The sequence below is a fragment of the Mercenaria mercenaria genome, chromosome 13 (genome assembly GCF_021730395.1).
Source record: "Mercenaria mercenaria strain notata chromosome 13, MADL_Memer_1, whole genome shotgun sequence".
Classification (NCBI taxonomy): domain Eukaryota; kingdom Metazoa; phylum Mollusca; class Bivalvia; order Venerida; family Veneridae; genus Mercenaria; species Mercenaria mercenaria.
This window is the reverse complement of record NC_069373.1, coordinates 9,305,705-9,449,883: the sequence shown is the minus strand read 5'-3', so window position 1 is coordinate 9,449,883 and position 144,179 is coordinate 9,305,705. Positions and strand designations below refer to the sequence as shown.

At 35.9% G+C, this 144,179-nt stretch overlaps 7 protein-coding genes across 8 annotated transcripts; 3 read left to right on the top strand and 4 right to left on the bottom strand.

The window, feature by feature from the left end:
• Positions 1 to 19,886: 19,886 nt before the first annotated feature.
• LOC123528902 (PI-PLC X domain-containing protein 3-like) lies at positions 19,887 to 25,641 on the bottom strand. The gene is made up of 2 exons (XM_045308973.2): positions 23,544 to 25,641; positions 19,887 to 22,360 (listed from the first exon to the last, which is right to left on the bottom strand). The coding sequence occupies exons 1-2, from the start codon at positions 23,629 to 23,631 to the stop codon at positions 21,483 to 21,485; spliced, it is 966 nt and encodes a 321-aa protein (XP_045164908.2). The 5' UTR covers positions 23,632 to 25,641; the 3' UTR covers positions 19,887 to 21,482.
• A 3,148-nt stretch (positions 25,642 to 28,789) lies between these two features.
• On the bottom strand, positions 28,790 to 32,796 carry LOC123529914 (uncharacterized). The gene is made up of 3 exons (XM_045310501.2): positions 32,650 to 32,796; positions 30,289 to 30,691; positions 28,790 to 30,019 (listed from the first exon to the last, which is right to left on the bottom strand). The coding sequence occupies exons 1-3, from the start codon at positions 32,677 to 32,679 to the stop codon at positions 29,031 to 29,033; spliced, it is 1,422 nt and encodes a 473-aa protein (XP_045166436.2). The 5' UTR covers positions 32,680 to 32,796; the 3' UTR covers positions 28,790 to 29,030.
• A 4,950-nt stretch (positions 32,797 to 37,746) lies between these two features.
• Positions 37,747 to 40,255, bottom strand: LOC123529029 (protein starmaker-like). Its single transcript, XM_045309196.2, has 2 exons — positions 40,115 to 40,255; positions 37,747 to 39,219 (listed from the first exon to the last, which is right to left on the bottom strand). Exons 1-2 carry the CDS (start codon positions 40,124 to 40,126, stop codon positions 37,873 to 37,875), a joined length of 1,359 nt encoding a protein of 452 aa, XP_045165131.2. The 5' UTR covers positions 40,127 to 40,255; the 3' UTR covers positions 37,747 to 37,872.
• An 11,249-nt stretch (positions 40,256 to 51,504) lies between these two features.
• LOC123529915 (glutamyl-tRNA(Gln) amidotransferase subunit C, mitochondrial-like) lies at positions 51,505 to 53,736 on the top strand. Its single transcript, XM_045310502.2, has one exon. It carries the CDS (start codon positions 51,656 to 51,658, stop codon positions 52,124 to 52,126), a length of 471 nt encoding a protein of 156 aa, XP_045166437.2. The 5' UTR covers positions 51,505 to 51,655; the 3' UTR covers positions 52,127 to 53,736.
• Positions 53,737 to 55,887: 2,151 nt separating this feature from the next.
• On the bottom strand, positions 55,888 to 120,912 carry LOC123529916 (DNA repair protein complementing XP-C cells-like). The gene is made up of 21 exons (XM_053521142.1): positions 120,789 to 120,912; positions 115,968 to 117,220; positions 115,396 to 115,483; positions 113,968 to 114,052; positions 111,835 to 112,023; positions 110,713 to 110,769; positions 110,126 to 110,215; positions 89,700 to 90,211; positions 82,782 to 82,900; positions 81,876 to 81,926; positions 81,331 to 81,423; positions 79,165 to 79,378; positions 74,072 to 74,183; positions 69,019 to 69,063; positions 68,606 to 68,650; positions 67,520 to 67,609; positions 67,145 to 67,226; positions 64,459 to 64,552; positions 62,311 to 62,404; positions 57,951 to 58,040; positions 55,888 to 57,256 (listed from the first exon to the last, which is right to left on the bottom strand). The coding sequence occupies exons 2-21, from the start codon at positions 117,214 to 117,216 to the stop codon at positions 57,083 to 57,085; spliced, it is 3,573 nt and encodes a 1,190-aa protein (XP_053377117.1). The 5' UTR covers positions 117,217 to 117,220; positions 120,789 to 120,912; the 3' UTR covers positions 55,888 to 57,082.
• A 3,793-nt stretch (positions 120,913 to 124,705) lies between these two features.
• On the top strand, positions 124,706 to 133,524 carry LOC123529714 (uncharacterized). Of its 2 annotated transcripts, XM_053521147.1 has the most exons (7): positions 124,706 to 124,910; positions 125,193 to 125,253; positions 127,696 to 127,820; positions 128,092 to 128,256; positions 128,460 to 128,506; positions 129,324 to 129,411; positions 133,410 to 133,524. In XM_053521147.1, exons 2-6 carry the CDS (start codon positions 125,195 to 125,197, stop codon positions 129,393 to 129,395), a joined length of 468 nt encoding a protein of 155 aa, XP_053377122.1. In that variant the 5' UTR covers positions 124,706 to 124,910; positions 125,193 to 125,194; the 3' UTR covers positions 129,396 to 129,411; positions 133,410 to 133,524. The 2 variants fall into 2 exon arrangements, with proteins under 2 accessions (XP_053377122.1, XP_045166151.2); XM_045310216.2 differs by lacking the exon at positions 133,410 to 133,524 and having other exon boundaries at positions 124,707 to 124,910; positions 129,324 to 129,447.
• On the top strand, positions 133,437 to 139,207 carry LOC123529410 (uncharacterized). Its single transcript, XM_045309736.2, has 6 exons — positions 133,437 to 133,535; positions 135,452 to 135,512; positions 136,132 to 136,256; positions 137,861 to 138,025; positions 138,209 to 138,255; positions 139,084 to 139,207. The coding sequence occupies exons 2-6, from the start codon at positions 135,457 to 135,459 to the stop codon at positions 139,153 to 139,155; spliced, it is 465 nt and encodes a 154-aa protein (XP_045165671.1). The 5' UTR covers positions 133,437 to 133,535; positions 135,452 to 135,456; the 3' UTR covers positions 139,156 to 139,207.
• Positions 139,208 to 144,179: the final 4,972 nt, after the last annotated feature.

The following is a 144,179-nucleotide window of genomic DNA, read 5'->3' as shown; positions in this document are numbered from 1 at the left end:
GACGACTAAAAGCATTGTTTTCATATGTGATGACTTGACGATTCCCGGGACATTTTTATTTACCATTCTTGTTGTTCATGGAAACGGTAAACAGTTTTAAATTTTCCATAACGGGGCATACATTTAAAAACAACACTACTAAAAGCGTGATTTGAAGGTTTTTGAGATCTTATTTTTTTTTTATTTTACAAACGTTACATTACACATAATTTTGCATATAACTTAAAAATTTTGATAAACAGGAGCACAATAATTTTAAGAATAACAACTTTACATTCGAATTATTTTGAGTACGAACAAACAGAGTACGGATGAGTACGAAGCTAGTGACTAGCTTTCGAGGTTTTTTTATATGAATTCTGCGAACAATCAGGTAAAAACAAACCGACGAATACTAACAAAAATCATTAATATAATACCTAAATATGGACAATAGCACAAGTTACACGCGATACTTATTTATTCACAGTTATTTACAATAACTGAACAGACGCTTTGTAAAGGGAGTAGACTCTAAGAGAAGCTAGAGCGTACATTGATGGGGGGGCAGTAGGTTTGGGGTTGGAAATTGATACAGCTAAAATACTATGGATTACATTGTATCTATAATGCTACAAGAAGAAGTTATTATGGAAGAAACCAGATGCAGATGCCAAATATCAGTCTGCGCAGAAATACATACATACGGCCCTGGCAAAGCATTTCAAAAATAAAAATCATGTATTAACAGCACGTGAATTGCCTTGTTTGCACACGATTTTTCTCCCGTTTGTACATGGGCGAATCCATTGAAAAAAGTAGTTTTTATGCAAGAATTGTTTTTAACATATTGTGTTCTTTTAATGGGAAACTCTTTATGATAGCAATTATACAGTCTATGCAAACATTAGTGTATTGCACAAAACGTGCTTTACACTATTTTATTATGCCCCCCTTCGGAGAAGGAGGGGTATATTGTTTTGCAGATGTTGGTCGGTCGGTCTGTATGTAGACCAATCCGTTTCCGGATGATAACTCAAGAACGCTTAGGCCTAGGACATTAAAGTTGATAGGAAGGTTGGTCATCACCAGCAGATGACCCCTATTGATTTTGAAATCTGTGTGTCAAAGATCAAGGTCACAGTGACCTGGAACAGTTAAATGATTTCCGGATGATAACTCAAGATTGCTTGGGCCTAGGATCGTGAAAGTTGATAGGGAGGTTGGTCATCACCAGCAGATGACCCCTATTGATTTTGAGGTCAGTAGGTCAAAGGTCAAGGTCACAGTGACCAGGAACAGTTAAACTGTTTGTAGGCGATAACTTAAGAACGCTTGGGCCTAGGCTCAGGAAAATTGATATGGGGATTGGTCAGACCCCTATTGATTTTCAGGTCTTTAGGTCAAAGTTCAAGGTCACATTGGTAAGGAACAGTTAAACTGTTTCTGGACCATAACTTGAGAATGCTTGGACCAAGGGTCATGAAAGATGATAGAGAGGTTCATCATGACCCTTATTGATTATGAGATCAGTAGGTCAAAGGTCAAGGTAACAGTGACCCGGAACATTTAAACCGTTTCCAGACAATTACTTGAGAACGCTTGACCCTAGGATCAAAAACTTGATAGGGAGGTTGGTCATGACCAGTAGATGACCCCTATAGATTTTGAGGTCAGTAGGCCAAAGGTCAAGGTCACATTAACCCAGAACAGTTAAACCCTTTCCGGGCGATACCTTGAGAACACTTTGGCCTAGGGTCACGAAACTTAATAGGGAGGTTGATCATGACCAGCAGATAACCCCTGTTGATTTTGAGGTCAATAGGTCAAAGGTCAGTAGAACTTTTGTTTACAGTGAGCAGATAGTTTCTGTTCCTTGTGCAATTACTGAATGCATCAAGGGGGGCATTTTGTGTTCGACGAGCTCTTGTTGTTAATGATAGGGTACATTATGTTTAATATTTTATATGTAAATTTCATGAGAGTGTATGCTCTGAACGTGTAGAGTCCATCAGTGATTGTTAACAAAATGTAAAGTATGCAGATTATTGTGTACTGAATGTGTAAATTCTGTCATTATGCGTGAAAATGTAAATTCTGGCAGTGATTGTCAGCAAAATGTAAAGTCAGTTCATGATTGTGCACAGAATATAGAATCTGTCTCTGATTATGTATAGAATGGTAATTCTGTCATTGACTGTACATGAATGTAAAAATTGTCATTGTCTACACAGAATGTAAATTCTGTCCTTGACTGTGCACAGATTGTAAATTCTGTCCTTGACTGTGCACAGAATGTAAATTCTGTCCTTGACTGTACACAGATTGTAAATTCTGTCCTTGACTGTACACAGATGGTAAATTCTGTCCTTGACTGTACACAGAATATAGATTCTGTCCTTGGCTGTGCACAGAGTGTAAATTCTGTCACTGTGCACAGAATGTTAATCCTGTCATTGACAGTACACAGAAGGTAAAATCTGTCTTTATGCGTTTTGTTAATTGTTACTGAAATAATATGTTATTTCTGTTAGTTGTTCTGCACAATTATTGTTGTGTTATTTTTGTTGGTGATTATTTGTAAAATGTATAATTGTAATTGAGTACACAGTATATGACCATTGATAACTGAGATTAGTCTGCAGATAAAAAGTGTTGTTGGTATTGGTTTATGTAAATATTGTTTTAAAACTAAAATCAACTGAACTGCTAAATAGAATCTCATATAACCTTTCCATTTTTAGCTCGACTTTTCGCCGTTGGTTAAAGTTTTTGATAAAGTCAAATATCTCTGTTACTATCAAAGCTATTGACTTGAAACTTATGAAACTTAAAGTCTACACCAGGAGAAACAATCCCCATAACTCTGCTTTGAATTTTGACAGAACTATTTACCATCTATGTCTACACCAGGAGAAACAATCCCCATAACTCTGATTTGAATTTTGACAAAATTCTGCCCCTTTTTAACTTCAGAATTTTAAAAAAAAAATTGATAAAGTCAAATATCTCTGTTACTATTAAAGCTTTTTACTTAAACTCAAATTAGTTGTTTACAATCAAAGTCTACACCAGGAGACACAATTCCCATAACGCTAATTTGAATTTTGACAGAATTATGCCACTTTTTAACTTAGTATTTTTGGTTAAAGATTTCGATAAAGTCAAATATCTCTGTTACTATCAAAGCTTTTGACTTGAAACTTAAAATACTTATTTACCATCACAGTCTACACCAGGAGAAACAATCCCCATAACTCTTGATTTGAATTTTGACAGAATTATGCCCCTTTTTAACTTAGAATGTTTTGTTAAAAGTCAAATATTTCTGTTACTATTAAAGCTTTTTGACTTGAAACTCTAAATAGTTATTTACTATCAAAGTCTACACCAGGAGACACAATTTCCATAACTCTGATTATAATTTTGACAGAGTTATGTCCCTTTTTAACTTGGAATTTTTTTACTGACAAAGCTCTAATTCAGAGTCAAGCACTGAGAAATGCCGTGCGCGCTGTCTTACGGACTGCTCTTGTTTTTTTTTTTAAACAAGCATGCATACTTACTTGGAATATACTAAAGGTTATATTTAAACTGAGATTATATAAAATAAATTGGATTATTTCTGTTCAGATGGACTATAATGGTTGATTTTAAAGGTATACCTATGTTTTACTTATATTACAGTAAGAAAATAAATGTAAAATCAAATGGCAATAGTTTTCTATAACATTTTATATTTATTGTTTTATGAATTTTACTACCTGGTGATCGGGAAAGTGGTTAGTTCATTTTATAGAATTTTTTTATTTAAGGAAGCCTTACAGAAAATTGATGATTCTACCGTGATGCCGGTTTGTGTATGAAATATTACCAGAGGAGCTCCTGGGGTTTTCCTCCTTTGCCAAACAGGTGGAAGGTCAATATATAACCTATGATTGTATTGATGCACAGTTACACCTAGCAAATATATTTCCTGGTGTATATAGAGTAAATTTTCATACAGTTTTGATTATAATATCAATGTACAGGCTAATGATCGTCTGTAGTTAAAGTCAGGTAACAGGTTTCTATTGAAAATGCACAAAGTTGAAAACTTTAAAGTTCTAAAAGAGTATCTGTATCAGTTTGAAAAGTAGATCTAAAATGTAGTTGCATAGTAAGAGACACATTTTATAAAGTAATTGAGTAACCAAGCATATTGATTGTTAGTCTTTAAGTACAAGTTGATTAAATCTTTAAAATATAAGCTGCACTCCTTTATATAACCTTGATGGAAAATGGAATGTATTTTTACATGTACTATGTTTGATAACATTTTTATACAGGATATGTTAATTTCTCCCGATTCTTTGTTTTTTAGCAGCTACCGGTATGTTGTTTATTATTTACCACCAGCTGTCAGTTACAATGCTTATTTATATATATTGTTTGTATATACATCAAAATAGTTAATGTATTGATATTTTTAGATGCAGCATACTTTAAGTAAGCATACTTTAAGTATAACTTACATTTTATTTATGAACTGTGTTAAGATAATTTGTTAAGTTGAAAGTCACACAGGATGTGGATTAAGGAAGAGTTGTGTACAGTTTGTTTATTTCACCATCATTGACTGATGTTGTTAAATATTTGGTAGCGGCATACTGTCAGTGTAGAACTGAATAGATAAGTTTATGGTACTAAAACTTACATGAACTAACCAGCCCTTATTCACACTTCTTCTTTTTAGCTCACCTGAGCAATGCTCAGGTAAGTTTTTCTGATCGCTCGATGTCCGTCGTCTGTCTGTCTGTCGTCTGTCAACATTTGGCTTGTGTATGCGATAGAGGCTGTATTTTTCGACTGATCTTCATGATATTTGGTCAGAATGATTACCTTGATGAAATCTAGGCCGATTTCGAAAATGGATCATCTAGGGTCAAAAACTAGGTCACTAGGTCAAATCAAAGAAAAACCTTGTGTATGCGATAGAGGCTGTATTTTTCAATTAATCTTCATGAATTTTGGTCAGAATGATAACCTTGATGAAATCTAGGCCGAGTTTGAAAATGGGTCATCTGGGATCAAAAACTAGGTCACTAGGTCAAATGAAAGAAAAACCTTGTGTATGCGATAGAGGCTGTATTTTTCAATTAATCTTCATGAATTTTGGTCAGAATGATAACCTTGATAAAATCTAGGTCGAGTTCGAAAATGGGTAATCTGGGATCAAAAACTAGGACACTAGGTCAAATCAAAGAAAAAGTTTGTATATGCGATAGAGGCTGTATTTTTCAATTGATCTTCCCGAAATTAAGTCAAAATAATAACCTTAATGAAATCTAGGCCAAGTTTGAAAATGGGTCATTTTGGATCAAAAAGTAGGTCACTAGGTCAAATCAAAGAAAAACCTTGTGTATGCGATAGATGCTGTATTTTTCAATTGATCTTCATGAAATTTGGTCAGAATGATTACATTGATGAAATATTAATCAAGTTTGAATATGGTTCATCTGGGGTCAAAATTTAGGTCACTAGGTCAAATCAAAGAAAAACTTTGTGTATGCAATAGAAGCTGTATTTTTCAATAAATCTTCATGAAATTAAGTCTGAATAATAGCCTTGATGAAATCTAGGTCAAATTTGAATATGGGTCATCTTGGATCAAAAAGTAGGTCACTAGGTCAAATCAAAGAAAAAACTTGTGTACGCTATAGAGGCTGTATTTTTCAACTGATCTTCATGAAATTTGGTCAAAATGATTGCCTTGATAAAATCTACGTTGAGTTTGATTATGGGTCATCTGGGGTCAAAAAATAGGTCACTAGGTCAAATCAAAGAAACACCTTGTGTATGTGATAGAGGCTGTATTTTTCAACTGATCTTCATGAAATTTTGTCAGAATGATAGCCTTGATGAAATTTGGGTCAAGTTTGAATATGGATAAGCTTGGTTTAAAAACTAGGTCACTAGGCTAAATAATGGAAAAAAACTTGTGTATGCAATAGGGGCTGCATTTTACACTGGATTTCATAATATTTGTTCAGAATGGTTGCCTTGATGAAATCTAGGTCAAGTTCGAATATGGGTAGTCTGGGGTCAAAAACTAGGTCACTAGGTCAAATCAAAGAAAAACCTTCTGTATGCGATAGAGGCTGTATTTTTCAATTGATCTTGAAATTTGGTCAGAATGATAGCCTTGATGAACTCTAGGTTAAGTTTGAATATGGGTCATCTGGGATCAAAAACTAGGTCATTAGGTCAGATCAAAGAAAATGCTTGTTTATACTCAAGATTTTTTGCTCCAATTTTAATGATAATTGGTCGGAATATTTTTTCCATGAAATCATTAGGTCAAACATGTTTACACTGTTATGGTGTGTTTCTCAGGTGAGCGACCTAGGGCCATCTTGGCCCTCTTGTTTTGCTCATCTGATGTTTTGAAAAAAAATGATGAGTTATTCCATCCTGCTTTTTGCAAGAATTATAGCCCCTTTTGGACTTAGAAAATCAGATTTCTTAGTTAAGTTTTGTGTTTAGGTCAGTTTTTTCTCCTAAACTATCAAAGCTATTGCTTTAAAACTTTCAGCACTTGTTCACCATTAAAAGCTGACTCTGTACAGCAAGAAACATAACTCCATCCTGCTTTTTGCAAGCATTATGGCCCCTTTTGGACTTAGAAAATATCAGATTTCTTGGTTAAGTTTTGCATTTTAGTCAACTTTTCTCCTGAATGGTCAAAGCTATTGCTTTAAAACTTAAAGCAGTTATTTGTCATTAAAAGCTGACTCTGCACAGCAAGTACCATAACTCTACATTGCTTTTATTCAAGAACTATGGCCCCTTTTGGACTTAGAAAATCATGGGTTGGACAATATTTCTATTATACAGAGACAAAAAAATCAGATGAGCGTCTGCACCCGCAAGGCAGTGCTCTTGTATAAAAAAAATACACGTATTTGTATATACTGTACTGTAGTTTTTATTTCCATAGGTAAAGCAGAATGTTGTGCTTATCTTTCATATAATTGTGTTAAATTTTTCTTGATCTTGGCTTAATCCCTAGATATATTTATATAGCTAAGAATTTTACACAGCTTTTTGAAGATTTTTCTTGTACAAAATAATGTTTTTTTGTTAAATATCCTCCACAAATTATTTCCACAGTTACACATAATGGGATTGAAGATGAGATATTTGTTTTTGTGTGCCATATTAAGTGAAGTTTGCTTTTGTGATATGATAGAATTATAATTTAAACAAAGTAGGGACTCTTTTTTTATATATATATATATTTAGAAGTTGTAAGTTTAAGGACATCTTTGAAATTTTTATAGTAATATGAGCTGTGCCATGAGAAAACCAACATATTGGCTTTGCGACCAGCATGGATCCAGACCAGCCTGCGCATCCGCACAGTCTGGTCAGGATCCATGCTGTTTGCTAAAGGTTTCTCTAATTGCAGTAGGCTTTGAAAGTGAACAGCCTGGATGCGCAGGCTGGTCTGGATCCATGCTGGTAGCAAAGCCACTATGTTGGTTTTCTCATGGTGTGGCTCATATCTCATCCAAGTGAGGACTACAAATGGTATTTGTTGACTTACGGGATAAAAATAATAAGTCAGTTAGGATTTTGTCTAAAGGTTATAAGTTTTAGCTTGAAACATATTTAACTACAGTATTGAGTTTAATTTACCATAGCTTGTTTAGTTACATAATTACATTTGAGTTTTATTTTACTCCTTTTTGACTTTTTAGTTCATGTCATTTACCTCAGTTATTAGGTTTTATCTTTTAGAATTTTCCTTGTTTTGGGGGCCACATTTCTAAATAATCTGCTTGAATAAAGGATTTGATTGTTTTATTTCAGTTTTATATTTATTTCTAGATACCTGTACTGTCTTCTATACCCACTACTCTTCTAGATTCAGTTTTTAGCTCGACTTTTCGAAGAAAAAGTAGAGCTGTTGTACTCGCCCAGGCTTTGGCATTGCTGTTGGTTAAAATTTTTGATAAAGTCAAATATCTGTTACTATCAAAGCTATCGACTTGAAAGTTAAAATAGTTATTTACTATCAAAATCTACACCAGGAGAAACAATCCCCATAACTCTGATTTGAATTTTGACAGAATTATGCCCCTTTTTAGCTCACCAGTCACAAAGTGACAAGGTGAGCTTTTGTGATCATGTGTCGTCCGTCCGTGCGTGCGTGCATAAACTTTTGCTTGTGACCACTCTAGAGGTCACATTTTTTATGGGATCTTTATGAAAGTTGGTCAGAATGTTTATCTTGATGATATCTAGGTCAAGTTCGAAACAGGGTCACGTGCGGTCAAAAACTAGGTCAGTAGGTCTAAAAATAGAAAAACCTTGTGACTTCCCTAGAGGCCATATTTTTCAATGGATCTTCAAGAAAATTGGTCAGAATGTTTACCTTGATAAAATCTAGGTCAAGTTTGAAACTGGGTCACGTGCGGTCAAAAACTAGGTCAGTAGGTCAATAATAGAAAAACCTTGTGACCTCTCTAGAGGCCATATTTTTCATTGGATCTGTATGAAAGTTGGTCTGAATATTCATCTTGATGATATTTAGGTCAAGTTTGAGACTGGGTCATGTGCGGTCAAAAACAAGGTCAGTAGATCTAAAAATAGAAAAACCTTGTGATCTCTCTAGAGGCCATATTTGTCAATGGATCTTCATGAAAATTGGTCAGAATGTTCACTTTGATGACATCTATGTCAAGTTCGAAACTGGGTCATGTGCGGTTAAAAACTAGGTCAGGTCTAAAAATAGAAAAACCTTGTGACCGCTCTAGAGGCCATATTTTTCAATGGATCTTCATGAAAATTGGTGAGAATGTTCACCTTGATGATATCTAGGTCAAGTTCAAAACTGGGTCACGTGCTGTAAAAAACTAGGTAAGCAGGCCAAAAAATAGAAAAACCTTGTGACCTCTCTAGAGGCCATGTTTTTCATGAGATCTTCATGAAAATTGGTGAGAATGTTCATCTAGATGATGCCTAGGTCAAGTTCCAAACTGGGTCACGTGCCTTCAAAAACTAGGTCATTAGGTCAGATAATAGAAAAACCTTGTGACCTCTCTAGAGGCCATATTTTTCAATGGATCTTCATGAAAATTGGTCAGAATTTTTATCTTGATGATATCTAGGTCAGGTTCAAAACTGGGTCACATGAGCTCAAAAACTAGGTCACTATGTCAGATAATAGAAAGAGTGACATCATACTCAAAACTGGGTCATGTGGGGACAGGTGAGCGATTCAGGACCATAATGGTCCTCTTGTTAACTTTGAATTTTTGGTTAAAGTTTTTGATAAAGTCGAATATCTCTGTTACTATCAAAGCTATTGACTTGAAACTTAAAATACTTATTTACCATCAAAGTCTACACCAGGAGAAACAATCCCCATAACTCTGATTTGAATTTTGACAGAATTATGCCCCTTTTTAACTTAGAATTTTTTGTTAAAATTTTTGATAAAGTCAAATATCTCTGTTACTATTAAAGCTTTTGACTTGAAACTCAAAATAGTAATTTACTATCAAAATCTACACCAGGAGACACAGTTCCCATAACTGTGATTTGAATTTTGACAGAATTATACCCTTTTTAGCTCACCTGTCACAAAGTGACAAGGTGAGCTTTTGTGATCGCGCGGCGTCCGTCGTCGTCCGTGCGTGCGTGCGTCCGTCCGTCCGTAAACTTTTGCTTGTGACCACTCTAGAGGTCACATTTTTCATGGGATCTTTATGAAAATTGGTCAGAATGTTCACCTTGATGATATCTAGGTCAAGTTCGAAACTGGGTCACGTGCCGTCAAAAACTAGGTCAGTAGGTCTAAAAATAGAAAAACCTTGTGACCTCTCTAGAGGCCATATATTTCACAAGATCTTCATGAAAATTGGTCAGGATGTTCACCTTGATGATATCTAGGTCAAGTTCGAAACTGGGTCACGTGGGGTGAAAAACTAGGTCAGTAGGTCTAAAAATAGAAAAACCTTGTGACCTCTCTAGAGGCCATATTTTTCATGAGATCTTCATGAATATTGGTCAGAAGTTCACCTTGATGATATCTAGGTCAAGTTCGAAACTGGGTCACGTGCCGTCAAAAACTAGGTCAGTAGGTCTAAAAATAGAAAAACCTTGTGACCTCTCTAGAGGCCATATTTTTCATGAGATCTTCATGAATATTGGTCAGAATGTTCACCTTGATAATATCATGGTCAAGTTCGAGACTGGGTCACGTGGGGTCAAAAAGTAGGTCATTAGGACTAAAAATAGAGAAACCTTGTGACCTCTCTAGAGGCCATATTTCTCAATGGATCTTCATGAAAATTGGTCAGAATGTTCAGCTTGATGATATCTAGGTCAAGTTCGAAACTGGGTCACGTGGGGGTAAAAACTAGGTCAGTAGATCTAAAAATAGAAAAACCTTGTGACCTCTCTAGAGGCCATATTTTTCATGAGATCTTCATGAATATTGGTCAGAATGTTCACCTTGATGATATCTAGGTCAAGTTCGATACTGGGTCATGTGGGATCAAAAACTAGGTCAGTAGGTCTAAAAATAGAAAAACCTTGTGACCTCTCTAGAGGCCATATTTCTCAATGGATCTTCATGAAAATTGGTCAGAATGTTCACCTTGATGATATGTAGGTCAAGTTTGAAACTGGGTCATGTGCCGTCAAAAACTAGGTCAGTAGGTAGAAAAATAGAAAAACCTTGTGACCTCTCTAGAGGCCATATTTTTCAATGGATCTTCATGAAAATTGGTCAGAATGTTTACCTTGATGATATCTAGATCAAGTTCGAAACTGGGTCACGTGGGGTTAAAAACTAGGTCAGTAGATCTAAAAATAGAAAAACCTGGTGACCTATCTAGAGGCCATATTTTTCATGAGATCTTCATGAATATTGGTCAGAAGGTTCATCTTGATGATATCTAGGTCAGGTTCGAAACTGGGTCACGTGGGGTCAAAAACTAGGTCAGTAGGTCTAAAAATAGAAAAACCTTGTGACCTCTCTAGAGGCCATATTTTTCATGAGATCTTCATGAAAATTGGTGAGACTGTTCAGCTTGATGATATCTAGGTCAGGTTCGTAACTGGGTCATGTGCCGTCAAAAACTAGGTCAGTAGGTAGAAAAATAGAAAAACCTTGTGACCTTTCTAGAGGCCATATTTTTCACGAGATCTTCATGAAAATTGGTGAGAATGTTCACCTTGATGATATCTAGGTCAAGTTTAAAAGTGGGTCACGTGCCTTCAAAAACTAGGTCATTAGGTCAAATAATAGAAAAACCTTGTGACCTCTCTAGAGGCCATATTTTTCAATGGATCTTCATGAAAATTGGTCAGAATTTTTTATCTTGATGATATCTAGGTCACATGTGCTGAAAAACTAGGTCACTTTGTCAAATAATAGAAATAACGACGTCATACTCAGTTCAACACTGGGTCATGTGGGGATAGGTGAGCGATTCAGGACCATCATGGTCCTCTTGTTTAACTTAGAATGTTTGGTTAAAGTTTTTTATAAAGTCAAATATCTCAGTCACTGTCAAACCTTTTGACTTGAAACTTTAAATACTTGTTTACCATCAAAGTCTACACCAGGAGACACAATTCCCATAACTCTGATTATAATTTTGACAAAATTATGTCCCTTTTAAACTTAGAATTTTTTGTTAAAATTTTTGATAAAGTCAAATCTCTGTTACTATTAAAGCTTTTGACTTCAAACGCAAAATAGTTATTTACTATCAAAGTCTACACCAAGAGACACAATTCCCATAACACTGATTTGATTTTTGACAGAGTTATGTCCCATTTTAACTTGGATTTTTTTTATCTGGCAAAGCTCTAATTCAGAGTCAAGCACTGAGAAAAGTCGAGCGCGCTGTCTTACGGACAGCTCTTGTTAGCTCACCTGAGCACGAAGTTGCTGTGACCTGGAAGTCCTACTCGTACTAAAATTGAGTTTCACTTCACCAAATACATCCTCCTCTCCCATTTTCCCTACCAAATTCTCAAAAATACATCCACAATGACATTTAAACAGAAACTAGCTTAAATTTAGACCTCTAATGCCATGCCAAGTGAAAAATTAGTGTTCAAAAGCCTGGCAGCCATTACGCTGATGGCTCCCATGCTGGTTCCTTTACTATAGTTAGGCCTTTTACTTTAAACGACATCTCCTTCTTAACCACTGAATGGATTTTGTTGAAACTTGGCCATGATGTTCCTTGGGTGGGCCTCTACCAAAGTTGTTCAAACAGTTCCGCTTGGTTGCATATAGGGGCTGCCAGAGCTAAAAATAGAAAAAACTTCAAACGACATCTCCTCCTAAACCGATGGTCCAATTTTGAAATAATTTCACACAAATGGTCCTTATGCTACCCTCTACTGGTTGGGAACCATTTTCCGGACACATTTTTAGCTCGACTATTCGAAGAATAAGTAGAGCTATCCTACTCACCACGGCGTCGGCGTCGGCGTCACACCCTGGTTAAGTTTTTCGTACCAGTCCACATTTTGACAAAGTCTTTTGAGGTAAAGCTTTGGAACTTTCAACACTTGTTTACCATCACCATGTCCAGTTATAGGCAAGAGTACATAACTCTGTCAAGCATTTTGACTGAATTATGGCCCCTTTTGACTTAGAAATCTTGGTTAAGTTTTTCGTACCAGTTCATATTTTGACAAAGTCTTTTGAGATAAAGCTTTGAAACTTTCAACACTTGTTTACCATCACCATGTTCAGTTGTAGGCAAGAGTACATAACTCCATCAAGCATTTTGGTTGAATTATGGCCCCTTTTTGACTTAGAAATCTCGGTTAAGTTTTTCGTACCAGTCCACATTTTGACAAAGTCTTTTGAGATAAAGCTTTGAAACTTTTAACACTTGTTTACCATCACAATGTCCAGTTGTAGGCAAGAGTACATAACTCCATCAAGCATTTTGACTGAATTATGGCCCCTTTTGACTTAGAAATCTAGGTTAAGTTTTTCGTACCAGTTTATATTTTGTGTAAAGTGTTTGACATATGGCTTTGAAACTTTTATATCTTGTTCAGTATAATAGTCTCTATCAATAGGCAAGAGTACGTAACTCTCTCTTCTTTTTTGGCTGAATTATGGCCCTTTTTGAACTTGGAAATTGGTTCTGTTTTGTAAATGTCCATGTTTTGTCAAGACTATTTGACATATGGCTTTTAAACTTTAAACACTTGTTTATCATTATGATTTCCATCTGTAGGCAAGAGTACATAACTCTGACAATTATTTTGACTGAATTATGGCCCTTTTTGGACTTTGAAATTTGTTCAGTTTTTCTTACAAGTCAGCGTTTTGTCAAAACTGTTTGAACTGTGGCTTTGAAACTTTTAACACTAGTTTATCAACATGATTTCCATCTGTAGGCAAGAGTACATAACTCTGTCAACTATTTTGACTGAATTATGGCCCTTTTTGGACTTAGAAATTAGTTAAATTTTTCATATAAGTCCATGTTTTGCCTAACATATAACTTAACATATTTGCCATCATGGTCACACATTGCCATTTAGTGCAAGACTAATCGAAATCCACAAATACAGGAACATTTTTTGTTTAATCCATTTTTTTGTTTAGTCTGAAAATCTATGGAAATATTTTGACCCCATTCTTCAATCAATTCTTCGAATAGTCGAGCGCGCTGTCATCCGACAGCTCTTGTCATATTTCGGCTCCATTATTCCCTAAAAAAATATTTTACATAAATGAAGCCCACACAGCTCCTTCCATATATGATGTTGTAATCAGCATCGCATTGTGACGTAAAATATGGGTTCCATGGGGCCTCAAATGGGGTCACTGAAATAAGTTATTTTTCCCGTCAGGTACACCAGTATCCGGACAAATATTTTGACGGTGTTTTGTTGCTAACTTGTTATCAAAATAAGTAATTAAACTATTTCTACACATTTCTTTATCATTTATCTTTTCAAAATTGCACATGAAACATACATGTAACCCGACGTTCAATAGCAGCTACGAAAGCAAACCGAGGTTGACTATAAAAAAAACTCGAATTTCGTCTTATACGAATTCTTGATAATTCCAATAGACATAGAATAAAATTAGTGCAAAAATCGACAGCCCTGCATCTTACGTAACTTTTAGCGTGAAATTAAAAGTAGAACATGTTATCAGCAGACAATCATTATGTAGTTTGATTATTTCTTCCCCACTTGATACCTCGGCATGTGTGAACTACTGCGCATGCGCAATGCTATCTTCATGCCCCGTTAAGTCAGAAAGTTGTTTTGTAAACGCAGGCGAGTTATCATCAAAAACCCAAACATTATACAGCCTTATGAAATAGTGATTTGTTGTAGACATGAAGAACAAATATCTAAATGATCTAGATGAAACAGTTACACGAATAACAACAAAATAAAGCGGATATTACATGTGTCCGGAAACTGGTCCTGTCCGAAAAATAGTTCCCAACCAGTACCAAGATTGTTCAAATTATTTTGATTCGTCAAAAAACATGGCCTCAAAAGGGCGTGGTCACTTTTCCATATATGTACATAGAGGAAACTTTAAAAAGTCTTGAAAAACACATTTATAGATCAACATTTATTGAATAAAGTACCAAAACCTTGTTCACAGATAGTTTTTTACCATTAAATCAAATGTCATATATTTTCGCTACCAGATTTTTTCACCCGAACACAAACACTACTTTTTGGACAATACAGTTGTTATTGTGGTGAAAACCTTCTAGCTAAGTGGAGTGTAAAAAAGTTTATTCTATTTTTGCAACGACTATTAAGAGTCAGCCACCTAGAAAGAAAATCTTGAAAAATAAATTCTCTAAATTTCACTGGGTATGTACAAAGAACTAAAAATACAATTTATTTTTATAGCTCTTTGGTATGTACCTTGAATTTGTAATTCATTTGAATGTCTACCAGTTAGGCCTAAACCTGAAAATTAATGTGTTAAAATTAAAGTTGTTAAAAATACAATATATATTATCCTTTTAGGTTTTTGAGGTTAAAAGTAGAATAGAAAATAACATAAAATTTTGAATGTTGTCTCAAAGTTCTGTGTTCACGTGCTAAATTTATGTCAATAAAAAACTCCAGTTTTGAGAGCCCAACTCCAGCTGAAAAATAGCAAACCTCCAGTTTTGGAATTCTGAACTTACCACATGTATGGGTCACTTTTCCCTTTATGTATATAGTTGAAACTTTAAAAATCTTCCTGTGTGAAACTGTTGGCCTGATTTTAAAATAATTTTACACAAATGGTCCTTGTGTGACCCTCTTCCAAGACTGTTCAAATTATTTTGATTCATCAAAAAACATGGCCGCCAGAGGGCGTGGACACTTTTCCCTTTATGTATATAGTGGAAACTTTTTGCGTGAAACTGCTGGCCCGATTTTAAAATAATTTTGCATGAATGGTTCTTGTGTGACCCTTTACCAAGATTGTTCAAATTTTTCCGATTCATCAAAAAACATGGCTGCCAGTGGGTGTAGTCACTTTTCTTCTCTGAGTCAATGATAGCTAGAGCCTTGATATTTGATGTGTGATATCAGATTTGTAATGTCTACCATAATTGTTCAAATTACTGCCCTAGGTTCAAAAGTGTGTGTGACATGTATATAGTATAGGCTAAAATAGAAGAAACCGAACTGTGTACTTACACAAACACACTTGAAGCCTTGTACACAGGTGAGCGCTTTAGGGTCAATGACCCTCTTGTTTCTTTTCTATTTCTTATTTTGTATCGATTACAGGGAAAACCCACTCACTGCCTTGTCTGTATTTTAGCTAAATAAGTACGGTTAAGCAAATTAAAACTCGAGTTCAATCTTGACCTAAAGATGAGTTAAAATACGAATTGCACTCAATTCAGGTGATAATTGTTGACAGAATTATAAATGAGAGGCCCCAACAAAATCTTAAATTTTCAAGTTGTGTAAACAGTTTTAAGTTGTAAATTAATGTGAATATCTGAAGTTACCCGCTGAACTTGTTTACAGCAATTATTAAAACACCTTGTAGTTTGTTTAATGTAGTGGACCTGTAACGAAAATTGTCAAATTACGTGTTTCCCATATGCTTTTTCACCATTTTCATTTTTTTCATGGAAAGTAATGATCTAGTTTAGCTACAGTTGTGTCCAGGAATGTCAAATGACTTACATATACATAATTACACAGAAATGGCAGAGTCATTACCTATCCACTACCTTAAAATGTTGTAATTACATTAATTTTGATGACAGTAACTTTTTGTGTTACACTATTTGCAGCAATGCACTCTAGAACAGTCAGAGAAATGCTTCAAAATGAGTAAAGCGTAAGAAGCACTTTCAAAATGATTAATTGAAATAAATATAAAACAGTCTATCTATGTTGTTACACATGTGTGATACATATGTGATACCAATTTAACTTAACCGCCTCTGTAGCCTAGTGGTAGAGCATCCACTTCGACTGCAGGAGGTCTTTGGTTCGGTCCCCGACCGCGTCATACAAAAGACGTAAAAAATGGTACTAGAAGCTTCCTCGCTTGGTGCTCAGCAGTGCTAGGACTGGTCATCCCAGTGTCAGTATAATGTGACTGGGTTGGGTATCGTGTAGTCTGGCTACCGACTAGATAATCTTTTTTTTTAGAAAAAATAATTCTTTTATATATTTTGACTTCATCAGTCTTGGCTCTGATTATCTAGTCTGGTAAACTCTGGTCAGAGCTTGTGACCGATATCTGATGATAAACCGTTAGCTGACCAATCACACAATATGGCACACTGCAATATATTTCTCCTACGGATAGAGATCTTAATCGGCATTTAGTTAACAGGCGGTAAGCACATGAGCTGATGTTTAATTTTGTCTTTCATTTTAATCTGGCTAGTTTTGATTATACACCAAAAAATTAAAAAGGTCAGAATTGCCCTTTGTCTTCAATCATAATTATGTAAAAACAATAATTCCTAAATGAAATCATATTAATTATTATAACAGTCTTCTTATTGGTTATAAATTAAATAAATGTGTATAAACTATTTATACTATTGATACCAGTAAGTCTTATCTAATAGCACAGTGCATAATAAGAAAAGAAGTCATAGGCAGAATGAATATTTTAACAATGGATTCAGCTATAGAGAAGGGATTAGAAGTTTTACAACGTAATTAATGATGTTCGTTTTTCTTGATTTTTTTAAGTTGAAGAAGTATGTGCAATATACTATAATTTATATGCATTTTATGTTGTGTTTTTGAATATTGTATTAAAATTTTCTAGTTAGTAAACATCTTAACCTCCCAGATTTGGTTAGTTTTTAGGGGCAAAAAAACACAGTAAAAACATGTTTTTGACTGTTATATCCGTCTTGTAGTATATATAAAAAGGTTTTATGGATAAAAAGCGTTGAGTGCATGGTATAAAGGTTTATGGTACATTCAACTTCATTTGCACTGAACTCGGCCTGCTATACTCTTGACCTATGGTCCTTATAAAACCTCTATCTTCATACGGTATACAATTAATGGGATTTTTTTTTGAATAAGCATAAAACTGTAATTCATAGCATCTGCATACTTTCTTTAGTCAATTGCTAAGTAAGATATGTAGTACATCATGTTTCTGTAGAAAGCTTACCTAATTATATTTGAAATTCAGTTGGTTCGAACTACCTATAGCTCGAATAAATTTGAGGATTTCTTTGTTTTTTGAGCAGTGAGTTTTGAGTTAAAAAAGTGAATTTCGAGTGAGTTTCGAGTTAGAAAAGTGAGTTTCGAGTTTAAACTCACCCCTGTGGGTTGAAAACCTTGCTTGTGGTGCAGAACTTTCGGGTGAGGAAGCCATCTAGTTGGATGGTTGTGCTTGAAACAATGCATGGAGGGGCACCTGGGATCTTCCTTTAGAACCATGTATGGAGGGGCACCTGGGGTCTTCCTTTAGTACCATGCATGGTGGGGCACCTGGAGTCTTCCTTTAGTACCATGCATGGAAGGGCACCTGGGCTTCCTTTAATACCATGCCTGGAGAGGCACCTGGGGTCTTCCTCTGGTACCATGCATGGAGGGGCACCTGGTGTCTTCCTCTGGTATCATGCATGGAGGGGCACCTGAGGTCTTTCTCTAGTACCATGTATGGAGGGGCACCTGATGTTTTCCTCTTGTACCATGCATGGAGGGGTATGGCCGTAAGAACGGGTGGGGGGGGGGCCTCCCAATAATTTGACCAATTAAGTTAATTCTCTTAGCAATCTTTTGACAACGAGTCAATTTTAGCTGTGCCCTGCAGTTTTGTAGTTGTTTTTAATGTTTTAACAACCACAATATTTTTTTAAAAAACGTTGTTTAACATTTCATGGAACTGGGTTTGTTATAGGTCGGCTGACTTTCAAAATGTGTGCCGCCTTCCCGCCCCCACTCTAAAAATGCTTCCTACGTGCCTGACGGGCGCCTGGATTCTTCCTCTAGTACCAGAAAGGCTGGAAAATCATCAAATGACACATTTTCCTGTCAATGTTCTGTTAAACAAAAACACACACAATATGTAACTGTCCGGCAATGAAAGCCTTAATGCATGAATATTTGATCACCACCGGAAAGGAAATGCACCTATCTTCCAATCAAAATTTAACAGTGACTTAATGTTAATGAACATTTAATGGAGACCAAATGCAAGTGGTATTAGAAAACTTATTTTTCCTTGAAAAGATCAAATACCCAAAATTTTTATGCAGCTTCTTTAAGCCACGTCCTTTAACAAGTGCATGTACTTATTTCACATCTGCCAAATGAGTAGTGTATATATTGTGAAATTGGCAAGTTCACCCAGATTTTCCCCTTTTCAATAAAAACATATGAAAATGTACTCAGAATGTGAAACCCCTTATCCAATGCATTGTTTTATAAGAAGACTTATAATATTTTCTACATGTTCACAAGCACATACAGTAATTGTGGTCTAAACTGAAGTAAAACTCTTAAAAAGAAACATTGAAAAATTAAACAAATTCCTTGAAAAACAGTACAAACTATTATCTAATGAATTGTTCTTCCACCGCTATAAACCATTTATCTACCTGGTACTAACAACATACCGGTAATTATTGGTTTTTAACCGATATTTGCGCTAAGTTCAGTGATTTGAATATTACTTTCTTTTCTTTAAAACAATGCAAAAAGCACTTACATATCTTAAAGATGAGTATCTCTAAATGAACTGAAAAAATAAGGCAATTAATTTGGATGGCAAGATATGGGAACCACAAACTGGTTTGAAATGAAATGGAATGGCTTGAAATACACAGTTTGACGTGATATGCGTTCTAAATCCAGTTAGACTTCAGATTTTTCTGTTATTTCTGTTTTTTTATGTTCTATTAGATTTGGATAGTTTGTATGTTGGTTAGAACACGTCAGATACGCCATGTTCATTTATATTACGTTTTAGCAATGATTTATAAAAGATAATAGGTAAGGGTAGATTTCTTGGAAGCACAGCACCACAAAACACAGCCTCAAAGCCATGCATTTGCAAAGTAAGCCCACAACAATATATATAAAAAAATATTTTTTTAGGAACGAATATCATTTAGTGCTGGTTTGTGACGTATTTACACTTTTGACACAGCGGTATATACTGTCATATTTTACGCGGATGCCAAGCATGTTCAATGAACTTGTCCATCTTTCAATTAGAACAGTACCATTAACTGTTAAAAGGGATGTTTACCAAAACATAATACAGAATTATTAGTACATAATAAGTCAATGAAAACCAAGAAAGAGAAATTCAAAGCAATTTTAAACTATTTACAGATCACGCTTATTTATTTCAAAATAAAAAAATTTATTTTAGAATAATGAATTGAAACAGATCAGTGATAGGCAGATATATTTTTCAGTTGTTTCATAAAACACATAAATCATTGTTTTGGTTGCCAACTGTTGTCAGTTTCTTTTTGTCTCTTGGGAGCAGTTTCACTTCTTCCCACATTATACATGATTTTTGTTTTGTAGGAAGGTGTTAGTTCTGTTCTTAAAACTCCTATTGCCGGGTATTCTTATCCATTGTAGATTACAATCAGCATTTCCTTATTTTAGCAATTAAGACATGAATTATTATATGAAGCATTTTCATCTGTGCAACATCTTTTTAAAAAAATCATTTAAATTTAAACACAGAATACAATCATAATATATAAAAAGTTAAACAACAGCATTAATCCACTATATATCAATTATTCATTAGGTATTCTTTCTAGTTCAATAATTTTTACCAAAGTGCTCACTGTAATCTACAGGTCAATGGGTCGTTTATAAACATGTGTGAATGGCAATAAATATCCCAGAACCACCAGGTCATGTAACATGATTATTTTCAGCTGTAATAGCTTGACCTTAGATAAAGGTCAATCTCCAGGATTCAGGAGATGCTCAAACCAGATCTGCACAGACCGTATGTTTTGAGAATAAAAGGGACATAATGATACGAAATTTGTATTGCCTCAGGAGTTATCTCCTGCGAACAAAACATAAGGTCTGAACACAGACTAGGTATCGTGTCATGTATCTACGGCGTGATATTCCAGTGAGGCAGACTATAAAGTTGGGCATTGTGCTCACTGCTACAAGTAGACACCGTCGTTTATATGACTGAAAAATCGTTGAAAAAGACGTTAAACTCGAACACACACACACACACACACACACACACACACACACACACACACACACACCAATTTAACATTTTTATGTAATTTGTCATTTTTGGATATACACTTTACATTTAAATACCGGTATATCAAATTTTGTGTACACCAAATTATCATCATTGAGAACAAAAAATAATTTTATTTTAGCTAAAAAGCCAAAACTTAAATATCTGAGGTAACGTTTCTTAATGTTGTAAAATTTCTTGAAAGGAATTTATGCATTATTTTATTTAAGAAATAATATAGAAAAACCGTGTTTCAACGTTACAAATACACAATGAGGTTATATGTCCGCGGAATAATCTCACGAGTTTAATCAGCAGTTCAAGTGTTCAAGCACTGTTTCAAAGTTCTTATCAAATAACTTCCCAACTGACCCATTCATGCTTTTACTCCCTTAGGTTAGTGTCCATCATCTTTTAAAGTAACTTGTACTACATTTACATGCTACAAGATATATTACTGAAATTCTTCACTGTTAAATGGATGCTCTTAAAATAGTCATATTTCCTCTTATTTATCCACAAGTTAAAATAAACAGAAATGATTCATTTCCATATGAAACTAGTAGTCCTTAGAGGTCACTGATGCTGTTTTGCACAAATTTGAATGTAAAGACCATGCTTAGAAAATCAGTAATATCTATTAGCTTTCATTCAATAAGATAGTGATCTTTATGTGTCCGCGGTCTTAATTCTAACGTTAACATGAATACACAACAAGGAAATGATTTATATTGCACTTTGAATAAACAATTTTTCAAAATGTTGTCGGTATTTCCGTAATGGTCTGATTTAGCCCTACCACTGTCTGTATAAAGTCATGTTTCTCAATAAAATCGGCGATACATATATTTATTCCTTGCGGACCTGGAACTTTCCCGCTTTTCAACCATTTGACAAACTCACGTGTTGCTTTGGAAGCCATGTTTTCTTCTAGACTCAAACCGAGGTTAAGGGCAATGTGTTTATGACTCGGAGTGAGTATACCTTGCCACGCGTATAGACAGTCATTTTTGTACCTGAGTTTATTCGAGTAATTCGCTTCAAGGAACCTGATAAGAGCTGCAAGGTCACCCGTGTTTGCCCAAGGAGATTTTATTGTACTTGCAGCCCATATTCCTGGATACTGAACAATATTATCATCCTGGTATATAGTTATAACCCTGTATGGTGTCTGCCACAAGGCTCTGAGGCTTGTACCCCACATCTTATAGTTTGGGGTAGAGAAGGGCGGAGGTACACTTTTATGGCCAAAAATATTTCGTACCTCCGCTAGAAGCATGTGGTGTGCAGTCTGGTTCATGTTGTAGAAATGATTGAAATCTAAAACGACTACTTCGTATGGATTTTGATTAAGAAATGTGTTTATATCCCGTAAAGCCAGGGGCACAAGACCGCCATATAATCCATGCACGAATCTAAACTCCATTGTGTCCGGGTGTACCGCCACTCTAAAGTCAAAGTATCGTACCCCTGCATGCAGCTGCTCGCTAATACTCAAATTCTGTGTCTTTGTCCATCTGTGTATAACTCTTTGATCACAACACGAGTTTCCCAGCCTCTGTTCACTGGGCGTTAGGTCCATGGCAGTGCCCAATGCAGGGTCAAGGTCACTGGTGCCGGAATTGTGAGACCCTATCAAAACAGAAAACTTTTGTTTAATAATCCATTAAATTAAAAAAGATATACCAGAATAATCTTGACATAAGAAAGGTTATAGATAAGTCATTTGCATGCGACCGTATTAGTAGCTTCATCTCCAAAAGTCGTGTTAAAAACTCGAGATATTTTGCCAATCTCAAGTACGATAAGTCAAGTACATTTTTTCCTCTAAATTTTACGCTCTTTTAGTGCATATAGATTTCAAGAGCATCAACTTTTTTATCGATAGTACAATTCCATGGTACGGCACCGGATCCCTAGCTTTAAAGAGTTAAAATGTGTTCGATTTTAAAATATATATCTAGAGAATTTTATTGTGAGGAAAGGGTACCCAACTTCTCCTACAAATTAATCTTCAACATAAAGCGGACAGGACTTTCATGTCCCATTTTCTCTCTCGAGTTATGCTACTTTTTTGACTTAACAATATCACAATTACATCTGTACCTTGTGTACTCAATTTCTCTTTCTGCTAGAACATAAAGTGGACATTCAGTTATTATTTTTTTGAGCCGTATTCTCTTTTTTTTTTGCACTTCATAATGCTACAACTACGTACAGTTTTTGCACTTCATAATGCTACAACCGTTAGTACAGTTTTACATTGTGTACTCATTTTCTCCTTCAATTGCAATCCAATTCAAATGGAACTTTGTATACTAACTAGTACGTTATTAAACTGGACACGCGCATGTTGTTGCGCCTGTTGATGTTTTTCATGATTTATACTCTTAGCGAAACTACAACTAAATGTGTACCTTATTTACTCTGACAATATTTCCAGTTTCAATCTAATTCAAATGAAACTTTGTATTCATTATCATCACGGAGCGGACAAGCGCGTATTGTCGAGACTGCAATGTCTGAATTTATTTTTGTGCTAGTCCTTCGCTTACTTAAAATATTATTACATTTAGCATTTTTTGAGTCATACAATGTTGACACCCATGTATGTAAAATATCAGTTTTTGATAGAAGGAATCAAGCATAAAAAATTGTGTATGTATACATCACATTTTAAAATCTGTCATCTATCATGAACACTTCTAATAACATATATAATGTGTAAGGAAATTAGTAAATACATGTTTATATTGAATATATAATTAGTAATAAATTACAAAATATGTAACCAGTAATAAATAACGAGACTTACCTGGTATGGCTAAACAGCTGATCGGTACATTTGTTACCCACTGCGGTAAATGTGACATCCAACGACTGTATTTCGTGATCGATTCCATTTTAATTTTAAACAACTAGTACCTAATTATTCCACTTTTATACTGGATACACTACCATATCTAACGTTCATTTATAGAATGACCCCATGAATCATGATAAGATATTTGCAGCACATCAATCATGTCAGTGGAGACACATATACCCTAAGTCAGATTTTGATAGGATAGCTGAAAATCATATCTGAAAGCAGCATTTTTGCACATCTTATTTAAATCCTAGAAAGAAGTACTATTTCAGATGTTTTGTTAAGAAAAGCCACTACACAATTGCGAAAAGTAGGTTAAACCACGGACGAAAGCTTCAAGTACGCCTTCGGAAATACTTAGAACTTATTTAATTAAACTGGAAATATTGTCCAACCAGGATGTAAACCGCAATAGATTCCCGTAGTCATTCGTTAAAAGTACCGCAAAGTGCTAAAATGTTCACCCTTTCGTGGTTAATAAGTGAGACAAGAGCCTACATTTGTTTCCTTCCGTTCAGTTTTTCTTTTTCTTTTTGTGTGTGTGGGGGAGGGGATCGCGTCATCTTTTTGCTATGATGGGGTTTTTCAGTGTACAAAATTATATCATATTTATTCGAAAGTCTACGAAAACTTTTAACTCGTCCAACTACACAGATTGAAGTGTTACATTAATAGTGCAGAACTTCACTGAACAAGTGATTTTGTGAAGGGAGACAACATATCCCTTACAGAGGCAAGCCTCTGTGGCGTACATGCTGCGTATTTGCAGTGTATATGCCGCGAACACAGTAGTACGCCAGAGGAGAACATTTTACATACACCGCATGCCGCGTACATGCCGCGTACTATTTCAACGAGTACACAGCATGTACGCAGGAGGTCACTAGTACACTTCAAGTACGCAGCACAGACTCTGAAAATTTAAGGAGTACACTGCATGTATGCAGGAGGGACTTGTACAAGAAAATAGTACACTGCATGTACACCGCAGATACTTTGAAATTTGTGCAGTACACTTCATATACGCGGGAAAGACTTGTACAATTTCTTTTGGCATTTATACTTAGTTTTTTTTTATAAGTTAAAGTCTGAAGTAAACTTCATATACGCGGGAGGGACTTGTTCATTTTCTTTTGGTGTTTATACTTTAAAAAGTCTGAAGTACACTTGATGCAGGAAGGATTTGTACATTTTTTTTTTTTTGGAAGCAAGAACTGGATTTCCGAGTAACTTTTATCTTAACAGCATAGAATAGTTCAGATTACCGGCATTCTGAACAATGAAAATTTGCCAAACTATTTGCAATGTTCATTTGTGAAGCTTACATCTTAGTGATTTCTGAGCTGCACCTTGCATGCAGTGTAAAAATATATTCTTTTTCATTTTGAATTAATCCTGGAGCTTTCTAACTTGGATAATTGAAAAGCCTTATTTGAACTTCGTTGCATTACATTTTGTAATACATGAAATAATTACCAAGATAATGCCTCAACAGCGCCCGAATGAGAAGAATGAATAGCTCTCACTGTTATTTGAATACTCTTAAGCAAAACACCATTCTATCATGTTTTATAAAGGCTTAAATGCTCATTATGTTAACTCATTAAGGCCTCACCAAATTAAAAAGTTGTTCATCGGATTTGCCGCTCGTATATTTTCAGAACGTTTTTGGCTAATTGCGCTCGCCCCAGAGGAAAAAATCAATCCAAAATTTTTTGGTGTGCTTCTTTTTACGGACGTAAAAGTGTATAAATGCTTATATAATTTCAGTCCTAGATTGTTCTCAGATGGATTTTAATCAAAATAAATACATACTACGCACACATCGTCTATAATAAATCATAACACTTATATTTAGTTGCATTAAAGTTGTTTCCCCTTGATGCAGTTACGCCATTTTCTTCAAATGTTTACCAAATTACATGCTACAAAAATTGTTTTATTTCATTGAAAAGTTGATGAAGAAAAGCATACTAATTTATTTGATAACATCAATCTACATTATTTTGGTAAGGGTAAATACTTATTGATGCATGTCACTTATCTTTTTTCTGTTTTTTTCTGTCCAAATGATCAGCATTTGCATATGAAAGTTGGTGGGGTAAGGAATTTACATTATCACAGCAGTTTTGCCACAAGAGTACACAGCATGTATGCAGCAGGAGTACACAGCATGTACGCCGCAGGACTCTGGCCAGGAGTACACAGCATGTACGCCGCAGGAGTACACAGCATGTACGCTGCAGGGGTAGTACACCACAGGCTCATTTGCATGTGAAAAGTGTATGTGCCGCTTACATGCTGCGTACTATTTCCCGCATACTAAATTCCTCCAGCGTACATCCTGTGTACTATGTAGTCCACAGCATGTACACAGCAAGTAGTACGCGGCAGAGCTCATTTGCATGTCAAAAGTGTACTACAAACGTACTATCGGTGTATGTGCGGTGTATATCCTGCGTACTATTTAAAGCCCTTGATTTCAGTACACATCATGTACGCATCATATACGCTGTATGTACACAGCAAGTGTACGCAGCAGGCCTTTTTCTTCTGTAAGGGATAGGCTCCTGTCTCACTTCTTGTTTCTAGTTAAGAGCTAAAGCAAACTCTAATATTAGAGTTTCTGTGTTGACGGTGGCGGTATCACCGCTTCTGTGAAATCTCTCTATGGTAGCTGTTCCGTCAAATTGGATGTTTTGGGTTAATGAGAAGTAAGTGATCGAGGAGAGGATGCGATTGAAATTCATGTCAACCTACGTTTTGACACAATAGTTGTAATATGGTCGAAAAATATATCTAATAAAAAGTCCTTAAAGAAAGGTCCAAAGTTTTCCGTTGTGTGCTTAGTTTATGCTTACGCATGCTTAGTTCATCCAAAGTTCAGCTATGTTGGATCATTTTTTCTCCAGTCACATTCTTAACAACTGTGAAGCTGTTAAGCATTGGATCGTTACTTCACACAAACCTAACTTATTCTCTGTGAAAATGCATGTTCCTACATGTCATGAATAGACTCTTGAAATCAAACCGAGACTGCTATTATTATTCTTGGTTGCATTCTTCGCTTCCAAAGGATCTTTTTACAGATTTTATTTTTTATAGCTATAGGCATATATTAAAACAAAGCAAACTAACAAAGACAAATAGCAAAACGCAAGAGGCAAAACATAAATGCAAAAAGCAAAACACAGAAAGCAAATAGCAAACAGCAAAACGCATGTCGCACCGGGATTCCATGATATATATCTATTTCCCGAGTTATCGTGAAAAATATTCTCGGCAATCCGGTTGTAGGACGCTAGCCAGCATAGTTTGTTTTTAACGGTATATATAGTTCAAAGCTAAGCTATGCGGTGCTGAAGTCAGAACTTGCAGAATACGAAAATTTATTTCTGATAAAAACATATGAACAGTAAAAACACATCACAAATGTAAATGGCCACTCTGTAAGAGTTGCAGGAGTCTATAGATATTACTGGTACTAGTATTACATATATTATATACAACTACAGCAGTAAGCATATTGTATTAGGTCATAAGAGCTGACTGTGACTAAGTATATGGATGAGTGGGCAAATGAGAGGGTGGACAGAAGGAGTGTGTCCAGATGTGAGTGAGTGAGAGACGAGTGGACAAGTAAGCCAGCAGGTTGATGAGTGGGTGAATGAATGCATGCACGTGTATGACGTACCGTGAAGGTCGAAAATGCTTAACTAGCTTTAAGACAATTCGATTTAGTATGACCCGGGGTCGGACATATTCAAATTAGTATGACCCTGGTTGAGAATTAGCTTAAAGCTATTTCATTTAATACGACCCAGGGTCAGACAATTTCAATTAGTATGATACTAAATCGAATTAGTACGGCCCTGAATTTAGCTATATTAAGTAAGCTGGCTTACTTGGTGGATGGATAGCTCAGTGGTTTGCACACTGGCCTTCCAATCCTGAGGTCGGGGGTTCGATCCCCGGCAGCTACTCGGGAATTTTCAGAAACGCTTTTCAGTGTTTCCCAACTGGTCAGAAACCCAGGCAATCCTTGCGTGTATCAGTGCTATACACTGGGCACGTTAAAGAACCAGGCTGTCTATTCGCAACGAGCTAGGCTAAGTTAGCCGGACAAGCCTGTATCTGATTTCTGATCTTTCTGTCGTGGGGGCTTTGTCTCACTCTGTCCCTCTGGTCAGACCGCTCTGTGCCTGTACTAGTAGAGGATGAATTATGCGCCCTGCATATGTGTCTGCATTTGAACTATGTAAAGCGCCTTTGAACGTGACATTGATCATGAAAAGGGCGCTATATAAATCTGGTATAATAATAATAATAATAAATCTATTTAGCTTTAAGACAATTCGAATTAGTACGACCTTGGGTCGGACATATTCCAGTTAGTATGACCCTGGGTCGGACATATTCCAAATAGCTTTAAGACAACTCCGAATTAGTATGACCCTCAATTACAGCAGCCATCTTTAGCACGACCCTGGGTTGGACATATTCCATTTAGTATGACCCTGGGTCAGACATATTCCAATTAGCTTTAAGACAATTCGGAATTAGTATGACCCTGAATTAAGATAAATCTATTTAGCTTTAAGACAATTCGAATTAATATGACCCTGGGTCGGATATATTCCAATTAGTATGACCCCGGGTCGGACATATTCAATTAGCTTTAAGCTAATTCCAAAATAGTATGACCCTCAATTACGGCAGGCATCTTTGGGTCGGACATAGTTACAATTAGTATGACCCTGGGTCGGACATATTTACAATTAGTATGACCCTGGGTTGGACATATTCCGGTATGTCTGACCCTGGGTCGTACTAAATATGAAATAGCTTTAAGCTAATTCCGAACCTGTGTCATATTAAATATAATATATCCGACCCCGGGTCGTACTAAATGAAATAGCTTTAAGCTAATTCTCAACCTGGGTCATACTAATTGGAATATGTCAGACCCTGGGTCATACTAAATCGAATTGTCTTAAAGCTAAATCGGCATTTTCGACCCTAATGGTACGCCATACATGTGCGTGTGAGTGCGTGTGTGCGTGTGTGTGTAGATAAATTAGCAAGTTGGCAAGTATATACGACGGAGTGAAAGAAAATGAAAACTATTCAAATTATCGGTAGCTTTCTCAGAGGGCTTCAGGCTGAATATACCTTAAAGGCTTTAAACTGTGTGAGAAAATGTAAACGTATTATTATATCCAATTTATGCAAGAATACTGATGGAGAAAATAAGTTTAAAATCATAGTGGTACTGGTAATAAAGAGAGACAAATGACTGCATTGCAAGCATACACAGAGTTAGCTGGATTTTGTTTTTCTTCAGCACTATACGCAAGAACTGTTATCACGCCTGTTTCAAATACTGATATATTTCCTGCCATGAGTTTCTTCAAATACTTTAAGAAAATAGTTTTATCTATCTTCCCTTTTGCTTATTTTGATATTAGAATCGGTAACGAGCAATACATGTATTGTACACGACGAATTGGCATTGCCATTTTGCGTTCCGTTATTCGTTTGTTCGTCCTCAGTGTGTCCAACCGAAGGCATTGATTCCGACTCGAATGATTTCAATTCTTGCATTTTGTTTTCCACACTCTCATTTGACACATTTTGAATCATTGGACAGAACTTTTCTTTCAATCTGGTGTTGTTATCATCTGCTATGTCATTTAGTTTTATTTCGTGCATCTTTGGTTCAGATACTTTGGTTTTAACATCGTTGCTGTATTTTAGCGTTTCTTCTGGAAGGGATATATGTCTGCATATAAAGCTGTTAATTCCAGTACGTTGGTCCTCATGTAAGCTATTTACAATATCCGAATGAAATCCACATGCTTCAAGGGCCTCTATAGTGTCAGGCATTATTTCGGCAAAAACACCCTCGTTATTTACTTGGGCCATGAATGTATCCCACAAGAAAGCCCTCTTCTCTGGCACGTTATCCCAACGTGTGACTTGTTCATAAAATGGTAGCCACTTGCGGTAGTTGCGGCCAATCAGTCGATCTATAATAAGAACAGGTTCTACCCTTTCCCGTAGAAGACAATGCGAGCAATCCAAGTCTTGCACCTGAGATAAGTCATCGTGGCCGCTCATAAAGCTATCATATGTTTGCGTGATTTCTTTTGCTAAATATTCATTATATTGGAAAAGGATTTCGATGAAGGACAATAACGTATTGCAATCCCTTCTTATGACCAGTCCCAAAATAACCCTCATTAGATTGATAGGTTTATTTGAAGAATTCAGGAATTTGCTACATTCTTCTTCTGTTATGCAACCACGTGACACAAGACGATCAGGAAAGTCAGACGCTTGTAGTCCAAATCCTTCAGATGCCAACAAACTTGCATGTGCTGTGATGGCTTTACACAGGAAATGACGTAAACGTCGCTCATCTGGAAAAAAGAAGTGTCAATATCTGTTACGTACAACTTCCTTTAAACATTTCACTCCTAAAACTGTTGTTTTCTGTAAATTCTAACCTATTATTATTTATTTACATGATTTTTCTAATGAATATAACCTCGAAATTTCTTTCTCCAGTATCAATAGCAAGAAGGTCCCACTGTCTTAGATACATAAAATGTGAATCATTTAGAAAAAATAATGTTTACTAACATAGCGTTTTATCTATAATTGTCAATAATGGAATTTGACTGCATACCTTGAGAATTCTTTAATTCCTTTTTCCTCAGCTCGGACCATGGCAATGGCAAGGTTGTAAACACTAACGGTTCACATTTGCCTCCGGAATTCACAGCAGTTTCTACTTCAGGACACTTTCGCGGACTGTGCGTATGATCTGTCCCTGGTGCCAATTTTTGATCTTGTTCGCGCTTAGACGAATCACTAACCACAAGTCCTATCGCAGATTGACAACCAGTCACTGATGCGTTACTAGTGTTCTTCAGCGTTGGACCATCTTGAACACCAAATGTTTCTAACAGACTTTTGACGTCACTTAACAATTTGTTCAGGTGGTTGTTGGTCCTCTCAAGTGTGCTTACTTGTTCTTTTAATTTCTTGTTTTCTACTTCCATTTTTCTTAGATAATCGTCGTGGTTTTCCTGCAGAGCAGAATTATATCTATGGAAGTGCATGTTACAGGTTATATGTACTTTATAAATATTGAAATAAAAAGATAAAATTGAAGGATGTTACTATAAAAATAAAATCATGGTGAAATCTTGTTTCATTTAAAAATGACAAAAGTGAAGTAGCGTTCACAAAAACATAAAACACGTATTCATGAAACAGGTACTCGGCGTGTGACCTGGACCCTACCCCTGCCCCACCCTAAGGCTCCTCCTCTACTACCCTGATACAAAAACTGCAAAATCTTGTAAAGTATGTTGTTTATCATATCCTATATACCCGAGATAGTACTAATTTATTTTTTTAGACTAGCACGTGTCCAGGTGGGGGGCCAGGGGGCCTGGGCCCCCCCAGCTGGCTGGCTAGTTACGATTTTTATTACTATGGGCCCCTCAATTAACAAATTTATACACCAGCGCAGTTGGCTTGATTTGACAGCAATACACAGGCTAAAGAGCCATAAAACCGTGTCCGGTAGTGGAAATTAGCCCCAGGCATGTTACAGGTAAAAGTTTATCTCACGGTACATGCTTCATAGCCTGGGAATCCAGTCTGACAATTTCTAACGCTATATGCTTCATTGATCGCTTGCTTTTTAAATGCGGTACTTGATTGGGTAGTGGGTAGTTTTTCATTATATTTGCTTAGAACACAAGAAATGCAGAAAAAGTTCAAAAAAATATTTTTATGTTTTTATTTATTTTATTATTAATACTTATTTGTGAAGTTAGTAAATCATTTTTCTACAAATCATGTCATTTTGTATATCAGTTTCGAGCAGTTTTTGATAACTTTCTTTATATAGTTTTTTTTTTATATTATGATTGAAAGAAAAGGGTAGAATGAATGAAATTTTATTCATTTGATTAAAATGTAGTATAATTATTGCTGACAATCATATAGTTTGTTTTATTATGATAAATAAAGTTGATTTTCAAAACAGTAACTTCTTTATTACTGGTAGCTGGTTATACATTGGATTGGTAGATATCAGAGCCAATACACTGAGACCTGGGTATATGATATCATACAGAAAAACGAAGTCCATACACTGTGACTGTACATTCATACATACATTGAAAAGGCTTGATGAAATGATTAAAAAAATAGACTTTTCCTTAATTATATAATACATTCATGCATCCTTAAAGGTGTTTCAGGTAGCAGGAAAATGCATCTTTTCATGTACCATATTAAAAAATTTCCAACATCGGGAGGGAAAAATAGACTTTTCCTTAATTATATAATACATTCATGCATCCTTAAAGGTGTTTCAGGTAGCAGGAAAATGCATCTTTTCATGTACCATATTAAAAAATTTCCAACATCGGGAGGGAAAAATAGACTTTTCCTTAATTATATAATACATTCATGCATCCTTAAAGGTGTTTCAGGTAGCAGGAAAATGCATCTTTTCATGTACCATATTAAAAAATTTCCAACATTGGGAGGGAAAAATAGACTTTTCCTTAATTATATAATACATTCATGCATCCTTAAAGGTGTTTCAGGTAGCAGGAAAATGCATCTTTTCATGTACCATATTAAAAAATTTCCAACATCGGGAGGGAAAAATAGACTTTTCCTTAATTATATAATACATTCATGCATCCTTAAAGGTGTTTCAGGTAGCAGGAAAATGCATCTTTTCATGTACCATATTAAAAAATTTCCAACATCGGGAGGGAAAAATAGACTTTTCCTTAATTATATAATACATTCATGCATCCTTAAAGGTGTTTCAGGTAGCAGGAAAATGCATCTTTTCATGTACCATATTAAAAAATTTCCAACATCGGGAGGGAAAAATAGACTTTTCCTTAATTATATAATACATTCATGCATCCTTAAAGGTGTTTCAGGTAGCAGGAAAATGCATCTTTTCATGTACCATATTAAAAAATTTCCAACATGATTTAAAAAAACAAACCTGATGACTAAAATCTGCCATTTTGCTCATATCCTTAAGGACACTGGCTTTTCAATCAGGATGATAAAGTAACATGATTTCTTGTCACGAAATACCACGAAAACGAAAGAAGGAAATACCCATATTGAACTTAAATGTCACGCGCCCACGCAGGCCCGCGTTAAAATTTCAGGCGGGAATTTCAAACAAGTTAAACTTTTCTAGCCAAATCCCAGATCGGCCAGATTCAGTTTATACATGGCAGTGCTATTGTCTGAGAAAAATGACTGGATCAGGTCTTGACTACAAGAAGAAGTCAAATATTTCTTTTCATGTGAAAGTACTAACATAACTACAGGCCAAGCAGAAAAACAAACACACACACACACACACGCGCGCACACGCGCGCACACACGCACACACACACACACACACACACACACTTTACAGCACAAGAGATCTTATCTGCGACGTAAAGCAAAATGCAACCTAATGAGATCACATCAAGTTACAGCCATATATATTTCGGATATATTTTCAAAGCTTTGCAGTAGATAGAATAGGATGAAGTTTCTTGAGTTTAAAAATTATTCTTTACGTTGATGATTTTATACATTTGCACTTTTCATTATGCTAGTTCACTTCACGAAACTTCTAACGCCTCTCGATATCATAGACTATATCTTTTATATTGCTATTAATACATGTTTGAAATTTATCACATATTTAGAATGATGAATTGTCATTATCATACTAACATTTCAACAAAGTCGAATTATGTCATATTCATTTAACGGCCTCAAGCCATTCTAAGCCACAAAAATACACATAAATGTCCATAATTTCCAAACGAGCTAATTAGAGCTGCGTTACAAATGTACAAGGCAGAACAATCATGACAACAACAAACTTCCATCTTTATCATGTCATATCTAGGGTTAGGGAGGGATGAGGCTAGTAGTCTTGAGAATTGCATGATAAGATACTTTTTTTCATTTTTTTAGCTCATCTGATTTTTTGAAAAAATATGATGAGTTATTGTCATCACTTGAGCGGGCGTCGGCGTCGGCGTTGCCTGGTTAAGTTTTATGTTTAGGTCAGCTTTTCTCCTAAACTATCAAAGCTATTGCTTTGAAACTTGGAATACTTGTTCACCATCATAAGCTGACCCTGTACAGCAAGAAACATAACTCCATCTTGCTTTTTGCAAGATTTATGGCCCCTTTTGTACTTAGAAAATATCAGATTTCTTGGTTAAGTTTTATGTTTAGGTCAACTTTTCTCCTAAACTATCAAAGCTTTTGCTTTGAAACTTGGAATACTTTGTTCACCATCATAAGCAGACCCTGTACATCAAGAAACATAACTCCATCTTGCTTTTTGCAAGAATTATTGCCCCTTTTGGACTTAGAAAATCAGTTTTCTTGGTTAAGTTTTATGTTTAGGTCAGCTTTTATCCTAAACTATCAAAGCTATTCCTTTAAAACTTGCAACACTTGTTCACCATCATAAGCTGACCCTGTACAGCAAGAAACATAACTCCATCCTGCTTTTTGCAAGATTTATGTCCCCTTTTGGACTTAGAAAATATCAGATTTCTTGGTTAAGTTTTATGTTTAGGTCAACTTTTTCTCTTAAACTATCAAAGCTATTGCTTTAAAACTTGCAACTCTTGTTCACCATCATAAGCTGACCCTGTACAGCAAGCAACATAACTCCATCCTGCTTTTTGCAATAATTATTGCCCCTTTTGGACTTAGAAAAATCATTTTCTTGGTTGAATATTATGTTTAAGTCAACTTTTCTCATAAACTATCAAAGCTATTGCTTTAAAACTTGCAACAGTTTTTCACCATCATAAGTGGACACTGTACATCAAGAAACATAACTCTATCCTGCTTTTTGCAAGAGTGATGGCCCTTTTTAGACTTAGAAAATCATGGGTAGGACAATATTTCTATTATACAAAAAAAAATCAGATGAGCGTCAGCACCCGCAAGGCGGTGCTCTTGTTTTTCATAAAAATAATTATGAAACACATGACTGAAAAGTATTTACCCCGATGTACTTTTATTCAGGGGACACAATCCCTGTACCTAATTAGTGTAAAAAATGAACATATTGCGTAAACCCTTCAAATACTATATAGAATTAGTTATAAGCTACTAGTACATGCTTTTGGAATAATGAATTAGTGACTCCAAATTTGTAAACTTATAATAATTAAATAAAGACATTGATTATTGATCTTAGAAACAAACTTTCTACCCGTATACTGTTAAATAATTTTGCTAAACACAGTCATAAAGTAAAACAGGAAGTAATTGAATGAAAACGTTATACATACTCTAAAATATCTATTGACAAGGTTTAAAATCACGCCTATTGACATACAAACAGGACGTATATCAATCATATTTTTATTATTATGATTGTCTGGGTTTTCCTGTCTCTATCTATCAAAGAAATATGCAGGTTATTTTGTTTCGTTTTGTGGTAAACAATGACTTGGAAAACCAAAACTTAGCATAGAAATTAAATTATATCAATACGTTAATTATAAATAAATCACAGCCAATTCAGTAGAATCTCACAGAGTTTGTAATAATTGTCTATGGTTAAATAATGTTGATTGAAGTCAAGATAAAATAAATGAATAAATAAGTAGAAAAAGAACGTCAAAACTGACAATATACAATCGGTAAAAAGTCAAAATTAATATAATGCTCATTGTCTTCAGCTCCTTACGGTGCAATACGCTTTGATCGTTTAAGAAATAATTTATATAGCAAAACAGTGCTTTATCACTATTTATACACGATGAGCGGTTATACGTCGGGCGTAATAATTTCACGAGGGCGCAGCCCGAGTGGAATTATTTCGGACGACGTATTACCGCCCGAGTGTATAAATAGTGATAAAGCACTATTTTGCTATGAATTATTTCGATTCTAATATCTTCTTTATTGTAAAATATGATGGAACTGTATACGTCAGGACCGGAAATGGTAATACGTCTTGCGGCAGAGTTCAGTTCGGGCGAAAATTATTGCGTATTATTCATAAAGCGAAATAGCTAACTCAGTATGTGTGTAAATTAATCACATCATTTGTGCAATGTGACATTTCGTTTAAAACATGTTATTAAGTAAAATATTTCATGACATTTGAAAGCGCTATTTCTTGATGCGTACATGGCGCTAAATATCCTTAGGACGGCCAGCACATATTTATGCAATCTCGCCAGGCATGTGTATGTTTTTGACAACACAGAAAATGACGTCACTCGACCTTCAGCTATTTCCGGAAGTAAATAAAATGAAAGTAGAAATGCTAAACTTGAAAACGAAAGCCGCATTTTGATTCGTAGATAGTCAGGGGTCACGCGCAGGCGTCACCCCGTCTAAATGTATGCGCGTGGACTTCTTTTTTTTTTTTTTTTTTTTTCTATTGGGGAGCCAATTTTCAGCACTTTATTACGAATTGAAATTACCCGGGCTTTAGTACAGCATGTCAACTTTTAATCTATGAAAAAATATTTGAGCTCTGGATAAACACAAATCCCACAGGGGTCCGTAACGGACCAAGGGTGCATTGATAATTTTGGAACATCATCAAATCGCTCAAAATGTCATTTTTGATGTTGTCTGAGAGTGTCAGTATATGCCTCAGATGTAAGATATAACCGTATTTGAGAGCTGCAGACCTAGACATTTCAGAAATATTTTCAAAATAAGTTTCGTGTAATAAATGTTGTTTCTACGGAAGCGTGAAAGGGCCATCAGACGCTAATACGTTTTAGTACGTTATGGCTGCGGAAAGGATATCACGTTGACGTGACGTCAACATAATATCGTTGTGATGATTAAAGCATTGTTAGTCATATTAGAATATTTACATTTGCCCTATTCTTTTCCATTGAAAATTATGACGTTCATTTCGTATGAACAGCAAAAGGAAAGGCGCGAAAATTACGTCAACGCTGCTTAGTGATAACAGGCCGCTGCTTTGACGACGTCAGCGTATGGTCAGGGAGAACGTTCCGTAGATGACGTCGCATTTGTTCCGTCTGGTGAACAGAATGGCCGGGAAGCTGATTTTAATGCGAAATGCAACAAAATGTGTGCAAATTATAGTTCAATCTTGTTTACAAATGGATAGGAAATATAATGTAAATATAAGAAATGACACTTTTTTTTCGGTGTTCATGCGAAATGAACGACAGAATAGGACCGGCAAATTAAACATGAATCACGAGCGCGCGATTCATGTTTAATTTGCAGATCCTATTCTGTCGTTCATTTCGCATGAACACCGAAAAAAATATTTCATTTCTTAAATATTATATAAACCTTCCGCCTTTATATAAACCTAGCATTTTGACATCTGAATACAAAGCTTTTTTAATTACTTAATTTTCTCCTCTCCATTCACTCATTCACTGCCTAACTCACTCACATACCATTATTAAACACCATTATTGTATCTAACAAAATTTTACAGTACTGCCAGTTCTAGACTTTCTACAGCATACTTACGTGGCAATAGTGTTAATTACTTCTTGTAGTGTTATACAGCGTTATATAGTGGTCTTCTATAAATAAATGTAATGCGTAAAGCAAAGAAAAAATCATGCCACCTTGTTTTAAATACATAACAATATTGATAAAACCCGGGTATTTTCACAAAAAAATAACCTAGCATTTTGGCATCTGAATACAAAGCTTTTTTAATTACTTAACTTTTTCCTCTCCATTCACTCATTCACTGCCTAACTCACTCACATACCATTATTTGGAATGTTTTCAATCAAAATATGAAGACCAAAAGTAACATTAACCGCGAAATTAAGCCAAACTGTACGTCAGTGTGAATGTGACATTGTGAGGATAAATATTAAATCCAGACATGTTCACAACTCTCTGTGACATTGTACATGTTATAAAATTAGGAATGACTTGTTCAACTATCTTTTTAAAGATTTGTTAGTTCCTTTCCTTATTGTAATCAGAGTATGTAGGAATTTGAGTTATGCACAGTATAAATCAAACCAGTGATTGAAAAAGGAAGATTCATGCAAGTAACAGCTGTTTCATTAGAAATGAAGGGAAACACAAAACAGTTTATTGAGCTTTAGTTCCAAAAAAGACAAAAACAACATGTTCAAACAAATGAATAAATTACATTTTAATACAAATATTTAGAATTTCAAAATCACAGACGTTATTATCACAGATGTAGTCTTTACAGCCTTTTAGGATAGGAAGCTGCGTCTTGACCTTCCGATTCCCCATATTTTGTTTCATTATTTTGTTCTACATCTTCAGTATTTTCTGAATTTGTAGAAGCAGTTCCAATTACATCACTTTCACTTACGACTTCCCACTCTGACTCGTTACTTTCAAACCCATTTTCTTGTAATAAAACGTTCTCATTTGGGACGCCAGTCAATATACATTCTACGCCATGCTTCTCGGAACATTGTAACTCAGCCTCACGTATGTTTGAACAGTTTCGCAAGCACTCATTACTCGAAGGAAACAAAGTCTCTTTCGGTGCTGTATTATCTGCATCCAATATTTCACAGCTCTCCTTTTCTTGTTTTTCTTCCTGGTGTGGTATATTGCCAGGCCACACTCCTTTCTCTTTTGTAGCTGTATCATCATGTAATTCGCCATCACTCACTTCATTTTGTTGAAGGTCGTTCGATTCGCCCTGTTGTATTTTGACATCAACATTTACATATATTGTCTTTGGTCTTGTGTCATCTACAGTTTCATTTGAAAGAGCATATTCCTCAGCATTTTTTTCACCGTAAGTATCAATTTCATCGCGTTGCAATTTTGCATTAATTCTGGCATTCGAAGTCATCTTAATACTTTGCAGACGTGTCTTATCATGGCCTTGTTCGTCTACTGTTTCTTCTATTATTCTGTTCAATTCCGAACCTTTACCACTTTGTCTATATTCCTGTCCATGCTCATGTACATCAATCTCTGGTCTGTTAATCTCTTTGCGATTCGTTTCACTTCCCTGACTGTCTGTATCTATTCCACTATCAATAAACGTTTCGGAAATTGTATCTCTATTCGAAGACGAATATTCAAGGCTATTTCTGAAAGAACTATTTGCACTATCACTGTCATTATCCATATGTAATTCTGCCTTTAAAAAATCCATGTGAGGTTCATCTGTTGCATTTTCTAGACTTCCTCTTACGTTATCTTGATCTATATCATAATTGCAAGTAGTCGTTTCTCGTTCTTCTCCATTAAGACTTTGAGTATTTCCATTTGTGCGAGTGTACAAAACTTTTTCATTTGAAGTCTCTGTCCCATTTCTTCGGTCGTAGATTGTAGTATATCTATTTAGTAATTTCGTCTGCTGAGGGTCTGTCCCAATATTTCCATGATTATGAATGGGCTCTGTATCTATCCTATTGTTATCAAGACCTTCGCATGCTTCTTGATACTGTTCACAATAAACATCTTCTTCGCCGCTCGACTCGGTTGTTTCGTTAGCACTGTCTTCACTAGATTTGCTGCTACATGCTGCCTCTTCATCAACTTCATGCAAACTTTTGCGGTCCTCCTTAAATGATATACACGATTTCTCAATTTTGAAAAAAAGGTAAGCATTGAATCTCTAGGCACAGAAAATACAACCAGATTCACACACGGCAAAGCAGAAAGCAAGATTACGATATATATCTTTAAAAATCATTTATTGGGAAACCGCAAATACATCTTTCAATGTTAATGGATACCGTTGCTACTATATAGAGTTTACTTTGTGATTGATTCGTCATTACGTTTCATAACATCGGTATAAATATTACGAACACAATAAAACACATACGGTTATCTCTATACACGCCCTGGTATAAAAATTACTTAAACATTGTTTTCTGAGACTGGCGTAAAATTCACAATGTGACACTTCGGAAGGAAAAGGTTTAAAAACTTCAAGATGTATAATCGAAGACGACTAAAATCTATCAGAGTAGCCTAATAATACAGGTAGTTTATGCTGTTGGCAGTAGTAAAAAATGCATAATAAAATCTTTTTTATCAAATTCTATGAAAAATCAGAATCCATACTGATTCATACTGATTCGTATAAACTAGTCATTGACTAACAGTTCTTGTCTACCACGCCGGTTAATTTTATATTTGTAAAACACATTTAATTCTAAAAAGATGATCTTATACTGTATATTTTAAATATACCCCGATGGAATTATAGCAAAACCGTTGAATGTCTCCATACCATATAGTTACCTTATTAATAGATCCATCTTTTTTGACATTATAAACATGAACAAAATATCTTAAACACTTTACATAAACTATTCGGATAATATTTAAATCAAGTTATTAACTACGTAATTAATTGATTAAATACTACAGTAGTTACTGTTTTTGGGTCCTAAATCATCGATTAATTGTAACCTATAAAGCCATTGACTATCAGCCTCAGTACCGACCTTTCTATCCATATATTGTTAATAAATTTTACTCTTGGTCTTAGGTGAACTAGACAAAATCTTAAACTGAAAGTAACGTAGTACTGAAAGGAAAGTACAAAATACTCAAAAAAAAACCTATTGCCTAAAATTACGCTTAAAACAATACAACCAGGAAGATAATATGATTCAGACATTTATTTTTAACACTACCTGGGGTTTTCCGTCGTATAAATATGTTTCTACCTCGTCAAATTAATTTTAAAAATGAAATGATATTTTGGTAAACCAACACAATTAGTTTAAGCAGATCAACACACATAAACTAGGACGTGTACCGCTAGAGTCAAAATGCCGTTTAGTTTTAAAACAATTCGATTTAGTACGACTCGCCAAGGTAGGACATATTCTATTTAGTATGACCCTGGTTGCTTTAAGCTATTTCATATTTAGTACAACCCAGGGTCAGACATATTCTATTCAGTATGATCCTAGGATGACAACTGCAAAAAAAAATGTATGAAATATCAGATGATCATGGGTCATACTGGACCCTGGTTCAGACATATTCCAAGTACCTTTAAGACAAGCAGCTATCTTTAGTAGGACCCTTGGTCGGACATGTTCCAGTTAGTATGACCCTTGGTCGAACACATTCCCAGCTAGTGCTATACTAAATAGAATATGTCCGACCCTTGGTCCTACTAAATGAAATAGCTTAAAAATAGAATATGTTCGACGCTTGGTCATAATAATACGAATTGTCTTAAAGCTATCATTTATAAACATTGTAATCGCTGTTTGTTTAATTATTATAATAGATATTTATTTTATGCTAACTAATGAAATACTGTATTCTATCAGTTAAATATTTTCATATCTCATCGCTCACACTGTGAAATCTATATTTTCACACTGTGAGAGATATAAGCTCCGCCCCCTCATACATTGTGTATGAATTTTAGATTATTTGCTTAAAACAGGACGAAAATTATAGTCGCACTTTGTTCTTTATAATATATTTCTCGATTCAAATTATTTTACTTAAAGAGAATTTCATACCGTTATGCAACAAAATATAAAACAAAATGGAACTTTATGATGCATGCGTCTTTATAACGTCACATCACGTCTGACGTCATGTCTGTTTACGCGCGTCTGTTTCCCGCGCTGAGATTAAAACAGTTGCAAAATGCATTTCTCAACGTAATTGAGCATAAAATAAAAAGAAAATTTGTTTCTTTTTCGTGAATATGGAATATCTCACCTCGAAGTGAGAAAATTTTCACATTTTCTCACTTCTCAGTGAGATATATTCCATATTCACTCAAAACAAACAAATATCCTCTATATATTTATAATAATATGGTAGATTCGGGAGATATATTGAATTCGCTATATTGAATTCGCGTGACCTGCCAGTGTATATGTCGTTACAAATTTTGCCCCGACTTCTCCTCTGAAATTATACTGGTGGGATTTCAGTCGATTCGGTACTAATGCCTTATCGTTTTTTTTTTTCTCGTTTTTTTTTTCTCGCTTGGATGATTTTTAGCGGAGTTATGGCTTTTAAAATTTTGTTTTACAAAGTTTGTGACTACTTCTCCTATATTAATGACTGGATTTGAATGATGAAAATTTATAGGATTCATTGTACAAAGCCGATTGTTGCGCATATTTTAGAGTGCATTGGTTGAATAATTTGTTGATTGAGTCATGTACCTTTGGTCAAAAGGCTATATTCCACTATGTTTACACTTTAGCACAATCAAAAATTTCTTCACCAGTCCTGCTGCTATTCACACAGATTGTGTTTATCTACAAAGTCTTGTTTAAGATTTATAATATAGACCAGATCGGAGTAGTCATGAAAATAACTATGTAACTATGTAAATAGATCCTTTGGAAGCAGAGAACGCGACAGATAATAGCAGACTCGGTTTGACAGTCTGTTAATGAGTGGGGATCAAATTTGCAACACCCTCACGCCCCCATCATCGGCTTAAACGGAATTCCACTACAGTAAAATTGATTGTTCTCCGTGATCCCAAAGGAATGTCTACAATTATGTGCCCTTGGCTTATCAAAACACATTTTACTATCTTTATGCATGAGCATCTTTATTTCTGATACAATCCTAACAATATCTACAAAACAAGTGTGCACCAATTAGATCTCTTTCAAGTTCTAATATTTGCATCAGCCAAATAAGATTTGTAGGTTGTGAGTTATGTGCCACTGAATTATGAAAAAGATCAAATGTCACCGTTTACAGTATGCACCTTCTTTTCTCAGCAAATCACAGGTTACCATGTTTACACTTTACAAAAAGTCAATGCCAAGTCGGTTATATATGTTCTCTTGATTTGGTATTAACTTCCTTTGATGTAAGTTATATGCAGTGTAACAAAATACTGTTTATGAACTTAGTAGTATGAGCACTAACGCTAAATGTAACATTTGACAATAATTATGATTGCATCAGTTATTGCCACGAAGACACAGAACGCGTTCTTAGATTTTGAAAAATGAATGAAACATTATCATCGGACATTTGAACTTGACTAATGTATGATTGATGTCGACATGCGTCATCGTAGAAATCGTACGGAAATTCTCTCGGACAGGCATGCACAGTTTAATGTCGATCGGAAATAGAACGAATTTAATATTAGAATACAACACTGTTATGTTGACGTCTGAAAAAAAAAACAACTAGAAGTATATCTGTTGCAAGAATTCACGGTTCCAGAAGAGAACATCTTTAGAAAAAATAGATTGCTTTTGAAAAAAGCACATGCCTGCCTTAACGTACCTTTATTTAAATTGCAGGAAAATAGATATGCCATGCCTGGGTATAATTAAAAGACATAAATTGGGAGAAAACTGGCGTTTAACTTTGGATCAAGTAAATTTCGTATTCATGACGTTAGTCACTTTTGGATGTCTGTTTCTAACTCGTTTCTCGCCAGTTGGACGGTCTGTAGGTTTATTATCATTTAAAAGTTGGAGAGCTTTCTTTTTACTTTTCAAGGACTTTCATAAATCTCTCTGGTATATAGAAATTTCCATATTACAGGGCTAACTTTAATTTCAAAGTTGTTTTTACCTGTTCTACCTCCTCGGCTGTATTGAATTTAATACCCTCGTTAGATTTTAAGTTGCAAAGAAAATCCACAAACATGCTTTTCTGGTAAATATATCAAACAATTTTATCGCGTTATGTGAACAACTACACTTGCTAGATTAATTCAGTACCGCAGATGACGTCTGGTGTGAGATAACTTTTTGTTTTGCCATTTTAAGTTCCGATATTTTACCATGGAAACTTCTACAATTAATTTCTAACATTCAGTAAGTTTAAAGATCAGAAGAACATGGTTGCACTGTCTTGAACTATTTCATGGGTGTAGGAAGGTCCAAGCCAACTTTCAGTTAAAAAGAGGTTAAAAACATGGCGTCTAAGGATACTAGTGTGTGACAACCGCGCTAATGCAGTAAAGACATCAATGGATGGCGCTGAGATGGTACATTTAATGTGAAAGAATTTAAAATGCACATGGCATTCAGTTGCCAGGACAAGGAATATGTTGTCATGGCCTCTGGTTGAGCTTCCGGCTTGGATAACATTGTATTGGGCATATCACCATTCCGGTATATAACATGATGATTTTACACTGTTGTCTCCATGCATGGAGTTCTTCCATGTCTAAGTCTTGAAACATAGAGTTATACACTGCTAGTTCGATTGTAATCATCGAAGCAGAATCTAGCTGCGCGTCTCTGGGCAGCCTCTACATTGTTAAAATAGGTCTTACTGTATAACAGGGACCCAGACAATTGCGTATAGCATTTTGATTTGATGTCCCTAGGGTTGGAAGAAAGGTATCTTTGTAAAAATGTTGTTGTGTTATTTGTTTTCCTGCTCATGCTATTGATGTGATTGTCGAAGGACAGGTTGGAGTATAGTTACACCAAGGTATCTAGCATTGTGTTTTCTGTCACGGCCTTGCTATAAATGTAATTGTAATAAATGTAATAAACCGGTAATTAGGCACTTAGTTCTTGTTGCTGATGCGGATGTGCTCACACATATATCTTGGTTGAACGCGATTGCTACTGCCAGTTTCTCTCTTATTCCTGTAGCCAAACTAGCAATGTCCTGCAGGAGGTCTGCATCCTGCTTATTGTTGATCACTCTTTACAGCAAGCAGTCGTCAGAAAACAGCCTAGCTGTAGAAATGGACACACAAGGTCAAGTTTATGTAGACTAGGAATAAAAGAGAACCCAAAAATGTGTCCTGTGGGGACTCCTGAAGTGACTTAGTTCGGTTAGGATGCTGATGCCATGTTCCTATCAAGAATTAATTAAGTGCCGACTTGTGCCGGCGAGGAAGTTCTGGATCCATCATAAAGCATCCTATCGGCAGCCATAGTGGTGCAGCTTCACATGTCTATCTAACGTTTACTGTCACAACCCTCTTTCGAGTGCAATGGACAGATGATATGTGGAACCTTATGAAACATCTGACTAAAAGGTCAAGATGCCATCAATTCAATTGTTGTGTTATTCAAGCCTGATGCAATATTACGGATTGTATTTAGGTGCTGTATAAATGGAATCTGTTCCTCCTGAAGCCTCGTTGTTGGTTGCTCAGGATTTCGTTGATATCCAGATAGTGCATTTATAATATGCCTGTGGACAATATGACCTTGCAACAGATGGAAGTAAAGAAATGGATGGCAGTGTTCAGCCTTGCTCATATCACCGTTTTTGTAGAGTGACATGATGTTAACTTCTTTCTAGTTGCCTGTGACTTTTTCTGATCATGTGAAGCCTGAAAGATGAGGTCCAAGACTGATAACAGTGGGGATGCCATTTCCTCTAGAAAGCGAGAAGATACTTGGTCTGGCCCAGTGGCAATATGTGGGTTGAGGTCTTCTAGTCGCCTCTTACTCAATCTGTTTGAGTGGTACCTTTAAAGCACTGAGTGTGAAGTAGACTGAGAATATAGAGATAACTTTGCAATTGTGATATTGACTATTGAATGCTGGATACACATATGATATGATAAGTGATGTAGTAAGTCAAGTGTATATATGTTCACTGCGTGATGTTCATGGATTTATTGTGATTCACCTTAATTACACTATGCCAGCTGTTCTGCTGGCAGTGCCAATATCCCTGGAAACATGAAGTCATTGGGCCAACGACGGAAAACCGTAAAAGGATTATCGTTGTTGGGCCGCCACTGTTTGCCCAACAATGATTAATGAATATTGTGAATACAGCTGTTGGGCCAATGTTGAACCAATTTTAGATTTCAGTCAGAGATATCTCTGCATTGGCCCAATATTGATTTTCAGGGAAAGACTTATACAGAGAAAACAACGTTGGCCCAACTGAAGTAATAATATGATAATTATCTATATTACAGGTCACTGTTTTATCAAAGGCTCATACAGGTAAACACGTTGTTTAGGTGTAACATGCAGTATTTTATTAATAATGAAATACTTTTCTGCACAAATTCGTAATCAGTTAATTTTGGACTAATTAAAGTAATACCATTTATATTAATTAATACTTATCTGCGGCCGCAAAAATATTTTGAACTATTTCAAATCTACTACCTGGAAAATCAAATTTGTTAAAAAAATATTGAAGAAAAAAAAACAGTAACAAATACCTAATTTAATGCAGTCATAAAATGTTAACAATAAATCTGTTGAATATTCCAAAACATGAACTCTCGTTAACCCGCGTAATGTAAGAAATCCCAGAAAATGTGGTTAATTTTACTCTCTATGCCAGATTTCTAGCTGCTGTACATGTGAAGTAAAGGAAGCTATTATACATGTGATAGATCTAGATTTAACAAAAACCCGTTCTAGTAGCTATAAACTGTAAGTAGAAGTTTTTGAATATTTTTGATAATGTTAAGGAATCTTATAGAAAATTTCTTTTTATATCTTGCATGCATGTAATATCTATGTGACTTGAACACATGTTAAATACTTTTATCTAAAACTGATGGATGGCACTAGTGTTGAGTATTTAATTCTGTAAGTAAAATAACTCATATTCTCGTTAATTTAAAAAAAATCTATTAAATACAGACAACAATGAATTTCATACATTTTACTCAAGTTTAGTTTATGTGCATGTCTTTAGTTATAGTTATCAGTTTGACGTAGATGGTTTAATCGACATTGTGGTTTTTGTTTTTTACAGGGTGATGTATAAGAGAGTAATAATGGAGTGCTTAGCACTGTGGTGCACAGAAAAAAAGAAAGCTGCAAGTTTATTGAAAAAAGAAATCAATCAGAAAGAACTTGGATATATAATGAGTTAAAATACAGACAGTAATTCACTTTTGTAGAATTTAATCAGTGACTGAAAAAAGAAAAGAAAAATAGATTTATAAAAGGCTGGAATCAATATTTGACATGTTGTTGTGATGAAATATTCTGCTATACTTCATTAGGAAAATTGCAAACAAACTTGAAATAAATATAAGATTCCTTCTCGTAAATTGTAAACAAAATCACAACTATTTGAAAATAAAATATGTACTTAATAATGTTAGTATTAGTATTTTTTCAAATTCGTAATTGTTGGGATAGCGTTGGCATCCGTCTTTGACCAACAAAGAAATAGAGTTGGCCCAACTTTGGACCAACCATGATAGAAGAAAAACTGTTGTTGGCCCAATGGAGAGCCAACGATAAGTGTAGGATACAAGTTGTTGGCCCATTGGAGGGCCAACGATAAGTATAGGATACCGGTCGTTGGGCCAGCGTTGCGTCAATTAGCAAAATGGCGTTGGGCCAACGTTGGAAATCTTCGTTGGACCAACGAAGAGTCTGCAGTTGGCCCAACGTCTGCTATCTGGGATAGCGTTTGGAAACTACCTGAAGAACCAGAACTGATAAAGGTGGAAATGTGTTAAAGAGCTGTACTGTAATTGTAAACGTTTCACAGTTCAAATAATTATACTTGCCACATTATCAAACAACATGCTAGCTTTCTAAGTCTTTGATGTTAGCGTCCGGTGGTTTCTTTAAATTGGAAGTGTTTGTATCGACCTAGTTGGACGCCCCATGCATTCGATTACTAGAAACAAAATTTTATAGAAAATCGAGCACAGCAGAGGTCGGTGTAAAAAGAAATGCAATTTTCAATGTAAATTTGATAGATAAGAACGTGTTAGTCTTTAATGACAATTTCTCATTTTTTTTCGTTTCGATGTAACATAAACCCTTGCTTTAGTTTAGCCCGATTGTTAAGACTATAGACGGTTATGGATGATCAGTTATATTTGAATAGTTTTCGGATGTAGTAGAGATGGCAGTCATTCAAAGATTGCTGATGAAATACCAGGGAGTTGTTATAGATGGAGCGAGCTTGAGATAATTGATGATAATTAAGTATATGACACGGTGCAGTCGCATGCTGTTTTTCCTTCAGAATCCTTTAAGATCAATCTTAGTCCAACTAATTGTACATACTACATGAGCCACGATATTGTGATAATTTTTGCATAGGTCAATATATCTTTTTTCCACGTACAACATAGAAAGTACCTTTTCTGTGTTGAGCCTTCCGCGACAATATCTGGGCGGAGAGGCAGCGATTTTTAAATCTCATTCTAACTATTAAAAAACAAAAATATTAGTGAAATTTTAAGATACCTGCAAAGAATATCCATTTTTTCCTTCAATTCAGTTGATGTTTATGTGAATAAACAGCAAAACACCAGTTTGTCACTGTTTTAAACAACACACCCTAAAGTTTTCACAAGTTTTACATGGCTCCGATTCATGTCACTTGATCGATAATGACCAACCGCACTGTCAGCGTGCACTGAGTGTAATGGCAGACGTGTAAATACAGTGAGGTAGCCAAACTGAAACATATAGTGTTTACGCTTTATTAATGTGTTTTAATGTTATGTTTAAACCATAAAATGATTCAATTTTATTTTGTTTTACGATTTCATCGGGTAAATTATACCGTAAATATAATGCCTGATCGTGTTTTTACCTAAATCTAATTTCACCACAGAAAAGGTTGTTACTGGTTTTGACGTAAAGAGAGGGATTATGACCTATCACGAAAATATCTCGGAATCACTTTTGACGTCAGATCATTTGGACTAGATCAATCTCTGCAGACATCTAATTATTGACACTTAACACATACCTGTCAAGACAACAAGCATTGCACGTGTGTCACACATATTTCCATTTTCAAAGGGAGACAACTTTTTCTGATTATTTAAAGTAATCGTCGGGGAAAAAGTTGTCTCCCTTTGAAAATGAATGCCATTTGTAAAGAAATAAAGATAAACAATTGCTGTGTTCCACCTTGTTATGTGAAATTTCACCACTCACACGCTATTGCAAATGCATCAAAACGAACATGTGTAACAGTTCTGTGAAAATTGTGTTTTTAAAGGCGTTTGACTGTCCGGAAGTGGGGCCCCTATAGCCAGTCATTTTCTGGAATTCAATGTTTATATTTATATACTCTGTATTAATAAAAACTTCATATCATAGACACTAAAATGGTAGCTAGCAGGAACATTCATTTTGTGAATATGTTTTTGCAGCCTGAGACAATGACAGAATGCCAACAAGTAAAATTCTGACAGCTATCTTACAAGCAGTGCCAGGGAAGAGGACATTTGGTATTTACAGGTTTATGCCTGTATTCTTTCTTTTTGGTGCTGCGCTAGAGTGGTCTATGATCAACTGGAAACCGAATGGTGTAAACTTCTGTAAGTATTGATGGATGTGTTCTTTATGTCATGTAATGGAAAACAAACTTAACGATAGTAAACTGTACAACAATGGAAAGAATTTGCTTCATTGAAATTTAAAACTTGGATTATCATTTTGGATCTTGATCAGTTGATTAAAATGACCTCATTTGAAATGCAGAATTTAAGTGAATCAAATGAATTTTGTGTGCACTTGAAAGATTTTCCTGTAAATTTTCATGATAGTGTCATCTTTTCATTCACATATTTAGTTTGTAAGCAAGAAAATATTTCCTTATGTTAAAAAAAGTGATAAAATTTTAATAGTGTTTTGTAAGCACAAAATTTTTGGCGGTGCTATAAGCGAATGGATTAAGATGTTAAAATAACACAAAACATTTTTCCTTTTTAGATACAACATACAAGAAAAGACAGATAGAAGAAACAGCATTTAGACAGATTGAGAGAGAAGATCTTAGAGATAAAGTACTTGCTGGCTTAAAAAGGAAATAGTTCTGAGCAAGGTATGATTAGCGAAAAACCCGATTGGTGTTAAATACAGTAGACATAAGTTGAACATTTCATTGGCAGAAACATACATGTGCATGTTCCACATTATACATGTACTTCATTTTGCGAGTCTTCAGATTACCACTTCATTCTATAGGTCGCCAGGACTAGATATTTATTGCTCTAGAGGTCTCCAACTCCCTCCTATAGTCTCATGGTTACATTACATTGTTATTGAGGTCTCCAGGTTATATAATCTGTAGCTGTTCAGGTTATGTTTTATAAAGTCTTCTGACTTGAGGGTATAGGTCATTTTACAGGTTTCAGTGTCATACTGCGACATTGTTCTATAGTTCTGTAGGGATGCTAGTAGAAACTTCTGAAACTACCATAAATCATTTGAGCCGTGCCATGAGAAAGCCAACATAGTGGGTATGCGACCAGCATGGATCCAGACCAGCCTGCGCATCCGAAAAGAAAATAGGGACAAACCTTTTTACAGTGTATGTTAATTTGACTGTAGAAACATATATTCTGAACAAAAAAAACCTTGGCAACATGATGGGATGCAATATGCAAAATACATTTTTATAGTATGTTACTAGTACAGTACAGACCTGTGGTCTTGTGTTACCTGCCACCTGATGGACATATGTTGCATCAACATTTACACCAATGTGTTTGACCAAAGTCTATGTGTTTATTTTAGATAAAGTGACTTGAGAACTTTATGTCTTCTACAGTAACATTGTATAAGTGTTTTTATTACATAATGGACTATTTACATAATTAACAGGAGAAGATATGCCAGCAGGTGTGATCTGGAGGACCTATATAACCGGTTTATCTGCAGCATTGTTGTCCATGTTTGCTGGTGCTCAGACTGTACACTATATTTATAAACCATTAGATGTAAGTTTGTTCTTTAACCCTTACCCTGCTATATTTCTATAATGGACTGGTCCATCTTTCAATTTGGACAGTACCACTTACTATTCAAAGGGGTTTTCACTGAAAATTTACTGACTGAATAGCGAACAGTGCAAACCATGATCCGACTGCACGGATGTGCAGGCTGATCTTGGTCTGCACTGGTCGCAAAGGCAGAATCATCTGCCGCCAGCAGTCTAAGGGTTAATAGTCCACTACAGAAAACTAAATGAAAATAAGGTACCATGGATTTACAAGTATAGAGGTTGTTGAGTGACTGCTGTGTAGTGAGTTTTGAAAAATGGACTTTGATTTTGAAAAGTGGCAGGAGTGTTTGTGGTATGGGATAGTATTGCATACAGATTAGGGTTAGCAGGAAGAATGAACAGTGAAGCGGATCAAAACATTGATATTTTGACATGCTTCTTAAATGAAAGATAGACCGTTAAAGTTAACACTTTAATAGAAAAATGACAACAAATAATTATCATTATACATTGAAATAGTTTTCTACAGGTATATATTTTTACACACTGGACACATATCCAGTGATTTTTACTATGTCGGAAAAACCGTCTGCCTGATGACTCTCGTGCTATCAGTGACAGTCAGGCAATATATGTACTAAGGGTGTTCAATAAATACCCGGCAAAGTGCTCAGAATTTGTTATTTCTGGTCCTTTTTTGAAAGAAAATAGGACAGATCAAAGCATACTGAATGTGAATACTTAAATCACAAACTATGAACAATATTTATTTATCCTTTTTCAAGGCCACTACTACTAAAGCACCATAATGTCAATATGAACAGAAGCTGTCTTATCAATCAAAATTAATCCATATAATTTGTGATTACGCATTATTCAGTGTTTCAGTGTCAAGATTATTGGGTGTCTTAGTGAAATTCCTGTTTACCAATTTTAATTTCCAGTGCTATTTCTTTAAATTATTGACAGAAGAGATTGCTTAAAAGTCATTTGTTTTATTTTATTTATTCTGTTATTTGTAAAATATGGTATAAAGGAAAATCTGTCACTGGTTGAAGATGTGAATCAGAATATATGTCTGAACAGTTACCTTCATCTACAGCTCGTGGCAGATTATTATACTCTGGTACTTTTCATGATGCATTAAGATCTGAAACTTTGAAAGTTCCTTATTTTCAGGATTTTCAAGAAGAGGTAGAGAAACGTAAGAGTGAGATAAGGGCAGAAAGAGCTAGACGAAACCCAACTGAAGAGAAGACTTTGGTTTAATGTAAAGTGTTTCGGTTTGAGACAATAACAGTTCACTCTAACTTCATTTGATTTGGAGACTGACCTTTTTGGTGCATCATATCACTTGTTTCTTTTGAAAAATGGCACTTCATATGATTTTAAGAGGATTAAAGGTAAAAAGAACATACTGTGTACATGTTGCTCAGAGAGTTTGTTTACTGAGCTCAAAGATACCAGATAAACCTCAATGGAAAGAAATAAACCCAAAGGACCTGCCGCCAGTCCCAGAAATAACTGACGAGATGATCAATCATCTTGAACGGCTGTCTTTAGTGGAGTTTAATAACAAAGCTGGTGTTGAGAGGTTACGTAGTGCAATTGAGTATGCTAATCAGTTATACATGGTTGACACTGAAGGTGTGGAGCCTATGTATTCTGTGTTAGAAGATCGTGAACTTTTGCTACGTGAGGATGTGGTTACAGAGGGTGACTGTAAGAACAGTATACTTCAGAATGCTGTAAAAGTGGACGAAGACTACTTTGTAGCACCGCCAGGAAATATACCACTGAATCAAGAAGAAACTAAGACATTTCAGAAGAACGATACCTAGCATAGTGAAAATTGTTTTTGACTTGAAAGTGTTTGAATTAGGAAAGAGAAAGTTATACACACTTTGTATTTTGCTTTGAATAGTTTCTAAGGCATATTAATGTTGCTGCAAATCTTACTGATGAATAAATCAGAGAAAAAATTTTTCCTTACATGATTGATATGTGGTCATTGTATTTTGCCATAACATTTTGGGAACAGGACTCAGACGTTTAGCAACATTTTAATTCAAAATAGGAAACATTTCTAGTTCATTAAATGTTATTGTTGTTACCTTGAATTTTATTTACATGTATTCAATTTATTACAGAAAACTAGAAAGTGACATGACCTTTGGCACTGCTAAAATAAGTTCAGTTTAGTGCATAGTCCATGAGACTAGTTTGGAAGCCTATGAAAAACAGTTAAAATTTTTGTGATGCCTAAGTGAAGTACTGTTGAGAAGGTCACTTAAGCAGAAATATAGATTCTTGCATAAAACCTTTGTTTTTTGCCGATTTCGGGCATGCACAAACAGGGAAAAAAACATGTACAAACAAGGAGATTCTCGTGAGCATGCACGTTTTGAATATGCTGTTGCAGGTCCAATGTAAGCAAATTATGGATCCCGAATCAATTTTGGCCAAGACGAAAGGTCCGAGATTTATGAAATCTTTCCGCAAACGACAAGAAGAAGAAAGAAGATGAAATCTTTTCATCTGCATTTTTATTAAAAATATCATTTTTCAACCTAACTTTAACTTGTAATAAGTGCTACCTCTCTTGATACGCGACTGCATTGACGTTCCGTATTATTGTATTATTAGGCGTATTTGACTCAAAGTAAGTTTACACGCCGCGATTTAATCCCTGAAAATGAAAGGCAAACAACATTTACAAAAATACAATTCCGTTTTCCAAATTAATTTGAGTCGAGAAAGTTTATATACTAACTTTAAATCTTACACTAAAACTTTTAAAAAATGTTTGTGTCTACTTTACACATCTATGCAGTCTACTGATGTAGTGATGGTGTGTAATGTAAAGCATAAACATGACGAAGCGTTAAGTTTGAAAGATTTTTCCATAGTTTATGAACATTTGATGAACAGAAGGTATTTATTATATATATTTTTCAATTTATTTGTAGATCTCACCAACCATGTGCGAGTTTATAAATCCAATCTTAGTTGATTATATCAATGTTGGAAAAATTCAAATTTTTGCGTTTATCAAACTTTGATCGCGATGGGGTGGGTGCAAAGCAAAATTTTCTACGTTATAGGCCTAGAGATTTCATTTTTAACGATATGAAGAATATAGGTATCGATACCAATTTCTATTAAACGATAATGTTTACATTTAAATAGCGTAAGGGACAGACTATTAATTTAAAACAAGCAGAATTGTGTTCTGTCGGCACCTCACCTGCAAATTGTGTAAAGACAGGATGCTGTGTATGCCTTTTCTCATAATTCCAAGCCTCTAAAGCTAAAGTTCCTACCTATATATCGGAAAAAGGGGGAGTCATACTTATTTTACATATATTTTTTATTAAAGAAATTACCACATCAAGAATGTCCGTTTGGTATGTATAAAATACGCACTGTTTCTGTAGGCCCTGGAAATGCATAAATAAAACATGTGTCCATAACAACCTGAAACAGCCGACTTCGATCGGCTAATGTCAGCTGAATAGTCTTGTGTTTTTTGATATTTGCAGCACCTTAGTTGTGTTTTATGCAAGAATAGCGATAACACACGTTTGTTTCGTGAAACAACATCTGCAGAATCCCTCGGGCTATGTTGGTGCACGAGCCCGTAGGGCTCGTGCACCAACCAATCCCTTGGGATTCTGCAGATGTTGTTACACAAAAAAACATGCATTATCCCTACATTGTACTTCTGTAATTAGTCCATCCTGTATATGAGTACTGAGTAGGTTTTTGATTTGAATATATATATAAAGATTAAAGAACAATATATATATTGGTTTTGCATTTTTATCATGCATTATAAAATATTTAGCTGGTTTTTGGAATGGATAGGTTCCTCTGGGATGATTATCAGGGTACCTTACTGCCTTGTGCACAGCTTTAGGTCATAGGGGCATATTGTGTTACATTGACTTTGTTTTGTTAAGATGACAACTTGGGACACGCGTTGTTAAAATTTCATGTCTGCTTTATATAGTTTTACTCTGTTGAAGGAGTTTTGTAATTAGTTGGCACAGATGTTTTCCAGGAGACAATGTGTATAACGGTAATAAAGCTTTCAGCACTGTTGATTCAAGGTGAACAGAAAGGTTTGTTTGTTTTGGGTTTAACACCATTTTTCAACAGGATTTCAGTCCTGTAACAGCGGGCAGTCGACCTAACCAGTGTTCCTGTATTCAGTACCAGTACAAACCTGTTCTCTGCATGTAACTGCCAACTTCCCCACATAATCAGAGGTGGAGGATGAATGATTTCAGACACACAGTCTTTTATCAAATAGTCATGGAGAACATACGCCCCGCTCGGGGATCGAACTTGGGACCCCATGATCTATAGATTGGTGCTGTCCCTACTGAGCTAAGCGGGCAGGCTTGAACTGAAAGGTCAAATAACTTATTAAAGGGTTAGTTCCATATCTTTTTAAGCCTATTGGCAATTATTATACAAGGCAGTCTGAAAGACAGCTATATCCCCCGCTGTTGTTTAGTATATTTTATAGTCCATGTACGACGACATCAATGAATTTGAAAATCTTTCAAGGGGTTTAGGAGATACAGAGTGGACACAAAACTGAAGGTTTAAACCTTTGACCTCGACTTGTGACCTTGACCTTGAGCCAACATGGCCAACTCGCGAGTTCTGCACATCGTCTTGATAAGGCGATCATTTGACCCAAGTTTCATGAAAATCCTTAAAGGGGTTTAGGAGATAGCTCAAACCTTTGACCTCAAGTTGCGACCTTGACCTTAAGCCAACATGACTGACTCATGAGTTTTGCACATCGTCTTGATGAGGCGATCATTTGACGAAAGTTTCATGAAAATCCTTCAAGTGGTTTAGGAGATACTGAGCAGACACAAAATGGAAGCCTCAAACCTTTCACCTTGAGCCGACATGGCCGACTAAATTTAACAAACACATTTTGCCTAATGATTAATATGAATATAAGCGACCAAGACAGATTGAAAATAGATGAATTCCAAAGCGACATGCTGTTTTAAAACTTGCCTTTTGTTTCAGGTAGTTGAAATATCCAAATATTTATCCAGTGCAAATGTACAACTAGAAATTATATTGAAAAGAAAAGTAGTCCACTTTTTGAATAGAGGTAATTACAAATTTTCATAAAAAGTAATAAAATATGCATTTCCAATAGGGATCTAACTACATGTAATGGGTCTTTTTGTTCCCAATATATAAATCTATAATAGAATTTATAAAAACTGGAAAATGTCATAAAATGTTGATCTATGTAAATGACAGAATTTTCCCATAAAGAGCATTTATATGCTATAAGTTCCGCTTATTACCAAATTGTGGCTATTTTGGCTAAAATAAGACAACAGTAGGCATACACAATGATTAGAATTTGATCAATCCCTTCTATCTTATTGTGCTATAGGAAACCAGCAGCTGAAAATCTGTTTCAGCCAAAATAGTCCACTATGGTTTATTTGGGGATATTTTTCAAGGCAATGCCATTAAAAAAGCTTTTCACATCTAAATTTGGACATTAACAGCCAATTAAGGACTAAATTCAAGATCCAGCATCAACAAATACATCAGGTATTTTCTTATCCTTTTATTACATACAGGTTTGTTAGAGTTAACAAAAACAATGAAATATGAACACAAATTGTGGCACCGCAATCTACATCTTCCCATGTCACCGCAATCTACATCTTCCCATGTCACATAATATAAAGCCTGGCACTACCAGCAGTGTCAGATACTGTGAACAACAGGATAATTGTTAATCAAGTCTTCCTTTATATTCTTTCAGTTAGGAGATACAAGGAGTTTCATTTGTAATGTTATTGACCTTGCTATATCCCTGTAAAGCACAAAATCTTTACAGTACTATAAACTTCAGTTCACCATTGACACTTCTACCAAATACAGCTTTCTCAAATATTACTGAATATATCTCGAGTATTTAATACCTCAATATGCAAAATATGGTTGGACACTCAAACTGTGTCCACTGGACACGGATACCCCCGCATACTGTGCCATCCTCTAAATAGCAAAGTTTTTAGTAAAGAACATCTTCACATGGATGATGTTCTCTATATTCTATATGGCAAAACTATCAGGCCAGAACTGCCGTAAAAATAATCACAGAAAAAATTTGTTCCTTTAGGGTCATCTGCACATCAAACTTGTTCATCTGTGAAAGTTTGAAGCAAGTCAGGCTAATAGTGTTGGATTAATTGGACGACGCAAGATTTGTCTCCATATTCTATACAGCAAAACTTTCAAAGTACCATAACTGCAGTAAAAATAGTCACAGAAAAAATTTCTTCCTTGATGGCCATTGTTCATCTGCATCTGCGCAGTCTGGTCAGGATCCATGCTGTTCACTTTCAAAGCCTATTGCAATTAGAAAAACTGTTAGCAAACAGTATCTATCCTGACCAGATTGCACAGATGAGCAGGCTGGTCTGGGTCTATGCAGGTCACAAATGCACTGTTGGTTTTCTCATGTTTCTGCTCATTTATTGTGTCAAAGTATGTTGTGTCTTTATCTTCATTTTGTACTGTGTTTATATTTCACTTCTTTAAAGATTATTTGATAACATCATTATACTGCTATGTCTGAATCAAACAAAACAAGAAACTCTTGCACATGGAAAAAACAACCTATGAGATATCTTTCTCATTTCAACCAAGATTTACTATTATTTGATGGCACAATTCCTAGCCATGTTGTTTACAAATCAAGAAAAGTCTGAATTAAAAAGCATGCTCGACAATGTCTTTCACAATTCCTCTACAGTACACAGAGATTGCTGATTTTCTATCATTCTATTCTGCGGCCAGGCATGTTTCTTGTCATTGGCTTTCTCTGTTACTGTTGGCCCTGTAACTTCTGCTGTTCCTGTCTGACTAACTGTATCTGGTTTGTCCTGCTCACTTGTCTCGTTAGGTTTCTCCTGGTAAATAAAACGGAAATACAGCAGAATTCCTGCAAAATGTCCTAAGCATTTCTGTCTAGTCACTGTCTTTGCAGTCAATCATGTTATTTCATTACTTCAATACAATTAAGTAAAATAGGCAAAAAAACTTGTATCTGGTTCACTTATGTGATTTTTCACTCTTACAAAATGGTGAAGTTATGGGTAATAAGCAACTTAAAATATCAATTACTGTACTCGGCCATGATGTTATATCATATGAAATACCATTAACAAAAAAACAGGACCTGTAATTTTTTACTTCAACAAAAACAGATCTGCATACAGTTTAGTAGTATCAAAAACGCTGTAAGCACATAGAAGCAGTACCACTAAAGTTAATGATGTGAAAATTTGCTCGATAAAAAACAAGTGTTAGTTCAAATGATTTTGTGTCAAAGAACCTGCCCTTGCTTAACACAGTAAATATGTTTTTGTCATCTCCTGAAAAGTTGCAATTTTGCAGTAACAGTGTTTGGATCAACACTGTTGATATGTTTCTAATTTAAAGTCAGTAGAATGATTTTCAGGGAAGGCAGGAATTTGTATCTTACTCTTGGCTATGGTCAGTCATTCACTATGTAAAAAATGTTGTCCTGTTACTATACATTAAGTGGCAAATTATATCTTCTGCAAACATTATGGAACTAACAATATATTGGAATTTACTAACCTCTAAATCAAATCTTTTCTTTAGTCTTTCTTTGATGAGCATGCCCCTGATCAGTTTTCTCCAGTTCTCATAAACTCTCTTCTCTCGTTTCTGTGGGTAAAGTTCAAATAAATGTACATGAGAGTTGTTAAAACTTACTCCTTTCATCTACTGGTCTTACTTCTTACTACAAGTAGCACAAAACTATTGTATCTTGTTCTTTATCTATATACAGTTACAATAGTTTCGCACTCAGCCCACGAGGTGCTTTTGAGAAAAGCACGTCTCCCACGACTGCCTAATCATCTGAATAGAAAGTCTGTCTTTATATACTGTTTGTTGGAGTTGGAGTAGGAGTAGGAGTAACCGGTCCACATCTGTGTATCGGTAATTATGTTTAAGGGCCATAATTCCCAAGTGCCTTGACCGATTTGGCTAGTTATGGAACTTGGCCGAGGACTTACTGGCAAACACATTTTGTTCAAGTTTGGTGAAGATTGGATGAGAAATGTCCGACTTAGAGTGCGGACAAGCTTTGTGACACACAGACAGGAGTAAATCAATATGTCTCCCACACCACTTTGTGGTGGGACACATAACAAGTAAGGTAACAGAGGCTAGCAAAGTCAACACTTCAATATTTTAATTAGTTTTCATTAACATATTCCAAAGAAGTAACAGAACGACTCTTAATTGATGATGTGACCTAATTTAAGCATACTGAACATTTTTTTTTTACAAATTAAGACTACAACAGATAAAATATGATAAACTTCAGTTCTTCTTTCTTAAAACTGCACAAAATGTTTTAAGCACAGTGTGATGATATTCACAGGATACTTTTATGGTAGGCTTTCTTCTGTATCTGCACAATATAAAGAGCTATAGGCTAAACAGAAGGGACTTCTTACTCCATTTACAGGCTAGGGAGAGCTCTAGGCTTAACAGAACGGACTCCCAGCATATTCTATTCACAGGCTAGCAAGTGCTCCATGCTAAATAGAAGACTCCCAGCACTATTCTATTCACTGGCTAGGGAGAGCTCTAGGCTTAACAGAACCGACTCCCAGCATATTCTATTCACAGGCTAGGGAGAGCTCTAAGACTAAACATAACAGACTCCCAGCACTATTCTATTCACAGGCTAGGGAGAGCTCTAGGCTTAACAGAACGGACTCCCAGCACTATTCTATTCACAGGCTAAGGAGAGCTCTAGGGTTAACAGAACAGACTCCCAGCACAATTCTATTAACAGGCTAGGAAGAGCTCTAAACTTAAACAAGAGGACCATGATGGTCCTGAATTTCACCTCTTCCCACATGACCCAGTTTTGAGTATGACGTCGTTTTTTCTATTATTTGACATAGTGACCTAGCTTTTGAGCTCATGTGACCCAGTTTTGAACTTGACCTAGATATTATCAAGATAAATATTCTGACCAATTTTCATGAAGATCCATTGAAAAATATGGTCTCTAGAGAGGTCACAAGGTTTTTCTATTATTTGACCTATTGACCTAATTTTCGAAGGTACGTGACCCTCTTTTGAACTTTACCTAGATATCATCAAGGTGAACATTCTCACTAATTTTCATGAAGATCTCATGAAAAATATGGCCTCTAGAGAGGTCACAAGGTTTTTCTATTTTTATACCTTCTGGCCTAGTTTTTGACCGCACGTGACCCAGTTTCGAAACTGACCTAGATATCATCAAGGTGAACATTCAGATCAATTTTCATGAAGAGCCATTGAAAAATATGGCCTCTAGAGAGGTCAAAAGATTTTAATAATTTTAGACCTACTGACCTAGTTTTTGACCGCAGTTGACCCAGTTTCAAATTTAATCTAGATATCATCAAGATGAACATTCAGACCAACTTTCATACAGATCCCATGAAAAGTATGGCCTCTAGAGAGGTCACAAGGTTTTTTTATTATTTGACCTACTGACCTAGTTTTTGAAGGTACATGACCCAGTTTCAAACTTGACCTAGATATCACCAAGGTGAACATTCTGACCAATTTTTATGGAGATCCATTCAAAAGTATGGCCTCTAGAGAGGTCACAAGGTTTTTCTATTTTTAGACCTACTGACCTAGTTTTTGTCCGCACATGACCCTGTTTCGAACTTGACCTAGATATCATCAAGATGAACATTCAGACCAATTTTCATACAGATCCCATGAAAAATATGGTCTTTAGAGAGGTCACAAGGTTTTTCTATTATTTGACCTACTGACCTAGTTTTTGAAGGCACGTGACCCACTTTTGAACTTGACCTAGATATCATCAAGATGAACATTCAGACCAACTTTCATACAGATCCCATGAAAAATATGGCCTCTAGAGAGGTCACAAGGTTTTTCTATTATTTGACCTACTGACCTAGTTTTTGTAGGCACGTGACCCACTTTCGAACTTGACCTAGATATCATCAAGGTGAACATTCTGACCAATTTTCATGAAGATCTCATGAAATATATGGCCTCTAGTGATGTCACAGGGTTTTTCTATTTTTAGACCTACTGACCTAGTTTTTGAAAGCACGTGACCCAGTTTCAAACTTGACCTAGATATCATCAAGATGAACATTCAGACCAACTTTCATACAGATCCCATGAAAAATATGGCCTTTAGAGAGGTCACAAGGTTTTTCTATTATTTAACCTACTGACCTAGTTTTTGACAACACGTGACCCAGTTTCGAACTTGACCTTGATATCATCAAGGTGAACGTTCTAACCAATTTTCATGAAGATCTTGTGAAATATATGGCCTCTAGAGAGGTCACAAGGTTTTTCTATTTTTAGACCTACTGACCTAGTTTTTGAGGGCACGTGACCCAGTTTCGAACTTGACCTAGATATCATCAAGGTGAACATTCTGACCAATTTTCATGAAGATCTTGTGAAATATATGGCCTCTAGAGAGGTCACAAGGTTTTTCTATTTTTAGACCTACTGACCTAGTTTTTGATGGCACGTGACCCAGTTTCAGAACTTGACCTAGATATCATCAAGGTGAACATTCTGACCAATTTTCATGAAGATCTTGTGAAATATATGGCCTCTAGAGAGGTCACAAGGTTTTTCTATTTTTAGACCTACTGACCTAGTTTTTGACGGCACGTGACCCAGTTTCGAACTTGACCTAGATATCATCAAGATGAACATTCTGACCAACTTTCATAAAGATCCCATGAAAAATGTGACCTCTAGAGTGGTCACAAGCAAAAGTTTACGGACGCACGCACGGACGGATGACGGACACCGCGCGATCACAAAAGCTCACCTTGTCACTTTGTGACAGGTGAGCTAAAAACCGACTCCCAGCACTATTTTATTCACAGGCTAGGGAAAGCTCTAGGCTTAACAGAACCGACTCCCAGCACTATTCTATTTACAGGCTAGGGAGAGCTCTAGGCGTAACAGAACCGACTCCCAGCACTAATTCTATTCACAGGCTAGGGAGAGCTCTAGGCTTAACAGAACCTACTCCCAGCACTATTCTATTCACAGGCTAGCGAGCGCTCCATGCAAAACAGAACATACTTCCAGCACTTTTCTATTCACAGGTTAGTGAGCGCTCCATGCTAAACATAACGGACTCCCAGCACTTTTTTATTCACATGCTAGGGAGCGCTCCATGCTAAACATAACGGACTCCCAGCACTATTCTATTCACAGGCTAGCGAGTGCTCCATGCTAAACAGAACGGACTCCCAGCACTATTCTATTCACAGGCTAGCAAGTGCTCCATGCTAAACAGAACGGACTCCCAGCACTATTCTATACACAGGCTAGCAAGTGCTCCATGCTAAACAGAACAGACTCTCAGCACTATTCTATTCACAGGCTAGCAAGTGCTCTATTCGAAACAGAGTCGACTCCCAGCACTATTCTATTCACAGGCTAGCAAGTGCTCCATGCTAAACAGAACGGACTCCCAGCACTATTCTATTCACAGGCTAGCGAGTGCTCCATGCTAAACAGAACAGACTCTCAGCACTATTCTATTCACAGGCTAGCGAGTGCTCCATGCAAAACTGAATGGACACCCAACTCCATATACATGCAGGAGAGTTCCTGGCTAAACAGAACGACTCTTATCTCTATTGACAGATTAGCAAGCAGCCAGGACTACCTTCTGCCGAGTTGTTATCACAAACATCCCACTCCTGTTGTTTTAGCTTTTCCACAAACATGTTTTTTTTTTTCATTTCAGGAAGCAATCAAGCTGGTGTATGGCATTAAAGTTCTACCCTACAAACACCAGACAATGACTACAAGGTAACTACAGTGTTGGTTGCCATGCAATCTTAGCTGTATGTGAGCTTTCAATGCCAACATGCTTTGGGCTGAATGAGAAATATAAAGATACCTTTTGTTCTTTTTCCCTGATAATTTCCTGTTCCTCATCCCAGGCTGCCAGTAGAATGTCCTTATATTCTTCACATACTATCACACCATCCATTCTGCATATAGATATACAAATATAAAATGTTCAACAGTACAGTCAAACCTGTGAACAAAGACCACTCTTGGGAACAAACAAAAGTGGTCTTTGTTCACAGGTGGTCTTTATTCGGGGGGAAGGGTCACTTCTCAGTTAGCCATTATCATGCTGATAAAAAGTATTTTCACAGCTTCTTGCTTTCTTTATGTTCTATGTATTAATTCGGCCGGTACAAACTTGCAAATTTTCAATCAAGCAGTAATTATTACGTTTGCTATAAGATGAAAGTTGTGAAAATTTGGCGGAATTTAAGTATTTTTATGCCGGAACGGTCCAGCTTGGTCGTTATTTGGGGGCAAATATGGCCCTTGGGAATGAATCAGGCCGGTCGCTGGTCGCCAGGTGGTCGCTATTCACGGCCTTTTTATGACTATTTTTCTATGGGGGGACCAGAGACCGGTCGTTGTCGACAGGTGGTCGCTATTCACGGGTGGTTGCTAGCACAAGTTTGACTGTATATTCACAAATTAACTCGTGAAAGAGGATATAGATTTTCATATACTGTAAAATCATTTAACTTCGTGGGCATGAAATTTCGTGGTTTTAGTCAAAACGGCAATTTCGTGGGGATATGAGTTCGTGGATTTCAACTTTTGAACATAAAATGTACGGGAATTTTACTTGTTCGTTGGGATTAAATTTCGTGTATTGACTCAACCACGAAATCCACGAAAATTAGTCCCTCACGAATATTAATGATTTCACAGTAACCATTCAGAAAGACACTAATATTCCAACACTTCAAGAATATCACATTTAAGCTTACTGGATTAATTTAACTGCAGACTCTGCCCAACAGTACCAAAATTTGGTGCTGCCATAGCACACCTCTTTATTCATTTACCTTATAGCTGAAAAGGGGGCTGTGGGGCAACAACTTATATGTTTAGTCACTCAAATCTGAGACTGTGGGTTCAAGAACTCCTAGGGTCACAACTGTTCTTTTCAGACAAGATACAACTCTATCTGACTCCCAATTTTGTTTTACTGGTTTTAGTCACATAACACAATTAATGCCATGGCAACTTTTCAGCTTTGAACGGTGAAAGAAATCCCAATGGTTATTTCAGGAAATTTTTGAAGCATAGGTATACACTGTTGAATTGCCAGCCTTCAAGAAACAAACTACACAGTTTCCAAAAACAATTCTACAATGTTCAGTGTAAGTGATTCAAGGTAGCATCTTTAACCACTCTGCCATGGAGACCCCTGATTTCTCTCAATATTGGAATTCACAATTGATTCTTAATACCATCAATCTTTCTTCACAGTGAAATGAATCTAACTAGAGCTATCACTAAAGGTGATGAATGTACCCCGCGCATGCACTGACACTGTACACTGCAATTTGACGCACACAAGATTGCATAATTATGTGAACTGTATGTATATAAACTGTATGTATACAGTATAGTAACAAAAAACAAAGTCCCATAACTATGCAGAATATTTATCTAAAAGAATGTAACATGCACCATGCACAACTAGGGTTGGTATTGATTACTTGTGTGAAGTCTCATTAAATTGTGTGCAAGGGTTCGGAAGATTAGGCGTGCACAAGATTGCATATGCAGACTGTACGTACATAATATGTTAACAAGAAACAAAGTCCCATAACTCTGCAATTTTTGTTGTTGAAAGAACCTAACATGTCCCATGCACAACTACTGTTGTTACTGATCACTTGTGTGAGTTTCATTAAATTGTGTCAAGGAGATGAGGAGAGATGGTGCGCACAAGATTGTGTCTATGTATATAGTATAGTAACAAAAAACAAAGTCCCCTAACTCTGCAAATTTTTTTTCTGAAAGAATCTAACATGCCCCATGCACAACTACTGTTGTTACTGATCACTTGTGTGAAGTTTCATTAAATTGTGTCAAGGGGATGAGGAGAGATGGTGCACACAAGATTGTGTCTACGGACAGACGGACAGACAGCCTGAAACCAGTATACACGCCCCACTTACAACTTTGTTGTCGGGGGGGTACAATGATATATTATTTCACTCACAAAGGGTGAGAGAATCCACAGTGATGATCCCATCCAACCATAGCTGGGGCACAGTCTATATCAAGCTTCTTAGCTATCTTGTGTAAACCTTGAACTGAAAATATACAAATCAGAATAACTGGTAATCAAATCAAAGCCATAAGTAGTGACACCAAATCTTTACCAATCAAATATGTACAAAATCCTTGGTACTGCTATATAAGGCTAGAAAAAGTTGTTGCTGCAGACTTCTATTTGGCTAAAAGCAATCATCAGCATTTTTAAGACAAGAAACATAACAAAACAAGAGGGTCATGATGACCCTGGATCACCTGAGTATTATGAGCTACGTGTTTCAAATGCCAAACTGATGATTTCAGAATTTTGTACAATCAAGTAACCCCTGTAGCGGGACAAACTTTACCCTGGGGGTCATGATTTGAACAAAGTTTGTAGAAGTCTACTAGGCAATGTTACATATCAAGTATCTAAGCCTTCTGGTTTATTTTAGCAAATTTATGAAGATTTCCCTATGTACAATCAAGTAACCCCTGGGGCTGGGTCAATATGACCCTAAGGGGTCAAGATTTGAACAACTTTTGTAGAGGTCCACTAGGCAATGCTACATGTCAAATATCTAAGCTCTAGCCCTTCTGGTTTATTTTTAGAAAATTTTGAAGATTTTTCTATGTACAATCAAGTAACCCTATGGGACGGGGTCAATTTGATCCCACAGGTCATGATTTGAACAAATTTTGTAGAAGACTACTAGGCAATGCTACATGTCAAATATCTAAGATCTAGGCCTTCTGGTTTATTTTTAGAAAAAATTTGAAGATTTTCCTATGTACAATCAAGTAACCCCTGGGGTGGGGTCAATTCTGACCCCGGAGATCATGATTTGAATAAATTTTGTAGAGGTCCACTAGGCAATGCTACACGTGAAATATCTAAGCTCTAGGCCTTCTGGTTTATTTTTAGAAAATTTTTGATTTTCCTATGTAAAATCAAGTGACCCCTGGGGTGGGGTCAATTTTGACCCATGGGGTCATGATTTGAACAAATTTTGTAGAGGCCCACTAAGCAATGCTACATGTGAAATATCTAAGCTCTAGGCCTTCTGGTTTATTTTTAGAAATTTTTTAAAAATTTTCCTATGTAAAATCAAATGACCCCTGGGGCGGGGTCAATTTTAACCCCAGGGTCATGATTTGAACAAATTAAGTAGAGGTCCACTAGGCAATGCTACATGTCAATTATCTAAGCTCTAGGCCTTCTGGTTTTTGAGAAGAAGATTTTTTAAGATTTTCCTATGTAAAATCAAGTGACCCCTGGGGCGGGGTCATGATTTGAACAAATCTGGTAGAGGTCCACTAGGCAATGCTTCACACCAAATATCTAAGCTCTAGGGCTTCTAGTTTTTGAGAAGAAAATTTTTAAAGTTTTTCCTTTTGGTTGCCATGGCAACCAGAGTTCTGCATGGAATTCAATACTTGGAACAATTTTTAAAGAAGACCATCCAAGGAACATCCCTGTGAAGTTTCATCAAAATTGGCCTGTTGGTTTAGGAGGAGATGTTGTTTAAAGGAAAGTGTGGACGGACGGACGGATGCCGGACGGTGAGCGATCACAATAGCTCACCCTGAACACTTTGTGCTCAGGTGAACTAAAAACAAACTTATTCATTTTATCACAAACAATCTTGTCCAATCAAAAAAACTGTTTTGGTCTACGCTATGAAATTTCATGCCCGCAGAAGTAACTTCAAAGAACTTTTTCAGACAGTGAACATCTAGCTTACTTTTTACGACAGTCAGACAGGTCAATTATTGGGAATACTTTTTGAGATAGGCAGCGTGTTACTTACTTTTTCAGACAGAACACCGCAATGCGGAGCAATATACGTTCAAAGGTATGACCTTTGACCCCTAAGTGTGACCTTGACTTTGAAGCGAGCCATACAAAAGATGTGCTCGGCACGTCGTCTCGATGTGATGAACATTTGTGCCAAGTTGAAATCCTTCAAAGGGTTCAAGAGTTAGAGAGCGGACAAGAAATTGTTAACAGACGGATGGACAGACGGACACCGAGGTCATAACATAATATGTCCCTTCGGGCGTATAAAAACAGGCAACATTTAACTTATATTGCCAACTTACTTTTTAAAAGGAAATGTGTTACTTAACTTTCAAGACAAGCAATATGTACTGTACTTAAGTAAGGCAGGAAACAAGTAACTTATTTTTTAAAGACAGGCAACATAGGACAGAAACATGTAACTTAGTTTCTAAGACAAGCAACAAATAACTTACTTTTAACAACAGGCAACATGTTACTTACTTTTTAGGACCGACAAGGTTTTTTTATGTTTCTTTTAAGTTTAAAGCCGTTTTCCAACAGAATTTCAGTTATGTAACAGTGGGCAGTCCAAGTAACTGCCAACTTCCCCACATGTATCAGAGGTAGAGGACGATCGATTTCAGACACAATGTCTTTTATCAAATCGTCATGGAGAACATGCGCCTTAGCCAAGGGATGGAATCACGACCCCGCGATCCATAGATCTGCACTCTCCCTATTGAGCTAAGCGGGCGGTGCAGGACCAGCAAGGTAATATATATATATATAATTTATTTTGTAAGACAACCAACAGGTTACTTACTTTGTACGACAAACTTACTTCTAAGATAGGAAACGTGTAACTTACTTTTTAAATGCACAGTACCAGCTGGTAACATTGATGGCAGGAACATTTCCACATTACCATGAGCGTTTCTTGGTACTTTGCCCTGCAATAACGAACATACATGTATAAATAAATCTTCAAAAAAGTAACACACTTGTCTTTGATTGTGATTCATTTTAATACTTTTTTTTTTTTAATTACCATATCATCTAACCCAAAAAGGCAATATAATGTCTTGTTCTTCATCATATTCAAGACAATTATAAGGCTAGATCTTGATCATTAGTTGTAAACTCCACTTCCTGAGCAAAATCTAGAAATACGAACTCACTGTTAAGTCTATTTTAAGAACTTAGCGATACAACAACTTTGCAATGTGATGAGATAAACACTTACATCAACAGCTGGTGGGGGAATATACTGCTCAGTCTGCCAGTTACCAAATAATTCCAGATCTTTAGCTTCAGGATCTTCTTTTGGCCGGTTCTGAAAATCATGTAATGGAATGATCCATTAGTCCTTTCCAATCAAAATAATTTCCTTTAGATACAAAAAACTTACAAACTATGATCGTATCCTTGTTATTTCTTACAGCAAATTATAGGCCAGGGAAAAAACTGGGGTTAATACTCAATAGTCCTCTTCATAGAAACTTCTGAACTATTCTTAAAACTCATTGTTAACCTTCTTCCTGTTATATTTCTAAAATGGACTGGTCGATCTCTCAATATGGGCAGTACCATCTATTATTCGAAGGGGTGTTCTCTGAAAATTTACTGACTGAACAGCGAACAGTGCAGACCAAAATCAGCCTGCACTGGTCGCAAAGGCAGAATCACTTGCCGCCAGCAGGCTAAAGGTTAACTGAGACAATGAACACAAATGGTTCTGCAAAACTAAGATACAATAGTTCTGTCTTTTCTCAGGGATAAGGTAAATGTTTGGAAACAATCGTCTTTGCTCAATAAATTTCTTCCTACAAAGACTACATGATGATTTCTTAAGTTTTGTGTTTGTTAGATTATATAAAATTCAATCCATAGTCTGAAAATACCAGTCAAAACTTTTTCTGAATAAGTTTTTTGTCTGCTTTGTACAACCTGTAAAGTCATTGTCCTACAAATATAGTCAAAATAGATTTCACAACATAATTTAAATCATATAGTTTTTCTGCTTTAAATTTGATCATGAAAGAGACAAAATTATTTCACACACAGGTATGCATCCAAGTAGAACCACAGACCATCCATAACCCTGCTAGATGGCTTCCTCACATGAAAGAATATTATAGCCAAAGCAAGGTCTCGAACCAACAACATGAGGGGCAAGTGACTGGTAGCCAATGACCTAACCACTTGGCTCTATAGCATACTGTACAACGACTAAATATACTGTGTAACATGTATTTAAATTTCATCAATTTAAGTAAAGTTTGACCATAGTCCTATAACTCAGGATTAACTGATGGAACAGCAGACTTACCCATTTTGGTCTGGACTTCACAAATTTATATGGCTCTTCACCAACCTGAAAATAAAAACTGCTAAATGCATTTTCTTCAGAACATATAACACCATACAATCCTGTTACCCAACAATAATTATCTAGAGAGTGTCAGGCCTATCAATTCTCTGCAACTTGTTCAGTGGTCTTAATATCAATTTATACAGAGGGCCCAAATTAGTCAATCTGAACACTGGTATACATGTACCAATCTAAACAAAGTTTCAGACAGAAACTTGAAACAAAAGGTAAATATGCTTTATCTGATAAATCACAAACAACCCATTTACAGAAGATCACCAGTATTTTCCCAGCCAAACAGTTGGAACTGAGACATCATTGACCATTTACCATTTAATCTCCATTATTCGTAACAATAATTCTATACATACCCTCACTGCCCGGCCCTCTTTTAACCAATTTTCCCTTGAATGGAGCTGAAACACAAAACATACATAAGATAAATTTATATACAACAGTAGATAAAAATCTTTTTTTTTCTTCGGCTCTGGTCCAAAGTGTACAATGTATTTAAGTATTTTGCTGGTGATATCAATTTACCTAAGCATGTTCCTTAATTTCTTGGTAAACAAGTAACATTCCATTTGCCTTATGCTAAACAGGACAAATCACCTTGGCATAGGTGACATTCTCTTAGAGTGACAGGTAACACAAAGAGCACTAAATGCCGCTACCAAAGCTTGTGTGTATGCACCTAGCCGGCAGTATACAAGAGGAGTTATGGATCTTGGCATTCTTGAATAATAAAGATGAACAAATATATAAAGTTCAAGACTTATCCTCTTATAGGATTCAAGTAAACCTAAGCACAATTTTTACTCAAAGGTTTCCTATTTTCAGTTAAACAACAGCTGTCACTATTGGTGACAAATGCCCCCCGAAGCATGCCCAAGAATGCTACAGTTGTCTGCGCAAAAAAAATCACACATCATTTCGTAACCTTGGCCTTGACCCAAGAAACCAATGTCATAAACATGACACAACTTCTTAATATGGTTAACATTTGTGTCAAATTATTTTCAAATCCCTTGAGTTATTGACCAGACAAGAAACACCTTTGACTCTAACTTTAACCTCTAAGTGTGACCTTCACCTTAGAGCTAGGTGTCTGGATCTTGCACATCTCATTGTGGGGAACACTTATGCCAAATAGTATGAAAATCCCTTCATGAATGGCAGAGTTATGGACCGGACACAAAACAGACCCTGTTAACCTTTGACTTCTAAGAGTGACCTTGACCTTGGAGCTTGGGATCTGAGTCTTGCGCATGACATGTCGTCTGATTATGGTAAACATTTATGTCAAGTTATTTCAAAATCCCTTCATGGATGGCAGAGTTATAGACCAGACATGAAACAGACCCTGTTAACCTGTGACTTTTAAGTGTGACCTTGACCTTGGAGCTAGGGGTCTGGGTCTTGTGCATGACACATCATCTTATTGTGGGTAACATTTATGCCAAGTAATATGAAAATCCCTTCATCAATGGCAGTTATGGACCAGACACAAAACAGACCCTGTTAACCTTTGACTTCTATGTGTGACCTTGACCTTAGAGCTAGCAGTCTGGGTCTTGCACATGACATGTCGTCTCATTATGGTGAACATTTATGCAAAGTTATTTCGAAATCTCTTTATGGATGGCAGAGTGACAGCCAGGACAAGAATTTTCATGGATGCACACATACACTCATGCACGGACGGACAGTGAGATTTTAATATACCCACCTTCGGGGGCATAAAAAGGCCATAATTCTAACACAAGAGGGTCATGATGACCCTGGTCTGCTCACCTGAGTAATATGAGCTACATGTTTCAAATGTCGAACTGATGCTAAAATATTAAGAAAGTAGGTCACATTCATGGTCACTGATGGTCAGTTTAAGGATCGGTGTGCAAAACTGTACTTGTCATCCAAATCTCTAGGCTCTATCTTAAAAAACAAAAAAGTAGGTCAGTAGGTCAAGGTCAAAGTCAAGTGACCCCTAATTACTTGGGGTCATAAGGTCATTACAATAAAAAAGTCTAGGAAATATGATCAGAAATTTTTTAAAGTAATTTTCCTTATATAACTCATATTACAAGTGACCCCCGGGGCAGGGCCTCTTTTCACCCCAGGGGCATAATTTGAAGATTCTTGTTAGAGAACCACTAGGCAATGCTACATACCAAGTAGCAAAGCCTAGGTCTTGAACTTTCAGACAAGACGATTTAAAAAAAAAAAATCCTATATAAGTCTATGTAAAACATGGGACCCCCGCGCTGGAGCCAATTTTCACCTCATGGTAATAATTTGAATAATCTTGGTAGAGGACCATAAGGCAATGCTACATACCAAATATCAAAGGCCTAGGTCTTGTGGTTTCAGATAAGAAGATTTAAAAAAAAAAATCCTATGTAAGTATATGTAAAATTGGGACCATGTATAAACCATGTGACCCCCAGGGCTGGGCCATATTTGACCCCAGGGGGATAATTTGAAAATTCTTGGCAAAGGACCACTGTATGATGCTACATACCAAATATAAAAGCCCTATGAACTGTGGTTTTGGACAAGAAGATTTTTTAAGTTTTTCCTTTCGGTTGCCATGGCAACCAGACTTCTGCTTGGAATTCAATTCTTTGAATAATTTTGAAAGGGGGCCATCCAAGGATCATTCCTGTGAAGTTTGAAGTAATTCTGCCCAGTGGTTTTGAAGAAGAAGATTTTTTTAGAAATTGTTGCAGACACACAACACATGACTGACGACGGACACTGAGCGGTCACAAAAGCTCACCATGAGCCTTTGGCTCAGGTGAGCTAAAAATACAAGAAAGAATTATGGTTCTGGGCCTACATACTAACCTAATGCCAATCAACAAGTGAACAAAGTTTCAAAGACACAGACTGTGTAGTATTTCCTACTAAAAAATTTTAACCACGATATTCCTTTTTTCTATGTACAAAAATGAACATAATTTAATTCTTATAAAATGCAAGAGAAGGACATGGCTCTTGGCTACTTACTTAACCCCTGATGACAACTGTACAAAGCTTCAAGCCAGAAAAAAATGGACCTAGACAGAATTTTTGACCAAGAAATACCAAATTACAAAGAACAAACAAGAGCTGTCAGTGGACAGCGCGCTCGACTATTCTCAGTGCTTGATTGTATAATATAAGCAATGAGTAAAACTTTAACATTACAATAAGCATATTCTAAGTTGAAAAGGGGCCATAATTCAGTCAAAATGCTTGATAGAGTTGCCTCCTCCTTTTTACAGACTGGGGTCATGATGGTAATCAAGTATGCAAAATATGAAAGCAATATCTCAATGGACTTTGAAAATATTTGGGGTGGTACGCAAACTTTAACATTTATTCTAAGTCGAAAAGGGGCCATAATTCAGTCAAAATGCTTGATAGAGTTGCCTCCTACTTTTTACAGACTGGGGTCATGATGGTAAACAAGTATGCAAAATATGAAAGCAATATCTCAATGGACTTTGAAAATATTTGGGGTGGTACGCAAACTTTAACATTTGTGTGACACTCACGCTAACGCCGATGCCAGGGCGAGTAGGATAGCTCCCCTATTCTTCGAAAAGTCGAGCTAAAAAGGATAAAATTCTGACTTAAGCACGTGTAAGTAGTGGTTCTTGGCCTTCTTATGAACTAATAACGATAAATACGTGTATAAATTTTGAAAACTACAGCTGTTACAGAACAAGTGAACCTAAACAAACAAGAGCTGTCTCCGTAGGATGACACATGCCCCCGATGGCACTTTGAATGAATAGTTATGGCCGATGTTAGAGTTTAGGACCTTTGACCTACGGAGCTGGGTCTTGCACGCGACACATCGTCTTACTGTGTCACACATTCATGCATAGTTATTTTAAAATCCATGCATGAATGACAAAGATATGGACCAGACATGCCCATCAATGCACTATCATGAAAAATGATCTTTAACGTCTAAGTGTGACCTTGACCTTTGAGCTACGGACCTGGGTCTTGCGTGTGACACGTCGTCTTACTGTGGAACACATTCATGCCAAGTTATTTGAAAATCCATCCATCGATGACAAAGATATGGACCGGACACGCCCATCAATGCACTATCCTTTAACATCTAAGTGTGACCTTGACCTTTGAGCTACGAACCTGGGTCTTGCGCATGACACATCGTCTTACTGTGGAACACATTTATGCCAAGTTATTTGAAAATCCATCCATCGATGACAAAGATATGGACCGGACACGCCCATCAATGAACTATCCTTTAACGTCTAAGTGTGACCTCGACCTTTGAGCTACGGACCTGGGTCTTGTGCACTGCACGTCGTCTTACTGTGGTACACATTCATGCCAAGTTATTTGAAAATCCATCCATCAATGACAAAGATATGGACCGGACACACCCATCAATGCACTATCCTTTAACGTCTAAGTGTGACCTTAACCTATGAGCTACCGACCTGGGTCTTGCGCACTGCACGTCGTCTTACTGTGGTACACATTCATGCCAAGTTATTTGAAAATCCATCCATCGATGACAAAGATATGGACCGGACACGCCCATCAATGCACTATCCTTTAAGGTCTAAGTGTGACCTTGACCTTTGAGCTACAGACCTGGGTCTTGCGCAATGCACGTCGTCTTACTGTGGTACACATTCATGCCAAGTTATTTGAAAATCCATCCATCGATGACAAAGATATGGACCGGACACGAAAATTGCGGACAGACCGACAGACTGACAGACCGACAGACGGTTCAAAAACTATATGCCTCCCTTCGGGGGCATAAAAACTCGGCCAACACCAACACTGATGAAGTAGTTAAGCCATAGATGGCTCCTATGCCAAGTTGGTATATACAGTGAATAACAGACTGTCAACCAACTCTGTTCCAGCTTGAAACTTTTATAAAACAAACAAGCAGAATTTGCAAAAAAAAAAAAAAAAACACTTTATGATATCGGTCATATACTCTGGCATAAACTTCTCCCCTCTGATATACCCCACTGGTTGACACCACCTATATTACTTACAGTATGAACACATTCTCTGGCATAAACCGGCTCTCCTCTGATATACCCCACTGGTTGACACCACCTATATTACTAACAGTATGAACACATTCTCTGGCATACACGGGCTCTCCTCTGATATACCCCACTGGATGACACCACCTATATTACTTACAGTATGAACACATTCTCTGGCATACACAGGCTCTCCTCTGATATACCCCACTGGTTGACACCACCTATATTACTTACAGTATGAACACATTCTCTGGCATACACAGGCTCTCCTCTGATATACCCCACTGGTTGACACCACCTATATTACTTACAGTATGAACACATTCTGTGGCATACACCGGCTCTCCTCTGATATACCCCACTGGTTGACACCAACTATATTACTTACAGTATGAACACATTCTCTGGCATACACCGGCTCTCCTCTGATATACCCCACTGGAACAGCAGTATCTGGATATAAAGCTTCAAACTTGAGAAGATGTCTCTTCAGGGCATATCTGCAAGTAGTAAAATTATAAATGTTTCAAGCTTAAATAAGCTCATTCAAACTGCATGTGTAAAAATGACACCCTAACACAAGAGCACCGCCTACGGGTGCCATTGCTTGTCTGCAAGTGCTAGACAATATGTAATGAAAGAGTTATAGTTCAGATTTTCTAAGTACAAAAAGGGCCATAATTCTGACAAAATGCAGGTTAGAGTTATGAGTCTTGGTCTACTTACTTATCTAATGATAATAAACAAGTGTGTAAAGTTTCAACATGTAGCTCTTACAGTTTTTGAGAAAAGATGACCTAAACAAAAATTTTAACCGAGAAACTCAAATTTTGTTTTTAACCGGGAAACTCAAATTTTGTAAGTACAAAAAGGGCCATAATTCTTACAAAATGCATATCAGAGTTATGGTTCTTGGCTTACTTCGTTATCTAATGATGATAAACAAGTATGCAAATTTTCAAAGCTGTAGCTCTTACAGTTTTTGAGAAAAGATGGACCTAAACAAAAATTTTAACCAATGCCAACAATCAAATGACAAGTTTTTTTCAAAAATCAGACAAGCTAACAATACTTTTTGGAGATTTTCGTTATTCTAAAATTTATGGAATGTAACATCTCTTTTTAAGTCAATATTTAATTAAAAGTTTGAAAAAAAAAAACGTTCTAAGTTAATTCACTGCTCGTATTAAGCTCTTTTTAAGGTGCCCTGCAACACTTTATGAAATTTTATTTGCAAAAAGAATGATGTCATCATTGTATAACACAGCCCCCAAGAAGATACTTGATAGAATATTTCAAAGTCCAAAATGAAAGGGAACAACTGAAACAAAATTTGACACAATCTGGGGTGGAGGATGCAAAGTAGAGAAGGATTCCTCCCATTTAGAAATCTACTTGCTACAGGAAAAGTAGTGTGACCTTAACCCTTATCATGCTGGACAAAATTGATTCTGCCTTTGCGACCAGTGTAGATCTTGATCAGCCTGCACATCCATGCAGTCTGGGTCAAGATCTGCACTGTTCATTATTCAGTCAGTATCTCTTTGGTAAGCACCCCTTTTAACAGTCAATGATACTGTCCAAATTGAAAGACCGGCAAGTCCATTGTAGAAATTTAGCAGGGTAAGGGTTAACCTTTAAATTAGTTTATTTATTTTGTTGGGTTTAACATCGCACCGACACAATTATAGGTCATATGGCGACTTTCCAGCTTTGATGGTGGAGGAAGACCCCAGGTGCCCCTCCGTGCATTATTTCATCACGAGCAGGCATCTAGGTAGAACCACCAACCTTCCGTAAGCCAGCTGGATGGCTTCCTCACATGAAGAATTCAATGCCCCGAGTGAGGCTCAAACCCATATTAATGAGGGGCAAGTGATTTGAAGTCAGCGACCTTAACCACACAGCCACGGAGGCCCCTACCTTTGAGCTAGGGACCTAAGAGTTATGCTTGACACATCATCCTTATATCAGGAACATTTGCTGACATGACTGTTGACATGTAGTCTCAAGGGCCAAGTAATATTAAAATCCTTTGATAGATGACAGGGTTATAAACCAAGCAGGGATGGACAGAATGACATACAAATAGAGAGGTGAAAGTTTTCAACCAGCAGGAAACTAATAATCTTTCATATAGGTCTGGACAGAATGTACATGTCCGCTTCACGTTTTCAACTAGATGTTAACTGCAGGAGGATGCACTTGTAATATTCCAAAGTCCCAAAATGGGCTATAACTCTATAAAAATCACTGGATACTGTAAAAGTAGAAATTTTTGTGAGGGTTTAAATTTCGCTATATTCACGATGCCGTATATATTGCGAAAATTAATCCTCGCATAAATATTCACCATTAGTATAATTAAAATTCAAGTAGGATACCATTTTTACACTTTCGCGAATTTTAAACCTCGTGAACATACTCAAAATTTCAAATTCGTGAAATTTTGACCTAGCCAAAATATGTGCTTTTACAGTATAAAAGTACACATAATATGAGCATGTCTACTTCATGTTGATGGTGCATACAAGTTTCATTTCAGTTGAATAGAAACTGTAGGATGTGTTGGGTATACAATGCACAGATTAAATTGTAATATTTCAAAGTACAAAAGAGGGCCATAACTATAGTACAAAACTACACATGAAAGTCTTAACAATATGGAAATGTCTACTTCATGTTAATGACATACACAAGTTTTATTTCAAATGATTGGAAACTGTAGGAGGAGTTGATTACACAATGTTCTGATATAATTTTGATAATTTCAAAGAGCAAACTAGATATGTGTCCACAGAACACTGTTGCACCCACTTCTGTCACTATATTGTTATATGTTGCTTGTTGACAAAGCAAGACTAAGAAAACTTTCATTATTGCCTTGGGTACAGGGTGTCTTGCAGATTGTGAGGGATGGTATGAATACTATTAAGAAATTGAAAGAGGCCATACAGCTGCAGAACCAAATGACCAAAATCTGGGGCAGATGTTGGCTAGGTCATCTTTTCATAAAGATGGTATTTCTTAAAATTATCTTTAAATAGATGCTTGTATCTTTAAGAACCAAAAATATATAGTTTTGAAAAAGTCAATCATTTGAAATCCTTTTTGAAATTGTGAACATTTTTTTTTCACTAATATCGAATACAATGTACTGGTTTAAATCTATCTAGTTGTTTCTTTATGTGAGATTTATATTTTATATCAATTTCTGCATACATGAAAATGTTCAAAATTTCAATTCCAATTGTAAACAAGCAAATTCAATGAATTGGTATCCCCCGCCGAAAGGGTTTGTGGTGAGGACCGGCAAAAAGTTAAGGATGTTAATAAGAAGCAAATAATTTCATTAGTCAAAATCAATTTAACAGAAAACAAATGTTTAATTAAAGGGTACACAATAAATGTATGATACTTTGATCCGGACTAAAGAATTTATTTTGAATGGGATATGCTTACTGTAATAAGCTTAGCTTTTAAAATTAAATGCAGTTAATTGAAATGTGAGCTTGAAGTTTAACTGGAATGAAATATTGTCTTTGAGTGGTTTGGCACCAGGTGTTGCTGTTTTACATGTACATTTGAACTTAAAAGATCAGGTGTCCTTAAGAGAACACAGATAAGATATCTTGAACATGGCTGAGGGCAAGGTTTGTGCAGTCACAACTTAACATGTTGAAGGTTTGAACATTTAAAAAAAAAAAAAAAAAGGAATGGAAATATATATATCTATATATAGATATATGTATAAATTTTTTTTTAGGGGGTGGGGGTGCAGGGGAACGGGAGAGGAAACAAAATTTCACATGCTGATTATAAATATTAATTGAAAATTAAAAATGAAAAAAAAAGGTAAAAGGGTGAAGTTGGAGTGGGGGTCGGGGTGGGGGGGGGGGGGGAGGATGCATGATCAGTGGTGGGCATGACTGGGTGGAGAGTGAGGTGGGGGAATAGTACAACTTGGTAGGTTTGAAAAAAATAAAAAAATAAATGAAAAAGAAAAAAAAAAAAAAAAAAATTGGGAGGGGGGGCGGGAGTGGGGTTGGGAGGGGGAGGGGGTGTGACCAAGGCAAGTGGGTGACCAGGTGTGGGTGCACAACTTCACATGTTTATAATAAATGTTCACAGAAAAGAATGAAAGAAATTTAATGAAATTCTGCCAAATGGTAAGTTTGTTATGTACAAATATGTGGATTTTTTAGACAATTAAAGGGCAATAACTCTGAAGTTACAAAAAGAAATCCGTACAAAATTGTCTGTGCACAACCACATTATAGTGCTCTAAATTCTGTTAAAGTTTCATAGTTCTAGGTCAAATATATCAAAAGTTATGATGCAGAAATTGGCATATCTATAGATCTATAGTACCCTATATAGTTAACACTAGAAACTTCTAAGGGCCATAACCCTGGTGTTACTTGGGCAATCTGTCTGAAACTTGATGGGCCCCATAACCTCATAGTGGTGAACATGTATATGAAGTTTGTTTGAAAAAAATCTAAAATAAGAAATGAATTTTTTTTTTTTTTTTTTTTTTTTTTTTTTTTGGGGGGGGGGGGGGGGGGGGGTGGGGGGGATGGGGGGTGAGGTGTGTGATCAAGGTAAGGGGGCGACCAGGTGTGGGAACACAACTTCACATGTTTACAATAAATGTTCATGGAAAAGAATGAAAGAAATTCTACAAAATGGTAAGTTTATTATGTACAAATATGTGGATTTTTATACAATTAAAGGGCAATAACTCTTAATTTACAAATAAATCCAAATGAAATTGTGTGTACACAACCACATTATGGTGATCTAAATTCTGTTTAAGTTTCATAGTTCTAGGTCAAATATATCAAAAGTTATGATGCAGAAATTGCCATATTTATAGTACCCTATATAGTTAACACTAGAAACTTCTAAGGGCCATAACTCTGGTGTTACTTGGGCAATCTGACTGAAACTTGACGGGCCGCAAGAATTCATTGTGGTGAACATGTATATGAAGTTTTAAATAAATATTCCCAACCATTTCCTAGATATGGCTCCAGACGGACAGACAGAGACGGAAGGACAGACGGACGGAAAGACGGACGGAAGGACGGACAACGCCAAAACTATATCCCTCCGACTTTCGTCGGGGGATAATAAATAGCTAGAGTACTAAAATATGTCCAAGGTCATTTCATTTACAACAAATATTAAATTCTTTTCTAAATATTATTAAGATAGACTGATATTTCCTTTTTACCTTTTAAATCAAAAGATTAGACTGGCTTTTTTTTAATATACAAATGTTCATATTTCATGTCCTTATATTCACTATCTCAAGTTTTGAAAAAAACTGCATAATGATCTGTGGCATAAAATATGTACAGTATGTGACAATTCGAAAGTAAATATATACTGTTATCGATACAGGTGTTCAAAATTTATAGTCACTATATTTTTAACTATGCGGCCCTTCACAAACAGTGATAAAACACCACTTACAGTGGATGACTCTTAAAGGCTCCAATGGATGTAGGTAGAGGGCGCTGCTGGAGGTGAAAGTTGAGTTCCTGATCCTCTATTTTATCCCTTGCCATGTCAGGACATTTATATGGCTTCAAAGTCTCCTCCCACCACTCACTTTCTACACGTAGCTTCCGAGTCTCTGTAAGCCACTGGCTGGCATACCGTGCAGTCACATCTCGTATATACCCCTCTGAATGAGAAAACTAAATATTATATATGTAGTGAACATTACCCAAATTTTGACCCGGTGACCTAGTTTTTGACCGAGATTCAAACTTGACCTAATGATCATCAAGGTTAACATTCTGATTAAGTTTCATGAAGATACAGTCATAAATGTGGCCTCTAGAGTGTAAACAAGCTTTTCCTTTGATTTGCCCTAGTGACCTAGTTTTTGACCCCACCTGATCCAGATTTAAACCTGACCTATAGATCATCAAGATTAACATTCTGACCAAGTTTCATTAAGATATGGTCATAAATGTGGCCACTAGTGTTAACAAGCTTTTCCTTTGATTTGACCTGGTGACCTAGTTTTTGACCCCATATGACCCAATATTAATTTTATTAAGAGTAATATTCTGACCAAGTTTCATTAAGATTGGGCCAAAATTGTGACCTACAAAGTATAAACAAGCTTTTCCTTTGATTTAACATGGTGACCGAGTTTTTGACTCAACCCAACCCAGATTTAAACTTGACCTAAACGGTGACCTAGTTTTTGATCCTACATGACCCAGATTCAAACTGGACATTGAGATCATTGAGATCATCAAGATTAACATTCTGACCAAGTATCATGAAGATACAGTCATAAATGTGGCCTCTAGAGTGTTAACTAGCTTTTCCTTTGATTGACCTAGTGACCTAGTTTTTGACCCTACATGACCCAGATTCAAACTGGAACTTGAGATCATCAAGATTAACATTCTGACCAAGTTTCATGAAGATATAGTCATAAATGTGACCTCTACAGTGTTAACAAGCTTTTCCTTTGATTTGACCTGGTGACCTAGTTTTTAAACCCAGATGACCCAATATCGAACTTGTCCAAGATTTTATTGAGGGTAACATTCTGACCAAGTTTCATTAAGATTGGGCCAAAATTGTAATCTCTGTGTTAACAAGCTTTTCCTTTGATTTGACCTGGTGACCTAGTTTTTGACCCCAGATGACCCAATATCAAACTCATCCAAGATTTTATTGAGGGTAACATTCTGACCAAGTTTCATTAAGATTGGACCAAAATTGTGACCTCTAGAGTGTTAACAAGCTTTTTATTTGATTTGACCTGGTGACCTAGTTTTTGACCCCAGATGACCCAATATCAAACTCGTCCCAAGATTTTATTGAGGGTAACATTCTGACCAAGTTTCATTAAGATTGGGCCAAAATTGTGACCTCTAGAGTGTTAACAAGCTTTTCCTTTGATTTGACCTGGTGACCTAGTTTTTGACCCCAGATGACCCAATATCGAACTTGTCCAAGATTTTATTGATGGTAACATTCTGACCAAGTTTCATTAAGATTAGGTCAAAATTGTGACCTCTAGTGTTAACAGTCAAACTGTTGACGACGGACGAACGACGACGGACACGGCGATCGAAAAAGCTCACCTTGAGCACTTCGTGCTCAGGTGAGCTAAAAACTGAATTTTTCGATCATATATTTATGGTGTCTACTTAAAGCAGTGTGCATACTGCAAAACATTACTTTTACCAGAATAGTCTGCCATAAAACAATGACGAAACATCCCTTCCAGTTGAATTATACAGTAACTGGGCTGACCAGTCCAAGAACTATTCTTTGAATCATGTGTACCAAGCAAGGGTGCTACTTGTACCAGATTTAACATTTAGGTATGAGTTGTAGTACCTACGGCATTAGAGGCTGATGCTTTACCACTGAGCTACCTGATGTGGTTGATGACATTTGCCATTTTGTGCCTAGCATCATGCTGGCAGTTTACTTTATAGTGTATTGCATTGCATTTCATTTACATTGCTTTTATGAAATTCATTTTTATGTTTATTAAATTTATACTTCATTAAATCAGATATCTTATTTGTTTACAACTACATAGGGACTCTAATATCCCCACAATTTGCACTAAACATTAAGAAAGAACATTATCACATTTACCTTGTGTAATTCCAACAACATAACTGACTGGTTGTGTAGCTTTATTCTCTATTTCATAAGTTTTTTTCACTTGTATGGACACACAGTCTACACCTACAATACAGGTTTGACAGAAATAAGTCAGTTTTCAAATTGTGTTATAGCTCTACGAAAACTGATGTGATTAAACTACTTTCAATATTTTTCAAATATCTTCAAAACTGCTCTTTTGTTTGTGTGAAAATTTAGTTCATACTAATTTGTTTTAGCTTGATTGTGATGAAAGCTTCAAGGTTATTGGAACAACTCTCGAGTCCGCTTCCTGGCAAAAGCAGTACTTGTGTCATTTGAGAAGTCATGGTCGTGACTCCAGTGGGGCTCGACCCCACGACCCCTGGATTGAGCAATTGTGATTTGAATTTGTGAATTCTGCAAGTGATTCATCTAGTGTTAGATATTGTCAGTTTGTGACTTCTTCAGTTGATATCAAAATATAATAACACCAAGGTAACAATATTTGTTTTACCCTAAAATATTCAAGATATTGCAAGTAGGTGTAAACTTACATAACCACTTCTGTTCTTTCTCAATGTATACTTCTGCCCAGTTATCCACACCTAAATGAAAGCAATCACAATCTTAATTACTATATCTTTATGTCTTTAGAAAAACAATTAACTTCCATCATAGAGAGCCATAAAACCAAAATAATCTTGGTAATCCAGCAGAAATATTTTTAAGGAAAAAGTGGCCATGCCCCTTTACATGAATAGGATTTTATTTACTCATTGGAATTTAATTTTGTTGACTGACACAAAAAATGAAAACACTAGCCCACTTAGCTCAATAGGGAGAGTGCAGATGGAGTCGCGACTTTCATCCCAGAGTGGGACATATGTTCTCTGTGATGATTTGTTAAAAGACACTGTGTCTGAAATCATTCGTCCTCCACCTCTGACTCATGTGGGGAAGTTGGCAGTTACTTGCGGAATACTGGAACAGAATCAAGGAACACTGGATAGGTTAACTGCCTGCCAATACGTAACTGAAATACTGTTGAAAAATGGCGTTAAACCCAAAATAAACAAAAGAACAAAAAAAAATGAAAACTAGATGTGAATATTTATGACTTTACAGTAAGTAGCCCTTATTCTCAATATCATCACAGGCATTACATGCCTCATCCAAGGCTCATATCATCACAGATATACCTTGCCCATGGCACTTTTTATTAGCTCAAACACTGTATGCCTCACCTGTGGATCAAACTCATGACTGCACGGCTGCTAGTCTTTATCACATACTCTGTCATCCAGACTATGAATTTCTAACTACTTAAAATGTATGATACACTTCATTTTTGCATTACTTGAATGAATTACAGAATGACTTATTCCCTCTGATCTGTCAACATGGATAAACTACTACTTGTTCTTTTTTCTGATAACTTAATGATAACTTAACAGCCTTACCACAATAGTCATATTCGGTATCTGTTGATAATGCTCTCCTATTCTTGATTTTGGATGGCTCTTTCTTAAGTTGCTGTGTTCTAATCAAAACACTATCCTCTGCAAAATCATCATCTGATCTGAAATAGATTTTCACTTACATAATACAGATGCAGCAAACATCACTCAAAAATACAAGGCTTTTGTAAACATCATATAGACTTATAAACAAACAAGTGAACAAGCAAATTCGATGAATTGGAATCCCCCGCCGAAAGGGTCAGAGTTGAGGAACGGCAAAAAAATATATCCAGCAAAAAGTTAAGAATGTTACCAAGAAGCAAATAATTTCATTAGTCAAAATCAAATCAAAAGAAAATGAATGGTTTGTTTGGGTGGGAGGTGGGGTGAGGATACAACAGTTTACATGTTGATTATAAATATTGATAGAAAACGTAAAATGAAAACAAAACAAAAAAAAAAAATTGGGGGGGGGGGGGGGGGGGGGGGGGGGGGGGGTGAGGGTGAGGGGGGTGACCAGGTGTAGGTACACAACTTCACATGTTTATAATAAATGTTCATGGAAAAGAATGAAAGAAGTTTAATGAAATTCTTCCAATTGGTTGGTTTGTTATGTACAGATCTGTGGATTTTTAAACTATTAAAGGGCAATAACTATATGGAAAATTGACCAATTGAAAAAAAGCTTGAAGGGCATCGTCGCAGTATCTTGGTTCATGTCTATTTCAAGTTTGATGAAATTCTACCTGCTAGTTACTGACAAATGGCTGCAGACGGACATTTTTCATTAAATCAAGGGCAATAACTCTGAGGGAAATTGACCTATCAAAAAAAAAACTTGACGGGCATCAGCGCAGTATCTTGGTTCATGTCTATTTCAAATTTGATGAAATTCTACCTGTTAGTTACTGAGAAATGGCTGCAGACGGACATTTTTTTATTAAATCAAGGGCATTAACTCTGAGGGAAACTGACCAATCAAAAAAAAAACTTGACGGGCATCATTGCAGTATGTTGGTTCATGTTTATTTCAAGTTTCATGAAATTCTACCAAGTAGTTACTGAGAAATGGCTGCGGACGGGCGGACGGACGGATGGACGGACTGCCGGACGGACAACGCCATTTCAATACCCCCCTCCCGATTTCATCGGCGGGGGATAATGAAGTATTGCCATGCAATACAAAGTCCCCTACTGGAAGGCACCTAATTTTCTTTACTTCAGTATAACATAATGAACTGATATCTGTCAATGGTGTATAAACAATATTGTACTATATATACAATCACTTGGATTAGAATTTATATATATATAAACCTACAGTTATTTTCATATGGCATTTTTTTTTTGCCCGATTATCAAAAAAAAAAAAAAAAAGAAAAAAGAAAGTCCACAAGAAATTCTTTACCAGGTAGAAATAGGTCAAAATGCTCCTAAAAATTGGATGTAACATGCATGTTGTACCACAGAAAACTGGTCTCGCTTTTTCCCTACGAACAGTAATAACTAAGTCACAATATAATCTTTTCATAGTAAAACAAAGGGACGTAGTTCTAAAAACAAGGGTGCCTCACGGTGGTGAACATCTGTGCCAAGTTACATCAAAATCCCTCCATGCATAAAGAAAGAAATGCTCCGAACAAAGTCATTCTTGTATTTGACCTTTGGCCTCTATGTGTGACCTTGACCTTAGACCTTGGGACCAGGTTCTTGTGCATGACACTCCATCTTATGGTGATGAACATTTGTGCCAAGTAATATTAAAATCCCTTTAAGAATGGTTGAGTTACAGACTGGACAGGAAAAAAGCCCTTTTGGCCTTTGACTTCAAAGTGTGACCTTGACCTTGCAGCTACGGGCTCAGGTGTTGCGCACAACACATTGTCTCATCAAGGGGAATATTTGTGCAAACTGATATTCAAATCCTGTTTTGCTTGACAACAGTTATTGATTGGACAGGAAAAAGTCCCACTGACCTTTGATCTCAAAGTGTGACCTTGACCTTTAAGCTAGGGTTCTGGGTGTTGCGCATGACATGTCGTCTCATCATGGGGAACATTTATGCCAAGTAATATTAAAATCCCTTAATGGATGGCAGAGTTCTGGACCGGACAGGAAAAAAAACATATTTACCTTTGACCTCCAATTGTGACCTTGACCTTTGAGCTAGGGGTCCGGGTTTTGCATATGGCACATCGTCTCATCATTGGGAACATTTATGCCAAGTTATATTTAAATCCCTTCACAGATGGCATAGTTATTGACCGGACAGGAAAAATGCCCTGTTGACCTCCAATTGTGACCTTGACCTTTGAGCCAGGGGTCCGGGATTTGCGCATGACACGTCGTCTCATCATGGGTAACATTTTTGACAAGTGATATTAAAATCCCTTCATGAATGACGGAGTTATGGACCGGACACGAAACAGGCCCTGTTCATGCTATGTAAACATTTGACTGCCAAGTTTGACCTTGATCTTTGAGTTAGGGGTCTGAAAGTTGTGCATGACACATCGTCTTATTATGAGGTACATTTGTGCCAAGTAATATTAAAATCCCTTCATGGATGGCATAGTTATGGACTGGACAGGAAAAAAGCCCTGTTGACCTTTGACCTCCAACTGTGACCTTGACCTTTAAGCTAGGTGTCCGGGTTTTGCGCATGACACGTCGTCTCATTATGGGGAACATTTGTGCTAAGTAATATTAAAATCCCTTCATGGATGACAGAGTTATGGACCAGACACGAAATTGCGGACGGATGGACGGAATGATGGAATGACTGACGGAAAAGCGCATTCCTATAGTCCCCGAAACTGGTTTTCAACCAGTAGGGGACTAATAAAGTAATTTTCAATGTTAGAACTTGAAACAGTCCATATAAACATTAGCATCTCTAACTGTCCTAATAAATGTAGGCTACCTTTTTACACAAACATATCATATCAAACAATCTATTTTATATTAACATGCTACCAAGTGCAGTGATTCCCAACACTGTATGCATCAAATGACAGAATATAAAAATTCGGTCCATAAAATGCCAAATGAATTTACTTACTTCAATTAAGAATGAACAAAAATGTATTTTACAGCTGTGAACAACTCTGCAAAGTTCAAACAGAATAGGAACATTATTTAAACAAGAGCTCATCGAACACGAAATGCTCCCCCCCCCCCCCCCCCTTGATGCATTCATTAATTGCACAAGGGACAGAAATTATATGCTCACTGTAAACAAAGTTCTACCATTCTGGTTTAATCTGACCTTGACCTTTAATCTATTAACCTAACAAGAGATTACAGAGTGATCTTGGCGTCATCCACTGAGCCATTTTTGAATGTTCCAAATTTCAAGACTAGCTCAAGGTCAAAATCAATGTCAAATTTCAATTCAGTACAAAACAATGTGTATGTGGTCCAAATTTGAAAGCTGTGGCTTTAGAAATGTGAAAGTAGGTCACTAGATCAATCTCAAGATCAAAGTTCATTTCGGTACACAAAACTATGCATGTGGTTCAAATTTGAAGGCTGTAGCATGAGAAATGTGAATGTAGGTCACTAGGTCAAAATCAAGGTCAAATTTTATTTCAGAATACAAAACTATGCAAGTGGTCCAAATTTGAAGCCTGTACCTTCAGAAATGTGAAAGTAGGTCACTAGGTCAATCTCAAGATCAAAGTTCATATCAGCACACAAAACTATGCTTGTGGTTCAAATTTGAAGGCTGTAGCTTGAGAAATGTGGAAGTAGGTCACTAGGTCAAAATCAAGGTCAAATTTTATTTTGGAACAAAAAACTATGCATGTGGTCCAAATTTGAAGCCTGTACCTTCAAAGATGTGAAATTAGGTCACTAGGTCAAAAACAAGGTCAAAGTTTTTTTCGGTACACAAACCTATGCAAATTTGAAGGCTGTAGCTACAGAAATGTGAAAGTAGGTCACTAGGTCAAGATCAAGGTCAACTCAAGGTTCATCTTGCCACTCAAAACTATACATGTGGTCCAAATTTGAATGATGTAAGTTATGGACATGAAGATTCTAAGTTTTTCCCTATGTAAGTCTATATGAACCATGTGACCCCTGGGGCGGGGCCATATTTGACCCTAGAGGGATAATTTGAACAAATTGGTAAAGAACCACTAGATGATGCTACATTACAAAATATCAAAGTCATAGACTGTGTGGTTTGGACAAGAAGATTTTCAAAGTTTTTTCCTATATAAGTCTATGTAAACAATGTGACCCCCAGGGCGGAGCCATATTTGACCCTTGGGGAATATTTTGAACAATCTTAGTAGAGGACCACTAGATGATGTCATATACAAAATATCAAAGCCCTAGGTCCTGTGGTTTTGGACAAGAGGTTTTTTTAAAGTTTTTTCCTATACAAGTCTATACAAGAGGGCCATGATGGCCCTATATCCCTCATCTGGTATCATTGCACTTGAGGACAAGAAGGTCCTCAGAAAAAATATCTAAGTCCAAAGAACAGGAACAACAAAGGGAAGAAATTAAACCAAAAAGAAAACAAAATTCTTACAAGGTACAGATATGTCAAAATACACCTAAAAATTGGAGGTACCATCCATGTTGTACCACAGAAAAGTGGTCTCGGTTTTTCCCTACGGCCAATGATAAAAAGTTACTAAAAACAAGCTATTTATAGTAACGTAAAAGTGAAGTAATTAAAAGAAAATGATTGTAAGTTAACAAAAGAAGGATCTGTCAAATAAATCTGTTGACATAAATGGAATTTCAGATCAGTATCTTCATTAGTTGCGGAGATATACCCATTTTAATTTGAAATAAAGGGAGGTAATTTGAAATAAAATCAGCCCATAGTTATTTACCCTCATTGGCTCAGTCCAACTAATGACAATAATGAAATTTCAAAAAAGTCCTGTAAGTACTTACTGATATAAATCCATTTTGAATACAATCAGGGGAGGTAATCAGATATAAAATAACTCTGGAACCTACGAATGGATCTGATTTGTCATGGGATCCAAGATTTATTGTTGTTGAAGATATTTTGGAAGTTTGTATAAAAAAAAAACCATAAATGAAGTCTCTATATGGCTGCAAAAGCCAAAATAGCCAATTTTGGACCTTTAAGGGGCCATAACTCTGGAACCCATAAAGGAATCTGGCCAGTTCAAAAAAGGAACCAAGACCTTGTGGTGATACAAGTTTTGTGCAAGTTTGGTTAAAATCAAACCATAAATGAAGCTGCTATTGTGCAGACAAGGTCAAAACAGCTAATTTTGGCCCTTTCAGGGGCCATAACTCTGGGATCCATTAAGGGATCTGGCCGGTTCAAGAAAGGAACCAAGATCTTATGATGACACAAGTTTTGTGCAAGTTTGATTAAATTAAAATCATAAATGAAGCTGCTATTGTGCAGACAAGGTCAAAATAGCTAATTCTGGCCCTTTCAGGAGCAATCACTCTGGAACCCGTAATGGAATCTGGCCAGTTCAAGGAAGGAACCAAGATCATATGGTGATACAAGTTGTGTGCAAGTTTGGTTAAAATAAAATCATAAATGAAGCTGCTACTGTGCAGACAAGGTCAAAATAGCTAATTCTGGTCATTTCAGGGGCCATAACTCTGGAACCCATAATGGAATCTGGCCAGTTCAAGAAAGGAACTGAGATCTTACGGTGATACAAGTTGTGTGCCAGTTTGGTAAAAATCAAATCATAAATAAAGCTGCTACTGTGCAGACAAGGTCAAAATAGCTAATTTTGGTCCTTTCAGGGGCCATAACTCTGGAACCCATAATGGGATCTGGCCAGTTCAAGAAAGGAACCGAGATCTTATGGTGATATAAGTTGTGTGCAAGTTTGGTTAAAATAAAATCATAAATGAAACCACTATCGTGCAGACAAGAAATTGTTGACGGACGCACTCACGGACGGACTGACGACGGACGACGGGTGATCACAAAAGCTCACATTGTCACTATGTGACAGGTGAGCTAATAAACCATGTGACCCCCGGGGTGAGGCCATATTTGACCCCAGGGAAATAATCTGAACAATCTTGGTAGAGGACCACTAGATTTTGCTATGTACAAAATATCAAAGCCCTAGGCCCTATTGTTTTGGACAAGAAGATCAGAAACCGTTTAACTGTTTCTGGCCAATGTGACCTTGACCTAATGACCTCAAAATCAACAGGGGTCATCTGCTGGTCATGACCAACCTCCGTATCAATTTTCCTGACCCTAAGCCCAAGCGTTCTTGCGTTATTGCCCGGAAACCATTTTACTGTTCCTGGTCACTGTGACCTTGACCTTTAACATACTGACCTCAAAATCAATAGGGGTCATCTGCTGGTCATGACCAACCTACCTATCAACTTTCGTGACCCTAGGCCCGAGTGTTCTTGAGTTATCATCCGGAAACCATTTAACTGTTCAGGGTCACTATGACCTTGACCTTTAACATACTGACCTCAAAATCAAAAGGGATCATCTGCTGGTCATGGCCATCCTCCCTATCAACTTTCATGATCCTAGGCCCAAGTGTTCTTGAGTTATCATCCGGAAACTGTTTTACTTTTCAGGGTCACTGTGACCTTGACCTTTGACATACAGACCTCAAAATCAATAGGGGTCATCTGCTGGTGATGACCAACTTCCCTATCAACTTTCATGATCCTAGGCCCAAGCGTTCTTGAGTTATCATCCGGAAATGGATTGGTCTACATTCCGACCGACCGACCATCTGCAAAACAATATACCCCTCCTTCTTCGAAGGGGGGCATAAAAATGCTATGGTGCATTTTATTGTAAATTTAGCTTTTTTTTTTAAAAATCTGCCTTTTCTAAGACTTGTGTCTGAATTTCCAGACTCCCTGAATGTTACAGTCCTTAAAGAGCAACACATATATCAAGACAGTGAATCTTACATGTTTTCTGCCTTCAAAGCTTCATCTTCTGCTTTTATTCTTTTGCTTGATTTTTTGTTTTCAGTTTTATTTCTTTTTCTTTTATTGTCATTTTTCTTCACATTGTTACAATCATCATCATTATCATCATCGTAACCATCATCACCAACTGGTACAAAATCTCCATCATTGTCATCACTCATCTCTTCGTTATCACTTTCAGCATCAACTCTGTATGCAGTTTTTGACACTTTGGTGCATTTTCTATCAGAACTTCTTCTCTTTACTGTTGATATTTTCCCTCTAGTCTCCTTTCCCTCACTACTGAAGTCTTCATCTAAATCCTTTTTCTTTGCTGCATTCTTATATGTTTTCACATTTTCAGATCTATCTTTTGCTAGGTTTTTCTTTACATTTTTCTTTACTGTCTTACTGCTTGCAGTTTTTGTACTTTCACCCTTCTCAACTTGCTTTCCTTTTGAACTGTTTGAAGATTTAAGTGTCTGAGACTTTCCCTTCTTTGAGGAATTAGACTGAAAAAATAAAAAAAAACTTTTGGGTGAGCTGTCACTAAATGTAATTAACCCCTTATAATATTGCTTTATAAGAGGAATGACATCTTATACTAAAAAAACCTATCAGTATTAACTATTTGCCAAAAAACTTGAGAGAGGATTGGGACACAGGTGTCCCCATTTTTGTCAATCCCAGAAAAAACTTGCCACTGACAAGACACGCATGTTTCATTGAAATCCCTTTTCAGTTGTGAAAGTAGTTTCCTCAACAAACTGGTGTCCACCCTCCCCCCCATTCATCCATCCAGGAATAATGTTGGTTACACACATCTACATTTCACAGGGACTTTACATATATGAAGCTTCACTGGAATTCCATTAGAACTGCTGAAGAAGTTTGCTCCACAAACTTGAAGGTGGATGGTAACCTCACTGTATGCCATTCTTGTAAAAAAAAGGGAAAAGAATGTTTACTTACCATGAATACGTAAAAATCTTTAATATTCTGGGGGAAAATTTTCGTGGATTTCGTGGTTAGTAACCCGAAATTTAATCACAACAAAAAAGTAAAATTCCCCATTCTTTTTAAAGTTGAAATCCCGAATTAAAAAACCCAACAAAATTGCTTTTTGCCCAAAACCAACAAAATTTCTGCCCACGAAATTAAATGTTTTTAATTAATGAAACCCAAGCGTAAAGGTTGACCTAGAAAAAAAATTTTAACCAAGAAAGAATATTTTCTAAGTAAAAAAAGGGGCTATAATCTGAAAAATAAAACGAGTTATGTTTTTGGGGCCTACATACACCAAATGTAAAACAAGTGTGAAAAAGTTTCAAAGTTTTGCTCTGATGGTTTTTTTAAAAGAAATTGACCAAACAAAATTTTAACCAATCCGAAAATCAGTTATGGAAAACCTCTTTGATTTTAAAAAAGAGGACCATGAGGTCCTGAATCGCTCACCTTTTCAACGAAAACCCATTCTTTGGCTAAGTTTCATTGAAAACCACCAATGTTTCAGAGTAGACCATAACAAAAATTGTTAAAGAGGGAAGGCAGACCAGGGGAATAAGGCGATTTGTCATCCACCATTGAGATAAAAAGAGTAACCTCTGGGGATTATGTTGAACTTAAATTCACACTACAAAGGGCTAGGCCCTTTTTTTCAACCGGGCCATTGTAATTTCAACAATCTTTACAAGGTTCATGTAAATAGGGCTTAGAGTGTCAGTACTATTTTTGTTTTGGGTTTGGGCAAGTGACTTTTGTCCTGGGAAATAACAAAAGAGTAATTATTGTTACTTTTAAAAAATATATTTTTATTTAACACATCACATTGCTGACATAAATCTGTGAATATGATTCCACGAAATTATCATTATAAAGTATTTGTAATACAATGGCTTTTTTTATCTAAAAAATATTAAAAAAGAGATTGTTTGCCCACAGTATGTGTATTAAAATGCTAGATGTTTGATAGACTTTGCAATAAAAAGCCTTTGGGTTTTATAAATGAAAATTAAATTTTTCATGTACAGTTTATTTTTTTTTCCTGTTTAAAAAAAACCCAATATCTTTTTAGTGTGAGAGCTATTAGTACGGGTTTTTGCATTGCGAGCTTAGTATATTGTCAAATAGAAGGATCACAGGCAATTCCACACCCCGAAAGATCCATACTTAGACAGAAAAATTTTTCCCACTGTATCCCGCATTTTGTACAGTTTCATAGAAGCTTTTGTTTTTAAAAAAATTCAACTTAACCCGGCACAATTTTATGCCCCCAGTACAGTAATAATTTAAACAGCCAAACAAAACTATCTCACAACACCCAACTTCATTCAAAAAGTTCCCTCAAAAACAATTATATAAATTTGCTGTATTGTCTTCAAAAGCTAGTTCTTGTCAATGATATATGTATATAAAAATCGAAAAGTTTCTTTGCAGATACGGGGTTTTTAACGCTGGTCAAAGATGAAGATTTTTTTCTATGCAGTTATACTTCCATAATTTTCAACACAAAAAAAAATGTGGCAGTTTAAACCCTTTTATTTTTGCATACTTTATTGATTGTTGATATTTTTAATCCATGTGGCCAAAGTTAAATAATTAAAATAGGTAATTTACATTTTTAACTTTTGCGGCAAAAAATTGTGTTGTATGAAAAATCCCAAATACAATGAAAATATTTTGAAATAAAACCAAAAATAAAAACATATCAAACAGAAACAATATTAACACAAGCGAAAAAAACACACTTAAAAATTTAAGGGAAAGAGCTAAAATGTGATCTGGTGATTTAAAACATCGTCCCAAAGACAAAATTTTACTAAATTACATAGAATAATTTTTTTAAAAATCTATTAAATTTAATCATTTACTTTGTATAAAGTTTAAAGATACTACGTCAATTTTTTTTTTCATTCTATAGCACTGTATATTTTCTTATTACGGGGTATGGTGCAAAAACCCAAATGACTGGAGAAACAGTAACGTAAGTTTTTAAAACAAATAGCAAAATTTTTTCCATAAAATAAAAGAAATACTTTTACAATACAACTGCTGTGCGCAATGTTCAAAAATGATTGGTCTATTTTGATTGCAATTTTAACGTTAACCTTTAAACCAGAAAGTAAAAACCCAAAATTTTTTTTGCATACCAAAAATTTGACCAAGTTGAAAAATGTAAAAAAATAAGATACATAAAGCTTGTTCGAAAATAAATAACTTAAACAAAAAAAGGTTTTCCCAAATTAAAACTTCGCACTTTCGTTAAAAAATTGATTTGAAAAATGGAATTTTTCCACTGTGCTTAAAATTGAGAAATAGAGCATAAAAAAGGTGATGAATTCCCCCCCGCATGCACACACATTAATTGCAATTTTGACGCACACAAGTCGCTTAATTATGGGGACTGTAGTTATAATTATGTTACAGTTAGTAACAAAAAAAAAACCCCAAAAAATAGCAAAATACTCAAAAAAAAGAACATACCCAGCACAACTGGGGTTTGGGTACTGATCACTTGGTAAATTTTTATTAAAGTTAAAAAAGGGGTTCGGAAGATTAGGCGCGCACAAGATTCATATGCAGACTGTATGTAATATTTTTAACAAGAAAAAAAGTCCAAGCTCTAATTTTTGCTTTGAAAAAAACCTAATATGCCATGCCAAATATGTTGTTACTGCCCTTTTGTGTGAAGTTTCATTAAATTGTGTAAAGGGGATGAGAGAGAGGTGCGCCAAGATTGTGCTATGTATATAGCATAGAACAAAAAACAAAGTCCCAAAACTCTGAAAAAAAAAAAATGCTGAAAGAACCAAACATGCCCCATGCACAACTACTTTGTTATGCCCCATTGTTGAATTTTCATTAAATGTGTAAAGGGGAAAAGGGGGAGGTTTGCGCACAAATTGTTTACGGACAGACAGACAACGGCGGACAGAGACAACCTGAAACCGTATACACCCCTTAAAACTTTTTTGTGGGGGGGTTTAAATTAATTGTTTTTTTAAAAGAAGAAGCAAAAACAACAAATTTTGGGCAGATGATTAGAAAATTCTTTTTTGACAAGCCTCCCTTCAAAAAGTGGTGAGTATAACTATTTAAATATGGAAACTTCCCCTTTGTTTTTTTTTAGGGTGCCCACCCACAAAAGAAAAAAAGCCCCAAAGTACCAACTCATATTTTTTTGAAGTTGGGCACTGTAAGACAGCCAAAGGGGTGATATTTCAAAAAACAATTAAGGTTCCAAAAGAATGAAATTTACTTTTTTTATTATTTCTTATACAAAAAAATTATTTTAGGGTCGCCCAAATGGGTTTCCATGCCCAAAACTGTAGCGTCTGGGTTTGAAAAAAAAGTCTAAATTTGTCAAATGTCAGTTTTGATTCATTTACAGTTTTTCACACACCAGCGATTCTGATAAGTCTCAAAACAGTTCTGATTTAACCCCCATCAATATAAAACCCCCTAAAATAACCCATGGTGTTTTACACTTACTCTTGTAACTTTTCACTCTCAGTTTTGGGGGAACTTACTGTCAGAATATTTGGAGATTTTATAACCAACAATTGCACTTTTGATTTACCCTGCAAAATCTTCACATTTGTAAATTTTCAAAATTTTTCCCCGAATTAAACGAGCAAAAAATAAGATATATTCATTTCATTTCTGACATATCAGCTATTCCATGGAAGGTTGTGAGTGGGATTGTGCGATTTTTTCATTTGTATCGGCGAAAGCCATCTTATCAACTCGCATCTATAAATCAAAAAGTTTTTCAGCAAGACCAAATATATGTGATGACATGAGAGTATATCATATTTACATCCTTAAAATGTTTTAAACCTGCAATATTGAAAGCTATTTTTATGTTAATCCCCCGTTTTAAAAGGAACATAGCCAACCCCCGTCTGCACTATTTTCCCTATCCATTTCAGTTTTTATTTTTGATAAAAAACTTGTAAAGTTGCTCATTGAAATTTGATTGTAGATTAACGTTTAATTTTTCCAATCAACATAATGTGGGGTGTGGGAACTTTCCGGTTTTCCGTTGGACAGGTAAAATTCAGCATTTTTCAAAGTTACTTGTGCTCATGAACAGAACGCCCCAGACGGTTGCAAAGGGTAATGAATTTTTTCAAAGTTTTTTTGTTGTATGAAAAAGCCTTTCAATTCAAATATCGGTGTAATTTTCTATTTCTAAATGGTAAAACCCTCGGTTTCTATTTTTTTATCCTTTTTTCATTTCCATTTTGCCTCATCAAACTGCACCCATATACACTGGGTCGATTTGTCTCACTTGCTTGTTTTCTGAGTTTTACAATACAAAGCCCCATTAGCTAATCCATTTTCGTGTTACAAAAAATGTTAGATAAAAATCATTCCAACTACAACTGAAACTGACAATAAAAATTTGCTGTTTTGTTTGGATCTGTTAAATTTCTGTATGGGTTCTTTCTGTTTTTTTTTTGAAATTTTGGGGGGAAAACAACAGAATCTACATGGTATTAAACTTTCTGCGTGTTTAAATTTTTCAATAAATTTTTTTATTAAAATTTATCATGTAAAAATTTTCTGCAAAAGTTGGCGGTCCTTCTGGTAATTTTGTGCACGTATTTTTTTTCACATTTTTTTTTAACGTTTGTATCATCTGTAAAAAATTTTGCTTCAAGTTGTTTAAAAGTTCTGCAAATTTCAATCACCCTTCGTCTCAAAATTTCTGTCAATTCTACAATGAAAGTGTTCTTCCCACAGGTTTTTTGGGAGAGAGCTTCTGCATCACAGTTAAATCTTTAAAACCAATCCCCACTCACGGTTTTTCAACTGAAAAAAAGTCCCCCACAACTTACACTTAACCCCCAAATGGTTTTCTTTTTCCTTTCATTTTTGCAGTCTCTTTTTAATTTAAATTTAGCATTCCTTTGTTTTCCCTTTGATATTTCTTCAAGACCAAAAATGAAGGGGTTTTTAATTTTGATCTAAAAAGTATTCAAAGACACATTTTAATGTTTGATTTGCTTGTTTGTATTTTGTTAAAAGCAGATGAAAGGTTGAACCTTGATGTTAAATGCAGCTTTTCCAGTGTATGCACATAAAAAACTCTAATGTCTGGGGTTCTCGCCTTCTTCGATTAAGTTTCTATATAAGGTTGATATAATTTTTAAAACTACACTTTTGCCAAAAACCTGCACCCCCGAGAAAAAAGTATAAAAAGGGGCATCTTTTTTTTCACCCAAGATAACATGTTTTTTTAAAATTTTTTTTGCTTTATTTTAATGATTCAATAGAGATCTATGTCTTCATCAGAAAGAAATTTTATTTGAAAGTATTGTGGGCATGAAAAAGAAATCCAATTTCAAGCCAATTCATTTCCCGGTCTCAACGGCTCAAAAGGATTGAATTTTAAAAATGTTTCTGACTCTCTGTTCTTCTTCGCATTTCAGCTTCTATTTGCTGGTTCCGGATATTTAACAAATCATCATACCTGTTCTCCAAATCTCTGCAATTTTATTTTTCTGCTGTTTATAAAAAGGCATTTCTTCAAGTTTCTTTAAATACTTTTTGTGTTCTTTGTATGTACTGAAATTTGCTGGCGCAATCGTTAATTCTTTCTCCACTAAAAAAATAGAAGTTTTTCTTGTAAGGGTTTTCTTTCTTTTTGGAGAATCTTCTTCTAATTACTTTTGAGTTTTGCACGTCTGATTTTGATTCCACTTTTTAAAGTTTAACTGTTTCTTTTTCCTCTAACCTATCTTTGTTACTTCCAATTATTTTCTCTCATTTCTTTCATCAGAGTCTCCATTTCCTCGGGAAAAAAATATTTAAAACGTGACCAAAACCCTAAACAATAATGCTGCAATACTTTTGGCCTTTTTTGAGTATCTTTTAAAAAATTTGTCAGACTTTTGTCTGTTGATTCACGGGCATTTTTTCAAGTACGAGAGGTTTCAGTAACGGGCCCCTTTTTTGGGGATGGATGTATTAAAAAACACGACATTCTTGTCTTTGGTCAAAGGGCTTTTGAAGGACCAAAAAAAAACTGCCTCTTGAGCACTAATTAAACGCTTTTTTGAAAAAATTTCCCAATATGTCTTACTTGTCTTTTAAATTCCAATTTTCCCTTTTCTCGCTTTTTTGGCAGCTGCGAAACAATTATCTACCTCTTTGAAATTACAAATATAGACACTATATAATTGCCAGGCTAAGGACTAACAAACGATGTCTACATTGCCCCCCAAAACCCTTTCAACACATGTTTTATAAAAATTCACACGATTTCATTTGGAACTTTCAAAAATATTTTTGGGTGAATTCAATGAACTTCTGATAATTTGATGTAATCTTCTCCTCTTTTGCACAACTTTTTTGAAAAAACTTTCATATGACATACTGTACCCATTTTTTTTCATTTTTTCATTTTTTTTCTGTAACTGTGATATAATTTAGGGTATTTTGTCTCTGTAAAATTTCAAGAGGTTCCAAAAATAGTTTTTTGGAATTGGTGGTAAGGGATAACCAAAAGGGGCAAAGTTGTTTTCTTTTTTTTACAAGTTCTAAAATGTTTGTGATTTGAATTTTACAGTGAACCAACAACGGGGATTATATAAACTGTCAAAAATTCCCACATATGGGGTCAAGTCATTATGGAATAACTTTGTATTTTGGTGCATTCTTTACCCATACAATCATGTAATTGTGGAGACCCACTGCTAAAATTTCAACTCTGTAAAAATAATCACAATTTTCCAATGGTTTGTGCTCATCTTAAGAACTGATTAAAATTTGTATCTGTGGTCAAAATATCTAGAGCAAGGACTGGTTGCTGAATAGTTTTAAACTTTTGTTCCCATGAAATCCTTCAATTTTGCCTCATCAGAAAAAGTTGACCTTATCATTAAAGTAGCAACATTTTCAAAAATCAGCCCCCCTTGGGGCGGCAGAAGACAATGACAAAACCTGTTGGCATACTAAGTCTTCATTGCATATACATCTTTCTTTGAGATCCAAATTTGAAAGGGGATTTCGAATTTTTAAAAAAATAGTAACCTTTTTCCCTTTCTGCAATATTAACAATTACTCGGAGTTCATTACTTGGCTCATCACGTTTCTTGTACCTGTTCGACTCTTCTACAGAAGATTTGGGTTTTTCATTCAGCTGCTTATTTTTACCTTTTTCGTTTAAAAAATATTTTGGGACACAATTAGCAGCCCTTTGTCTTGGGTTTCAACTCCCATTTTTAATACCTTAATTTACTGGGACAATTTTGCTTGTTTTTCAAGCGCCTTTTTTCCACAAAAATGCTAGGGAAACAAAATATTTGAATCTGTATCTTGAAATATGTAAGTGGTCGTTGACCTTCCCCTGGGGCGAAAGTAAATGTTGTTTCGATTTTTAAGGTTGGCCTCATCTAGTAAAGTGTCATATTCCAAATTTTCCCGGCGATTCTTTTGCATCTGATTTTATACAGTCTTCACTATTTCAAAATGTTAAATTTGATGTCCCTTTATTTTTCTTCCTGTAAAATGGGCATGAATTTTAGCAAAACATTTTCAAAGTCCTCAACGTCAAAATTTAATGCATGCTTTATTAATGTTTAAAACAGGGGTCGCAAAAATGCTGTATTTTGGTCTAAGTATCTCCTCCAAAAGGTCGCCTACAAATCAAAATGTTCAAACTGGTATCCTTTAAAAATTCCCCTTTAGATCAAAGAATTCTTTAATATTTGATTTTGTTTGTGTTACACTTTCAATCCAATGCTCATAAAATTTTTAATTTCTTTTTATAAATTCATGTTTTTCATTAACCAATGTAAGGAAACAAGTACTTTTTGGGGGTTAACATTTTCAGAGAAAAAAAACAGACTGAAAGACATTTTTTTTTTTCAATTTTTCTGGCCCGTAAAATTTTCTCAAAAAGGTCTTGGTAATGCTTTATACAGGGTTAATATCAATGGGACATTTACAACATTTCCTTTTAAATTTACAATGGCGACCTTTGGGATTTTCTTTTTTAAAAAATGCTAAACGGGATGGTAATGCAATTAAACCTCTTCAATAGAAAAGTTTTCCAAAACCCTTTGGGTTACAGGCCCATTCATCCCATTTTAAAAAGACAATTTTGGTACTTTCCCCCTGTTTAACAGAATTTTACATGTTCTACAACCCCTTCTTTTTTTGACTGATACCACCCCTGTTCAAATTTTCTTTTTTCTTACAAGTCAAAAATTTTTACTTCTGTCACACTGTGTTTTTAACCCTGTTTGTGACAGCAACTGCAATATATAGCGGCCCAACTGATATTTTTTTGAAAGCGATCAATACAAGTGTCAATATCTTTTTCCCCAAACGTTTCTTCTTTTCTTTTGGGGAAGAATTCGCTTTTGGAATGAAGGTTTTTCTCTTTTGAACTTTTCCTTTTTCCCTTCCATAACCTTTTTAGATTTTTACTCCTTCATTAATCTCCATTTTTGTTTTGCAATTCTTTTTTTTTCTTAAAATTTTATGGGTTTGATCTCAATTTTCTCTTTGCCCTTTTTTGGTTTTCAAGTTCTCTTTGTTTTAAAGTACACTTGTTCGTTTCTCTCTTCTTTGTTTTTTTCCCAAACCTTAAATTCTTCTACTATTTTCGCCCCTTTTTTTCGAATCTTCTCTTCTCTTTCTTTTTTCTTGAACCTTCAACGTCTGGCATTGCGCTTTGACGAAGCGGCGTGCTTCTTTCTTCTGATATTCTTAAATGTCTGGCATTGTCATTGACTGAAGCGTGCGCTGCTTTTTTTCTGTATTCTTCGACTGTCGGGATTGCGCTTTGATGAACGGGGGCGCTGTCTATCTTTTTTGATATTCTTCAACGTCTGGGATTGCTCATTGACTGAAGCGGGCTGTCTATCTTTCTTTTGAATTTTTCAACTGTTGGCATTGCGCTTTGACTGAAGTGAGCGCTTTTCTATCTTTTTTATATTTTTTCGACTCCTGGCATTTTTCATGACGAGCGGGGCTGTCTATCTTTCTTTTGATATTTTAGATGTCTGGCATTACGCTTTGACTGAAGCGAGCGCTGTCTTCTTTTTTGAATTCTTCAGACTGTTGGATTCTCATTTTATGAAGCGTGCGCTGTTTCTTTCTTAATTTTCAACTGTCTTTGGTTGCTCATTTACTGAAGCGGCGCGTCTTCTTTTTTGTATTCTTCAATGTTGGTTGCCTTTTTTGTTTTAGAGAATTTTGTTTTTTCCTTGTATTTGAAATTCTCACATTGTCTTTTTTTCCTGCATTAATTCTAGTAAATGTCCCTTTAACATCTTTTTTTTTTTTTTTTGCTTTAATTTATTTTTTGATTTGATCTTTGGTACTTGCCTTGAGTGTTTCACAAGAATCACAGTTTATGTTTGTGGGCTGTTTCTTTTTTACAACAGTACTATGATGACTGGGGGACTTCTTTTTCCTCTTATTTTTCCGTTTCCCCTTTTAAACCAGGATGGGCGTAACAAAATTGACCCAAATTTCCCTTTCTGTTCCTTAAATCATTTCTGGGTTTACAAAAACATTGGCAAAAACCATGGCAATAAGTCAAATTGCGCTGTTTTCAATCAAATACTGTCATATAAGGATACATGAAAAACAAGATCTGTAAAGATGGGGAAGAAATGATATTGATGTTCCATTTTTGAGGACAATCCATCGCACCCTGTGAATGTGAATCAAAAAAGAAAAAATTGGTCTTCCCCCTTAAACACTGCGAACAAAATTTATCCCATTAAGGAGCAAGTAAGAGGGCTTGGTAAAAACAGTTTCCAAGGGTGATAAAGAGAAGGCAAATCATTGTGAAAAAGCTGTGTGCAAACACCAGAGAAAACCCAAATTGGTTACGAAATTGTTTATTAAAATATTAATTTTGCAGGTGTTCACAAATTTAAAGGAAAATTTTTAATCTGTTTGTTTTTTGGGCTCTGGACAGTTTTTTGTTAAAGAATCCCCCTCTAAAAGAAATTATCCAAAACTTTTGCTATTCAAACCCTTTAATAATTGCATGAAAAAAGGAACACATGCATTTAAATTTCACTGCCTGCCAGTGACCTAACTGAAAATACTTTACCTTGATGAAATGACCTGGATGAATATATCAGAACCCCTGGTCTTTAATTTTGGGACAGCCACGTATGGAATTTACAACAGTCCAAACAGTTTCTATTTCAGTGAACCATTGTGTTATGGAACTGGAAAGTTTTTTTCAGTTTCCTTTGTGGTTTTTACTTGGTAAGCCCTAGAAACAGTTTCTACGCTTGGTAAATCATCAAGTGTATCATTGGCAAAAACCAAGGCAAATCTAAGGCAAATCATAAAGCAAATCATAAGGCCAGAGGCCCCGAGGGTCAGAGAGGTGGGGATTGACCCCTTTTGCTTACGTGCCTGCCAGAAGAAAAAAAGGCCCCTTTACCCCTACCAATGGCCCAGACGAGAGCGCATTAGGAACAGGCCACAGTGGACCTGTAGGGGATGCCGACCCCTTGGGGACTGCATAGGATTGACACCCAAACTTCTCACAACAATTTAATTAAACACAGACCCGAAAAAATAAAACAAAAAGGTATTTTGAGGGAAAAACTTCTCTTCTGACTCAAAAGCTTTAAAAAGAAAAAAATAAACACGGCACGATAAATTTTTTAAAAAGAGCCTTCAATGATAAAATGCCCTATTTTCCCTTTTAGATGTTGCTTCAATTGTTTTGCATGGGTAAATTTTCTTTTTGAAATGACAGGGGGGAAAGCAACATAAATTAACATCAGGTTTTCGAAGAAATCATTTTTTAAGTCTAATAAAATAAAAAAAAAGCAATATACAACGTAAGACTAAATGGGATCAAAGCTCTGGTGTTCATGACCTATCACTGAGGCAATCCTTTATTCTTCTTTTTCTCTTCATTAGAGCATTTTGCCTTCCTGGCTTGGCTTCAGGGGCTTTTGTCTTAATTTGGATCCCGGAATATAAAAATGAAAGAAATTTTTTCGTTAAACAATTTTTTTATGCTTAAATTTTTAATGTGCAATTCCCTTCTACCCGACAATAAAATAACTTTTCATTTATTTGATTTTGTTACAGACAGAGAAATATTTTAAACTTATACAACCATTTTAAATTTTAAGCTTGGACTCTAGTACAAGGAAAGTTGGAACCTACTGACAAATAAGCTAAAAAACCAAACCTCTACAGAAAGGTTTTAAATCACATGCATTGTTCTTAAAAATTGGTGTTTGGCCCCGATTTGAGGGGGTTAAATTTTTGGTCTAAGAACATCAACTATCGAAATTCGAAAGTACACGCTTGTAAAAGTTAAAAAGAGAACATACAACTGCTTTACTTTTCATCTTTTTTCATTTAAATATGCCCCGATATTAAAAAAATCAGAAGGCGAAAATTGGGAAAGGAGAAAATTTCGTTACATTAAAATAATTTTTCCTCACTCCTGAAAGTCCCCATCTTCTGCCTTTTCAATCAAAACAAAACCTAATCCTCAAACAGATACCCCCTTCCCCATAGAATCACTATTAACACTCCCCTGCACTATCAGTTTTATTAATACTAATTCACTAAAATCACAATTCACAAAATCATCCCGTCCTATCGCTTTTTAGTCACAAAGTCTTAAAAACAATAAATATAATGGGTAATTGTCAAAAAAGTGTTTTCTATAAATTCCCGAAGGGTCGGTTGATACAGAAGAAAAAGAGAAGTTTGTTAGTCAAAAAAAAATTGATAATGTTCATAAATGAGCAAAACGAAATTTCAAAATCTAAGTCCCTTTACAATTGATTACACTGAATTTCTTTGACAATCACCCGAAAATATTTTTAAACTATACTCTCAAATAAAGTATATTGTATCAGACACTTTAAAATTTATAAATATGCAAGAAATAAAGCAAACAAAAAAGTGATAACCTGATCAACCGGAAGTATTCTCCCCGGAAGAGGGCCCTTTTTTTGCATTGGTAATTGTAAAACAGAAAATTTTTTTTAGTCTTATTGTGCAAGGATTAAATTAAAATTTAAAACGCAAATTGTTAAAAGCTGAGGACTTCTGCTAAAAAAATTCAATCCAAATTTAGCAAATAGAAAAAAAGGAAACTCCCCAAAGGGCGCTCAAAACCGTCTTTTTTTACAAAAGGCACCTACTGGTACGGGTGAACCCGCTTTTCGTAATAAAATTCATTATTAATAATTGCAAGTCAAAAAAAATTTTGGAAAAGGGGTCAAATTTGTCTTTGAGAATTTTTGGCATTTTTAAAATTGTTTTTCTGCCCTCAATGCAAAATTTTAATAATAAAGTTTTCTCTTCCCCCAGACAGAGATTGGGTAAGATGCGCCCCAAAGAAAAATCCCGAAAGAAAAGACTAATTGAATAATATTCATAAAAAATATTGATTTAAGTACATTGAAAAATAGGCCTCTAGAGGAAACACAAGGGGTTTTTTTATTTAAAGCCCTGTTTACCTTTTTTTGACCCCCAAATTTACCGGGTTTTAAACTTGACCTAGATATCATCAAGTGAAGATTCAACCACTTTCAACGATTTAAAAAAATGGCCTCTAGAGTGGTCACAAAGGTTTTTCTTATTTTAACTCTGACCCAGTTTTTGACCGCATGTGACCCGTTTCAAAATTGACCTAGATTTATCAAAGAAATTTTTACCCTTTTTATGCAGATCCCAAAAAAAAATGGTTTTTAGAGGTCACAGGTTTTTTTATTTTTGACTTATGCCTATTTTTGACCGACGTGACCCGCTTCGAACTTTTACCTAGTACATCAAGGGGAACATTTTTGACCAATTTTATGCAGATCCCCTGAAAAATATGGCCCCTAAAGGTCACAAGGTTTTTCTATTATTTGTACTACCCATTTTGGGGCAGACGGCCCAGTTTTTAAATTTACCAGTACTCAATGAACATTCTGACCCAATTTTTCCCTGAACCCCCAAAAATTGCCCCCTAGAGGGGTACAAGGATTTTCTTTTTTGACCCCACTGACCTAGTTTTTGACCCAGTTGACCCTTTCGAAACCCGCCTGATATTATCAAGATGAAATTCAGACCCAAATTTCATAAAATCTCATGAAAAATATGGGCCCCTAGAGTGGTCACAAAGGTTTTTTTTATTATTTGACTACTGACCTAGTTTTTTCCGACGTGACCCCGTTTTGAACTTTACCAATATCATCAATTGAACTTCTGACTAAATTTCTTGCAGATCCCATGGGAAAAATACCCCACAAGAAGGGCACAAGGTTTTTCTTTATTTAAACCCAAGACCCGTTTTGGGCCCACGTGACCCGTTTCAAAAATTTTCTTTGAAACTCAAGGTGAACTTTTTACCAATTTTCCTAAAATCCCCTTGAAAAAATATGGGGCCCTTTGGGGGGACAAAGGATTTTTTATTTTTTTGACCTACCGACCCATTTTGGACCCCAGTTGACCCCCGTTTTGAACTTGACCTGATTTCTCAAGATAAATTCTGACATTTCATGCAACCCATTTAAAATATGGCCTCTAGAAGTCACAAAGGGTTTTTTTTATCTGACTTATGATGTTTTTGACCGCACGTGCCCAGTTTCGAACGACCAGATATCATCAAGTTGAACATTTGACAAATTTCATGCAGATCCCCTGAAAATTGACTCTAGAGAGGTCCAAGCTTTTTCATTATTGATTAAGGACCCGTTTTGGGCCGCCGGACCCAGTTTCAATCTGACTCTGATATCATCAAGTGAACTTTCTGACCAATTTTCATGAAAATCCTTGAAAAATATGGCCCTTAAGGGGGTCCCCGGATTTTTTTTTTAGACCTACTGACCTAGTTTTTTGGGCTGCAGTTACCCTTTCGAATTGACCCGATATCATCAAAAGAAAAACTCTGCCCCTTTTTTATGAAGACTCATAAATATATGGCGTCTTTAAAGAGGTCCAATTTTTTTATTTTTGACCCTGACCTGTTTGTGACGCCGGACCCAATTTCGAACTTTAAACCAATACATCAAATGACACTCAGACCAAATTTAAAGATTTCCCTGAAAAAAAATGGGGTTTAGAAGGTACAAGGTTTTTCTTTATCTGACCTATTGACCTAGTTTTTGAAGGCACGTGACCCAGTTTCGAACTTGATCTAGATATCATCAAGGTGAACGTTCTGACCAATTTTCATGAAGATCCCATGAAATATATGGCCTCTAGAGAGGCCACAAGGTTTTTCTATTTTTAGACCTACTGACCTAGTTTTTGATGGCACGTGACCCAGTTTCGAACTTGACCTAGATATCATCAAGTTGAACATTCTGACCAATTTTCATGAAGATCTTGTGAAATATATGGCCTCTAGAGAGGTCACAAGGTTTTTCTATTTTTAGACCTACTGACCTAGTTTTTGACAGCACGTGACCCAGTTTCGAACTTGACCTAGATATCATCAAGATGAACATTCTGACCAACTTTCATAAAGATCCCATGAAAAATGTGACCTCTAGAGTGGTCACAAGCAAAAGTTTACGGACGCACGCACGGACGCACGGACGCACTGACGCACGGACGGACGACGGACGACGGACGCCGCGCGATCACAAAAGCTCACCTTGTCACTTTGTGACAGGTGAGCTAAAAATCAGACAAGCTAAAAAGAAGGTCTGAAAACACTATATAAGTATGATGTACTGCAGAATATCTGTATCTTCATCAAATTGACAAGAACTAGAGCTGCTTTTGAGAAAAGTGCATGTCTCCCACAACTGCCTAATCAACTATACTGGCATTTCTTCTCCATTATGTATCTGAGTCAACCATGTACCAAGACCTGTATCACTGGCATCAGTATTTTCGGTAATTCAAGGGCCATAATTCCGAAGTGCCTGGGCCCATTTGGCTAGTTATCAAACTTGGCCGAGGACTTACTGTCAAACACATTTTGTTCAAGTTTGGTGAAGACCGGATGAGAACTGTTCAACTTAGCGCGCGGACAAGATCTATGACAGACAGACAGACAGACAAACGGACACACACACACACACAGAGCAGTAAATCAATATGTCTCGCACCACAGAGGTGTAGGAGACATAATAACTGCAAAACTATACAATATCTGACCTTTTGATAATGTCAGCTGTGACCATGAAATACATTTGCTTTTAAATTACATTTTTGTGCAAGAAGACTCTATACAACAAGAAGGCCATGATGGCCCTATATCGCTCACCTGAATACCATTGCTCAAAATGATATGATCAAGTTTTGACATAGAGCATGTAGGCATACACATTAAATATCATCAGGATAAACATTTTCTTGTAAAAGTCCCTTTTGACCTAGTCAGGGCCAATTTCAATACCAAGTTTGAGGGTCCTAGGCTCAAATGCTGCATGTTTGTACTAACATGACTATTCCTTACCCTGGAAGACTTAAATAACATTTAAAACCAATCTCATTAGATGCTGCCGATATATATTTGATTACATAAAATAAAGGGAGATAATCTGTCCTAAATTCAGTCAAAAGTTATCAACCCTGATTGTCCGAGTCCATCTGATGGCACAAATGACATTTCAAATCAGTATCTTCATTGGTTACTGAGATACACCCATTTTAATTTGAAACAAAGGGATGTAATTTGACACAAAATCAGTCCATAGCTATCTACCCTGATTGCCTCAGTCCAACTAAAGACAATAATGAAATTTCAAATGAGTTCTATAAATATTTACCAAGTTAAATCCATTTTTATTAAAATCAGGGGAGGTAATCATGCACTGGTATATGCATGTTGAAGATACAAAGTACAAGCCTATACAACAATATATTAGTAAAGTATTCATATCGATAAATGTTCAATCAAGAGTTATCTAATATGACTATTTCTTACCATGGAAGACATAAATAACGTTTCAAACCAATCTCATTAGAAGCTGCTAAGGTGTATTCATTTAGATAACAAGAGGGTCAAGATGACCCTGGATCGCTCACCTGAGTAATATGAGCTACATGTTTCAAATGTCAAACTGATGATTTTTACAAATTTTTTGGAAGATTTTCCGATGTACAATCAAGTAACCCCTGGGGCGGGGCCAATTTTACCCTGGGGGTCATGATTTGAACAAAGTTTGTAGAAGTCTATTAGGCAATGCAGTATATCGTATATCTAAGCTCTAGGCCTTCTGGTTTATTTTTAGAAATTTTTTGAAGATTTTCCTATGTAAAATCAAGTGACCCCTGGGGCGGGGTCAATTTTGACCCCCGGGGGTCATGATTTGAACAAATTTTGTAGAGGTCCACTAGGCAATGCTACATGTCAAATATCTAAGCTCTAGGCCTTCTGGTTTATTTTTGAAAAATTTTTGAAGATTTTCCTATCTTAAATCAAGGGGTCAATTTTGACCCCAGGGTCATGATTTGAACAAACTTAGTAGAGGTCCACTAGGCAATGCTTCACACCAAATATCTAAGCTCTACGGCTTCCGGTTTTTGAGAAGAAGATTTTTAAAGTTTTTCCTTTTGGTTGCCATGGCAACCAGAGTTCTGCATGGAATTCAATTCTTTGAACAATTTTGAAAGGGGGCCACCCAAGGATCATTCCTGTGAAGTTTGGTGTAATTCTGCCCAGTGGTTTTCAAGAAGAAGATTTTTTTAGAAATTGTTGACGGACGACGCACGACGGACGACTGACGATGGACATCAAGCGGTCACAATAGCTCACCTTGTCACTTTGTGACAGGTGAGCTAAAAAATAAAGGGAGGTAATTTGTCATAAATTCAGTCAATATGTATCTTCACTGATTGTTCAAGTCCATCTGCTGACATAAATGACATTTAAGATCAGTATCTTCATTAATTATGGAGATATACCCATTTTAATTTGACATAAAATCAGTCCATAGTTATCTACCCTGATTGTCTCAGTGCAACAAATGACAATAATGAAATTTCAAATAAGTCCTATAAGTACTTACTGATATAAATCCATTTTGATTACAATCAGGGGAGGTAATCAGATATAAAATAACTCTGAAACCTACGATTGGATCTGACAGATTCATCATGGAATCCAACATTTATTGCTGTTGAAGACATTTTGGAAGTTTGTATCAAATCAAACCATAAATGAAGTCTCTATATGGCTGCAAAAGCCAAAATAGCAAATTTTGGACCTTTAAGGGGCCATAACTCTAGAACCCATTGGAATCTGGCCAGTTCAAGAAAGGAACCAAGATCTTGTGGTGATACAAGTTGTGTGCAAGTTTGGTTAAAATAAAATCATAAATGAAGCTGCTATTGTGCAGACAAGGTCAAAATAGCTAATTCTGGCCCTTTCAGGGGCCATAACTCTGGAACCCATAATGGGATCTGGCCAGTTCAAGAAAGGAACCAAGATCTTATGGTGACACAAGTTTTGTGCAAGTTTGATTAAATTCAAGTTATTAATGAAGCTGCTATTTTGCAGGCAAGGTCAAAATAGCTGATTCTGGCCCTTTCAGGGGCCATCACTCTGGAACCCATAATGGAATCTGGCCAGTTCAAGAAAGGAACCAAGATCTTATGGTGACACAAGTTGTGTGCAAGTTTGGTTAAATAAAATCATAAATGAAGCTGCTATTGTGCAGACAAGGTCAAAATAGCTAATTCTGGCCCTTTCAGGGGCCATAACTCTGGAACTATTATGGATTCTGGCCAGTTCAAAAAGGAACCGAGATCTTATGGTGATACAAGTTGTGTGCAAGTATGGTAAAAATCAAATCATAAATGAAGCTGCTATTGTGCAGACAAGGCCAAAAAAGCTAATTTTGGTCCTTTCAGTGGCCATAACTCTGGAACTCATTATGGGATCTGGCCAGTTCAAGAAAGGAACTGAGATCTTATGGTGATACAAGTTGTGTGCAAGTTTGGTTAAAATAAAATTATAAATGAAACCTCTATTGTGCAGACAAGAAATTGTTGACGCACGCACGGACGACGGACAAAGGGTGATCACAAAAGCTCACCTTGTCACTATGTGACAGGTGAGCTAAAAACAGACTGATTGTCATAGAAAATTGGTTGAAGTATTAATGAAATAAAATAATTATGAAGTTGTTATTTTTTTTCTATACAACTACTCAACTTGAAACAAGAATTAACTGCTTTTCAATGAAATCTACTTTTCATATAACAAGAGCTTGTAGAACACGTAATGCCCCCCCCCCCCCCCCCCCCCACCTCCTTGATGCATTCAGTAATTGCACAAGGAACAGAAATTATTTGGTCAATTTACACAAAAGTTCTACTATTCTGGGTCAATGTGACCTTGACCTTTGACCTACTGACCTCAAAATCAGTAGGGGTCATCTGCTGGTCATGATCAACCTCCTATTAAGTTTCATGATCCTAAGCCCAAGCGTTCTCCAGTTATCGTCCTGAAACAGTTAACTGTTCTGGGTCACTTTGACTTTGACCTTTGACTTAATGACCTCAAAATCAATAGGGTTCATCTGCTGGTCCTCCCTATCACGTTTCATGATCCTAGGCCCAAGCATTCTCAAGTTATTGTCCGGAAACGGTTTAACTGTTCCGAGTCACCTTGACCTTGACCTCTGACCTACTGACCTCAAAATCAATAGGAGTCATCTGCTGGTCATGATCAACTTCCCTATCAAATTTCATGATCCTAAACCCAAAAGCTCTTGAGTTATCATCCAGAAATCGTTTAACTGTTCCAGGTCGCTGTGACCTTGATCTCTGATCTACTGACCTCAAAATCAATAGGGGTCATCTGCTGGTCATGACCAACCTCCCTATCATGTTTCATGATCCTTGGCGCAAGCCTTCTTGAGTAATCATCTGGAAACTATTTAACTATTCTGGGTCACTGTGGCCTTGACCTTTGACCTACTGACCTCAAAATCAATAGGGGTCATCTGCTGGTCATGACCAACCTCCCTATCAAGTTTCATGATCCTAGGAACAAGCGTTCTTGAGTTATCATCCGGAAATCGTCTAACTTTTCTAGGTCAATGTGACCTTACCTTTAACCTACTGGCCTCAAAATCAATAGGGGTCATCTGCTGGTCATGACCAACCTCCCTATCAACTTTCATGACCCTAGGTCCAAGCATTCTTGAGTTATCATCTGGAAACCGTTTAACTGTTCCAGGTCACTGTGTCCTTGACCTTTGACCGACTGACCTCAAAATCAATAGGGGTCATCTGCTGGTCATGACCAACCTCTCTATCATGTTTCATGATCCTAGGCTCAAGCGTTCTTGAGTTATCATCCAGAAACCAATTGGTCTACAGATCGACACCTGCAAAACAACATACCCCTCCTTCTTCAAAGGAGGGCATAATAATTTGAAGCCTTAAATAATCAAACAGAATTTCATGTCTATGTCTAAAGTTATTTTCTGGCTATATCTTGATGCTAGTATCTTTACCTTACTGCTGGTTTCTTTAAAGGGAACGGGTTGAAGAGATGCCATCAGTCTTGTTAGGAAACCAACTTGGCGCAATAAAACCACACAAGTCTGAAGATTAACAATGGTTACACACAAATAAATACACTACCGATGTAAATTCAGTGAGATTATATCATGATGGCAGGAAAAATTCAAAACTTGAAATCTGTTTCCTTCAGATCAAGTATACTCAAACTAGGCACACTAATATTATCCCGAACAAACATATCCTACTGTTCAATTATTAAAAATTTAGGTCATACTAAATTAGATCTATCTCTGACATGATTTGTATTGTCTTGCAAATAAATTTTTTTTACCCGTGTAAAGAAAATATAAACTGTTTTCTTACAAATGCTTTCCAGCAGGCAGGTAGGTGACAAAAATGGTGACAAATGGTATGGCCTTCGATATGAATCTACCAAAAAAAGCTTGATTTTTGTTTAATAGTGAACACTCAGAATTTTATTGTCAGACACAGCAATGTAATAAATCCTTCTGTTAAGGACATGTTCATTTTGGTACTTTGTTACATTACAGCCATCACTTAAATACTGCAATATTACCAGAGTCACTCTAAGCTGTGTAGAAACCTCACTCAGACTGTCTGCCATGATTTCAATCTGAAACAGAAAAGTTTATAATATACAAGATATACCGTATCCTATTGTGTTCTCTATATATGGTCATAGTCTTTAATTTAAGTCACTGAACAAATTAATGTTATCGCTGAGTGATATCTTAGTTAGGTAAGCAACGTTCTAATTTGCTTGTTCCTGTTAAAACATGCTTACGCTAAAATGACATCACGTTAACGAGCAATGCTGTCAATGTTTTTGTTGCGACCAAGAAAGAGCGCTACTATATTTTATTTACTGTTTTAAATTAAGGGCATATTAGAATCAAAATAATGTATAGCAAAATCGTGTTTCACCTAAATTCATACACTCAAAATCAGTTATACTTCGCCAGAATAATTCACTCAGGCTACGCCCTCGTGAAATTATTCCCTGGACGTATTACCTCTTTCAGTGTATTAATAACATTAAAACATGTTTTTTTCTATACATTATTTCTTCAATATAACCCATAAACAGTAATTTCTTGTTGAATAAAATCACTCTGTTTAGATGCACAGAAATAACCTCACGAAGGTGCAGCCCAAGTGATATGAATAATTGGGTGGTGTAAGAATATATTCATTATAATTATACTATATTCAATGCATACAGAAAACTTTGACTTTTCCTGCCATATAAATATTTGACTGATACAATAGCAGCGGAGCTGTTGCTGAAAATTAGTTAAATTACCTACAAAATTTTGTTTAAAAATCTGACAATCATTAAATGTTTGTCATGTTTATTGCATATAAATGGTCCATGGAGAAGAACAAGGTATACTGAACCTGTCAGAATAGATCTTTTTCTATTTATAAGCTTTTTTATATTTCATTTGAAACTGTACTATTTTATCATTATCTTGTAAATGTATACTAAAAGGTTCATTAATATTTCTTCATTTAATCATAAAATCACAGTCAAAGTTAATTCAAGGTAATAGTTTAAAAACTGTATTCAAAAAAATCCAGTTAAACTTTTAAACATTTAAAGTGAAAACCCTACAAGAAAATACTATCATAGTCTAACAATGCTTATTCAGATATAACTCAGAGCCTTGCGTATTACCAGATGATGTTTCTGTTCTTTGATCCAAGATAAGACTCTGGTCACATGACTTTCTGTACATGACTTGACTGGAGGTAACTTTAATTCCTTTGTTACCAGGGTGATAGATAAAGCCTGTGCCTGTACCGTCTCATCCTTACACAGATTGTTTAGATACTGGCATCTTGCCAGTAAACATAGCAGGTGTACCTGGAAGTTGCAGAAAACATAGCAGTTGTACCTGAAGGTTAAAATAAACATAGCAGGTGCACCTGAAAGTTACAGTAAACATAGAAAGTGTAACTGATAGTTAAGTTAACATGAAAGGTGCACCTAAAAGTTGCAATTAACATAGCAGGCATAACTGAAAGTTACAGCAGACAAAGCAGACATACCTGAAAGCTGTTGTAAATATAGCAAGTGTACATGATAGTTACAGTAAACATAGCAGGTTTACCTGAAAGTTACAGTTAACATAGCAGGTGTACCTGAAATGTATAGTAGATATAGCAGATGTACCTGAAAGTTACAGTAAACATAGCAGGTGTACCTAAAAGTTATGTAAACATAGCAGATGTACCTGAAAGTTACAGTAAACATAGCAGGTGTACCTGAAAGTTACAATAAACATAGCAGGTGTACCTGAAAGTTACAGTAAACACAGCAGGTGTACCTGAAAGTTTCAATAAACATAGCAGGTGTATCTGAAAGTTAACAGTGAACATAGCAGGTGTACCTGAAAGTTACAGTAACAATAGACAGTGTCCCTGAATGTTACAGTAAACACAGCTGATGAACCTGAAAGTTACAGCAAACATAGCAGGTGTACCTGAAAGTTATACAGTAAACATAAAAGATGAGAGTTAAATTAATTAAACATAGCAGGTGTACCCGAGTGAAATGTACAGTAAACAAAACAGGTATACCTTTAAGTTACTGTTGACACAGCAGGCATACCTGAAAGTAGGTGTAACCGGTACTTGATTTAAACAAAGCAGGCTAACCTGCAAGTTGCAGAAAAACAAAGCAGGAATACCTGAGTGTTACAGAAAACATAGGTGGACTTTAAACTTACAAAAAAACAGGTATGCAGTTGCATTAAACCGGGAAGGCTACCAGAAAGTTTTTCAGTAAACATATGTATCAATGTCAAATATCTCTCTTCTTTGCAATGATTAACAATTTATCTTATTCTTAACAATGCAGCTATCTTTACTGACTCAGGTTACTTTTTTCAACATTCTTCTTATAATTTACAGTATATGATCCATAGAGTATTGTTGTACAATTTAAAACAGCTTGTTGGAAAAAGCCATATCAAACTTGTTACAAGAAAATACCACCATAGAAAATCTTAATAGTGAAATTTAAGCATGCAAAATATTCATAAACCTGTATCAATGGTTACTTTTTCAAAACTAATTATGAAAACTACATGCTCATAAGAACCTTTGCGGAATCATGACCTCACTCCATTAGCCCTTGACACCCGCCCGCTTAGCTCAGTAGGTAAGAGCGTTGGTCTACGGATCGCGGGGTCGTGAGTTTGATCCTGGGGGTGTATGTTCTCCGTGACTATTTGATAAACGACATCATGTCTGAAATTATTAGTCCTCCACCTCTGATTCACATGGGGAAGATGGCAGTTACTTGCGGAGAACAGGTTTGTACTGGTACAGAATCCAGGAACGCTGGTTAGGTTAACTGCCCGCCGATACATGACTGAAATACTGTTGAAAAACGGCGTTAAACCCAAAACAAACAAACAAACATGATTAGCCCTTACCCTTCTGAATTTCTATAATGAATTGGTCCATTTTTCAATTTGGACAGTACCATTAACTGTCAGAAGGGGTGCTTACAAGAGATACAGACTGTATGGCGAACAGTGCAGATCATGATCAGACTGCACATATGTGCAGGTTGATCATGATCTACACTTGTCACAAAGGCAAAATCAGTTGTGCCCAGCATGATAAGAAATACCAGGCATGTTTATGCCTTTTATCCTTAATACATGCTGCTTTCTCTACAATTAATGCTGAACAGTAGCAATCAAGTATGTCTATTGGAATGACTGTCAAAATGTAAAAGAGTAGATAAAATTTGATTTCTTTCAATGATTAATGGCTACGTTGTTTTCTTTAGCAATACCTTATGAATATCCATTGCAACTTCTCGTTTAAATCTATTGATCTGCCTTCTAAAGTATGCCTGTAGGTCAAACTCTCCCTTCTTTCTGAAATTAAAAGGACAGCAAAATGAAATTAAAACTGTACTAGAGTGTTTGTATAGTATATACGCATCTATTATTAAATGAAATGTGAATAATGATATAACAAATTCACCATCAGATATGAGTTCCATTCAATTCATTATCAAAAGATACTCTTTGGTTAAGAGGAAAAGCATCCTTGAAATATGGCCTACAGTCTCCCAATTTCACTTGGTGCAATGAAAACCATTGTAATTCTCTTGTACTGATCAGGCACAACACCATTGTTTAGTTAGTGCAACCACATGTCTGTAGTCAGTATCTACTGAAAAAGATATAATGCAAAGCCTGATGGTGACGTCTGACATACATACCCCAAACTCAATCACTCACTGTAGGCATTTGACATATGGTGGCTTTAGCTCCAGGGCACTAGACAACTTTTGGGGACAGGTACCCATACCCTCAGGAAGGGAATTTTTCTACATTTTAAGACGAAAAGGGGAAGTATAAGCCATGTATATGTAACTACTTTTCACACTTACTAATACTGTTTTCAATCATTTCTAACTGATTTGACTATATTGCAACAGTAATCTTCCTTAGAGGCACTATATAATATGAAAAGAAAGAGTTAATATCTATTTGTGTCCAACAACCTATCATCAGGGGAATTTTCTTCTGAGAAAGGGGAAAAAAGCATATTATTTTAGAAGGGGAATGGTACCCATATTCGGCCCCGAAAATGGCCAAACGAGTGTCCTGAGCTCAAAGAATTCTCAAACTAGAAGATGCTTTTGTAGAAATGAACATGTCTCCCCAAAGCATAGAAGTAATTGGCAAGAAGTCAATAGAGGACAGAAGCGAAAGTCAAAGACACACTGATGGTTAGCTTAGTGACTGACATGCAATAGGGATCATCTACTAGACATGTCCAATCATCACAATAAGTTTCAATGTTCTGGGTCAAGTGGTTCTCCAATATGGGCCCCTTTGAATTTGACCTTTGACTGACTGATAAATTCTTCCTATACTTTCTGAACAATCAATTGTTGTTGAAACTGACTGAATACTGTAACCCAGTGACAGAAGAATCAGTCTCTTGCATTAACACTTCTTGGAAATACCCAATTTTTGTACCTTAATGCTAACTCAAGTACTAAAACAACATGAGGAAGAAATGTTATGACTTAACATGTTGGATACTGGTGTTATGTTTACTTGCTGCTGATGATTTCCAGCATCAGTTTTATAAAATAAAGTATCTTATTTACAGTAATAATAAGCCAAACTGCATTAAATGAATTTCAGTATGTCCCAAATCTTTAAAGACAAATAAATACACAACTTGAAAGAAATATAGTTACCTTTTCTTGTAGATTACTGGGGCATCTAAAGTTATTTCAACTGGTCCACTGGGTAACTGAGATTTCTTTGGACTGTTTCCATGGTGATCTGGAAAAAATACTTATATCTATATTTATCTTTTATAGATATTTATATACTTATGTACCTTTCCTGACGTCAGTTTTAAAAAGAATTCCTAATTTTCTTTTCCCTACAAGTGTAGTTCTTTAACAGTGAAAATTCTAAATGCAAAATCTAACTGTTTGAAACACTTTAAGTTATAAATATAATCCACCAATATATTTCAGTTATCCACTGAAAAGCATGAAACAAATACGTGTACTTGTGCAACTAGCAACACCCTAGTTTTTGTTCTTTTTTTTTGTTCTTTTCTTGTCAGTGGTATTTTCATAAGATAGACTGAAAATTAACACAATATTCTTAACTAACTATATGAATATTCAGTGTAAACTTGAACAATTTACCTAAACACAAACATCAAAGCGAAGTGCAGTAACACGTTTTTTCAAGCCCTTTTGTAATGATAAAGCTGATGAAACAAAAACAAAACTGTTCAAAAATTCAAACAGACCTTCAACATCTTCCCACTCTGATTCTTCATCAGTGTCATCTCCACCTTCTTTATTATCACCATTTTCATCATCATCATCGACATCTGACATATTTTCAATATCAACACTAACAAGAGCTTTAGATGTGGAAGGTTTTTCAGCAAGGTAATTTTGTTTAGGGCCTTCCATATGCATTAGAATTGCCATGGCATCAGAGTGATCCACTGACTTTGGTATACTTCTGGCAGCTACAGGAACAGGGACTTCCTTTAGAGGACTTTCCACGTCCATCATTTCTCCACCGCTACTTTTGTCTGATTCATCCTTAATAATATTGTCTGTATTTACTTTTCCAGGTTTTGTTCCTTCAGTCTGCTTTAAGATGGTGAAGATATCATCTGGGTCCGCTTTTTTATTCACAGCCTTTTTACTTATTACATTTTCTGGCACCTTCACTTTCCTGTTGACCTTTCCTGCTTCCGTATCAGCATTTTTGTTTTTACTTTGCCTACATCTTAACTGTTTGTCTTGCCTTTTAGGTTTCTTTATTTCTACATCATTATCTATAGCATTTCTTACTGCCAGATCTGCGGGTTTTCTTTTTCTGTTCGATGTTTCTTTTTTTCCCTTCACATCTTTGTTTTTATTAGATTCTGATAAACAATTCACCTTTAAACCTTCATCTTTACTGTTCTTATCACTAGACTTTGCTGTCCTTGACTCCTTAATTCCTTCATTTTTGTCTGTATTTTTCTTGCCAGTCTTAGCTGATTTCTTAACAGACCCTCTTTTTCTGACTGAAGAATCTCTTTTACCCCCAGGTGAACTGTAATTCACAGTAACAGCTTCAAACTCTGCTTCACTTCCCTCATCAGAACCTATACTGCTCTTCAGATTCCTCACTTTTGACGCATAGGAGGAATTATTCTCCTTTTTGGACTTTTTCTTTACATCTTTGCTTTGATCAGAAATAATATCTCCATTGACAGCTGAAAAATATTCTGAAACACTTGTGTCCAAACATTTGCTGTCTGCACATGAATTTATATCTTGCTTTGACTTTCTGCATTCCTTCCTATTTCTTTTCCCTGTTCCTTCTTTATTATTTGATGTTCTTACACTGGTATCTTTGATATTCAAAGAGGAATCTGCAGAATCTTCGGTCTTTACTTTTTTCTTCACTGTTCTTGATTTATTTCCAGACGATTTAGCTTCAGCAGAGTCCTGTTCTGATTCTGGTTCAAGCTTTTCCATCTTTCGTCTTGGCATTTTTCTACAAAATCATTTATTTTCACTTAAAAACAACTTAAAACATAAAACACTAAATTCAAATTAACATTCACTGTGTAAACAAAGTCTAGTTTAAAATTTGACCACCAAAGTCACTGTAAAGATGATGCTATTTTGATTCTTAATTGCCTAACTGAATTTTTAACCTTCAGTCTGCTGGCAGCAACTGATATTGCCTTTGCTACCAGTGCAGACCAAGATCATCAAGGAAATTCAGTCAAATTGATATACAACAAGTAGTATAAACACTGTAAAACATAAAAGATCAATTGCTATAATTCTGCTGAATATCACTGAACAGGGATATGCCAATGACATGCGTTATACTCTAGGTTTGATACATATAACTCATGTATGGTGTGGTGGAAAGCTGCACAATTGTGTAAGAGAAATTAGCAAAATGTAGACTTTGACAAAGAGCCATAACTCTGCTGAAAATGACTCAACTAGAAAATGCCAACAATATGCACAATAAGATTTGGCACTGATTATTTCTGTAAGGTTTAGATGAAATCTGCCAAATTATAAGAGAAGTGGCCAAACCATAAAATTTGAAGAATCAAGGGCCATCACTCTGCTGCAAATCACCAAATTGACCTGCACAACTAGTCTTTGCAATAATCACTTTTGTAAAGTTTGGTGTAAATCAAACAACTTAGTGACAGACAGATGGACAGCTCTAAGTATGTCTCACTCACTACATGTGGGAGGCATTATTAGTCATATGTAGTGGTAATTTTCACAAGTGGTTCACATTCTTCACAGCTTATTGCAAAAAAAAAAACAAGGAGCTGCGTTCAATAAACGCTTGATGCCACCGGTGGCATCCTTGTCGATACAAAGCAACCTAAGTCCAAAACGAGGCCAAGTTCAAGGTCAAGGTCAAACTGAGGTCATGTGATGTCTGAAGATGAGGAATGGTCACAGGTTACATCTGCATTAGTATCAAGTCATTCTAGTAAGGGGTATTGATGCTAGACGAAACGGTCCCATTTGGTTAACCAAGAGATGGCCTATATAAAGCAACATAAGTCCAAAAAGAGGTCAAGGTCAACTGAGGTTAGGTGACGTCTGAAGATGAGGAATGGTCACAGGTTACATCTGCATTAGTATCAAGTCATTCTAGTAAGGGGTATTGATGCTAGACGAAACGGTCCCATTTGGTTAACCAAGAGATGGCCTATATAAAGCAACCTAAGTCCAAAATGAGGTCAAGGTCAAACTGAGGTTAGGTGATGTCTGAAGATGAGGAATGGTCACAGGTTACATCTGCATTAGTATCAAGTCATTCTAGTATGGGGTATTGATGCTAGACGAAACAGTCCCATTTGGTTAACCTGGTACGGACGGACGAAGGGTGATCACAAAAGCTCACCTTGTCACTATGTGACAGGTGAGCTAAAAACAAAGCCCCATAACTCTACAATTTTTTTCTGAAAGAACCTAACATGCCCCATGCATTTTAAAACGGTCTGGAAAAAAGTGATAGATTATGTATTGTCAGCTCTTCGGCGCTATGAATCAGTTATAATTAACACAAGTTCCCAAGCTTATTCAAATTTTCTCAGTTTGCATATATACATATTAAAATAAACTACATATCTGAGAACATAACATTTTTTTATTCAACTTCTTTACTTAAAATCGTAGCAGTTGTTTCTTTCATCTTTCAGAGAATATTAAGTGTCTTGAAAAAGAAGTTTTGTTTGTTTGTTTTCTCAAGAAAGAACAGATCAAATAAATATGTAAATTAATTTTCTGATTTTTTTATGTCTTTTAAAAAAAAGCTGATTTTCTAAATGTTTTAATGCTCTGAAATAATTATATTGTTGCCATTTTCTGAAATGTACTTTGTGCGATATATTTTATTTAGTTTATGTAAAATGCTATAATTATGAAAGTCATTTAAATAAAGTTGAAAACTTATTCTTTATTCTATGTGTAATCTTATTGCAGTCATTTTTTTTTTTTTTTTTTTTTTTATATACAGCGTTTGCTGTCACCTCCGCTAGTTGCTATGCAACGCGATACGCTGAAGTGACCGGACATCCGACCTGATCAATACCACTTTCCTAGATCTGAACAGGCCACCTCTCTGACCTGATCAGTCTACGGAATGAATGTGAGTGTGTAACTGTTATGACAGTGATGTACTTCATTCCGTAGGAATAGTCCAGCCAAAACTTTATTATGTTGTGTAACTATTTGGTATGGAATTAAACAAGCTTTTGCAGTTTTTGTACCAGGATAGTAGCAACGGGGGGTGGGGGGCTGTGTCCAGGCCACACGCCGCCGCCGAGTGCCTGTGATTTTGAGGTATCAAGTAAACTCGTCCCCTAGTCAACTCGTCCCCCAGTCAACTCGTCCCCGATTTGGTCATTTCGTCCCCCAAAATTGGTCATTTCGTCCCCCTCATGATAAAATTTGGTCAACTCGTCCCCATTTTGGTCAACTCGTCCCCCTTTTGGTAATTTTGTCCCCCTTGATATTTTAGGCATTTTTGCTTTTTTATGATATTTTTGACTTTGAAAACTTGTATTTAAAACCATCGTGAGTTTTGAAGTAGTTATACTGGAAATAGTTAACCTTAAATAATTAGGTTTGATAAAATAATAAAAGAAATATACTGAAAATATAAATTAGAAATACAGTAAAGAATAAATAAACAACTAATATCTGTCACATATGTTTTACTAAAAATAACCAACATGCTTTATATTCATTTTTGTCATTAAAATAAAAAAAGATACTTCAAAAGTAGGGAGACAGTGGTTTCTAAAAAAGTAGAATGAGCATATCCCTGCATACGAAAGGTGTTAAAGGTTATTAATCACATTAAAAGTCGTTGATTGGGCTGATTGGGAGGTGTTAATGGTATTTAATTGCATGAGAAGTTGTTGACTGACTGAATGAAATGTGTCAAAATTTTCCCCTAGTAGAATTAAATGTGTTAATAGTTGATTGGGGTGAGGAAATTATTTGTTATAAAAAAGTTTAATAAAAAGTTTAATCTTATTCAAATGTTTGAATATACAGCATCAAATACGGACATTTAAACAATATTCATGAATCCAGCAGACTTACTATAACAATGAGAAAAAAAAACAGAAAAAAAAACAACAGAAAATCCTCCTTGTTAAACCGATCATTTTTAACAGGTTGGGCACATCTCCCGATCAGGGTAATTAAGCTCGTTCAGGGTATTTTACGGCAAAAAAGGTAGTTTAAAGCAAAAAGTTCTTAAAACAAACGAAAACTTATGTTTATTTGAAAAAAAAACCCGAATTAATTTATCATACTTCGATTCTTTCATTCAAAATACGTTTTAAAAAGGGGGCCGAAAAAGGGGGGACGAAATGACCAATCTGAAATCGCCGAGGGGGACGAAATGACCAAATCGGGGACGAGTTGACTAGGGGACGAGTTGACTAAATCGATTGTCAACACTGTGATAATAAATTAACATGACAAAATCTTTCTAAAATAGGGGATTTCATGTCAAGTGAAAGGTACGCTAAAACAGGGAATGAATAAACTGCAAAAGCCAAAACCTTAATTTCTTTGCGGGAAATTGTTGTTTACATAATTTTCAGCTCTTCACACAGATTAACCTAAAGAAGAATAATTGAACGTATGTATAAATTATTTGGCGGAAAGGTCCACGGGTTTGATTTTCTCCAAGTAATAGGACGTTTCGGGGAAAGCGGGATGACAACTATAAAATATCAGATCATGAAATCAGCAAATTATGGTCAAAACGTACCCAAACCAAAATGTACCCACATGGTCAAGTCAAAATGTACCCAAAAAGACCAAAATGTACACAAATTGTTTGGTCAAAATGTACCCCAAAAAGTCAAAATGTACATACTTTAGTCATCCCGATAAGCCAAAATAGTAAAATAGAGAAAAGTGGAAACTTCACAGGTCGCCCAACACGACAAAAACGAAAATGTTGTAGGCTCGGTTTGATTGAACCTGTTCATGGACGGTAGTGGAAATGCATGCTACCGTCCACGCCCTCTAGCCCCGGGTTGAGCAGAACTCAACATATACTCATGCTAAAAGTACAAAAAGCAATTTAGAGTAAGGCTACCGTAATAGGTACTTAATACTTCTGTATATCTGGTTTACAGCATATCTAATTCCGCCAAAAAGGTATTTTTCGGCGTAAACCTAGGAATACTAACTTATAATCTTATAAAGACCTCCTCGATAGCCCGCTGATAAAATTACTTGGTCACACCTTTTCCCGTAATTTTTTAATAGACAAATATCTTCATAAGTGCAGCAAAACATCAGTACATCCACTCGATGAATGTCCCAGATAGGCAGAAATGCTAAAAATATCCTGATGCCAAACACAGAAATAGACCAAAAATTGTCATAAAATTAGATCCAGATAATATCAGGAAAGTCTAATAAGCCGTATCAGTTGTTCCAGATAAGATGAATCCTAGTGCACTAGAGGAGCTCCACCATGAGATTCTCAACCTAGTATCACTGATTTTTCAAACGTCCCTAAATAGAGGCCAGCTCCAATTCGATTGGACGGAGGAAAACGTTTTCATCCAGTTCAAGAAAGATAATACTATAGTAATCAGATGATAAACCCATATCGTTAACATAATATTATGTTCTATGCAAACTCCCAGAGCACATTATTTCATCTAGCCTATGGATCCACATCCCCCTCAAGTTATTACATACGCTAAGAACTTCAGCACGGGACCCATGGATGCGAGACCAAGTTCACAAGCAAATCATTATACAGAATACTAAATGCCATCTAATACAAATTGAGAAAAAACGAGGATAAATATCCATGACGTAAAGCCACATTCCAAAAATGCATCTCCCCAAAAGCGCAGCCCAAAGCATGCGGACGTGCACAGAACTAACACGCAAACACACGCACAAACACAGACAAAGCATGCACATGAGGAAAAAATGAACAAACCAAGCAACACAATGGGATACAGCTTTGGAATGGTCAGTTGGAAAAACGCCACTTATTTTCCGGTTTGTGATGCGCACATAACCTCTCTCTTATTCCTACATCACAGGACTGTGTAAATAAAAGATATCCCCGCCCGTCGAATCCATTGAGTGGACGCAGACAGTGGTCCAGGGGTAACACTGCTTGACTACGAAACCAGGGATCGTGAGTTCAAGTCCCCGAGTCTCCAACTAAAAATTACTAACATTGGGATACGAGTCCTGTGGCATGCTACAGAACCAGAGACTTTTCTGGAGTTGGAGCGTCTTTTGTATCTGGCACTATTCTCCCAGTAAGATTACTAACAATCTTCTAGAGGGGTCGCCCATACGGGTTACAGGTGTCGACTATATAAACTTATATACAAACAAACGAATTCATAGCTGAGAGCGGTCGCAGCAGTCAGGTGGTCTACGAAACCAGGGGTCATGAGTTCGAGCCCCCACTCATTCAACTAAAAATTTCTAACATAAGGAAAAGAGTCCCATGCACGGGTGTTTAATTTACAACTGGTAAGCTAAAGATCTACACAATGGCAACAGAAAGCATACCTTAAGAAGAAACATAAACAAACAAACAAACAAACACAATAGCATGTACTCAATTCCCTTGCAGAAGGCAGAGGATCAAGAAAGTAAAATTCTTATTTTTTTGACCCAACGAAACAGGCCAGAAGACAGATAACAAAACAGCCCAGTCCTCAGTCATTTTATGTATACGAAGCGGTGTATAAAAATGGATGCATTAAAGCATAATGTGAAGCCGTTCAACGCAACACGAGCAGGCTTACGTGCAAATGTATCTAAAGTAACTTGTTGGAAATAAAGGCGAACATAAATTTTGCAATAGAATTCAGTCATTTAGCATTTGACACTTAGTATGGGGCACCGACCTTCCATAGTAAGATATTGAAATCATATTTCAAATAAACTTTCGACCATTTAGGTAATCTTTTTAGAAAACTTCTCTTTATCAAGAGCAAAAGTGGGTCAAAAGTGATGTGAAGTCAGCGAACTTAACCACTTAGACATGGAAGTCTCTTATATGTGATTTCCTTAAATAATTTGTGAACATAACAACTCCATCAAAACAATGTCAAGGTCCTAGAAGAAACCTATGTTCTTACAATTATGATGATAATTGTCTTTAAAGTTTGTTATTCTACTTTTCTGTTTCCGCGGATCTAAATAAGATAATTCCTGTCACAAGGTGTACTCATGCCAACTGGTGAAGCTGACGAAATTCTAAGCACTGGATTCCGAAATGTCAGTCTATACAGCCCACTTACCTGAAGAGGCAGGCAGAAGAAAACACACTAAGATATAGAACGCCACAACTGTCTTATGTAAGGCAATTTTACCATGTATCGTAAATAGTGGCTTATTATGTCAAACAACAATGTTATCATGTTAAAATTTGATGTTGACTTGTCCAAATAGTGTCTACTTATGGTAAATAACTTTGGCCAAAATAGTGCCAATTATGTTAAATTACTATATAATTATGTAAAATTGTGGTGTGAACTTGTTGAAATACGGACAGCCATGCTACTATATCAAATTGTTATGTTGACTTGTCAAAATTGTGTCTTGCTATGTCAAACAGCTATTTTTTAGTCAAAATGTAATGTTGTGCTTGTCCAGATGGTGTCTATAGAATCATGTTAAATTGCTCTGTTACAATGTCAAAATGAGGTACGAACCTGACGATTTAGTATCTTATTATGTCAACTGCTGTATTATTATGTCGAAGCGTAATGCAACTTGTCCAGTCTTATAATGTTAACAAGCTATGTTTTCTTTTTCCGAAGTGTGATCTTAACTTGTTCAAACAGTGTTCTATTATGTTCAGAAGCTATGCTATCGTGTCAAAATATGGTGTTAATGTGTCAAAACAGACTCTTATAATGGTGATTAGATATGACATTTTGTCAGAGTGTGATGTTTACTTGTAGAACAAGTTAACATAATAAGATACTATATGAACAAATGATAACATAGCTATTTAGCATAACAAGATACTGTTTTGACAAGTAAATACCACACATCGACATGATGACATAATGTTTGGACATACATGTAATAAGATGTTGTTTTGACAAGTTAACACCATACTTTGACATGATAACACGGATAGTTAACATAATAAGACAATATATGGACACGATAGCATCACATTTGTCGTGATAATATAACATAAGACATTGTACTCACAAGTCACAACCACACTTCGACATAATGGCCGGGCTATGCAATATAATTAGACACTAACAGAGCATGTTAACATCGCATATGTTGACATAATAACATTGCGTTTTAACAGAATAACGTGCTACGCGGACAAGACAATATGAAGACAGCGCTAGCGTTCCATACAAAGAGACGAAGAAACATGCGTATCTGACAAGATGTGTATTTAAAATTTAAATTTTCATATCTGGCTGTGTTTAAGCAAAGTTTAGTACAAATACAGTTCATTTCTCTAATGAACTGGACTCGTAAATGGAGACCTTGATGGTCTAGCAAAACAAATCGGACGTTTTGCACCCAAGTACAGACGATAAGAAGATTTTCTCCAGAGATAAGACAGGGTGTTTATGCAAGGTTACCCAACATATTCACATTAAAAGCGGCTAGTCTTTTGCCACACATTTAGCTTTTCCATTAGTTTGCAAGTAAGTGATTTTTCTGTATTCCGCTTTATTTTTGGCTTTCGTTGTATCAGCTGTAAGGGTATAGATCGATTTTTATCTGTAATTTAAGCATGTTTTAATAACAACCTCCCTAAAAAGTTGTTCTAAAGATGAAACAAAGAAAATGTCATTAACTTATTACACACTATATATCAGTATTGAAGACAATATTTATTCTGATGTTCATATTTTTGTTACATTTTAGTGCATAAAATGAAGTATATAATTATGAAATGTAGTTACTCTTTTACAATACGTTTGCAGATATGATGAATATTATAACACTCTTCGTGTCAGTCGCTTGTGTCATACATGTAAGCCATGGGTATGTGCAAATATTTTATACTGGTTTTGAAAATAACTAAAACAAGAGTTTCAATATACAAATTAAGATAGAAATATCAACACTATATGCATAACCACCATATTCTCAAAAGTGTCTCTGAATTAAAACGAAAGATTTGGTGTTCATGAATAATTTATATTTTGATCGTACAAATGAAACAATATTTTATTGTTTTGATATTGTTTCTTAAAAACAACACGTCAGTCAGAAAGGTACTAAGTACCGTACTGTTATAGACATCTGCGAATTAAGACAAAAACGAGTGCGGACTGATAGGACACTATCAAGGGGCTTATCTCAACATTAAGCTTATTATATGAAACATGCGCATATAACGGTGATAAGGTCGTGCTCATAATGTCCCAACTTTGCGGATATAGATTCGCCTTTGTATGTTCGCCCGTCTGTTCGTTAGAAAAATGTGTGTCACACACTGACCTACTGTCATGAAACTTAATACACAAAAAGTGTCCCGGGATATCCAATCTGTGCTGTTGTATTTCGATCTTTTCAGGTCGGTTTAGAGCGACATTTATGCTGCATTAGTGGTACTTTTCAATTTTTCACCTTGAATATTTCGGCTTGAGTGGTTTCAATATTTACTCTTTAACTATTATTTAGTAATGTTTAAACACTCTTTTGATATTGTGCCTGCTTTTTATTTCTTTTCTTCTTTTTTGGCAGTTTTATTATCCTAGACCCCCTCACTAAAATCTAATTTGTTTAATTCTGACAATTTCTATTCGTCTAGGACACGCCCATCATTTCAGCTGGGGACGGTACGCCGCACTCTGTGTATCATTGAAAGTTTTATGTACAACTTATTATTATTATTATTATATACCACATTTATATAGCACTCTTTTCATATAAAAATACGTTCAAAAGTGCTTTACATAAAAACATTTATATAATGTTCAATAAAAAAATGGGAATTGAACTATTATAGAAGAAATTAAAATTACATTACGGTAATAAGATACCAAGCATTTTAAATTGGAAGGTAGGCCGATCAAAACATGAAACAAAAGTACAATATCATAAAACATTAACTGACCTATCAAAGACACACCATATGAATGCCTCTAAATTGTATTTTGGTACTTTTAACATGAGCAAATATTAAGTTATATAATCTAAACCAAGTTAGGAAGTGGAAAATTAACATTTCAGTGGCAACACTGTACAGACCATATTTTCAACTAGATCTTTATGATACGTAGTCAGAATGTTTATATCTCCATTAATTTTAGATTAAGTTAAAAAAATCCATTGGAAGCAAAGAATGCAATCAAGAAGAATTATAGCAGACTCGGTTTGATTGAGTCTGTTCATGAGAGGTAATGAAATGTGCAACACCTCCCAAGGCCCCTAGCACCGCGGCTAAGGCGGAACTCTATTACACACAATGTTGAATGGAATCCATGATCCCAAAGGACCAGAAAATATAACAACACTGAAAACTAGTTCATCTGGAGTAAAATACTCGATCACTTAGTCAAAGCATACAAAAACTTTAACATTTTAGAGGCCATGTTTTCTATTTTCTCTACATGAAACTTCCTCAGAATGGTTGCCTATTTTGAAATCTATATTGTAGTTAAAACCCAAATTACTAGGTTAAATCATAATTGACTATAATAACAAACTTTCACTCCAGGGGTTATTTACTACCTGATCTGTTCAGAATGTTTGCCCTAATGAATTCTAGGTTATATCATAGAAACCTCAGAGGGAAAATTTCTACCTGATCCATATCATACGAAACCTGGTCGGATTTGTGTTTTATGAAATCTAGTTTAATGAGAAACCGCGTCATCTTGAGTGAAAAACAAGAGCCCCGGGTCGATAAATAACACTTTAAAGCCTGTTTTTCTTATATCATTGCCAGTTTTTCTTGATTAAGTTTAAGCTTTGTTATATGAGATTATATAATAACAAGGTCAAATCATAAGAAAGCCTTCTTAACACTAAACCCCTTACTTTATCTATATGAATCTTACAAAGTAACTATATTTGTCTTAATGACATCTAGAACAAATCAAATTGTAATTGGGTTATCTGGTGCCAAAAACTAGGTCATTATGTAAAATCAGATTACTTAGTTTTAAACTTGATCTAGATCTCCTGTACCTAAGGTTCAGACATTCTGATAAAGTTTAATAATGACCAGGAAGAAAATATAGCCTCAAGAGTGCTCACAAAGTTTGACTTGTTTTGGTCGCCGACATAGTTATATGTTTTATGGCTACTTTACAGCTTTTGATCGTGGTGCCCCCAGGCATTATTTCATCAAGGGCGGGATCCTGGGTAGAACCACAGCGCCTTGAGATAACTTCCATCCTTGCAATTCACACTCGTCTTTAATTCGCAAAATCTATTACATTGCTGTTTATTTTGAATAACTTGTATCAATTTCAGTGCCCTATCTCTACGGCCATACAATGAGACGGCCTACAGTATGTTCTTGGCCAATGACTTTGACGGTAACGGAGTAATAACCAGACTTGAGCTCGAATCAAGCTTTGACAAGTACGACGCTAATGGTAATATTTATAAACACCACTGCAATCTGCTTTTATTCAGTACAAATTTTACAGTATTTATCTGCCAAACAATAGCCAAATCTCTAATCTGAATATGACTTAGCGAAATCAACGTGCATAAATGGCAAAACTGAATGTTAAACAGATGTTATTGCATCGAAATTTGCAGAATGACACATATTTCTAGTACAAATGCAAACATGTTGTTTACAGATTTTTGCTACAAATAGTGTCTAAAATGAATTTGTGATTATTGGTATTGCGTTTATAGGAGATGGTAAAGAGTCACGACACGAGTATACAGAGTTTATCTGCGCAACCTCCCCAAGTCTTTACCAACTATCACATTATCTATTCGACGAGTACGACATGGATGGGGACCATCATCTTGTTAAAACCGATTACGATAATCTCTTTGACACGATGGACTCAGATGGTGAGTGTACCTCTATGGTAAAGCTCTTAGGTTTCAAAATTTTCAATTTTTCGTTTGAAAAGTTCCATGGGCTATAAGGATCAGATCTGAAACCCTTCATAGACAGTGATATGTTCGTTGAACATATCTCGCCTTTTTCAAACATTTTACGAAAAAAATGGTTTTCATGTCAAAAGATTTGCACATTACATTATCTGTTTCAGCTGATGGAAATATAACAGCAGATGAATTCATAAACTACTGGGAAAAGGTATGTATATTTCTAAGATCTTTTTTTCCTGAATATTATGGTGATTTACGACACGTTCTTTATCCCAAATACTCGTTTAAAATTAGCATGATATTTTGATATCTATACATAAGTTTCGATAAATAAAATCTGAAAAGTAGATCCCTCGGAAGCACCGAGAACAAGGCAAACGGTGAAAACTCGGTTTGATTAAGTCTGTTCATGAGCAGTAATGGAAAATGCAACACTGCCCACGCACCGGCTTAAGCAGTATCCAATCTTCGAAACAAAATGAGTTGAAATCAATGTCCCCGAAGGACCAGAAAATATCACAACACAAATGTTATATACCTGTTGCTAAGTTGATTATATCTTGTTCTACAATGTAACAACACAAAAGTAGCCAAAAACTCTTCTGTTCAAATGCAGTCTTCGCCAAATATTTATATTTTCCTAGATATTGCCCGTAATGAATAAAATGTTTACTAGTACGGTCACTGTGTGTGCTACTATAAAAGAATAAAAATGTTTTCGAAGTCAGTGAGTATATCTGCTACATTTCCGGTTAACTCAATAAGAATTAATCGAAATGTCGTGTGTTTGATAGCTGGAACTAGAGAATATTTTTCTATGCGCTTTGACAGAAGACTTTATCTCCCATGCATGTGTGGAATTTGGCAAACAAAAAATCGCCAACACAATGCATCAGTATCAAAGTACTCACGGTAACTTTTTTTTTTGTATCTATAACAAGAAGTTTTGGCGATGGATAAATAAAAGTTATAAATTATTGATTTATCAGGTATGATATTATGATATATACTATTTTCTCTTCAAGGTATTCCCAAAGTACGAAAATGTTGGGCAGCACGGACAGTCACTCTTGCACGGACACTCCGCGTGTCATTGAATGTTACATTCAGAAAGTACGACTTGGATTAAACATGTTATTTGAAAAGAAATTATTGTATTACTTATTCCTAAAGTATAAACTTATTATAGCTTTATCTATGAATCCCGTTAATTCACGATTAATTTCGTAAAATGTGTAAAATGGTTGGGAACAAATTCTAAAAGAAGATCCTTTGGAAGCATAGAACGCAACTAAGAAAAGTAATAGCAGGCATAAGTTTGATTATACTATTCTTTATTAGATGTTAAGAAATGTGTAACATCACTCATGCCCCCTTAACACATGTTTAAATAGAATTCCATCATAGTAAAAAATAAACGGCCTCCATGATACATGTATTTCGCAAGTTAAAAAATGTTATGAATCAAAACGTCAAAAATAGACCTATATAAGTTTCTCGAACCGAATATTCGCATTTGCATAGATCTACAACCAATGACAGATTGTGATTCGGTTTCACGCATCCCCACTAACACAACCGTAAGCGCAGTTCTGTTATAGTAAAATGGACTCTATGATTTCAAATGACAAGAAAATGTAATAACACACGAAGTCAACCCGAATTAGGCCATTTGCGGGCTTAGTCATGTACATTTTTTAGAGATAGGCCCTAAAATTTTCAATGATAGAATTACATTAAATAAAGTCTAGAAATTAATTTCCAAGTCCTTGAAATAACCAAAAATGATTTCACAAATGTGAAGTTTATGATAGTTTTGTTAATATCAATAAAAGAAGTTTTAATTTTTAATTTAAAGTTGTGATCCACAAAGAATGACAACTCTTGCCTTGGGCTAGTACTTATAAGTAGAGATCTATTAGTTTACTTCCCTTGCAATTACACAATTGAGTGGAAAATGAAAACTGTTTAAGACACAATATCATACTTTTTTGCACAACAAAATCATTAAGGATTTATTCATTTGTGTTTGATTTACCCCTCAAGACATGGTTCCTATGATTCTGTCAACTTACATATGGTAAAAAATTAACTTTTAACAAGCCAATAATAAAACGAAGTACCAGTAGGTAAATAATAGTGCAGATAATACAGTTTTGCTTGTATCAAAATGTCACAATAGATCCACTTTTGTAATACAGAACACCTGGTAGGATTAGTAAAGGTGCAATTATATTGATCTCTATTTCCTATACCTACATTTTTGAGTGTTAGTAACTTACAATGCTCATTGCGTGTACTAAAATGAGTTTAATGATTTTAATCACGTATTTACCATGTCAAAATCTTAACCTACCATTTTCCGATAGGCTAAAAACAAAGACAAATATCAAACAGGGAATGCCACGTACCAAAATCGCAGCCTCCCCAAAACGAAACCTACAGCACGCAGACGCGCACACCACGCGCACACACACACGCGCACACACACAAAGCCAACACACGAGGACAAAACGAACAAACAAAAGAACACACACACACACACACACGCGCGCGCGCGCGCGCTAACACACAAAGCCCACACAAGAGGACAAAACGAACGAACAAACAAAGGAACACTGTGGGGCACCGCCTTGGAACGGTCAGTGGCAAAAACACTACTGGGGAGCTTAAACCGGTTTATGGTGCGCACCCAACCTCACTCTTACCCCCACCATGTTCCAAAGACACGGGGCAGTGTAAATAAAAGTAATCCCCTCCAGGTGAATCTCTAACACACGTAATGAGAACAAAAAGGCACGACATGTAAAACACAAAAATGCTCGTGTATAAAAATATAAAAAGCAAACTTTGAGAACCAAAAACGTATGTACTCAATGCCTTTTCAGAAGACAGAGCAACAAGAGAAACACCCTTAAGGTAGACATATGAAATCATTACACACGTAACAGGAAACCACAAGTACACATTGCTGGCATGATGTTAGAGGCTTAAACTGACTAGTCGTAAAAAAATGATCATCCTGTTGCTTCAGGGAAAAAATCTGGTAACTGTCGTGATAGTTTTGATAGTTGGTCATTGATATTAAGTCTAAATAAATGTACCTTTAGGGCTGCTTTTTGTTCAGCCCTTAACCTTAAGCATGCTAGGTAAATTGTCGTCTGCTGGAAATGTCGTCTGCTAAAATTGTTAAGTTCATTCAATTTGCTCCAAAATTGGAAGAAATATTGTCAGAGTAGCAAACAGCTTGGAACCTGATCAGACGCCGATTTAATCGGCGTCTGATCTGGTTCCAAGCTGTTTGCAAAGGCTGTTAAATTCGCCTGCAGCAGGCTAAGGGTTAAACAGCAACTAGGAGTTCCTCTTTGACTGTGCGATGACGTGACAGGTGGGGAACTCCATGACGATTAGTTCTTCAATGCCCCTAAAGGGACGAACTAGCTTGATATTTGTTTCCTGTCCTACTTTGTCTTGCCCTCAGTGGTGTTTCTCTTAATACCCTGGCTTAATTACTAAAAGTCATTGAATTTATACGTTAACGGCTTGCTTTATGGGTTTTGTGGGTTTTGTTCGATGTATCTGAACATGTTTACAATGTATTCATATAGTTACTGTTACGCAGGTTTATTTCCTGTTCCCTGTTTAAATATACTCTGCTTGTTTACTTCCGTTATGACTAGCTGTATGAAAAGTGTGGTCTATTTGTTACACTGTTACTGCAAAATGTATTATGCGGACAAAATTTGCGATAATAATAAATAACACTTTAACATCTGTAACAAAAAAATCAATACAAGGATAAAGATACAACAGGAAGGTCATAGAAGGAACCAATGTCCTTACAATTGCGATGTCCATCTTTCCTCAAAGATATTTTTGTCGTCTGCTGTCTTCTGTCTTCCTGTCACAAAATGTAGTCATGCTGACGAAATACACAATATGACATCCTGGCACCGGATTCCAAATAATTAATTTATGGTATGCAAGCCTAGCAACCCTGTTATCTAATGCTGCGTTTAGACTAAGCCACGATGTCCACGATTTGAGAGAAGCGTGGTGAGCGTGGCTGCTCGTGGGATCGAATCGTGGTGATCTTGAGGGAACTTAACAGACCTTAACGTAGCGCATCAGACGTTGATGCTCCATCGTATGGGGATCTTGGTGAACTTGGAAACAACACGATTCTAAGTTCCACTAGATCTAAAGGCATCCTTACATAGTTGAAGTTGGAGCCAACATCTTCGCCTGAGTTCTGTGTTGAAGAGTTGAGGGTATTGTCCCAATTACTGCCTTCGGTTTCCACTTAGCCATGGTGTCATCCAGCAGGTCTTAGGCCTTCTATTTCTTCTTCTCCTACCTTTCTCTTCTATCCTGCACTGTTCCGTCCTTTGTTGCTGCTGCCGACGAGTAACTATTATAGGCATACACGAAAATTGTAAATTCAGCATTTTGTTTAGCTCTTTGATGCATTAACTCGTTCCTCTTTGGAATCTCTGGAGAGAATGAGAGGATGACCCATGCCTCCTATTTATACGCCAATCGTGCTCAGAACGTGTCAATCTTAATCAAATAGTGGCCATAAATCGTAGGAGAGCTTAACAGAACTTGATAACGTGAGGGATCTAAACAGAACGTGACAAAACGTGATTGCATATCGGGGTAACCGTAAGAAAATTTGAGAGAACGTGATGAAAATCGTGGCAGATCTCGACCAGAATCGTGTTGGTTTCGTAATAAAACGCTGCCGGTAGTAACAAAACGTACTGAGAGCGTGAGAAAGCGCAGGAAAGCGTAGTGATACAAAATTTGTGCAATAAATCGTGGAGCTCCGAGCTTTTCTTTAAATCGTGGACATCGTGGACATCGTGGCTAAGTGTAAACGCAGCATAAAGAGGCAGGCAGAAACATGTGCAAAGAACATCGAAACTGTCTTTTAGTAGCGAACAGCTATGTTATTACGTCAAAATGTGACGTTTATTAGTCCAAATAATGATTTGTTATATCAAATAGCTATGTTTTATGTCAAAAATGTGAACAGTCAACAAAAATAACATGCGATTGGAATTCACTGATGGCATTGAAAAAAACAACAACATTTTATTTCAAATTAGTGCAGAAGATAAGGCCGTTTCTACCAACGATAAGGCATAGATGTCACGCAAGGTTATCGAACATGTGCATTGATAAGCGGCTATTTCGTCGCCACAGCTTTGGAGTTATATTCATATAGTTTGCAAGTAAGTGATTTTATTATTTTTCTAACGTGGTGGCTTTCATATATCAGTTTTAATGGTAAAGAACAGTTACTATCAGTAAAAAGTATGTTTGAATAGCAAACTGCATCAAATTTTGCTCAAGAAGACTTTCTACGACTTTCTACGCTTTATATCTAACCATACATCAGAGTTTGAGATCACCTGAGTGGTCTTAATAGCGGGTTGGTCTTATGATCTGGGTTTCCTTGACAAATCATATGCAAATGCATACAATAAATTTTGAAACTGTAAAATGTTACCTCAAGCTTCTGACTTGATATAGAAATAACCAAATAATTTCTAATGTACAAAATAACGCCTAGTTATTTTTTTATTTTTGCTAAAGAGCAGAAGGTTTACAAACGATGTTGAAATTGTAATTGAAGAAAAAAGTATTAATATTATTAACACAAGTTCCACAAGTAGTTGAGTTATTTAGAAGTTACTATATACATGCACATACAATTTGTATTTCAGTCCAAAAAGAGCAAAATACTTCTATTTTTTAGTTTTGATGAAATCAGAAAGTTTAAAATGCAATCTGATTAAAATAATCTCGCTACGCATTGGATCTGAAGACAGGCTATCGAGACTCACACTACATTGACAAATCAGAGCCTTGCTTTCAACATTTTGAAAGTGAAAGTTACTAAGAAGTTTTAAAAAAATCTGTATTTAACCTGGGATTTTAGTTTTCGATATGTGATGATTATAATTCTGATAAGAAAGCTTACAGGAACACATGAGAATTAGTTGTTTTTCTTTTTTTCCATTCAAAATTGAAAAGCTTTTGTAATGGGTTTAAGAAGGTAAACTGCCTCAATCATAAAGCTTTATAATTAAACATCGATATGTACGTGTACTGGTCAAGAAGGCAGAAAAATATTTATTGCCGCGGCGGCCCGGGTTCGATTCCCGACTCGGGCTTGGCATTTTCCTTGATTTCACATTTTTTAAAAGACAATTTAGAAACAAAATAACATGCTCTAATGTTCCTAATATAATGAAACTTTTTGATTTTTTTAGCCAAAATCTGAGTCTAGTCCCTTTTAACCAAACGCTTGTTGAAACGAGTTGTCTGATTGGTTCAAATAAAAATAGATTGGTAGATAATCGGATTCCAATTATTGGAATCCGATTATACAGAAAGATGAATTTGAATGGATTGTCACCAGAGTTAACTTTTAGGAAGATCGAGAACTTTAGTCAGATTGGTTTCAAATGTATATTCTAAATTTTTTCTTTCAAAGTCTGACTGATGAACATTTTAAAGTAATTTAATGTTTTCTTTGTTCTATGCAGTCAAGAAAATCAAGTTCATTTAAAAAGCCTATTTTAGTTTAACACAATTATGACACTGTTTACAATCTACAGGATTTTATTTCTCCACTTTACTCCAGACTTCACAGACAAAATGTGAAATGTCAAAAAAAAATTAAGTAGGGTTATGCAATAATTTGGGACTGAGAAAGGTGGTCTTATTAGCTAATAGTGGAGTGATTGTTTGAAGGGATGAGCGTACATTGAAATGCAAAAGAAATAATTCCTTTCCGGATTTTATTTTTCCTAATTTTGAGGTTGTTTTTATTTAGAAGTGGCATCAATGCGGAGTTCAACTGTATATTTATCTTTGTTCCAGCTTTTTGATATATATATATATATATATATATATATATATATATATATATATATATATATATATATATATATATATATATATATAAAAGAAAAACATCCAATGGGTTTCCTCTATCTGTATGTCTGTCCACCTACCGGTTTCATATCATAATCATCAGGGCAGACATATAAAAAATATATATATTAGCAGACTGAAATATGTTCATATGAAATCTAGCTCATTTTTATATAAAATCTATTCTTTTGCAATATATTTGCAGACACGATGAACGCTATAACACTCCTCGTGTCAGCCGCTTGTGTCATACATGCAAGCTACGGGTATGTACAAAGATTTTAAATTGGGTTTGAATACCGTGTGCAGTATTTTCAAAAGTAGCACCAAATGAAAATGAAATTTGTTGGTGTTCACGGATGGATAACATACATTTACAGTAGAACTTACAAGTGAAACTGTGACATTGTTTTGTTTAATGGTTTTAATCTTGCAATTTTGGTCAAGTTGCTCAGTGAAGAATATCCCCAAAAATTTCGTTGCGAAATGACCAGATGCAGTTCACTGCTTTATTACATGTTAATACAGTCTGTATCGTAAGCAAAATATTGAATTATCAACAGTATATTTCGTTCATACAACATCACCATTGATACTGCGCACACTGCAAGTGGAATCGAAAGATTTTTGACGTATTATGAAAATTTGTCATATATATCTTTAGATATGTATCATTTAACACTATATATTGTTATAATATTTACACCATTTGCCACCCTTTCGATAACAATAAACTTATGTATACATGTCATAACGAAAGCCATGGTACGTTATCATGCAATATAGACAATCCGATCATGATTGCCAAAAGAGAAAAGAAAAAACGCGTCATTCAGAAATGTACTAAATACCTTGCTGTTACTGTTATGTTTGTATCAATTTCAGTGCCCTGTCTTTACGGCCATACAACGAGACTGCCTACAGCATGTTCCTGGCCAATGACTTTGACGACAATGGAGTAATAACGAGACTTGAGCTCGAATCTAGCTTTGACAAGTACGATGCGAATGGTAACATATATAAACATCACTGTAATCTACTAATCTAAGTTAAAATGTATAAATAAAAACATTGCCCTACATAACTCAAAGTTCTATACAGTGGAGCCTATCTAATTCGAACATGCTCAGACCAAAAAATAAGTTCGGATTAGAGGTGTTTTCGGATTAGAAAGGTTTCTATTTTAGAACAAAAAAATATGCTCTTTGTTACACATGATGTGTAAATTTTTCTTTTTGTGTACAGATTAATAAAAATAATCAAATTATAATTAAGCAGCATGTAAATTGCTTTAGCAATCTGACTAAAGTACTTGATCTTCTAAACGAAGATCTGAGAACGACCCATTCACATTCGTCTTCTGTATATTTTGGATTTCCAATATTGCTATTTTTATTTTCGCAAATCTATTTTCGTTTGAATCAATCAGACAACATGTTCGAATGTCAAAGAGTAAGAAAAATTTGCAGTTAATCCAGGACTCGTACCCGGGACCTCTCGCTTACAGAGCAAGTGCCCTACCGACTGAGCTAACCGTCTATCTGACATATTTCGACATAAAAATTGTTGATATCAAAAACCAAGGCTTTTTAAAGCTTGCAGAATGTAGTAAGTTAGCTTTTGATTGGCTAGCGGAAGGGTTGTCAGAACGAGGTCATCAATAGCTCGTTGTCAGATCCTATGCGTAGCGTAATAGGAGATGTACTTTAGTCAGATTGATTGCTTTAGTGTGATGTAAATTTGCTAATTCAGCTTCTCAATATCACTTGTAAACATTTTTTTCACCACTCCTACATTCCCAGAAAGTAGGTAAAAGGAGAATATTTTACTTGTCCAGTTATTGTAATGATCCGATTTAGTACCACTTCAGTAAATAAATTTGCTGCTTTAAACCTGGAACAACTGATACGTATTAGACCTTCCTGTTTAAATGAACAAATTGCACATAAAAATTGCGGAAGGTAAAGATTAATAAGGATCAATTAAATTGGCAGTACTTATTGCACGTATGTCTATTCTTACAAATTTCTGTTCAAACAAACTACCTGAACTTGCTTCTTTCACACCTGTGCTTATTTGCATTGATCTACAAAGCAAAATTCTGACATGACTTTTGATTATCAATGTTGGGGCCTATTGCTGTTGACTCCTTTATAAAGAGTATTATAGTTAAAATTGTAAACAGACTCAAAAATGTCAAAGTGAGCAAGATTTACATCAGAAACATTGACTCAGGTTTGGATTAGAAGGGTAGATTTTAATGTAATTAAACATAAAAACCACAAAAGTTTGTTCGGTTTTCGGAGTAGAGATCGAGGTTTCGGATTACAAAGGTATTTTTAAAAAAGAGAATGAATAAGAAAAAAGGGGACCAAAATTCGTTCAGTTTAGAGAAGTTTTCGGATTAGAGGGGTTTGGATTAGGGAGGTTCCACTATATATGAATATAATCGGTGTGCATGAATGACAAAAATGAATGGTAACATATATACATTTTTTTTTTTCATTTTGTTTGCAAGGAATGGTACGTGTTTCAATATACAACAGCCATATTGTTTACAGACATTTGTACAAATATTGCTCATAAATAAAATTGTCGAATATCATGTTTACAGGTGATGGTAGAGAGTCACGACACGAGTATACAGAATTTATCTGCATGACCTCCCCAAGTCTTTACCAGCTATCACATTATCTATTTGACGAGTACGACATGGACGGTGATCATCATCTTGTTAAAGCCGATTACGATCATCTCTTTGACAAGATGGACTCGGATGGTTAGTTTCATTAGTGGTAAAATGTTTAGGTCTCGAAATGTTAATCTCCATCGGCTAAACGATCAAATTTAAATTGTTGTAAATTTCATGAAAACCAATGCATGACCAGTGCATTGAACAGATCTCGAAATTTTTCACAAAATGATAGATCAAAACGCATGATTAATATCTTAACTGTTTCAGGTGACGGATCTGTAACACCAGATGAATTCATAAACTACTGGGATTTGGTAAGCTTTTACTTCGTTTCATTCAGCGTTTGTGTAATACGTACTATATCCAAAATTAGCAGGGAATTTGATGTTTGCATAACTATATATGTTAGGATTCAAAGTGACCTTTTCAATTATGTCGAAGCACTTAATGATAAGATGGGTATATCTACTTAATTAAACAATTTTACTGGCATCATTCTATGAAGTTTCGAAGCAGATCAACGGTTAGTCTTACATTTTGATAAAACTTTTCAAAAAACACCAAATCATAGGAAATAGAAAAAAAAAAGAGTTGCTTCGCATAAATATTGAACAGCATATAAAACTGTATATCACTACAAAACAAATTGTCAGCCTACTGATATATACAATGAATTCCAAAAAATGGACTGCATAGAGGGGCTACACTTTCAGACAGTTAAACGCTTTTAAAAAGTCACCAATTTCAGTGAACTGTTACATATTATCCTCGATTTGATGCATTCACAATAATGTCCCATTGCTGTAATTTCAAAATGTTGTTTTTAGCAATTGTTTATTTCTACATTGTATTTCTATTTCTTTACAAATGACATTCATTTTAAAGGGTGTGGAACAACCGAATGCAACTTGTACACAGATACGATTTGGATTAAAGTTATGGGGGCAACTTTTCGGGAATATTTTAAGTATCCATCGTACGGGAAATTACGGTGGAAAATATTTAATTGACAGGTAGATTGCTGGTAAAGATGTTGTTTATTTTTCAAACATTCCTGTGTTTTGATGTCATAATCCTAATCAAATCTTAATAAAATTGATGAATTACTAATATTACTTATGCCATGTATAACATTTTAATAGGTATTCCCAAAATACGAAAATGTTGGACAGCACGGACAGTCACACTTGCACGGACATTCCGCATGTCATTGAATGCATTTTGGTACAGATACGACTTGGATTAAAGTTGTGTAATTAAAATAAATCCTTGTGTTGCTTATTTCTAGAGTATAGACTTATTATACTGGTGTGTTCAGGTTTATCGTCTTTTAAAAAATATTTTTAGTCATATATACGACGGTGTTGACTTATAACTTTATGATGTTGCCACACTGAATATCACGCAGTAGTCACGTGACATGATACCAAGTCACATTCTATTTGAACCGGTTTGACCACTCCATGTACTATCCTCTTAATGCATGGTGCAAGCGAGAAAGCTTCTAATACAATATGTTTCACGTCTTTGGTACAATGCGGCAGGGAGCAAACCCAAGACCCTGACCCTTAATTACTACTATTAGTACACGCCGGGAACCAGGCTATATGGGTATCGAGACAGTTAGAAATTTATCATGTTTGTCTATGAAGCTTGTTTCAGGACTGACTTGGTCGAATGCATTTAGATGAGAAAGTCATCAAGTCGGTTCATGCGCGAAATGTGCTAAAGCCACTATATGTTTTCCAAACAAGTACAATTTCGTCAAGATTTATCGCAGATGTATTAAGTAAAATTCAGCCACTTAACCAATTCAAAATGATATCATTTCCACATAAGTCAATATGCAGTTTGTGTAAACAAAATATATAAAGGTCGGATGAGCGCAAAAGCATAGTATCTACATATTTTTGTAAAAAGCAAAGACAAATATCAAACAGGGAATGCCACGTATCAAAAACGCAGCCTGCCCAAAACGAAACCCACAGCACGCAGACGTGCACACCAAAACAAACAAACACAAACAAACACACACACACACACACACACACACACACACGCATACACGCGCAAACACACAAAGCCAACACATGAGAACAAAACGAACAAACAAATGAACACAGTGGGGCACCGCCTTGGAACGGTCAGTGGCAAAAACACTACTGGGAAGCTTAAACCGGTTTATGGTGCGCACCCAACCTCACTCTTACCCCCACCATGTTCCAAAGACACGGGACAGTGTAAATAAAAGTAATCCCCTCCAGGTGAAACTCTAACACACGTAATGGAAACAAAAAGGCATGGCATGTAAAACACAAAAATGCTCGTGTATAAATATATAAAAAGCAAACCTTTAGAACCAAAAACGTATGTACTCGATGCCTTTTCAGAAGACAGAGCAACAAGAGAAACACCCTTAAGGGCCCGACGAAACAGGCCAGAAGACAGATATCAAAACAGTTCAGTCCTGGTAGGATTTAAAAACTGCTTATCATAGAGTCCTCCCCCTCTTCCGTCAGACACAATCAAAGAGGGAAGCGTAGTGTCCAACTGTAAACGGGTTGAACACTAAACATGCGGTATGTCTCAAAACAGTTGGGTCGTAACCTCTTTTAATAAAACGTTTTATAATTTTACCAAATACATTTGGAAAATTACCATGACCCAAGATCTTACGGAGTTTGTAAACCACATCCCCATAAAAAACGGGTTTAGAAATACCTTCTCACAGAAGTGTCTTTAAATTACTACTGAATTTTAAAACTAAATCAGAATAACGATAGTAAAATTTAGCAAAGTATTTACGCAATTTGTAATAACGGTAGCCTTGCTGAAGAAGTTTACTTGTAATATATTGATTACGTTCATTGAAATGCTTGACATGACTACACGCTCTGGCAAACCGAATTAATTGAGAAATATATACCCCATAAGATGTAGCCTGAGGTACATAAACCACTTTTTTACATAAATACATGCAATTTGGCCATTTGCACATTGTCGAATTTTTTAGATGTTTTAACCCTGCGTTTTGATTTGCTATCTACCAATACCCACGCACTTAACAATATCATTATTTTGCATTGATAATTTCTGCTGAATTGAATTCATTTACTAGAAGAAAAACATAGGTTATGGAAATACGGCGTGCCTGGCAGCAAAAACAACGCATGTAAAGATGATTGGTCACAAGTCCGTGAAACGCTAACATCACCTGATGCAGAAACCAAGTATTTAAAACGGCTGGTATTTTTTGCACCGGCATTTTTCGAATCATATAGTTTGTCAGTTAAATCATTAATGTGTCGACATTATTGTTACTTCTCTCGAGAAGGAACACTTTTGATTTAGTAAGTCACACTTGACTGAGAAACAGACCTTTAGTTACAAGCTGGCCAGTCAAACACCATGTACTTAGGAATAACCTCTGACGTTAAAACTATTCTTTCCTAATTGAGGCGACTCTCTGACTGAATTACATATTATTAAACCCGAAGATGGTTGGTTGATTCTTCTATTTCCTCCATTCATGAAGAGCATAACATAGTGTACAAACAGATGGACTACATGTAAACAACTAAATATTCGAATGCATGGTTGATATGTGAAAACAAACCCATTGCGACCCTCTAGTTATGCGCAACAAATTAACGATTATTTACTGAACTGAAGGTGGTAACGGATTTACTTTGTTGTTGGATTTAACAACTTATGTTAAATAACTAGCGTACCTAATTGACTTTTTTGCAGTATAAAACAACATTGTTCTTTTTCAAAATTTTACTCGTTTTTTTTCTTGTATTTTTGGTACAGATATAAACGCCCCCTTGGTGCAAAATGTAACACCACCAGGGGCGTTATTTAACATGGGTAGTCGACGAAGTCCCTACCTGGAATGGATGGAAGCTGAGCCCACGGCAGGCGTCATATATACCTCCCCAGTCTAGACCGATACTGTTGAAAACAGTACCAAGTAATGTAAATCACCAAGCGGCAACCGGGAATCGATTAGGGTCCGGGAATCGAACCCGGATCGCTGTCGTTGTAGTCTAAACTGCTAACCACTGCGCCACTGATTAAACAGGGGGATACGGAGTGTCAATAAGGTAGAATTGTCGAGTCTTTGTGTCCGATCATGGGATTCCACACACTGATTACCAATATTTAAAACAGACATTAAATCCAAAAATTTACAAGATGACCATTATATATATTCATATAGATGTGCCCTAGAAGGAATTTTTGCTATGCTTTAACTTGTAAAATTAATTTGGTTTGCATTTGATTGTCGTGGTCAGTTTGAAACATCCAAGCTTTTAGCCTCCCTAATGGTAGCCGGGAGCACTCCATAACTTTGGTGCAGCTGATGAAAAACTACGATCACCGTACCTCACAGTTTTGCTTTTTTGGAAGAACTAGTTGTTTCGAGTTGTTCTTGAATCCCAAATTTCTTGTTGACTGATAGAGTTCTAGCAAGTCTTTAACATAGATCGGTGTTTGGTCATGCAATGCTTTGTATGTGTAAACTAGAATCTTAAAGTCCACTCTGTGAGTAACTGGTATCCAATGCAGTCCTTTTAAGACCGGTGTAATGTGATCATAACGCGATATTCTCGTTATGATTCGAGCAGCAGTGTTCTGAAGACTTTAGGTCTGTTCAGCAAGGCCTTTGGAACACCACACAAGAGCGCATTGCAATAATCAAGGCGCGAAGTGACGAGTGAATGTACTAGCGATTTTGTAGCATCTGACTGTATTTAGGTATTTCCTGATGTGGCCTATTTGACGTAGCTGTCCGTATCCTGATCTAAAAACTGAGTTAGTATGTTTTTCCATGCTCATTTTGGCGTCTAGAAAAGCACCAAGATTCCTTACACATTTAGATGGTTTAATGTTCTCTTCTCAATTTTCACAGAAATCGATTCAATATGTTTTTCATTTCTTTGAGAGGTAAATACAATGACCAGTTTTATCGGCATTGATTTTCAGCATGCTGCTGTTCATCCAAGACACAATTCAACACAGCGTAAAGCATCCTTCTGAGAGACCGGATTTGTTGGTTTGAAAGATAAATAAAGCTGCCCATCGTCGGCATAAAAATGGTGACTTAATCATTGTTTCTTTCATATTGTACCAACTGGTTTAGTGAACATTGTGAAAAAATTTTGGTTCGAGAACGGACCCCTGTGGGACACTATCATTTTCACTGGTTTTGACAATTCACTAGCTATGGTCACAGTTTGGTAGCGGTCACATTGTTCTCAAGTTACTGATCGGAAATGGATTTAAATGTTCTTGCCCCTTTGATCTTGACCTTAAACAGAGTGACTCCTAAATCAATAGGGGTCATCTATTCTGTATGTCCAATCATCCTATCAAGTTTCAACATTCAGGGTAAAGTGGTTATCAAGTAATCGACTGGGAATGGTTTTCCATGTTCAGGCCCAGTTGACCTTGACCTTTGATGGAGTGACCCTAGAAACAATAACAATAAGTGACCTTTTATGAAAAAGTAGGAGCCTCCGATATAAAAATGCAGGAGAAAAGAATGAGTCTGATGATAAATAGTAGGAACTTACAAAAACAAACTTGCCCCAAAATCTCTTACATTTACTCATAGTTACACAGCAGGACACTTCAATCACAACATACATGCCCCGATCCGGAAAGGTTTGATACCAGATTAGAACAAAAGTGTTACCAGCGAAGAGCATAGCGCCAAAAGGGGGTAGGTACAGGAGGGATCCTCTGTCTATATTGGACGGAAGGGTGGGGAGGTGGGGTCTCCTCCCTGAAAGTGTTTTATATACAGGTATGAAATGGTGCATTTTTTTGGGTAAAAAAAAATGAGGTACTACCCTCATTTTAGAGGGGTCAGGGGGGATACACCCGGCAAATTTTGAAATACAGGTATGAAATGCTGGATTTGATGTACGGAAGGAGGTATCCCTGTCGCCTTAGGGGGATCAGGGGGCTTTCTCCCTGTTAAATCTTGAAAAACAGGTATGAAAACAGTTGCCTCTGGTGCATTTTTTGTCTAAAATTTGAGGTACTGGAGGGGTACTCCTCATAGTTTTGTGGGGTCAGGGGGTTCTCAATCTTGAAATATAGGTGTGAAATGGTGGCCACTCAGTCTGGTGCGTTGTGGGTCTAAATTTTGAGAAAATTATATTATTTCTTTGCCAAAATGTAGTTTGGTGCAACTTTGATGAGTATAGATCACTTCTCAGCCACCTGG

Bases quoted from the DNA above. Each gene is read 5' to 3' on its own strand.
- LOC123529714 (XM_053521147.1), top strand. From the start codon at position 125,195: ATGATGAATATTATAACACTCTTCGTGTCAGTCGCTTGTGTCATACAT. The intron at 128,257-128,459 runs GTGAGTGTACCT...TATCTGTTTCAG, and splicing joins TGACACGATGGACTCAGATG to CTGATGGAAATATAACAGCA. The intron at 128,507-129,323 runs GTATGTATATTT...TTTCTCTTCAAG, and splicing joins TCATAAACTACTGGGAAAAG to GTATTCCCAAAGTACGAAAA.
- LOC123529914 (XM_045310501.2), bottom strand. From the start codon at position 32,679: ATGAGCAAAATGGCAGATTTTAGTCATCAG. The intron at 30,692-32,649 runs GTTTGTTTTTTT...TCTGCTCTGCAG, and splicing joins TGGCAGATTTTAGTCATCAG to GAAAACCACGACGATTATCT. The intron at 30,020-30,288 runs GTATGCAGTCAA...TCTTTTTTCCAG, and splicing joins GGAATTAAAGAATTCTCAAG to ATGAGCGACGTTTACGTCAT.
- LOC123529410 (XM_045309736.2), top strand. From the start codon at position 135,457: ATGAACGCTATAACACTCCTCGTGTCAGCCGCTTGTGTCATACATGCA. The intron at 135,513-136,131 runs GTATGTACAAAG...TATCAATTTCAG, and splicing joins GTCATACATGCAAGCTACGG to TGCCCTGTCTTTACGGCCAT. The intron at 138,026-138,208 runs GTTAGTTTCATT...TAACTGTTTCAG, and splicing joins TGACAAGATGGACTCGGATG to GTGACGGATCTGTAACACCA.
- LOC123529915 (XM_045310502.2), top strand. From the start codon at position 51,656: ATGGCACTTCATATGATTTTAAGAGGATTAAAGGTAAAAAGAACATAC.
- LOC123528902 (XM_045308973.2), bottom strand. From the start codon at position 23,631: ATGGAATCGATCACGAAATACAGTCGTTGGATGTCACATTTACCGCAG. The intron at 22,361-23,543 runs GTAAGTCTCGTT...CTGTTTTGATAG, and splicing joins CAGCTGTTTAGCCATACCAG to GGTCTCACAATTCCGGCACC.
- LOC123529916 (XM_053521142.1), bottom strand. From the start codon at position 117,216: ATGCCAAGACGAAAGATGGAAAAGCTTGAACCAGAATCAGAACAGGAC. The intron at 110,216-110,712 runs GTAATATTGCAG...GTTAATCTTCAG, and splicing joins CACAGCTTAGAGTGACTCTG to ACTTGTGTGGTTTTATTGCG. The intron at 82,901-89,699 runs GTAAGATTCACT...AATCTATTTCAG, and splicing joins GCTTTGAAGGCAGAAAACAT to ATCAGATGATGATTTTGCAG.